At 44.1% G+C, this 128473-nt stretch overlaps 1 protein-coding gene across 1 annotated transcript; it reads right to left on the reverse strand.

Moving 5' to 3' along the window:
* Positions 1-21761: 21761 nt before the first annotated feature.
* Positions 21762-64232, reverse strand: PIGZ (phosphatidylinositol glycan anchor biosynthesis class Z). The gene is made up of 3 exons (XM_082252430.1): positions 63700-64232; positions 33326-33445; positions 21762-23378 (listed from the first exon to the last, which is right to left on the reverse strand). The coding sequence occupies exons 2-3, from the start codon at positions 33441-33443 to the stop codon at positions 21811-21813; spliced, it is 1686 nt and encodes a 561-aa protein (XP_082108556.1). The 5' UTR covers positions 33444-33445; positions 63700-64232; the 3' UTR covers positions 21762-21810.
* Between the last annotated feature and the right edge of the window lie 64241 nt (positions 64233-128473).

Consider the following 128473-nt stretch of genomic DNA (forward strand, 5'->3'; position numbering starts at 1 on the left):
GGGTGTTTCAGTTTCAGCTGCTTTGGTGTTAATGAAATTAACAGGTGCACTAGATGGGCAACAATGAAACGTCCGCCAAAACAAGGATGGTTTTACAGGTGAAGGCCACTGACATTTTTTTTCTCACTCATCTTTTCTGAAAGTTTTTCACTAGTTTTGCATTTGGCTAGGGTCAGTGTCACAATTGGTAGCATGAGACGATAACTGGACGCTATAGAGATTGCACAGGCAGTCCAACTCCTCCAGGATGGCACATCAATACGTGCCATTGCCAGAAGGTTTGCTGTGTCTCCCAGCACAGTCTCAAGAGCATGGAGGAGATTCCAGAAGACAGGCAGTTACTCTAGGAGAGCCAGACAGGGCCATAAAAGGTCCTAAACCCATCAGGTTGACCGGTATCTGCTCCTTTGTGCAAGGAGGAACAGGATGAGCAATGCCAGAACCCTACAAAATGACCTCCACCAAGCCACTGGTGTGAACATATATGGTATGTGCTACACAAGGTATTTAGTAATTAACTGGGTACCTTCATCCTAAAATTAGACACAATAAACTAGCGAACTGGGGGCACTGAGGACTCTCATGGTACTACAGCTGGTAAAGAACAAAATTAATAATAATAATTAAACATCCAGCCAATTGTGGCCAACTGATTGAGGTACACCACTCATATGGGTGGTGTACCTCAATCAGTTGGCGTCAATTGGCTTGATTTTTGATTATTATTATTATTTTGTTCTTTACCAGCTGTATTACATTCAAATCCAAGTTTATGTCCCACATTCGCCCTAGAGGCCTCCTCTGGCCCTGTCCGCCATTCCATCTGCGTCGCTGGTGAGTCCGGCACGCTGTTTCTTTGGGGATTTGGGGTATATTTTAGTTGATTAAAATCGGGGTTTATTTTGTTTGGGATTATTTTATTGATTGAATTTTTGAAAGGGTGTATTCACTTATATTTTTTTCAATTGACACCGGTACTTTGATATCATTTGTGGATTTATATTTCGTTACAGATTATACAACCCTCTCGAGTCAAATGCCTGAAGAAGTGGTATATCCATGAAACATGTAGAGTATGATTGGATTTTGTCTGGGAATTTTCCCCCCTCTTTAGGGAAACCACCACAGCTGACACCCTATCTATAAGAGGGGGGTTTGCATGTTATAATTTCCCAGTCTTGGATTCACCTCATAGTGGACCCTTTCTGGATATTTGTGATATAATTTTATAAAACAATTTCTTTTGTGTGTTGCCCCTTTAGGTGATGTCTGTTATCTATGTATACATAATAAACTTTTGTATTTTTATATCTTCTCATTGTTAGTTCATACGGTACCATGAAAGTCCTCAGTGCCCCCAGTTTGCTATTGTATTGAAGCCACTGGTGTGAATGTCTCTGACCAATCAATCAGAAACAGACTTCATGAGGGTGGTCTGAGGGACTGACCTCCTCTAGTGGGCCCTGTGCACACTGCCCGACACCATGGAGCTTGATTGGCATTTGCTATTGAATACCAGAATTGGCTTGGTCGCCACTGGCGCCCTGTGCTTTTCACGGATGAGAGTAGGTTCACCCTGAGCACATTTGACAAACGTCAATGGGTCTGGAGAAGTCATGGAGAACATTATGCTGTCTGTAACATCATTCAGCTTGATCGATTTGGTGGTGGGTCAGTGATGGTCTGGCGAGGCATATCCATGGAGGGACACACAGACCTCTACAGGCTAGACAACAGCACCTTGACTGCCATTAGGTACCAGGATGAAATTCTTGGACCCATTGTCAGACCCTATGCTAGCGTGATGGGTCCTTGGTTCCTCCTGGTGCACAATAATGCCTGGCCCCATGTGGTGAGATTATGCAGCCAGTTCCTGGAGGATGAAGGAATTGATACCATTGAATGGCCCCCACGCTCGCCTGACCTAAATCCAATAGAACACCTAAATCTAATAGAACGTCTGACATTAGGTTTCTTCGGTACATCCGACGCTGCCAGGTTGCACCTCAGTCTGTTCAGGAACTCAGTGATACCCTGGTCCAGATCTGGGAGGAAATACCCCAGGACACCATCCGTCGTCTCATTAGGAGCATGTCCTGACGTTGTCAGGAATGCATACAAGCACGTGGGAGCCATACAAACTACTTAGTACCATTTTGTATTGCTGCAATGAAATTTCAGCAAAAGGGAGTAGCCTGCTGCATCATTTTTTCACTTTAATTTTCTGGGTGTCTTTGAATTCAGTCCTCTGTAGCTTGATAATTTTCTTTTCCATCAAACTATGTGGCATCCTTTCCTTCCTAACACATTACCCAGTCCATATCAGTATAAATATCCAGAATGATATTTTTCCCCATTGAGATCTGATGTGTTTTCAAAGTGTTCCTTTCATTTATTTGAGCAGTGTATATATATATATATATATATATATATATATATATATATATATAGAGAGAGAGAGAGAGAGAGAGAGCATACCCCCTAAGCAGCCAGAAGTACAAAGGCATCCCCACCCTGCACAGCCAGCCACACCACATCTTCACAAGCACACTGCAGTCAAGAAACAGTACAGTGCTTTTGTTTTTTTTTTTTGTTTCATTAAGGGGAATAAACTTGGATGGGGATAGGGGTATTATGGGATGCCCACTTGACTTGCAAAACTTCTTCAGGGACACTCCACTATATACAGTTTCTGTATGCTCTCCTCTTCCACCAGCTGGAGCACTGTTTGGATGGGACCCAACAGGGCACTCTGTCAGTTCCAGCAATTGCCCATTACAGGCAGGGACCAAGGGCTCATTTTTGGTGTGTAGAAAAAGTCCCAGTGTCCAGCTATTCTGATCCCAGTACCACCTCTTCAGGCACTGCCAGTCCACCTGGCTGCAGCTGTCCCTTTCACTAGCCCTCCTGGCTAGTCTTCTTAAAGTCATCCCAGACTGTCACACTCACCAGCCATCTGCCTGTCTTCTCCCTGTAGATCTACCAGACTTGCTCACTGGCTCCTGCTGTCCTCACACATGCTCCCATGCATCTAGGAAGGATTCCTTTGTGTGTTGAAGAGGATCCCTCCAGCATCTGAGCCCCAGACCCCAGGGGGCTACCCTCAAGGGTCTCCGACAGCCTCCTTAGCACTTTATCTCCAGCTTCCACCCAAACTCTCCTGCCCCTAAGGGACTGACTCTGAGTATTTTAAGGGGTCCCTCCCCCTGCCAGTCCATTGGCTGGGGATTTGTTGGGCCCTCATCAATACTCCAGGCAGCTCCTTCTAACCTCCCGCCCATTCTTCTGGAAGTTTCTGTAAAGTTCCAGCAAGTGGGGAGAGGTATCAGAGATGCTCCCTGATGAGTCATTCCAGCCTCCCTGGATCACTCCCCTGACCCAGATTCAAAACACACAGGCATGGCTGCCTAGAAAACAGCCAGTCCCCATGGGAATAGGGCATCCCATAAAAATACAGTGAGAGGGGAAAAGGAAACAACTTTCATGGAGCTATGGTACAAATAAGTTAGAGATATCAAAAATAGACACATTCTCTTTCAACAATGTACTGTACAGCAGGGCTCCGAGCAAGTTTTTTTTTTTTTTAACCACACAGTGGGTTTTGAATCCCCATAGACCTGCATGCAAATGCAAAACCCACTTTAAACAAACAAGATTGTCAACACAGGCTCTTAGTCACGTTAACTACTTGACCTCCAGAAGCATTTTTTGCTATTCAGCACTGTACTACATTACCTAGCAATTGCGCGATCATGCAGAACTGTACGCAAATACAATTTGTAATTTTTTTTCACACAAATAGAGCGTTCTGCTCATACAGTTGCTTCCTCATGGACCACATATGGTAGTTAAGGACTGTTTCTACAGGCAATAATAGGAAGATCACTTGCCAAGCATGCCAGACACTCAAAATAACCCATGGTCCAGATATTGGGCAAACATCCAGTGGCTCAACATCCCCAACACAATCACGGTATCAAAGTGGCTCCTTGATGGGGGTAGGCCTATTGACGGGCCCAGGCTTGCTGTCCCATGGTAGCAGGTAGCAGGACATGTCCCTGCTACCATGGGATGGCAAGCTTGGGATCGTTCTCTTAGCCACTACATTTTACATTGGAGACAGACTCTCTACAAGAGTGAACATTTGCTCGGTCCCTACTCTTGCCATCACCCCTGCCCATCTGAGAGATACCAACGCGGTCTAGTGCCCGTCAATAGGCCTACCCCCATCGCGGAGCCACTTTGGTACCGTGATTGTGTGGGGGATGTTGAGCCACTGGATGTTTGCCTAATATCTGGACCATGGGTTGTTTGGGTTGTCTGGCATGCTTGGCGAGTGATCTTCCTATTATTGCCTGTAGAAACAGTCTTTAACTACCATATGTGGTCCCGGAGGAAGCAACTGTATGAGCAGAACGCTCTGCGAAATGCGTAGGATCTATCAGTACTGTATCTACATTGAATGTATCTTGGCAAATGAGCCCCAACTATGTGGTTGTACAACTATTTTCATATACATTATTTAAATATCAAAAAATAAAAACAGTAAAGATGTTATTTTAAACATTATGTGCTTCTCCAGTTTATGACAACCTTACAGCTCTAAAAGAGAGTGGGTCAACTTCCCCACCTGGAGTTGAGTTCCCTGCCACTCCAAGATTGTCTGGGTTCTTCTTTCCTGCACTGGACTGTACTGGAATGCAGTAAAACGCACTGGAATACATTAAAAATGCACCAGACCCCAGTACAGTGAAAAAAAAAAGCATCTGGAATGCAACTGAAAACGCACCAGAACACGCCAAAAATGCTTTAAAAACACGCATGCAAAAATGCCTCCAGGATGGATCTGGAGTGCATTTTTGTGGTGTGAACCAGCCCTAAAAATAAGTGCCTATACTGTGTAAAATTCAGTAACACACTATCTCTTCCTGCTCTGCACATGCTTAGTCGCCCTCCATTTTTAGGCACTTTGTAGTTTATAAAGGCTGATCTGCTGATCGCCTTAAAGCGGAATTAACCTCCCTATCCTTTACAGCCAAGGAAGCGGCTTCTTTTTGATCTGCAACTGCCATGGCACTGCCCATGTGATCAGTTATGACAGCAGCCATTTGATGGTTTGACAGTTTGGTTGAGGACACAAGCAAACGTGACAGTTACCAATCCCGGCATTCCAGGAATGTAACTGTTTTTTGAAACTGTTAAATCGCAGCCTCCAGCAATAAGAAACTCCAGCGATGCTGGAGGTGATTTACAGCACACACATTTTAGTAGCATAATTATTACTGTTTTATCAAGTTGTTATGGGTAAAGTTCCTCTTTAAGCATACCGTGCCCCAGACCACCTAGAAGAGGTGATCCCCATATGGATCATCTGTGGTCTGGTACAGTGTGCTTCAGTGTCTGATGTCTGAGTACAGAAGGGATCACTGTGGTCTGGTTGGCAGCAGAAGTGATGATGTAAGTGTGCCCAGGGCTACTTGGTTATAGCCCAGTGTGAGAGCAGACTAGTGAGGAGGGGGCAATCAAACTTGGGCATGGTTCAGGTCAATCGTGCCCAGTGTGAGTGCACTCTATTACTAGTTTTCTTTTCTCTTTAGGCAAAATAATAAGAATTAACATTCCTTGGTTGCCTTGGAAACACCTCCGAGTCCTTATGTGGCCCATAGAAGTTAACATATGGTCTCAAACATGGATAGAGTAGCTCAGTTGGCTCCGCTCATGTTCTGCCGTCTTGTGTGCTATGTGCTTCCAGCACTTTCCTTTCATACACTATTCCAAGTGCTGCTATTGTTGCTAGGTTACCAGCCCACTGCTACTACTGCTGTGGGTGCATCCAGAGTACATTTCCTGAAGCACCAGTATAACTACATTAATAAGGGAGGACAATGGAAATAAATATATACTGTGTGTGTGTGTGTGTATATATATATATATATATATATATATACACTATATTGTCAAAAGTATTGGGACACGTGCCTTTACACACACACATGAACTTTAATGGCATCCCAGTCTTAGTCCGTAGGGTTTAATATTGAGTTGGCCTTCCCTTTGCAGCTTTAACAGCTTCAACTCTTCTGGGAAGGCTGGCCACAAGATTTAGGAGTGTGTCTATGGGAAGTGCATTTGTGCGGTTGGTGATGTTGGACGAGAAGACCTGGCTCTAATTCAACACAAAGGTGTTCTTTCGGGTTGAGGTCAGGACTCTGTGCAGGCCAGGCAAGTTCCTCCACCCCAAACTCACTCATCCATGTCCTTATGGACCTTGCTTTGTGCACTGGTGCACAGTCATATTGGAACAGGAAGTGGCCAACCCCAAACTATTCCCACAAAGTTGGGAGCATGAAATTGTCCAAAATGTCTTGGTATGCTGACGTCTTAAGAATTCTCTTTACTGGAGCTAAGGGGCCAAGCCCAACCCCTGAAAAACAACCCCACACCATAATTCCCCTCCACCAAATGATTTGGACCAGTGCACAAAGCAAAGTCCATTAAGACATGGATGAGTGAGTTTAGAGTGGAGGAACTTGACTGGCGGGGGGGGGGGGGAATTGGGGGATGGGGAGCAAAGATTTTTTGCTGAAAGGGGGTTTTCAGATTAGTGCTTAGTGTTTTTGTAGGGGGATTTTTGCTGACACATGTTCATACTTCTTTTGGGGGGGGGCAAGATGACCTTGTCCCGGCCTTGCATGCATAATGGTGTGTACCTGCAGGTGTCTGCTTCTGATAAACATTTTCTTTACAGAACCTCCTTCATAGCCGCCAGATACTACCTTAATTGGCTATCTTCCAGCAATGTGAAGGTTACAGTAGCTGTCCAGCAAAAGTGCCATTTAGGGTGTTTAGATCAGCCTTTCCCAAACTTTTAATACACAGGAACCCTTGAAATAACTTTCTGGTCTCAGGGAACCCCTGCTAATAAATACTGTATCTTCAGCTCACTGTACAGTAATGGGCTGATCACTGGTGAGAGTGCTCCTTACATTTGACGTTAGGTGGAAGAATCCCCCTCTAAACCCTAGTACACACTATTCGATTTTTTTTTAGTTTACCCCGCGGGCAGTGTTGGGGTAGTTACTCAAAAAATGTAACTAGTTACTACTTACTAGTTACTTCTGTAAATTGTAACGAGATTACTTTACTAGATACTGCATTTGAAAAGTAACTCCACTACTTATTACTTTACTTTCCTCTTTCTTAAGTGACCGTGTAGAAGAAGATAAATGACACTCTTTCTGCATAGAGTTTATTGTATAAACACAGGCTTTGGGAAACATGAGAACAAAACCTGAAAAAACTGAATAAAACATAAAGTGCAACAAAAAGTCATAAATTTCATCCCTCTCTATTCTTCGAAATAACGATTGTATCGCACAGCTTTGGTAACGCAGGAAAGCGCGTTCCTATAGCCTAGTAAAGTAGTGTAGTTACCAACATTAGTATTGTAACTAGTTACGTTACTTCGTTACCAAAAAAAGTAATGTAGTTACTGTAATCCGTTACTTTGTAACTCGTTACCCCCAACACTGCCCGCGGGTACACATGGGACCAATATCAGACGGCATCCGTCGGTTCAATAGAAACCAGCCGCTGCCGCTCAATATTCAGTCCGTGTCTACGGCCCTTTACAGATCGATAAAAAGATCATTGGTGTCAGTGGAAACTTATCTGAGAGGCAGAAATCTCTCATTGCTCAAGGAACCCTAAACAACTTCTGGAGGAACCCTAGTTGAGAAAGACTAGTTTAGACAAATTATTTAACACTGACCTAGGGTTAGTTAACCACTTTACCACCGGAGGATTTTGCTGTCTTCCGTCCAGGCCACTTTTTGCGATTCGGCGCTGTGCGACTTTAACGGACAATTGCGTGGTCGTGCGACGCCGTACCCAAACGAAATTTACGTCCTTTTTTTCCCACAAACAGAGCTTTCTTTTGGTGGTATTTGATCACCTGTGCGATTTTTACTTTTTGCGCTATAAACAAAAAAAGAGCGTTTATTTTGAAAAAATAACAATATTTTTCACATTTTTTTATATGAAATTCCCCCCCAAAAAAATGTAAAAATCAATTTTTTTTTAAATTTTTGGCCAATTTGTTTTCTGCTACCTATGTTTAGTAAAAAAAAATCGCAATAAGCGTATTTTGATTGGTTTGCGCAAAAGTTATTGCGTTTACTAACTAAGGGAAAGATTTCTGTCATTTTTGGTGTTTTTTTTTTAACGCGTAATGGCGGTGATCTGCGATTTTTTTTGCGGGACTGCGACATTGCGGCGGACAGATCGGACCCTTGACTGACATTTTTGACACTTTTGGGGGTACCAGTGACATTTCTACAGTAATCAGTGCTATATATATGCACTGTTACTGTAAAAATGACACTGGCAGGGAAGGGGTTAATTTTATTGGAGAGGGAGGGGTTAATGTATGCCTGGTGCTTACTGACGTGTGGGGGGGGGAGGTGACTGTGTGACAGAAGGACAGATCGGATGTCCAGCTATGCTGAACACTCCGATCTGTCAGTCCCGGTCACTATGGAGATCCGCCCGCTGTGTTTACACACAGCGGGCGGATCTCCAGACTCGATCCCCGACGATCGGGGCAGAGCAGCGGCAATCGCCGCTGCTCCTCCCCTGGCCCGACTCCCGCTGTGAATGAACACAGCGGGAGCGAGCCTCCGGCGGCGCGCGAGTGCCGCCCACAAGGGGCGGAGTCCAGCAACATAGGTCTACGTCGCTGGACGGGATCGTGGCACTTTGCCGCAGTAGCCTCCATGTGAGCGGAGGTAAAGTGGTTAAACCTTTATCCCAAAAAGAAAACAAATGCTTCTGTAACTGCTTAAAACATTTTAGCTGGAGTTAGACTTTAATTTGTTAGTTACATATGTAAAGTCCATCTAAATTTACTAGTCCATCTAACACTACCCGCTTCAGGCACTGCTTCTAGCCAAGGGTGTTTCCGTATCTCCTCTACAGATAGAGGTGCCACTCTAATGCCTCATACACACCCAACGATTATAGATCGACCGATCGTCCGACTTTTGTCCAGAGTGGTGTTTTGTTGGTTAGAATGTGCCTAGACTGCACACGAATTTTCTCGGCCAACAAAAATCTACTTCAGAAGTGATGTCATGTGTTGGTTTACTTTCCGTGTGTTTTTTCTTCTCTGAGCATGCCCAGTCTTGCTCATCAGATTTTTGTCTGCCGAAATCTGTACTGACTGATGGAAAATCGGCTGTTGTGTTGACGGCCAACAAAAATTTTATAGCCCGCACACCAGATTTTTTTCGGCCAAAAATTGGAGTCGGTTGTCGAAAGCATCATACTAACAAGCCGAAAATCGGCCGATCGGACGTTGGCCGAAAATTCCCGGCCAATAATCGATGCGTGTGTACGAGGCATCAGAAAGGAAACGTATCACTGGCCAAATTACCTGTTGAAAATAAAGGAAAAAAAAAAACAGAAAGTTAATGTAGCCACATCTACAGACCGGTAAGCTACCATATATTATATTTTTTTGGGGTTTACATATGCTTTAAGGTATTTGATCAGCAAGACAACTAATGAATCAGAATTCTGGGTCAGCAATAGCAGTCTTCATACATCCACAGTGTAGGTTTTTTTTTTTTTTTTTTTTAAGGTAAAAGATAAAACAGACAGAACCTACTGGATAATGCAGATAACACATTTTATTTAAAAACATAGAATAAAATGCACTTACAAAGTGTAAAACGTGATCAGAGCATGTAACCAGACAAACAACTCTCATCTGAGAAAAGGACATGTGCACAGGCGCAAAGCTATTGCTGGCAGCAGGAGAAATAGGATGTACAGTAGATGTTACAAAGCTGTAAAGAGCATTGAACACATCAAGTATAGTCCCATAACTTGTCCAAAGATGAACTGCCAAATGGGGGGCCAAGCAGGCAGTCTGGAGAAGTGAAGTACCTCCTCTGACATGTTTCAGGGCCCTTTGCTTTCATCACAGTGAAGTCCAAGCAGCAGAGTGTAGTAAAGGTAAGTATGAACTCTTAGTGAAGGCTACTGTCACCTGAACTTATCATTTTTCTTAGTCCAGGCAAAGTCCAGGTTTTCATTAAAGTGGTTGTGAACTTCAGACATGAAATATGAACAAAGCATATCATTCTATAGTGTATACTTGTCTCAATACAGAGCTCGTAATTTCTGTCTGCTGCTTCCTTCCTCTGCTATCAGTATAAATCACTTCTGACAAGTTTTCCTAACACTAAGAGAAAAAAGGGGAGGGATCTCCAGCTGATTGACAGCCTCAGCTCTGTTTCTGTGTGCTGTGTGGAAGGGGGTGTGTTTCTTCCCTCCAATCAGCTTTCTGAATTCTCCTCACTGAGCTCTAAAAATGTGTAACTTAAGCTCTCCGCCCTCTTTTTTCTGAGCTGTCAGACAAACTTAATAAATTCAGCACATTTAACGGATGTAGAGAAGAGAAGACTTTAGATAGATAGGTAAAATATATGTAGGAGGATTTGTTTCATCTCTGTGTAACACCTGAGGATAGTTCCTTCACTGGGTATATGTAAGGGTTTACAAGCATTTTAACCACTTGCCGACCACCGCAAGTACATTTACTGCGGCAGTCTGGCACTCCTGGGCAAACTGACTTAGTACTACGTCGCTCGCCCAGGAGCCTGTAGGGGGCGAGCGCACGCCGCCAGAGGTGCACTCCCTGCCCCCGCTTGTTCCCTGACATCCCCGCGCTAGTGACCAGCGGCTCCGATGTCCGCCGGTCAGTCGTGATCTCCCGCTAGAGAGGGAGAAAGGCAGACGGCTGATGTAAACAAAGCCGCCTGTCATTCTCCCTGATGTAACTGCAGAGACTATGCGATCCTGCTATGTAGGATCGTATGTCTCTGTGGTTACATCACAAGCCACACCCCCCACAGTTAGAAACACGCCCCTAGGGATACATTTAACCCACTGATCACCAATAAAGTTAACCCCTTTCCTGCCAGTGTAATTTTTACAGTAACAGTGCATATTTATAGCACAGATTACTGTAGTAATGTCACTGGTACTCCCAAAAGTGTCAAAAATGTCAGTCAGGGGTCCGATCTGTCCGCCGTAATGTCGCAGTCCCGCAAAAAAAATCGCAGATCCCCGCCATTACTCGTTTAAAAAAATAAATAAAAATGACATAAATCTTTCCCGTAGTTATTAAACGCAATAACTTTTGCGCAAACCAATCAAAATACGCTTATTGCGATTTTTTTTACCCAAAATATGTAGCAGAAAACAAATTGGCCTAAAATGTTAAAAAATTTTGATTTTTACATTTTTTTGGGGGGGAATTTCATATAAAAAAATGTGAAAAATATTGTTATTTTTTCAAAATTTTCGTTTTTTTTGTTTATAGCGCAAAAAGTAAAAATCGCACAGGTGATCAAATACCACCAAAAGAAAGCTCTGTTTGTGGGAAATAAAGGACGTCAATTTCATTTGGGTACAGCGTCCGTTAAAGTCACGCAGTGCCGAATCGCAAAATAGGCTCTGGTCTTTGAGCAGCCAAATCCTCCGGGGCTTAAGTGGTTAAAGTGGTTGTAAAGGCTAAAGGTTTTTTACCTTAATGCATTCTCTGCATTAGGGTAAAACATTTTCAGATTCAGCTCCTGATTGGCCCCTATATATTTATAGCCAGACTTGTTGAGTAGGATGCAGAGAACTGTTTTTGGGGTGTGACATTAAGAGCTCTGCCTGTTTGTGGGCTGGGCAATTCTTAGTGAGTTTCTTACGAATGGACTGGACCAAGCTCTAACAAACAGACTAAGCAAACATAGTTCTGGAAGGGTCCTTGGTTAGTAGGCTGTTTGCTTGGTTGGAAGACTCTTGTCTGGAGCCCAGGCCTAGAGTGTTTGGCTCTCATGCAGTCTAGGTTTCTGGGAACGCAGTGGATTCTGAAACTGAAGCTAGTACACAAGGACACTCTTTAGCCTGCAGTGAACTATTTATGAAAAAAATGAGAATACAGTTTTTTTTTTTTAACCATACATAGTATCAGGGCTTTTTTTAGCAGGAAAATGCCAGTATGTGGTACTGGCAACTCCAGCAGGCACAGGTCCCAGCTGAGGAGGTGCTGCGCAACTCGGACAGTAGCAGTGTTTGACCCCAGTTAACCTGTGCCCCTTTCAGATCCCTGGTAAGCAGGTATTCAGCATGACAGATAGCTCAGCCAATCGCTGCTGTCACACATGTAAACAAAGACCCAAGACCCAGGAAGTGAGTAACGTAAAGCCTCTTACACACTGTTCGTTTTTTTTTGTCCATTCAACCTAAAAAAACACTGACAGTTAACGCTGTGAACCTACCACGACACTCCGGTCAGCACTGGGAGTGCTGATCGGGAGCCAGTCAGCAGACATTTTTCGGTCATGACCTTTCGACAGAAGTCGGCCGAATGGCTGCCTTCTTTTAGAACAGCGGTCATACACATGGGCCGAATGTCAGCCAGTTTCTAAGAAACTGTCCGATGCCGCCTGACATTCGGCCCATGTGTATTAGGCTTAAGACTGGTACACAATAATAGTTTTTTTTTTTCATTCAGCCTAGCGGGTTGAACCAAAAAAATACTGAAAGCTCCGTTCAGAGCCGCTGTACTAAGAATCCGACGTTAGTGCAGCAATCTCCCCCACTGAACTGTTGTGTTCTGACACCCCCGTTGGTCGGCTACTGGTTTTTCAGCATGCTCATCCAACTCAAGCCGGACAAATGGCCAGCTTCTGTCGGACCAGCTGACATACACATTATTGAACCGGCCGATGCCTCCCAACATTCAGCCCATGTGTACGGGGCATTAAATTGGTTGTAAAGGCTGAAGATGCATTGTAAGCATGAAGGTAAAAAAACCTTCAGTGTGCAGCTCCCCCCTCAGCCCCCCCAATACTTACCAAAGCCCAATTTCGATCTAGAAATGTGCACGAGACCCGAGGCTCTCCCGGCTCTCTACCATTTGATTAGCTGAGATGCAGCAGCCAGTTAGGTGGGAGCAGGGGGCAGGGCTGAGCCATGCTCTCTGTATCTTATGGACGCAGAGAGCTGGCTCAGGAGCGAGCACGCATGAGTGCCCCCACAGCAAGTGGCTTTTCTAAGTGGGCACTCGGCAAGGGGCAGGGGCCCAGAGTGCCAGCGGTGGGCTCGTGAAGAGGAGGATTTTTTTTTAAATAAAACATTTTCCTTTACAATCACTTTGAGTGTTTCTTTTCCCCCTGCTGCATGCTTATTTGTGACAGCAGTGATCAGCTGTCTATCACTGCAGGTCTGCATTGACAGGAGGTGGTAAACAACACTCCTCTTGTGGGGGACCAATGGGCTAAGCCAGGGATAGGCAAACTTAGAGAGATGGAGATCTACTTGAACAACACTGATGAAGTCAAAGATCACCGGGCACAGCGTCCTGTTGTTAAGGCCGGTTCACACCAGAACGTGGTGCCAGAAAGGCATGTTCCATGTGTGTTTTCTGCACCATGTTCACTACGTACTGCCTTAGTGATTTACTGCAGGTGATATTACATTGTTAACCCCAAAGGTTAATTGCAAATGCAGTGTGTTTGTGGAAACAGGATCGAATGATACTGCAGTATCATGCAGTTTGGCACAGTGCATGTTTGAAAGTAGTGCATGCAGAATTAAAAAAGATAGTAAGACCGACCTTTTTTTTTTCTTTATAAAATATTAAAAAAAAAAATAAAATAAGTATTACAAGAGAGTGCAGGGTTTAGAAGTGTGTTATGCATTGAATGCAGAGTTCACCAGTGCATTAGGCTCAGAATGCAGGGCCCAGGAGTGCATTCTGTTTAGAATGCAGGGTTAAGGAGTGCATTGCGCTCAGAATGCAGAGTTCAGGAGTGCGAAATGCTCAGAATACAGGGATCAAGAGTGCATTATGCTCAGAATGCAGGGTTAAGGAGTGCGTTACGCTCAGAATGCAGGGTTAAGGAGTGTGTTAAGCTCAGAATGCAGGGTTTGGGAGAGCGTTATGTTCAGAATGCAGGGTTTGGGAGTGAATTACGCTTAAAATTCGGGGTTAAAAAGTGCATTGTGGGGGCGTGGCCTGGGCAGCAATGGAGTAGGACACACATGCTCTGAGCTCCGCTCTCGGTTGATCCTGAATCTAACATCCTGCGTGCCCTAACCTCTTTAACTGCTACGGGACCCGTGTGGTACGTTACCCCAACTATCCCCGCCATGTAGCCCCCTCGGAAGGTTGCGTCTGCAGCTCCAGCGCTGGTTAAATTCAGGAGACAGGACCCAGGCCCGTCAGTGGAAGATGGCGCCTCTGCTCCTGCGACCACTGCTGCTGATGCAGCTAAGGTACTAGACGCGATCTCCATGTGCCAGGCCACATTAAATTCTAAGATTGAGGAGGTGAAAATTGATATCTCCCTGATCAGGCAAGACATGGCCAAGCTAAGGGATCGGGTAACTGACACTGAAACCAGAATTGGTCGGGCAGAGGATATTATCCATCCCCTCCAACACACTGCTGAGTCCCTGCAGAGGCAGCTGCAACAGCTTGCTCAAAAACAAGATGACCTGGAGAACAGGGCCCGCCGCTGTAACATCAGATTTGTTGGTCTCCCTGAGGGTGCTGAGGACCCGGATCCTGCCACTTTCCTGGAAAACCACGACATATGGTAGGGAGGCCTTCTCTTCCACTTTTGCATTTGAGAGAGCCCACCGCATGCCTGCATGCCACCCCCCTGAGGGAGCCCCAGCAAAGACCTCTATTGCAAAATTTTTGAATTACCGCAACCGTGACAAGGTTTTGCGTTCAATCCGGGATCTTGGTAACATTCCCTATCAAAATGTGCAGGTTATGACATTTCTTGGCTTTTTCATCGAGGTCCAAAAACAGTGCTCCCACTTCATGAAGGTTAAAAGGAGACTCCGGCTTCATAATTTAAAGTATGCCGTGTTATTTCCCCCTCGCCTGCGTGTGATCTGTGATGGCCGCACACAATTTTTTGAGGATCGCCTCAACATGGCTTGATCAGCAACATGCAGCTAGGAATAACCCTATGTGAACTTGTGCTACCAGCAGGTCGTGTAAGTAGAGCCCTCCTGCCTTGCCGGGGGACCCCCCCATTTTTCCTATGGTCATTTATGACTGCTTCTAACTGTTTATTGAAGTAGGGGCCCCCTGACACACTCTCTGTGTGCCTCTCTGGGGTGCTACATATACCGGTCCCCCTCGTTCAGTTTCCCTGGGCACCAAAATACTGTATTGAAAGTCTTTCTATGATGAGGACTTTTTCTTTTTTAGTTGTATATGCTTTACTTGACTATTTTTATCCTGATCTTCCACTATTCAAGCTTCAATAATTCAGAAAGCGAGCAATGGCGGTTACCCACCACGCTATGGGAAGTGGCGTAGCCGTGAACTGTCCACTTTTTTCTTTTTGACCGGCTTCCAATTTTCCAACCAGCGATAGTTCGTCCCCTGTGTTCACAGGACACGATGTAGAGATAGCTACTGTTTTTCTACTATGTGTTGCCTGGACCGCCTATTTGGTGCTGACTGGGCCTACTATCTCTGCAATGGTTTTGGGTGTCATGCTCCCGCTAAGTTTGGGTAGCAGAGAGGAGGGTGGGGGGGGGGGGTTATTGTTTAGTTCTTTATTGATGTTCAATGTATGTTTCACTGCTTTCTACACATGGTATATTTTCCTTGACAGCAATATTGATCGTTATCACCCTTTATTGTTCCTACACTGTGCCTTGAGCAGACCTACCGTGGGGGCTTACTATATGTCAATCCATACTGTCTATTTTAGCTCACTCCTGTGGGCGCCATAAAATTTCTCACGTGGAATGTTCGTGGGCTGAGAGATAAGGTAAAACACTCCGCCATCTTTAGCTGCCTCAAATCATACAGGGCGGACGTGGCGGTCCTGGTGGAAACCCATGCCACAGGTCAGGTCCAACTGGCACTATGGCTCCCTTGGGTTGGCTGGGTCTACCATGCCACTTACACTTCTCACTCCAGAGGAGTTTCTGTCTTGGTTGCCAAGACGGTTCAATTATCAATAGTTTCAGTACGCACTGACCCCCAAGGCAGGTTTGTTTTTCTACATGTACTTCTATATGCCAGGACATGTCTTATCCTGGCCTGCTATGTTCCCCCTCCCTACAGCTCCGAGGTGGTCAATGAGGGCGTTGCCTTCATGGCCCAACACCCTACTATGCTGGCTATTTGGCTGGGGGACTTTAATATGGTCTTGAACCCTTCCCTGGGCCGATCACATCAGCCCACACCTTCCACTCCACCTCCAGTTACCCGACTCCACCTTCTATTGAGAGACTTTGCACTAACGGACAATTGGCGCCACCTCCACCCTGACACCAAAACCTACTCCTGTTTCTCATCTACCCACTCATCATTGTCCTGTATAGATTTCATCATAGCCTTGGACCAATTACTCCCTACGCTGACCGACGCCGGTTTTTACCTTAAATCACTGTTGGATCATGCTCCCTGCTGGGCGTTTTTCAACATAGCCCCCCGAACTGTGCCCCGCCCATGGCGCCTGCACCCATTTTGGCTTCTTGCCCTGGCGGAACAAGAGGACCTACCCCGGGAGTGGCAATTCTTTTTCACTGCAAATAGGGACTCGCCCACTATTGCTAGTGTTTGGGAGACTTTCAAACTTTATGTACGCTCCACCCTGACTAGACGTATTAATCGGTTGAAGGCGTGGTCTTCAGCAAGCACTTACCCGGCTTGCGGCAATTACTGATTCCTGCACCCTAGAACTCACGCCTGCACACGTCTCTGCACTTAAGTCCCAGACCAGAATTGTTGACCAATTGTACTATGAGCAGGCCAAGCAAAAACTTTTCTTCTGCAAACAGCGAGTGTTTGAACAAGAGGAACGTGCGGGTAAGCTCTTAGCATATCTGGCTCATCAGGAGTTTAAACCACCAGTGGTGGTATCCTTGCTGGATGCCCGAGGTGTGGAGGTCACTGACCCCTCACTGGTTGCAGCGCAATTCCGCGCTTTTTTTTTTGAGGCGCTCTACACGTCACAGACAACTGCTCATGTGTCGTAGACCCAAGAATTCCTGCAACATACTGATTTTCCCAATTTATCTGACCCTCAAAGAGCTGAACTTGAGGCCCCGCTCTCTGCAGATGAAATTGCCAATGCTATTGCCTCCCTGGGTGGGTAAAACTGCTATATTTCCACCCGGTTGCTAGAGTGGCTGGTTGTCAGATCCTTTTTCATTAAGCCTTGGCACCCGACAGGGCTCTCTTTTATCTCCACTGTTATATGCCCTGGCTGTAGAAGGCCTAGCCATTACGCTTCGCGCACACTCCGGTGTGTGCGGCCTGCGTATGGGACCCCTTACTGAGACTGTGGGCCTGTACACGGATAATATGCTGCTGTACCTCGAGGACACCGACCCGTCACTGCACGCCGCCCTTCAGACTATTAACGACTTTGGGCAACACTCGGGCCTGCATATTAACTTGGTGAAATCGCAAATATTGCCATTAGACCCCTTCCCTCCCACGGATGCCTCGGCCCTGCTCCCATTATCTAGGGTTTCGCAGATACGATACCTGGGCATGCTAGTCACTAGGCTACCTGCAGATTATGTTTTAGATAACGTTGAACCCCTCCTCTCTATGCTTAAGCTGCGTGTTTAAACCTGGGCCAGGCCTCCCCTGGGAGTGACAGGTAGAGTAAATCTCATTAAGATGATCATTCTACCCAAACTCCTCTACGTATTCTGGCACTCCCCGACCATGATCCCCCTCAAAATATTTAAAGTTATAGCTAGTATCCTCAATTCCTTTGTATAGGGACGGAGGCGGCATAAACTTTCCTGACTTACACTTAAAAACCCGACTACAAGGGGGGGGGGGGGTCGTGGCTATGCCGGATTTTCATTCCTACTACTTGGCGTCCCAACTGTCCCATTTTCACCACTTCCATAACTCGGAGGCTGACCTCTGCCGACTGCCGCACCCTGTGTTGTGGATGACCTGATCGGCTTCTCATACCCCCTTGCAAGTAATACTTTGTGGACGCGGACTGACACCTCAGGTGACTACCCCTGACTCACCGGTTGCATTGCACAGATGTGTTTGGGAATTGACCCTTAAGAAATTGGAAATTACACATGTTTATGCATATACCCCCCTCTGGCACAACCCTCACCTTTGCGGAACTGTCCTTACTTCCGAATGCTGAGTTCTGGGTGGCTAGGGGTGTGCTATTCCTTAACCAGGTCCTTTATGGGACTGGAGTAAGGTCTTTTCAATCTCTGAAAGATAAATTTGGCTTGCCACCCTACATGTTATTCAGGTATTTTCAATTGCATCACACGCTCCAGACTCAGTTCCCGGTTCAGTTCCCAGCTATGTCCAAAATACCAGTCCTTGATATTGTTATGGGGACGACCCAATCAAACTGATATCTGCCTTTTATCTTGAGTTACGCTCCTAGGCTGTTGACAGAGTGGTTGAGGGGATGCAGGGCAAATGGGTCGGTGATGTTGCTCACCTTGACGAGACAGACTGGTACACAATCCTCGACAGACCCAAATTGTCCTCTCCCAAACTCTCAGATCATTTGACACAACTGTACATCCTACATAGGTCCTACCTAATCCCTCTTAGAATTTCCAAGTATCGGGTGGATATAGATTCAAACTGCCCCAGATGGACGTGTCCTGATAGTCAATCCTTCTGGCTACAAATAATCACATTTCTGCTCGACCATATGGGTTCTCCACTTCAACTGGACCCTAAGCCATGCCTCCTTGGTCTCTTCCCTGATGATAACATTGACAAATTTCTGTCCACATTTCTTCATGAAACGCTCTTTCATACCCGTAAGCTCATAGCAAAGCTATGGATGCATGCGCAGCCCCCTACCTTGCAGGCATGGCTGTCAGAAATCAACTCCACCCTCCCATATAAAAATATGATTTATCGTCATAGAGGTTGCCATGCCAAATATGACAGGGTCTGGGGAAGATGGCTGGAAAGCTCTCTCACATGTAGTAACTAGACTCTGAAGGGAACCCCACTAGTTCTTGGGCATTGCAGCTGATGGGTGATAAATGTACTCTCACATATGATGGCCCACGTGTGATCTTCTCTTGGATTTGAACTTTATTGCTCTTTTCCATGCTAATCTTGCTTGTTTGTATTATATCCTATGTGTGCTGGCTGTTTCAGTGTAGTTGCTACCATTTTCTTTCATGTCTTACCATGTACCATGTTCCAATCTGTTTTGAACTGTGTTATACCATGTTGTTATGTTTTTATCTCAATAAACTTTGTTTTGGAACAGAAAAGAAAGTGCATTGTGCTCAGAAAGCAGGGATCAGGAGCGCATTACGCTCAGAATGCAAGGTTAAGGAGTGCATTACACTCAGAAAGTAGGGTTAAGGAGTGCGTTTTGCTCAGAATGCAGAAATCAGGAGTGTGTTACACTCAAAATGCAGGAATCAGGAGTGCGTTAAGTTCAGAATGCAGGGTTCACCAGTGTGTTACACTCAAAATGCAGGAATCAGGAGTGCGTTACGTTCAGAATGCAGGGTTCACCAGTGCATTGCGCTCAGAATGCAGGGTTAAGGAGTGCGTTACTCTCAGAATGCAGGGTTAAGGAGTGCATTGTGCTCATTGTTCAGAGTTCAAGAGTGCAATATGCCCAGAATGCAGGGATCAGGAGTGCGCTATGCTCAGAATGCAGTGTTAAGGAGTTTGTTACGCTCAGTATGCAGTGTTAAGGAGTGCTTTAAGCTCAGAATGCAGGTTTCATGAGTGTGTTATGCTCAAAATGCAGGGTTAGGGAGTGCGGTATGCTCTGAATGCAGAGTTAAGGAGTGCGTTGAGCTAAGAATGCAGGGATCAGGAGTGCATAATGCTCAGAATGCAAGGATCAGGAGTGCATTAGGCTCAGAATGCAGGGTTATGGAGTTTGTTACACTCAGTATGCAGTGTTGACTGTTATAAGGTGAGCGCGGCTCATATCACACCGGTGGAGGGTTCCAATTGATTTCCATTTCCACATGCACTTCTCGGATCTCTTGGAATTTTGTGGACTTTAACACATTATTCATAATTGCGCTGCACTTTTATATTGTATGGATCAGGAGTGTGTTACACTCAAAATTCAGGGATCAGGAGTGAGTTATGCTCAGAATGCAGGGTTTAGTAGTGCGTTAGGCTCAGAATGCAGGGATCAGGAGTGCGTTGCACTCAGAATGCAGGGTTCAGGAGTATATTAGGCTAAGACTGAAGGGTTAAGGAGTGCGTTAGGATACTGCTATGGGGGTGGCCCTGCCCCCTTCACACACAGTATTGTCCCCTGACCCCCCCCCCTTTCCTCCATAACACCATACTGTATGCCGTGCTCTACATTCTCTGCTCCATTCCACCTCATTGCATATGCCATGTTGTACATTGCCTATTTCACTCTGTGTCACTCCATATGCCATGCTGTATATTCCCCATTCCACACTGCCTCATTCAATATGCCCAGGGCCGGGACAAGGGGTGGGCAGAAGGGTATGGCTTCCCTGGGTGCAGCGTGTATTGTAGGGATGGGGATGCCACAAGTTCCATTTACTATAAGGCTGACAGGAGTTGTGACAGCAGCATCACTACTTTTGTTAATCCCAGCACTGGAAGCAGCAAGGAGATAAGGAGAAAGCTGGAAGGAGGTGCGGGCTGTACTCTTTCTTCCCTTCCTCCTCATTATCTCACATAATGAAGGGGGGCTCAATTTGCCATTTTTGCCCTGGGCACTGGATGTTCTTGTCCTGCCACTGCATACGCCATGCTGTATATTCCCTATTCTCCACTGCCTCATTCCATATGCCAGGCTATGCATTCCCTATGTCACACTGCTTCATTCCCTATTCTGCACCATCTAATTCCATATGTCATGCTGTACATTCCCTATTCCACACCATCTCATTCAATATGTCGTGCTGTACGTTCCCTGGATGTACAACACCTCATTACATGTGCCATGTTGTATGGTGCCAATTTCACACCGCGTAACTCCATATGCCATGCTGTACGTTCCCGATCCCACACTGCCTCATTCCATTACCCATGCTCTCTTTTCCTGATTCCACACCACCTCATTCCATATGCCATGCTTTACATTCTCTTTTCCGCACCACATCATTCAAAATGCAAAGCTGTACATTCTCTATTCCACACCACCTCTTTCTCTATAACAGGCTGTATATGTTCCCTTTTTCACAGCACCTCATTCCATATGCCATGCTGTACATTTCCTTTTATGCACCGCCTCATTCTACATACCATTCTGTACGTTCCCCATTTTACACTGCCTCATTCTGTATTGTTTCTGCTGGGGGATTTATTGTTGCTGTTAGAATTGTATTATTGCTGCTAGGGTATTTATTATTGCTACTGAGGGATTTATTATTGCTGCTGGGGAAATTACTATTGCTGCTTGATGAATTAATATTGCTGCTGGGGGAGCTATTATTGCTGGGGGGTTTATTGTTGCTTCTCGGGGATTTATTGTTGCTGCAAGGGGAAATCATTGTTGCTATTGGGGAGAACTACTGTTGCTTCTGAGGGATTTATTCTTTATTGGGAGAAGGGGGTGGGGGGGTGCTGGAAGGTGGGTAGGGGAAAAGGGAAAGGGGCATGCTGGGATGTGGGTAGAAGCAGAGACAAGGAGCAAGTGCTGGGAGGCCAGTAAAGAGCGGGAACAAGGGTGACCCAGGGGTGAGGTACCTCCACCTATTCTCTGATGGGAAAAAAGCCCTGTATAGCATATATCACCTCTTCCCCCGCCTTGCTGTAGGTACCTCCAATTCAATGACATGTAGGGCTAGGTAACGCATAAAATTACCTTTAAGCAAGTGGGAGATTGTGGGAGGATCTTCCATAGATAAATGTGGTATAAACCAAGTGTCAGATTTATATACCAAGCCACAGCTATCTATCACTGAAATAATAGTACCAGGAAGCACAATTATAAAATCATGGCTGATTGCTCCTAGTAGTTGTGTATTTCTGTAAGTAAGATCTTCTTGGATGTCTTGTAGCTTTTGGCACAGTTGGTCTTCAACGAATCCGGCAAGATCAATAATGTCCACTGATGTCTGGCCCTTTCTTAAGTTTAACAAGTAATGGGGAGGCATGTATGTATGTGTGAATAGTATTGTATGGTGATGTGAGATGTTTCCAGAGCTGGATGGGGCCTGCAAAATATGCTGTATGTGGAGTAAACTGGGAATTAATCCAGCCTGATGAAGGCAGCCAAAGAACAGGGCTCCGAGGACATTAAACATGAAGATACATTTTATTTTTATAGCTCTGCTATAACTGGAAACTAATAAAACCAGGGGTAACACCAGGGGAACAAGAAAGCGAGGTTCTTGATGGTTAAATAATGACAGAGCTGTCAGTGGAACAAAATAAAATAACAATAACCTTGCTTCATGTGAAGACGGTACTTCACATTCAGTGTTATGAGGGTTATATTTGGGCCATATCTGTTTCCTTAATAAATTAAAACCAGAGAACAATGCAGATAAATGGAGGGGGCCAAAGAGCATGAGACTATTGACTGCCAAGTGAGTTATTGGAGGGTGAGTCCCATGCTGTGCAAGATTGTTTGGATTGAGATTGTAACAAAGAAAGTTAAAAGGAGTTAAAATAATATTCTGTTTCTGGTGAGAAGCATAATTTTCCTCATTGTTTATCGAAAAAGGGTATTGTCCAGTATAGTACATTGTGTCAGACACTATGAAAATGGCGGAGGTAACAACTGTGCTAGGTAATAGCTTGATTACATTTGTGACGGTTGTGTATGAGAATCGTGAAAGATCATTTTGAGAAGCCCAGTAAAGTACTGGCATAAAAGCAAAACTGAGAAACGTGGGTCTATTGAAAAATCCAGCTGCCAAGACCATACCGATTAGGTGATAAGCCTTGGATCCACTACATCTTGATGTGATGATACAGCTGGACGGTAATGTAAGGAGCAGTAATAGAGCAAATAAAATACCTTCTATAGCATTGCTGATTGTTCTTGTGTAGAAGACTAAAGTTACATAGGACACAGATAGGAGGAGCAATGCCTTCCATGGATTCGAAACACAGACTGGTGCTACCTGATAGATGGTGTAGTCCAGGAGAAAGGAAAGGACTGTTATGAATAGACGTGGAAGCACTAGAAGAAGGTAACTATAACTGAAGGCAGTGTGAATCCCCAACCGTTGTAGTATTCCAATAATCCAGAAGGCAGTGCCAGATGTTAGGAGAGGAATAAGCACTGTCCTGCAGGGAAAGGCAGGCAGAAATTCCCAAGGACGGTTGGTATCCAGATCCAAAATGTCACCTATTTAAAAAGAAAAAAGACATAATATAAATTATATGTATACATATATATGATAAAATATATTTAAAAAAAAAAAAGTTACTTTTACCATATACAAGATTCACTTGTCCAACTCCTAATGCCTATGGGCATCTTTCCTGTGTAGTTATCCATATCAATGCCACTAATGGTTGTCACTGTTAAAGTGTATGTAAACCCTAACAACACACTTCTTTCCAACACCGATTTTTTGGTCTGGTAAATATACTGTACTATTGAAAGTGTTTTGTTATATATGTTCATCAAGTGAAAAAATATACCCATTAACCATATGAAAAATTCTCCCCCTTCACCACTGTAGTTCAGTAAGGGCTGACATGAATCCTTTTCATTTTTAGTCCAGGAAAGCTACTGTGTTGTTAGCCCTAATACTAAGAGGAAATCATCAGAATCAATTCTTCCACGGTCAACAGTCTTTCTGATTTGCAGAGTCTATAAAAAGGACAAAACTTAGGGAAATGTACATACTGTACATTGCAGAGCCATAGTGCATTTGTATTTTTTTATCTAGCCTGACATACGCTTCAAAGACAAACGCAAGAACAGGAAGTGATGGCAAACATCTTCAACAGGGACACAGGCAAAAAAATAAAGCCACATTTTTTTTAAAATCAGAAACAAAGTTTATTGAAAGAAAAAATAGCTAACATTGTACAGTTTATACATTTCCCGAAGAGTTCCATCCCAATGCAACTACATGTCAGCATCACAATATACAGATGAACACTTGAAAGCAGGTAAAACACAATCTCTCTATTCCCATCCACCATCCCAGAAAGGTCTAAACAATAGTTCCATGAAAATTAATGTAATAATCTGTCCAGGACCAAATCAGAAGGGGCCAAACCCGGGGTCGCCAGCCACCCTCCCCAGATCCTATCATTTCTATGTGGGACTCCCCTATGCTGGTAAATCATATGTTCACATCTCAGAGTGGCTCCCATGTTATGTACCCACATCTCCAACGTTGGAGGGGACTAAGAAGTCCAGTGTTGTAAAATGAGTTTCCGAGCCTGGAACAATGTCCTAGACACTGCCACCCTAATATTAGCATCCTGAGTGTATTCTTCCACCATGCCTAGGAAACAGGGTTTCGGATCAATTGGTACCGATATTTGGTAAGCACTATTAACGGTCTGAACTACCGACGGCCAATACCTGTGGAGCTTTGGGCACCGCCACAGGAGATGGATAATATCACCATTATCCCTGCTGCACCTGGCGCACAGCGGGTCAGCTCTCAAGCATAAAGCCAAATTTTAACTAGAGCAAGGAAGGGTAAGAGCTTAAATAAAAACATTCTAATAATGTTTTCATTGTTGTTAGTACCCTATACCGGTGACCACGTCACCCCCCTTTTCTTGTACACAGGGATAGGAAGTGAAAATCTCCCCAATGGTGTCATAGATAGCAAAAAAACTTTACAGATAATTTTAAGTCTTGTCCACGCTATCCAAAATAAAATAAAATTGTCTGGAGTTGGACTTTAACTTAACATTAACATATGATCGCTTATAATATATGGCAACTGGCTGCACTAAAGGTACATTAGACATTAACCACTTCTGGACCGGAGGGTTTCCCCCCACTTAATGACCAGGCCATTTTTTGCGATACAACACTGCGTTACTTTTTTTTTTTTTAATTCAAAGTTTATTTAATTAATAACCAAAAAGACAAAGATAGGAACATACAGCAAGTAGTGCATGAATACGTTGTACAGTATCGGTAACCACACATTCAAACAAATAAGAGAAAAACATCAACAGATACACAGTACAATAAAACCCAATTAGCAAATCTCGATTTTCCGCATCAGCAAATATTGGCATAGAACATCAGGGTCAAAGGTCAAGACCACTAGTGGCCTACAACAGCTCGTGCAGTGAACTAGCCAACTGTATATATCCTGTGAGAAAGAATATAAGGTAGTGGAGTAGGAAGAGAGAAGTGGCGTAGAAAAACAAAAAAAAGAAAAGAATGAGAGGAGAAGGACGGAAAAAAAAAGGAGAGAAAGACAGGTGAGGTCCTCAAGAAGTGGGCCAATGACAGCTACCAAGGTTAAACTTGCATTATCCTGCTCATCACCAGTTGTGACGGGGCCAGTCCCGGGTGGTCAAGCCAATCCTGCCAGACCGTATAGAATTTTCAAGCAGCATTACGGTGGCGGTAGGCCAGTTGTTCTCTCAACAAAATAGAATTAACTTGAGTTATCCATTGTGCGACTGTAGGAACAGAGGAACTCATCCAAAATCTTGCAACCATTTAAGTACATTAGTCGCTGTACCATAGTGTAGATCCCTGTTTGCAATGGTTTAGGATCTAAGATACCCGATAGACACACTAGTGGGTCAACAATCAAAGGAACCTGAGAGACCTGTGATATGTATTGCATTACTTGTCCCCAATATCTCACTAATTTCAGACATCTCCATAGCATATGGATAAAGTCACCTCTATGTTGACTACATTTCGGGCAAAGGGGTGAGTCTCGTCTACCCCATTTAAACAAGTGTACCGGGGTACGATACGTCCTGTGAAGTATAAAAATTTGGGAAAGCTTGTGTGATGCAGACAGAGATATACTGGGAAGCACTTCCAGTGCCTGATCCCACTGTTCCCCTTCTATTGCAACAAAATCCTCCACCCACGCTGCTCTGCACTTCAGGGATGCTGGGTCCTGTATGCACGAGAAAAGCCATTGGTACATATGGGAGATCAGTCCCTTCCTCTCAGTGGCCCTAATTACTGTGTTAATTATTGTAGAATCTGCACTGTGGAGTGGGCCCATACGCTGTTGTGCCTGTGTTACATGTCGGAGCTGTAAATACTGGTAGAAATGTTTATGAGGGAGCTGAAATCCCGATTGCAGTTGCTCATAGGATTTAAATGTGCTGTCATTAAATAATTGGGCTATGTATTCCAGACCTTTACGTGTCCACCCCAGGGAGTCCTGCAATTTGGCCAACTCCGGGTACGCTGGATTGTTCCAAAGAGGGGTATAGTGAAGAAACCCTATCGTCTTTAAGAATTTCTTTAATTCTCGCCACACTTGCCGTAGTAGGAGAGCAGTGGGTGCCGCGTGTGGCAGCGCTGGAAGTTCCAGTTCAAGGTGGGAGGCTGCCGAGAACGTTGGGTCAGAGTAGGTCAACAATGTAGCCGACAGGTCCCGAGAATCAATGGATCCCCACCCCGCCATTTGCTGAATTTGAGCAGCAAGGAAATACATTTTGGGCTGTGGAACTGCCAGACCCCCTCTATCCTTAGGGAACTGAAGAGTTGTTAATTTGATTCTAGGCTGTTGCCTCTTCCAAATAAGGTCCCTAAACTGGGACTCCACACACCAAAACCAGCATTGTGGGATCCACATAGGTTAATTGTGGAATATGTACAGAAGTTGGTGTGCCAAAATAATTTTTATTAAATTCACCCAGCCCACGACAGACAGGGGAATCTTGCACCAGCTATGACATTTTGCATGCTGCTTATCTAGAGAAGGCACCAGGTTCAATTTCAGATATTGGGTGGGGTCTGGAGAGACCAACACCCCTAGATATCTAAAGGTATTATCTACATGGATTTGGTTCAAATCAGATGGAAGTGGGGAAACCATGGAGTCAAGTAGCACAAGAATAGACTTGTCCCATTTTATTGTGAATCCTGAGAGTGTCCCAAACTCCTATCGTCTGCATTAGGGTACACAGGGAACCAGCGGTGTCCCCCAGGAATAACAACGCATCATCAACGTATAGGGAGATCTTCTCCTCAAGCCCCCTCTACAAAATCCCACTATCCCTGGCATGCTTCTGATAAGGGCCACCAATGGTTTAATTGCTAGGGCAAATAGGAGGGGGGACAGAGGACATCCCTGCCTAGTCCTCCTGTGTAAGGAGAATGAGGGAGATAATTCCCCATTCACCCTAATACGTGCGCGCGGTGCTGAATAAAGAGCATGTACCCAACCAATAAAACTATCTCCTAGACCAAATCTCGACAACACCTCCCACAGGTAGGGCCACTCCACACTATCGAAGGCTTTGGCTGCATCTAGTGACAGAATGGCTCTATCCCCCGGATTGTCCACCGAGATCTGTAGATTAAGGAAAAGGCGCCTAGTGTTAAGAGCAGTAGATCTCCCCTGGATAAATCCCGATTGATCGGGGTGTATTCGTTTTGTTATGACCTTGGATAACCTATTAGCAAGTATGCGGGCTAGGAGTTTCACATCAGTCGTTAGCAAAGAGATAGGCCTATATGAGTCCGGTAAAAGTGTATCTTTCCCAGGTTTGGGCAACACTATAACTATCGCTTCTCGCATAGAGTCCGGTAGAACTCCTGTACGCATAATATCACGAATAGTGGCTAGGAGAGTAGGCATAAGAACCTTACTATATTTTTTACATATACCTTGACTGGGAGGCCATCTTCACCCGGTGCTTTACTTGTGTCAGAGCTTCCGTAAATTCCTCCATAGTGAGAGGGGCATTAAGGGTCGCCATTCCTGTTTGATCTAGCTATGGGAGAGGGCAATGGTCCAGCAGGGAAGATATATCAGATACCGCACTTCTAAATTTAGATTGATACAATTCAGCGTAGTATTGGTGAAAGGTCTCAACCACATCCTCAGTAGAGGTAACAGTCTCCCCTGAACTGGTCCTAATTGCAGCTATTGACCCCTGTTCTTGCTGTGCTCTTGCCACCATATGACCTGTATTTTCACCCTCCTCAAAATAGGTTTGCTGCAAGAAGTATCGCTTGTTTTCAGCTGCGGAGAGAACTACTGAGTTGTACAGTGCCTGGGCTTCCAACCAAGACTTATGTGTAGAGGAGTTGGGGTCGGCCACCATGGCCGCCTCCTTGCGCTGCATTTCCCCCCGTACAGTGTCTTCCCAGGTTCCAGATCTATGTTTAACCCCATTTTTTTCCCTAATAATAAGTCCCCTCAAAAAGGCCTTCAGGTTCTCCCATATAGTAAGTATCTGGGCCATGTCCCTGTTATATTGTAGGATATACGCGAGAGCCCATGAATGGGGTCCGGTTCAGGAAACAATGTTAGCGAAAATGGATTTACCCGCCACAAAGGGCGAGTGGCAGGCCCAGTTACAGACAAACTCACCCAGAAGGGGACGCGATCAGACACCAAACGGGTTCATATGCAGAATCCACAATATATGGTTGCATCGCCTCATTACCCAGGGACATGTCTATGCGGGACAAACCTCCATGAGTAGCCAAGTAGCAAGAATAGCATTTAAGTCCCCCGTGCCTATCCCTCCAAACATCTCTAAGGCCCAGCTCCAGTAATAGTTTCGCAAACGCAGTAGGGCATGAAGCAAGGGGAGGCCCTCTTTGTGTAGGACTAAATTAATCTAGAGCCTGGTCAAGGTAATTATTATAATCTCCCAAGGCCAATACTTGCGTGTTAGGGAAGGGAGCCATAAATTGCGCCCAACAGCCGCAGGACCTCATGGGAGAAGGGTGGAGAGATATACACCGACGCCAATATACATATAAAGCAATTGATTTTGCATAACAGGAACACATAGTGTCCATGTTCATCCAACTGCCGCTGTACACAGACAGATGTTATCTCCCTGGACACCAAAATACTCACCCCCCTAGATTAGGAGGAGAAAGTGGAGTGGTACTGCAGAGGATAAGCCATAGACCGCAGCCGTGTAATGGTAGATCTGGTCAGGTGAGTCTCTTGTATGCATGCTAAGGAAGGGCGTAGCTTCCAAAAGTGATTCAATATGGCTTTCCTCATGACCCCATCTCCTAATCCCCAGACATTCCATGTTAGTACTAGCAGTTTAGAGACCTGGGTCGTCATTCATGTATGCAATGTAAATATACCAGTATCTCCCCGGGAGGTGCCTCACAAGACCCCCCCGGGAGAAACAAATAACACAACATTACCCTCTGGTGCGGTGCACAAAGGTACTGCGATTGCCACCAATAACAAAACACTTCTGCCGTCAGCAGTACTGATGCAGATTCAGGCTGGGGAAGTCCATGTAGCTCAGGCAAGGTAGCAGTCAGCCAGTCATTAGGGTGTCTCACCTGTAGGAAAATAGAGAGAAAACCAAACAAAAAAAGTATAGTTAGGTGGACCAACAGGGCCCAAAATAGCAAGGTGTTCTGCAATGCAGAATAGTAGTGTCCACGCAGGACTGTAGGATAGGTAGATATTAAGTGCATCTTCTTCATCAGGAACATGATGAAAACAATCTCGCTCAACTGAGCGATGAAACGCGTGACCAATACCCTAGGGGGGTTTAACGCCAAACGCTAGGGTATTTCCGTGAAAGTACACAGGTTGTGCTCCACATATATACCTCACCGAGTGAAGGATCAGAGGCCCAGGCAATTAAGTTGGCGCATTACGTGCCAGGTAACGTTCCTCTCTGTCCAACCAGTGCATGGCCATGGATGGGTTGTCAAAGATCTGCGTGGAGCCATTTTCTATTATCTTCAGCTTAACAGGGTAAAGCATAAAATATTGAATATTCAGATTGCGCAATCTCTTCTTGATATCCAGAAATTTTGCACGGCGGCGTTGCACCTCTGCTGAGAAATCAGGATATAAGGAGACCCGAGCATTGCTGATTGAGAGATCCGCTGTTGTTCTAGCTTTACTCAGGATTGCATCCCTGTCCTTATAATTAAGGAGTTTAAATAGAAAAGGCCTGGGGGGGTGCTACAGACGGAGGCGGCCTTGCAGGGACACGGTGCGCTCGCTCAACCGCGAACATAGGGGAAAAGGCATCCCTACCAAACGTATCAATAACCAGGATTCAATAAAAGTCACCGGGTTCTTGTAACGCTCCTGCGTTTCATGTATGGTGTGGATTTTCAGCTGCAGAAATATTCCACTTCAGTAGTCATGTAAGAGAGATGCTGAGATACCATTCCCAACCTCAATGACTCATCATGTGTGGAAGGTCTTAATTCAGCTAGTAAATACACACACTCAACAAGCTGGTTCCTAGAGTGACTTTATGTATGTAGTAACACAGTGATGAAGATTTAAGAGACAGGTTGAGTGGAGGTGGTAGGTGACAGACACTTGAAGGTAAGACAGTAGCAGATGGATGCAGGTAGGTTTAGCAATCATGTATGGTAGCAGATGACAGAGTAGCAGGTGGACATACAAGAGTGATCAACCCAGTGCAGGAATAAGTAGCAGTAGTCTTAAGAGCTAGCAATCTAGATATGCAGATGTGATAAATAGTCTTTACTATGCAGAGCTAGATAGTGTAAGCTTAGTATAAGTTTATAGAGGGTTCCCCTGCGGGGTACTTAGCACTAATAGCAATACAGCCGAAGGTTGGTTCAGGAGGAGCGGATGATCCGGAAGCGGGATGCAGGGATCAGCGCAGCGAGGTTCCGTCAGCGAAGTATGCTTGCAAGCACGAAAGCTTCAAGCCAAGTTAGCATCCAGGTAAGGGTGTTTGAACGAACACATGTGAGTGAGAACTGGCGATTTAAATAGCCATCTAGTCCGGCGCTGAGTGATGACAGCTTCAGTCTTAAAGGTGTATGCGCACCTTTCCAAAAGAGAATGGTGGGGCGCATACACTTGTGAAAAGAGTAATTTAGGGTACCAAAGGTACCGGAACATTACAGTTCTTCTCCTCAGACTTCTCAGGGATTCCGACTGCCCGCACATTATTTCTGCGGAGTCGATTTTCCAGATCCTCCAATTTGGCTGCATTGGCAGATGACACAGTCTGAATATAGCGTACATCACGCTGTAAAGGTTGCCATTCATCCTCAATGGAGCTGACACGGCCTTCCAGGGCCGCAGTGCGGTCTCTAAGTTTTTGCATGTCCTGGCGGACCAGCGAAAGTTCTACCTTCATCCCCTTCACTTCCCCCACTAACTCTGCAATAGTGGCATTCCCCGTGGTTACAGCAGAGAGGATTTCCCGTAGGGTGGGTTCTGGGTCTAAGTCAGGAGGGTGGGATGCAGGCCGCATGGAGGCCATAAGCTGCATGGTGTTGCTGGCCAGGACCCCATCAGCATACTCAGGGGGGTTCCCTCTCCCTCCGCATCCCCCATAGGCAGCTCCATATCGCTGGCATCAGCAGGTGGAGATTGTAAGGGCTGTTCTTTACCTTGAGGTTTAGAGAATAGTCTCTGAGCTGCTTTCCTTTCACCGAGTGGGCCGCGGATCCACCATCTTGGATCCCTATATTTGGCACCAGGCGGGTGCTCGGCCCCTTCTGGACATCTCCTGGATCAGCAATACACACCTAAGATGTATGTTGGAGGTATGGAGGCTCTGCTCAGGCCGTTTCGGAGCTTTTGTGAGGAAGGATGGCGGTGATATTCAGGAGAATAAACAGAATACCGGCGGAGCTGCTGTGTAGCACGTCATATCACGCGCCGGCCACGCCCCCCCCCCCCCCACTGCGTTACTTTAACTGACAATTGCACAGTTGTACGATGCTGTACCCAAATGAAATTGATGTCCTTTTTTCCCACAAATAAAGCTTTCTTTTGCTGGTATTTGATCACCTGTGTGAGTGACAATTCTGGAAAAAAAAATAAAGTTTTTTACTTCCAGCTATATAACATTCCCAATAAAAAAAATTAAAAATCTAATTTTTTTTTATTATTTTAGGCTAATTTGTATTCTGCCACATATATTTGGTAAAAAAAAATCCCAATAAGTGTATATTGATTGGTTTGCTCAAAAATTATCGCGTCTACACACTAGGGGAAAGATTTATGTCATTTTTTTTTTTTTTTTTACTAGTAATGGCAGCGATCAGAGATTTTTGTCAGGATTGCGGTGGACAGATCGGACACCTAACTGACATTTTTGACACTTTTGGGGGGGACCAGTGACATTACTACAGTAATCAGTGCTAAAAATATGCACTGTTACTGTACTAATGACACTGGCAGGGAAGGGGTTAACACCAGGGGCAATCAAAGGGTTAACTGTGTCCCTAGGAGGTGCTTTCAAATTGTGTGGGGGATGGGCTTATGGAATGAACTAAATAGGAGAAACACAGAAGACCTGTGTTAATTGCTGACAGAACAGCGGTCTGCCGTGTTTACAATGGCAGACCGCTGTTCTTTCTCCATGGGAGCCCAGTGGCAATCGAAGCCGCCGGACCTGCAGATCAGCTTCTCCTGTGGCGAATAGGCAGGCATGGGCCCCCACCTGCGGTCCTCTAAAGCGACGTACAGATACGTCGTTTTGCTAGAACAAGCCGACTTGCCGCAGTATATGTGCGGCGGCTGGTCGACATGTGGTTAAATGACAAGTTCCTGATCATTTGCAGGCCAACTGTTTTTTGATTACGTGTGTTTAAAGCCAAAACCTCACTTTTTTTCTGGATATAGTAGGAAAGTATTGAAACTTCAGTCGGTTTCGTCCTCTCTGTTTGTCCCAATTACCATTGTCAGGGACGGAATGTTTTGGGAAAACTGAAATATTACAATTTTCACTACAAGAGGTATGGATGGAAATGTATCTAATGGGTACACCTGCCTAGGGGACAACTATTTAAGAGAGGATATAGACCACATAAAAACAACCAACAAAGGACTTACCTATTTCTTACACTTATCGAAAGGTAAAAATGTTTTGCTTTTAGATATACTGCCAACGTTTACTGTAAGTGGTAATCTATGACAACCTGTTTCCCAGAGACCACTCTCAGGATACATGGCAATCAGAGAGAGTCCAGTAAATCTTGCCTAATTGGTCCTGTTTTCTTCAAGATATGCAGGTGTTAGGGCCAACTTGTGTGTTTGTGATCCCTTTGTCTGCAGTCTCGGGCAGCTAGCTGCAACAGATTTGCTAAGACCTGTTACAGATTTAGCTGTTAGATGTAAATGAAAAAGATTTCCTGGAGATTGGCTTTGATAAAATGAACTGAAAACATACCTGCCATTACTTCAGGAGACTGAAAGAATTCATCAGGATGCAGGTATCCCCTTTGTGGAGCAAGGCACCATATCACCCGTAGAAGACATAGAACTCCCCACAGCATCCACTCTTCCATTTCTGCAGCCACATAAAATGAAGATATCGATAAATACATGACTCTACACATCTATTGTGCAATATAAGGGAAGGGTTTTGTACATAAACAGACATCTAATCAAAATCATAAAAAAGTAAACAGTTTGCTAAAGTAAGAGTTAAAAGTTAACTCTCTGCATTAATGGAAAGCAGTGAAGGAAATATATACACACACACACACACACTATATTACCAAAAGTATTGGGACGCCTGCCTTTACATGAAGATGAACTAATGGCATCCCAGTCTTAGTCCATAGGGTTCAATATTGAGTTGGCCCACCCTTTGCAGCTATAACAGCTTCAACTCTTCTGGGAAGGCTGTCCACAAGGTTTAGGAGTGTGTCTATGGGAATGATTGACCAGAAGCGCAGTTGTGAGGTCAGAGAGAGAAGGTCTGGCTCGCAGTCTCTGCTCCAATTCATTCCAAAGGTGGTCTATCAGGTTGAGGTCAGGATTCTGTGCAGGCCAGTCATGTTCCTCCACCCCAAACTCGCTCATCAATGTCTTTATGGACCTTGGTTTGTGTACTGGTGTGCAGTCATGTTAGAATAGGAAGGGCCAACCCCAAACTGTTCCTACAAAGTTGGTAGCATGAAATGGTCCAAAATGTCATGGTCTGCCGCCTTAAGAGTTCCCTTCACTGGAACCTAGGGGCCAAGCCCAAACCCTGAAAAACAACCCCACACCATAATCCCCCTGCCCTCCACCATATGAATATGGACCAGTGCACAAAGCAAGGTCCATAAAGACATGGGTAAGCCCTTCCTGTTCTAACATGACTGCACACTAGTACACAAAGCAAGTCCATTAAGACATTGATGAGCGAGTTTGGGATGGAGGAACTTGACTGGCCTGCACAGAGTCCTGACCTCAACCCCCGATAGAACACCTTTGGGATGAATTACAGTGCAGACTGTGAGCCAGGCCTTTTTGTCCAACATTAATGCCTGACCTCACAAATGCACTTCTGGAAGAATGGTCAAACATTCCCATAGACACACTCCTAAACCTTGTGGACAGCCTTCCCAGAAGAGTTGAAGCAGTTATAGCTGCAAAGCGGGGGCCAACTCAATATTGACCCCTACGGACTAAGACTGGGATGCCAGGCAGGTGTCCAAATACTTTTAGTAATATAGTGTGTGGATATATATATATATATATATATATATATATATATATATAAATATTTATATATGGTTAGTAAACCCCTAAATATCTAACTACATATCTACTAAGACCTATATGATAAGTGCCTATTTATTTTGCAAATTTTCCCTATTTTACAGAATGAAAATGAAGACATGCCTCTTCTATGTACTCTAAAATACTTTGACACATTGGATGGTTGCTTGGCTTTAAATCAAAATAAAATGCAAAACATTTGTGTATACATATATAAAAAAACATCATAATTACTTTTTTTTTTTTCTCTTTTATAGGTGATTACATAATCTCTGTTCTCAGCTGCATAAGGAGCTCATCGCAAGTCTGATCATTGAAGAAAAGCAGGCTGAGTTCCAAGCACAGACAGAAAACTGAGGAATACAAAATGTTGGGGTAACATATACTGTAACATTTATGCCATCACAATAATGCTTCCCTCTCCATATCTTCAGGGGATGAATGGTACAGCCAGAATATTGCAAGGAACATGTTTCTCTGTGTAATGACATTAATCACATTCTTATTATTAATATATTGCTTTATTGTAAAACCTTCCCCTGTAACCAAAGATGTTATACTTTTACTCTTAGCGTACACCTTGCAGTATCAACATGTGGCATAACCACATCAGTAAGACCCTGTAGTTGTTAACCGTTAGTTGCCTTGTCTGATCCAATATGTAGGGACTTGGACACAAGGTCGATCCTAGTGTAGGGGCTCTTCTGCTGGAAAAATGGCAGCCATTTTTCAGAATCTTATGTAACTGTTAATCAGCATTAAAAAAAAAAGAGCAAATGTTGTAACAAAGGTTACTTGACTCTGCATAGACTTGAATACCCTGCTCTTCCTATTTACATCATTATTCAACAAATCCTCTCTAGTTCTCCTTATAGCTATTTGTTTAGCTTGCTTAAAATGTTTACCCCATTCATGAAAGTTGAACAAAGCACATATATCAGTAGTGTTTACTTTTCTCTCTCCAAATCTCCAAGTGTCCTTTCTCTCTGGTGCTTTGTTCCTCTGTTATCAGCATGAGTACCTAATGACAAGTTCTCCGATAACAGTAGCTGAAAACTTGTGTCAGGGAGAGATTTTAGAGGGAGATTAGCAGAGAGCTTGTCTACTCTGAATACAGCTCTGCACTTCCTTCGTTCCTCTGCCTATGTGGAGGGGGGTGTGTCCCTTTCCTCCAATCAGCTCTCACACAGTGTAAATCCAGTCTCCCCACCCACCCTTATGTGCTGCTGAAAGAGGATGAAAGATTTGTAACACAATCTGCACTTTTCAAAGAGTGTAGAAAGTAAAACTCATGTAGGAGGATTAGTTTCATCTCTGGGTATCACCTGAGGCTTTTCACTTCACTGGGTATAGGGGAGGATTTACAACCACTTTAATCATCAACTCGGGATTTCCTCTTGCATTCAATCTCTTATACTACACTAGGCTTAATCTTAAGGTCCACATTGTTACAGATAGGATAGGATCAAACACATTTTACACTTGTGCGACTTAGGATCCGACTTGCGAGATCCAAATTCGCAGGACATGTGAAATGCCATGTACAGTGGGGAAAATAATTATTTGATCCCCTGCAGATTTAGTATGTTTGCCCACTTACAAAGGAATTTTGTAAGTTTTTTTTTTTTAAGTAAAATTGTTTCTCTGCTAAAGGTACAGACTGAATTGAGAGGCCTATGGATGGGGCCATGTATTGTAAAATCTTGGATGAGAACCTTCTTCCCTCAGCCATAACACCCAAGATTGGTTATGTGTGGGTCTATCAGAATGACAATGACCTAAAACATACTGCCAAGGCAACAAAGGAGTGGCACAAGAAGAAGCACATTAAGGTCATGTAGTGGCCTAGCCAGTCTGTGGACCTAATCCTATAGACATTTTATGGAGGGAGCTGAAACTTCAAGTTGCCAAGCGACAGCCAAGAAACCTTAAGGATTTAGAGAAGATCTGTAAAAAAAGAGTGGACCAAAATCCCTCATGAGATATGTGCAAACCTGGTCACCAACTACAAGAAACATTTTACTTCTGTGCTTGCCAACAAGAGTTTCTCCACCAAGTACTAGGTCATGTTCGCATGGGGATCAAGTACTTATTTTACTCACTGAACTGCAACTTAATTAATAGCATTTGTTTTATGTGTTTTTTTTTTCTGGATTTTTGGTTGATATGCTGTCTCTATAAGTTATAATACACCTATGATAACAGTTATAGACCCTTCATTTCCTTGTAAGTAAGCAAATTTACAAAATCTGCAGGGGATTAAAAACATTATTTTACCCACTGTATCTATGAGAGTTGTTCCAATTGACACTACTGAAGTCGCTGCAACTTCATAAATTATTTATGCACTAGTTTTAATCCTTCTTTGACACAACTTCAATTTTAGAGAATGTAAAAGTCACTTCAAAGTCGTATCAAAGCCAGGCTCCAAGATTTCACTAAAAATTGCACAACTTTGGAGCCAGCTAGTGTGAAAGGAGCCTTGGTCTCGAAAACTGTTTGTTTAATGTTTTTTTTTTTTTTTTCTGGAAACTGACTTTTATTGATTTTTACAAGAGGGCCATTACAATAGATAATTACAGGTGGGTAAGATAAGTTTTACAAGTTAAAGGGTAGAGAATTTAGCATTATCAGGTAGGACATAAATGTCAGACCAAGATAGAAGGCATTGGAAGACTGTAATTTAACACTTACATTTTTGAGTGCAAAGCGAGATGAGTAACAAAAGACCCTGTGAGACAAATTAACTCACAGCTACGGTACAACTTAGTGCCCATAGTACTCATCCCAACTACAGTCTGCATCATATGTTTGTTTCATTTTAATGATATTAATTAGATAGATACTAGGTGTTGTGATAGCGTTGTACCCTGTCACTGTAAAAGTGGGTGTAGAAAGGACATAGGGTTCGCACATTTGCAAAGTGTGGGACTCTGAAATATCAGTTTTGAGCAGAGTAAACTATTTTTACAGCTTTCCCTGGGTTTCGTAATTCCCGGATCGGGCTCCAGAGTTTGGAGATTTCAAAGTGCTTTGGGTGGTAAAAAATCTCCAACCCAGTGTTCAAGTGTAGTGCTACCCCTGTCGGAGCCACTGGAAATATGCCCGGGTTCTTTTTCCCAGTAATTGCCCTACAGCCAGGCAGGGATAGGGGCTGGTGTCCTGAAGTTCAATCTATCCAATTCTCTGTGAAGGGATTCTGCTCTAATTGCTCACAGAAGGAGGCTTGTGTGGCTTTAGCTATTACTACTTCAAAGTCCACAGTCTGCTTTTGCAAGGACTTTTGCTTAAGTTCTACAGAAAGAGGTTTACTGTCCTTAACTTGTACATACTTCTTTTTGGAGTATCCCACTCATCCCCATCCCTATCCTAATTAACTAATAAATCAAAACACCAAAGAACATCCCCTAGACTGCTTTTTGAGCCAAAGAGTCAGTACTCCCCAAATAATCACCGACTGTGGAAAATTTTGCATTTTTTTGGAAATCAAGGTCCCAGAGTCTGGAGGAAGAGTGGAGAGGCACAGAATCCAAGTTGCATAAGGTCCAGAGTGAAGTTTCCACAGTCAGTGATGATTTGAGGAGCCATGTCATCTGATGGTGTTGGTCCATTGTGTTTTATCAAGTCCACAGTCAGCGCATCCCTCTACCAGGAATATCCTGAGCACTTCGTGCTTCCCTCTGCTGACCAGCTTTATGGAGATGCTGGTTTCATTTTCCAGCAGGACTTGGCACCTGCCCAAACTGCCAAAAGTACCAATACCTGGTTTAAAAAATCACAGTATCACTGCGCTTGATTGGCCAGCAAACTCACCTGACCTAAACCCCATAGAGAATTTGTGGGGTATTGTTAAGAGGAAGATGAGAGACACCAGACCCAACAATGCAGATGAGATAAAAGAAGCTATCAAAGCAACCTGGGCTTCCATAACACCTCAGCAATGTCACAGGCCGATCACCTCCATGCTATGCACATTGATGCAGTAATTCATGCAAAAGGAGCCCTGACCAAGCATTGGGTGCATACTATACTGTACGTAGACATACTTTTCAGTAAGCCAACATTTCTGTATTAAAAATCCTTTTTTTTTAATTGGTCTTATGTAATATTCAAGTTTTGTGAGACACTGAATTTGGGGTTTTCACTAGCTGTAAGCCATATTTATCAACATTAAAAGAAAGAAATGCTTGAAATATATTACCCTGTGTGTAACGCATCAATAAAATATATGAGTTTCACTTTTTGAATTGAATTACTGAAATAAATTAACTTTTTGATGATATTCAAACTTTATGCGATGCACCTGTTTATACATGTAGCACCCTCCTTGGTAGTGGTATAATATAGTCTCCTGCTTAACAGGAAACTAAGATAAACTATAGTAGTTTTCCTGCCTAACAGGGAGACTGGATTGGTACAGCCAGGGAGCCCTATGTGTTTAACAAGTGTCAATGTATTAGCCTTGACTCACCTGTATCCAGGCAGTTTTGGAAATTGCTGAGTGGACAGGAGTGACTCATACAGATCAGTTGCATAAACATGGATGCCATCCCAGCCAATTGCAGGCATAGGGCCCTATGCATGCTGGTAAGGGGTATTTATATTTGGTGAGAAGACACAGGAAGTGGTCTTGGCATGGAGAGGAGAGTCTAGTTGAGGAGGAGGTGCTTAGCCCGCGTCAGCACCTGCTGCCATGTTGCCACAGACTGGAGGCCTAGAAGCTGGAGAGCTGACACATGTGTTCTGAAGAAGCTGACTGAGCGGAGCCATGCCTGAGAGGAACGGGATGCGACTCATGTGAATTTTGACCAAGGATCTAGGGGCTTGTTCTTGTGTAGGCTACCCCTCTGTGCTAGGAAAGTCAGCTATGGGTGCTGGCTAGTGTCCTAAAGAGCAATAGTCTATCCTTTCCATGGAGGACTTGCTCAAGAGTGCATGTTGCTTCAAGTAGGAATTCCACAGTCAAGTTGAAGAAGTTGTCCTCCCTGTAATTAGTTGAACTTGGAGTATCTCACTACATTGCCCTAACTATCCAAGTTCTCAAATAAAACATCAAAAACAACCCAAACCCCTAAACTGATTATTCAAGAAATGAGCTTAAGTGCATGACTGGCTGAAGAGTTAAAGCAAGGGAATGTTTAAGCGGCTCCTACAGGGGTAGCGCTACATACAGACTCCCAGCAGTCTTTAGGGCTACCCTCTCTGGTATTTACCAGTGCTGTTTAAATATGAATGTTTCTCATGTGACTTGCTCCACACCTATGTTATAGAGAGATCCATAGTTCTCCAGAATGCATAGGAAACAATAAAACTTGCAGCAGCTGAAAAACTAAACAGACCAGAATAATCAAGTCAGCCTCATTGATTACAGTGAGCAACACTATATGTGCCTAACAAGAAAACAGCAGCTCCACTGGATACAGTGAGCCAAAACTAAATTTACTTAATCCTAGCACCTGTCTAGGAACATGCTACACAAGTCTTGCTTAAAACCAGCAGGGTGTGTTTCCAGGTGCACACAGCCCTTATAATGAAGGACTAGGTGAGTCTGGGGGGCTGAGGGAATCTGGAAGTCTCAGAGAAGTGAGGGATGTCAGAACAACTCCTGATGAGAGGCCAGGGAGGGGGCCCATGCAGCAAAGGGGAAGTAACTACAGGCTGAGTGAGCCAGGAGAGCCCAGGGAACCAAAACAATCTGAGTGAGATGGTTTGAGAGATCAGTGAAAAGAGTAGCAGCGTTGCTGTAGAGAGAGCCCGATGGCTTGGCAATTTCCATTACCTGTTATGCTGGTTACATAGTTAGTTACATAGTTAGTTAGGTTGAAAAAAGACACAAGTCCATCTGGCTCAACCAATAAAAAAGAAAAAACAGTAAAGAAAACCCAACCATACAATCCCATATACACAAATACTATATCTGCAGTTGATCCAGAGGAAGGCAAAAAACCCCAGCAAAGCATGATCCAATTTGCTACAGAATGGGAAAACATTCCTTCCTGATCCCTCAGAGGCAATCAGATATTCCCTGGATCAACTTTACATATAAATATTAGTACCCATTTATATTAAGTATACCCAGGAAAGAATCCAGGCCTTTTTTAAAGCAACCTAGTGAGCTAGCCAGAACCACCTCTGGAGGGAGTCTTTTCTACATTTTCACAGCTCTTACAGTGAAGAAAACGTTCTGTATCTGGAGAATAAATCTGTTTTCCACTATACATAAAGAGTGCCCTTCTGTCCTCTGTGTTGACCTTAAAGTGAATAATTTAACACCAAGTTCACTATATGGACCCCTTATGTATTTATACATGTTGATCGTATCCCCCCTTAATCTCCTCTTCTCAAGAGAGAATAAATTCAGTTCCTCTAATCTTTTCTCATAGCTGAGCTCCTCCATGCCTCTTATCAGTTTGGTTGCCCTTCTCTGCACTTTCTCCAGTTCCCTGATATCCTTTTTAAGAACTGGTGCCCAAAACTGAACTGCATATTCCAGATGAGGTCTTACTAATGATCTGTACAGGGGAAAAATGATATCTCTCTCTCTGCAATCCATGCCTCTGTTAATACAAGAAAGGTCTTTGCTTGCTTTGGAAACTACAGCTTGGCATTGCATGCTTTTATTAAGGTTAGGATCTACCAAAACACCCAGATCCTTCTCTGCTATGGATTCCCCCAGTTTTACTCCCCCTAGTATGTATGATACATGCATACTCTTAGCCCTCAAGCGCATAACTTTACATTTATCAACGTTAAACCTCATTTGCCACATAGTTGCCCAATGAAACAGTGCATTGAGGTCAGCTTGTAAGTTCGAGACATCCTGTAAGGAAGTTATTCCACTGCAAAGCTTGGTGTCATCTGCAAAGACTGAAATTGTACTTTTAATCCCAGACCTTATATAATTTATAAAGATATTAAAAAGTAAGGGTCCCAACGCTGAAACTTGGGGTACACCACTGATAACCTTAGACCATTCAGAGCAAGAATAGTTAACAACTACTCTCTGAATTCTATCTTTTAGCCAATTTTCTATCCATTTACAAGCTGATCTTTCCAAGCCTGTAGACTTTACCTTACACATTAGCCATGTTTTTGGGAACTGTGTCAAACGCTTTTGCAAAATCCAAGTATACTACCTCCACAACCACCCCTCCAAGGTTTTACTTACCTCCTCATAAAAAGAAATCAGGTTTGTTTGACAACTTCTGTCTTTCATGAATCCATGCTGTCTGTTGCTTAAAATATTTTTTTTTGAGCAAGAACCCATCTATATGGTCTTTTATTAAACTCTCCAGTATCTTCCTGACTATAGAAGTTAAACTAACAGGTCTAAAGTTACTTGGCAAAGACTTTGATCCCTTTTGAAATATAGGCACCACATTGGCCCTACACCAATCCAGTGGTACTATTCCAGTCCTTAACGAGTTCCTAAAAATTAGAAACAAAGGCTTTGAAATTACAGCACTCAATTATTTTAGGATGCCTGGGTGGATGCCATCTGGTCCAAGCGCTTTATCCACCCTTATTCTGTCTAAATATTTCTGAACCATATCTCTTTTGAGCCATTGTGGATCATTTGGGGCTGTGTCAATACCATCCTCATTATGGTCATGAGCTCCCTGATGCTCCTTTGTATATACAGAGCTGAAGAAAGAATTCAATAAATTTGCCTTCTCTTTGTCTCCAGTGACCCACTCCAGATTATTTTTTAAAGGGCCTACATGGTCAGACCTAACCTTTTTACTATTAACCACTTTACCTCCGCCCACAGTAATATTACTGCGGCAGAGTGGCTCGTTATCGTCTGACGACGTAGTACTACGTCGTCAGACACTCCCCCTTCTGGGCGGCGCTTGCACGCCGCCGGAGGCTCGCTCCCGCTGTTTTCATTCACAGCAGGAGTCGGGCCAGGGGAGGAGCAGCGGCGATCGCCGCTGCTCTGCCCCGATCGCCGGGGATCTAGTGTGGAGATCCGCCCGCCTGTGTAAACACAAGCGGGCGGATCTCCATAGTGACAGGGAGTGACAGATCGGACTGTTCAGCATAGCTGGACATCCGATCTGTCCATGACTCACTCAGTCACCTCCCCCCCTACACGTCAGTAAGCACCAGGCATACATTAACCCCTCCCTCTCCAATAAAATTAACCCCTTCCCTGCCAGTGTCATTTTTACAGTAACAGTGCATATATATAGCACTGATTACTGTAGTAATGTTACTGGTACCCCCAAAAGTGTCAAAAATGTCAGTCAAGGGTCCGATCTGTCCGCCGCAATGTCGCAGTCCCGCAAAAAAAATCGCAGATCGCCACCATTACGCGTTAAAAAAAAAACCCACCAAAAATGACATAAATCTTTCCCTTAGTTAGTAAACGCAATAACTTTTGCGCAAACCAATCAAAATACACTTATTGCGATTTTTTTTACCAAACATAGGTAGCAGAAAACAAATTGGCCAAAAAATTGGTTTTTACAACTTTTTTGGGGGGAATTTCATATAAAAAAATGTTAAAAATATTGTTATTTTTTCAAAATAAACGCTCTTTTTTTTGTTTATAGCGCAAAAAGTAAAAATCGCACAGGTGATCAAGTACCACCAAAAGAAAGCTCTGTTTGTGGGGAAAAAAGGACGTAAATTTCGTTTGGGTACGGCGTCGCACGACCGCGCAATTGTCAGTTGAAGTCGCACAGCGCCGAATCGCAAAAAGTGGCCTGGACGGAAGACAGCAAAATCCTCCGGTGGTAAAGTGGTTAATATATTTGAAGAATTTTTGGGGGTTTGTCCTACTATCTTTTGCAATCTCTCGTTTATTTTGAATTTTTGTGTCCTTGATTTCCTTTTTACATATTCTGTTATATTCTTTATAACAATTAAACAATGATGGTGTTTCTTCATTTTTATATTTTTTAAAAGCTCTTTTCTTATTATTTATAGCTTTTTTAACTTTGGCCATGAGCCACGCAGGTTTTATTTGTAGCCTTTTAAACCTATTGCCCATTGGAATAGACTTTGCAGTGAGTTTGCATGTCTTTTTGAAAAATTCCAATTTCTGTTCGGTGCTCATCAATGCCAATATTCCCTCCCAGTCTAAATCCTGGAGAGCAGCCCTCGTCCTTGGAAAATTTGCTCTCTTAGAGTTAAGTGTTTTTATATTTCCTGTATGCGTTTTTTGCTTACAGCTAACATTAAATAAAATTATATTATGCTCACTGCTACCCAGATGTTCTTTTATGTGAACATTATTAATAAGCTCTGCATGGTTTGAGATTACCAGGTCCAACAGAGCATCATTTCTAGTTGGGGCCTCAATAAACTGTACCATAAAATTGTCTTGTAATAGGTTTATAAATTTTTGCCCTTTAACTGTTCCAGCAGTGCCATTACTCCAGTCAATGTCTGGGTAGTTAAAATCCCCCATTATTATCACTGTCCCAGCCCTTGCAGCCCTTTCAATCTGTGCCAGGAGTCACCACCTCCTGTGCCAGTCTATAACAAACTCCAATGATAATCTTTGTATTACGCACACCCATGTATATTTCCACCCATACTTCAGACTCATCACACTCTCCATCTGGTGAAAATCCGCTGCCTAGGCAACTTTTCTGTTCTGAACTTTCCTTTAAAGGGTTATTTCACTTTTACCAAAAAACTGCCTGTGCGGATAAGGGGCATCTGTCGATAAACACAAACTGTGCAGCTCTGACTAAAGTTGAATAATGCCCTTGCTATAGGTGTAGGCCATTTACATAGCTCATAAAGCCTGAAAGGTGAAATAACACTTTAAGTTTGATTAATAAAAATGGGCTGGCAAACCTTAAAGTGATGCTAAACACAGGCAGTTTAATATCAATTATCCTTTCTATTTACATATATGGATGATGTCACTATATTCATTAAAAAAGTACCTTTTCTCATAGCCAATATACAGCAGTTACATGACTTTCCCCAGCTCTTTCTGTTCTTTAGGGAAGCCTCAGTGGGAGGGGCTTCTATTGAGTTAGCAAAGGTGCACAAGGCTGTCATTTATGCCTTTGTATACACCCACATGTGTAACTCTATAGTCACATGGGCTGCTCAGGGAGGAAATGCACAGCATAGAAACACACACAAAACTGAGCATGTCCACTAACGACTGCTCTGCAAAAATCACCAGCTGCATTGGGGACACAGACAAGAGGGAGGGACAGGGAATGGCAGGATCAATCATTTTTTTTTTTTTTTACAGAATACTTAAGACAAATCCTATAGTGGCTTAGTGAATATGATCAGCATGCAATACATTATTTATTTATAGTTTTTACTGATGTGAGTTTAATGTCTCTTTAAAACCAATGTTCACACTGGCGTGGACTCACTACAAATGTTTCTACCACTGAGATAAATTCCTCAATATCACAGTGTGTATAGAACCCCACTCTTTTGTTTGGGATAAGGGGTATTTAAAGTCCTATGCTTTTCAGCCAAGGAAGCTGCCATCTTGGCCACTGTTTAATCTTCACCTGCCATGACCCTGCACATGTGATCAATTATTACACCAGCCTTTGGATGGTTTGATTGAGAGTACAACCAATGTGACAGTTAGCATTTCCGGCATGCCGGTAATGGAACTGTTTTTTTAAACTATTAAATTGATGGGTTTACTTACGCTTCAATGGTTTTTTGAGCAATAGATGGACAGCAATGAGTAAGGCCACATCGGCTGAAATGCATTAGCATCTCTGTCATACTTTGACTGTAAGCTGGGAATGACAAATATTTAATACGTAAGATTAGAGACTTAGCGAGTGCTGACTCTCTTTGTGCTTGGATGATTAGGAGGCTAACAGGAGCCTCAGTGACTACCAATATCCTCTGTTGATGATGTTAAATAATGGGTGTGGGAGGTAGCATGCTTCTTTGTGCAGAGTACCTAGTGTGCAGTACTTTCCAAGAACATTAATTTCAATTAGAGACCATGCAGCCTTGAGGACAACTTAGATGCCAGCATCTATAATGATTTTAATGACCACTATATATGTAGCACTGTCCCCCTAGGGCTTGCTGTGTGATGACTTCTTGGGCCTCCTCTGATTACCTGCAGTCACTTAGGGACAGTTCACTCATCCACCCTTTACTCCCAGTTGCTCGTTACTCAATAAACAGTCCAGGGGTTTTGGTTTTATATTTATTGTGGAATTTGGATGGCAGAAAGGAACAGTGGGATACTCCAACTTGAAATATTTACAGTTAATAAGGACAACTCTCACTTGGCCTCACCAGGTTACTTGTGGAAGTAGACACACTGCTTTAACCATACTGCCCCATGTATCGATTAATTAAGTCTTCTTGCTCTCTCTAGCAGCAGACTTGTTGCAACTACATTATCTTCAGAAAACTGTCTAGCATCCCCTTAAATGACACCGGTCCACTGACTCTTCCACAGAATGGGTGGCCCTCTCAGAACAAGCTCCACGACACAGATCTGTACTAACTGCAGGCAGAATCAGATCCTCTCCAGTGTCCTTCTTCCAGTCAGCTCTGCACAACACCTGGGTTCAGCTCCTCTTTGGCTCTCCGGCCCTCTGGTCGACCACCTGAGGCCGTATGGCAGCTTCTACAGAGAAGGGGCAGCCGCCCCCTTTCTCCAGGACCCTGCTGTCCAGCTGAAAGACTGCAAGCACATGTGCCCATGGCATTTATACAGTATCCAAGCACACACCGAGGCACTTTCCTCTGCCAATCACCAGGGCTGTACTAAATGCCTGTGCACTCATTTATCAGGTTTCCTCCCAATGTCCAACATGCCTCCCTGATGGACCAGTATGAAACATTTCAGACAAACTGAGCTGCACTTGAGCACCATGAGCAGACCTCACTAGCAGATCCTGCTCCTCTAGTAGGCAGAGAGCAATACAAATTTACCTTGGAATCTCTCTGGTAAGCAGAAAAGATCCAAAAACTATATTCTCTCTTCTAGCACCTACCTAGGAGGGTGCTACATATAAAACAAAACAATATTCTTAACTGTTTGTGGTTCATATAATTTAGTATATAAATGGAATATTCAGTCTGTCCTGAACTCCATACGAGAAGTAGGTTTAACAGAAAACACAAAGAAATGTACCATAGGTCTGAAAGAGACACTGTACCTTGGTTACACTTTTAGGCAGGGCCTGCTAAAACCCCTAATACACAAGGCAAAAGCAATTAGGGATTGACTTACTCCTGTTAATAAAAAAAGCTAGTTAGTTTCTTTCAGGGCTTTGCGGGCTACTATAGATGGGTTCTTTTGAAACTTTGCCACCTTTGAAGCACCTTAGATTGACTTATTTAAAGGGAAAAGTGATATGTTGAGGGTCCTGTTGCAAAAAAAGCCTTGCAGATGCTCCCAGTGTAGGTCTACGAGCTGTTTTGTCATAGGTGGAGAAGAGCATTCGGTGGTGTATTTGAATCGAAAGCTGATGTTAGTCAATATTAACAAAGAAAAAAGTTGGGACTTTAAATGAGGCTTCGCCTAAATAAGGCTGTGTGTCTCCATCCCTATTCATGAAAGAATTGGGGGGAGGGGAATATAGATACAACATAATGAGGCTATCGGCAAAGTTTGTAACATATAATAAAATAAATAATGTGTGAAAACTTCCACAACATCATAGTAATGCAGTACAAAGAGCCGATGCCACAGCTTCCCTAAACTGTAGGGGAAAAAGTAAAAAAGGGGGGGACAGTTGGGACTTTAAATGAAGTGCATACAGATGGTTGGGATATGTAACATGGGTAGAATGATTGTAAGAGTGGGTCCACAACATAGTAACAAAGGAACACAATTTAATGATACAGGTCATCAATAATACAGATATCCACATAGGGAATAGGTACATACATATGGAAATGGATAAATAATACAGTTAAAACATAAAATAGATACATATTACAAAGATAAGCTGGTATGGCATCTCCAAATTCATAATTCAGACAGACAGCAATGCTGATTCCAAAAAGTAGTATAGTATTGAATATGTTCACATCATAGAATGTTGAAATTCCAGGCGATTAGGCACCTGTGTATAGGGTAAACATCATAACCTCAACGTGTTTCGTGGACGCATATTGCCACTTCATCAGGAGTAGATGTTTATAAAATTCTAAAAAAGTATAAGTAGAGAAAAAAGGATCATGTTGGTGAATGTCAATTAGAACGAGGAGAAGGAGGAGGAAGAAACAGGGGGGAAAACAGAAACACACCCCCATTTCACCCCAACACTTACGTGATGGTACTGAATTGGTACTGAAAACTGTGTGGGCTTAGCATGTCCCCCATGGGAGCTGAGGGCGCACCAGCAGGCAGGCAAAAAGGACACATGTAGAGCATGGTGAAAACGTGCCAGGATATAAGATATGACTAGCCCAGAGTATATAAGCGTATACAATATCTGTAGAGGAAAAATATATTGTCTATACATATGGGTAAAATTATAAAAATAAATAAAGATAATTGTATACATTCTAGCCATGTTACATATCCCAACCATCTGTATGCACTTCATTTAAAGTCCCAACTGTCCCCCCCCTTTTTTACTTTTTCCCCTACAGTTTAGGGAAGCTGGGGCATCGGCTCTTTGTACTGCATTACTATGATGTTGTGGAAGTTTTCACACATTATTTATTTTATTATATGTTACAAACTTTGCCGATAGCCTCATTATGTTGTATCTATATTCCCCTCCCCCCAGTTAGTCAATATTACCTATAGCATTTTACAGAACGAGTGCCTGGCTATTAAATAGGCTCTGAAGGCATATCTGTCATGCTATGTCCTGGGATGTTGCTTTAGACTTACCACGGACCATGCTTCTCTACAATAGATGGTCTGGACCAAAAACAAAACCTGAAAGTCTCCCCAGTGGTTTTTGTTTCTCCAAGATTTCTCATTCAAGGTTGAAGGTTGAATGTCAGACGGGCTCTTGTGAAAAAGGCTGGGTCTGTGAGAAAACAGCTCTTTTGGGTTCAGGGCAGCCTAAGGAATGGGTCTACATGTCCCCTAGACTATGGTTTACTTGTCCCCTAGACTGTAACACTTTCAGAGACAAGTTGGTAGTGGTAGGTAGGGCTGCGTAGCACTACTCAGGGGATTAAGCACTGGCCACATCTTTTTCCCCATTGGGGGGGCATCATTTTGGTTTTCTGTGTTTAGTGTGTTTTAGACAAATAGGCTGCGTTCAGACTGTACTGGAAAAGCCTGCACATCCAAGCTGACCTTAATGTTTCATAATTGACCAGGAGGCTAAATATATTGCTGTATACTGGATTGTGCTATCACAGACCTCTGTGAGGAAACACTTATGCTTTGCATTTGATGCAGTGGTGATGAATAAACATGGGCAGGAAGCCCTAAAACACACTTTGGCGCCTGGACTGCGTCTCTATGAGCTTTATATTTGAAGCTGATCTCTACAGTAAACACAGATATACAGTATAGAAATAAATGCTCTGCATTACCAGCTAGATGCTTTTTAATATTTTCAGTAATATCTGATTCAGGCTCTCCAAAGGTCAGCTGTAAAAATACATTATCCTTTCAGACAGTACTGCAGGCTGCATTGATTTGCTACCACAATTATATTAGTCTCTCCATTTTCAATGAAAGATCTATTTTACCTTTCAACACATCTCAAAATCTCCTACTTGGGTTCATGGCGAGAACTGGTCTGTTGGGAACACAGTGTCACCATAAAAGAATGTTGGTAAAAACGTAATAGTACATTACTCTTTTATATCTGAATCCAATGATTGCCCAGCATTTGTTGAACAAACAATTACAATAAATAATCTTGGCAGACATGAAGCTCAAGCCTAAAACTCAATTTACTCAGTTCCTATTTTGAGACTTTACCCAACTGCAGAAATAAAACCTATGCATATTTTATTAAAAATGTATAGATATCTGTTTTGTGCAGTCTTGTAGCCAGTTCAGTAACATTATGACAGCTTCTCCTCCTTCTTCCAGCAGCAGTGGGGGGGACCAACATTTTTCCAGACTGAGAAGCGCTCATGTAATGATGTGTGAATGCCACTCAGTCCTGGGGTACTGTGGGCCTAACATGTGTAATGATGTGCCCCCCAGGAATGAACAGAATGACATCACTAACATTCTGCCCAAAGAGGACTGCTAATGGTGGACCGATGAGGAAGCCAGGGACAGTACTGGAGTGTGGAGAGGGTATGTAAACCCCAACAACTTTTATAGTTTACTCCCTTTTGGTATGTTAAATATAATGTACTATTGAAAGCATTTTGTAAAATCTATTTAATAAGTAGAAAAATACCTGTTGATCATGTCAGAAATGCAGAGCTGCCATATGCAAACTTCCTATATTATCCTAAAGGAGTCTAGTTAGCCCTCCTAGTTCTTATGGACTACAGAATAATTAGCTCCAAATGTTGTAGAGATGAGGGCAGTGGGGGAGATTTAGAGTTTAGCAAAAGACAACAGGGCAGGGCCAACATTTAATCCTTAAACATGCTGTGTGTTGCACCCCACAGCAAGAAATTAGGAGCTATGTATAAGGAAGAAAACAGGCAAATATGCATGGATTGCAGAGATATAAAGCATGTTTTTTTGCCTCAACATACCTTACCAAGTTCAAGTTTAGCAAAATATAAAAAAAAAAACAGTACCAGCGATGGTACTTACAATGAATGTGGCTTTCATGTTTGTTGAAATCTTTCAAACCCAAAAGGGGAGTTCCATTTGTTAGCCTCCCCCCTGCTCCTCTTTAACATTTGGCACTTTTTTTTGAGGGTGGAGCGGGTACCTGGTATAGCGCATCCCCGTAGGAGCTGCTGGTGAATAGGGATCCCCCACCCTGCACAGCCAGGGACACAAAATTTCCACAGACTCACTTGAGACAGGAAACAGTCCAGCAACTTTGTTTTGTATTTTATTTAGGGGTATTGAACTTGGATGGGGATAGGGGTATTATGGGATGCCCACTTGACAGGAATAAAGTCTCTTCAGGAACACTTTAATATATACACTTCCTATATACACTCCTCTTCCTCCAGCATATCACTTGCTTGCAGAACAACTCAGACCCAGCTGGAACACTGTTTCCGGGATCTGGAAAGGCACTCAAAAGCCCTTTATTCAGGGGCCGCAGGCCCCTTTGGTGCTTAGAAAAAGTCCAGTGTCCAGCTACATTACTGTGGCTACTGATGCCAGCACCACCATTTCAAGCAATGCCACCTCACCTTTCACTAGCCTTCCTGGCTACTTCCCACAGTTCTCCAAGACTGACTCTACAGTTATCCCAGACTGTACTCCTCAGTTCTCTCAGGCTGTCTCATTCACCAGCCACCTGGCTGTCTTCTCCCTGGAGATCTCCCGTGCCTCTGGACAATACTCCTCTGTGTGTCTTGAGAGGATCCCTCTAACACCCGAACCCCAGGCCCGAGGTCACCCCCTTCCCCCCAGACTAGGGGGCTACACTCGAGGGGCTCCCACAGCCTCCTCAGCACTCCACCTCCAGCTTGCACCTGAACTCCACACTGCCCCTTGCTGGCCTGACTCTGAGTATTTAAGAGGGGCCAGCCCATTTTGCTGGGGCCCTCCTCATTACTCCAGGCAGCTCCTCCTAACCTCCCTCCCAGTCTTCTGGAAACCTCTCCAAGGTTCCAGTAAATAGGGGGAAGTACCAGAGTTGCTGCCTGATGAGTCATCCAGCCTCCCTGAGCCACTCACCCTCACCCAGATAAACTCAGACTTGGCTGCCAGCCAAGCCTAACAATATACCTACTCTATCAAAAACCAATGTACAGTCTATTCTAGCACACTATAGGATGCTACACTGACTTTAAAAGGTACCTGCTCCCACTTCTACCTGAATCGCCGAGGCAATCTGAGTGGAAGGTTACCCCCTACGCCCACGGTCTCCTTGGACACATCACAGGTCAATTCACAAAGCAAAGCGTGGCTTGAGCATAAGCAGTAGGAAGCTGGATGTGAAGCCGCAAGGCTTCACAGCCGGTTTCCCTTAATTATGATGCGAGCACCTGGACCCCAAGCCCATTGAAGAATTGGCTTGGGTGAGGACAGCACTGGATCCCTGGAAAGGAAAGTGTCCTCATATTTAAAGTCAGCAGCTACAGTATTTTTAGCTGCTGACTTAAACATTTTTTAGGGGGAGACTGTAGCTCCTTTTTAATCCTCTGCCCCCCAGATACCCACGCAGCTATGCTTTTCTAGCTTTGTGGGGTTTAATACGAGCAACTGGACCGGTCGCAGGCACTTGTCAAAAGTGCCAACTATTTCCACCCTTTCCACCTAGGGTGACCACATTTCCTAACTGCCATTCAGGGACACTTACTTTCCCAAGTGCATTTCGTCAAACTTACACGTGAGACTGGCAAAAACAAGTCCAACTTTCTAAGTTTCTAAGCAATAAATATTTGCTGCCCTGAACACAAAGGAAAGAATAGGCAGACATCCATTAAAAAGTTAAACTTACATTTTGTCCTCTTAAATGCTGATAATAACGGCCGTTGGATTACAGACAGTCAGTTACAGCAGGCTGAGGCGCCGCACAGTAGAGATCCCGGCTCCGGCTGACGTCACCGTCGTCACGTGACTCGGCCGTGCACTGCGTGCAGCAAGGCAGGGGAGGAGCCACACACACTGGACAGTACTATGCAATGCCGATCTGATTCGGCGATCGCATAGTATAAGGAAGTGACTATCTCTCACAGCACAGCAGCGGTCGGCGGACGGCGGCTCACGGGCTCAGATCATTCCGGGACACTGCATTGTCCCGGAATGAGGGTGACCGGGACCCGGGACAGACTCTCCAAACGTGGGACTGTCTAGGGCGATCCGGGACACGTGGTCACCCTATTTCCACCCCCCCCCCCCTGCTCCAGTCATTGAAGGTGTATAATCACTTCCATAAAAAATGAAAAATAAATGAAAAGAGGAGACATTCATCCTCCTGTCCTCCATTTATAGAGCACTAGTCATGGAAAATATTTCACTAAACTTAGGCTTTAACGTGCTATTAATACTAAAGGGTTGTTACACACAATCTGACTTATTTACCACTTGACAGCCTTACGGCATTTAAATAAATATAACCTGTCAGGCTTGGCTAAGTGTTCATATTTCTATCTTTAAAGAGATCTCCGCTCCTGAGGACGTCACATTTTTATGACGAAACATGTTGGGCATTAACTTCCAGTGACATAAATCTATTTCCTGTTGTAAGCAACGGTGCCCATCTTGGAGGAGGCATGACATGTGTACAAGGCTATTGATACTGTTTATTGAGTAAGTGCAACTTTTAAAAGTGTTTATGGATTAATAAGTGGTACTTTCACTATATGGAGCCCTCTTTTCTTTCCTAATTCATCCCACTTGTTGACAATATGGTCAAATCATATACCAGCAGTGTGAAAGTTGTGGAAACTATTTAAAGAGGAGGAGAGCTGAAAAGAAGTATGAGTGGATGTATAAAGAGCTGTTGTTGACTAGCTTGGTAAAACAATGGGTTAAAAAGATCTAGTGAGTGAAGTGAGCTAATTCTATCTTTATGATTTTTCCTCTGCTTGGTGTGAGAGATCCTTGAGACTGTGTGTTACTGCCATCCCTCTTGTGCTAGAGTCAGTCTTGTCCAAACAGGACATTATATCTGGTGTCCTGAAAAGCTCAGTCCACTATTTGCTGCAAGGACTCTTGCTCCTGCTAAATATCTTGCAGTAGACTCAGTTTTACCTAAAGGGAATTCACAACTAATGTGTTCCTGAGAAGCTTGGTCCAACGTTTGCTGCAAGCAAGGACCCGTGCGCACCTTTCTTAGAGAAAGCTTAGTGCCCTCAAGTTTACTACTAAAAGTTACTAGAGTATCCCACAGTTACTCTGAACTTATCAGAGTTCAAGTTCTGCAATAAAGCATCAGAAAAGCCAAGACCAGGGTTTCTCAACTAGGGTTCCTTCAGAGGTTGCTAGGGGTTCCTTGAGCAATGAGCAATTTCTGCCTCTCAGAAGTTCACACTGACACTATTAATCCTTTTGGCTATCTGTAAGGGGTCAATTCTTCCCAATGACCGCAAGGGTAAGGAGCATTCTTCCCACTGACCTTCACACTATGTATCATGAGTTGCATATATAGTAATTTTTATCAGGCCTTCACAGAGACCAGAAAGTTATTTCAAGGGTTCCTCTTTGTTGAAAAGTTTTAGAAAGGCTGCCCTAGACTCTTCATTGAGCCAAAGGAGCGATAGTGTCTGTGTGATTGCAACTGGGAAAAGAACCCTGGGCATCTATTCAGCGGCCCCTGCAGGGGTGAGTGCTACATAAACAGAGTCACTATTTCAATATATAATGAAAGGAGGTATGACACCATCCACAATATATAGATTATTAGGAACCTGTAGGAGCCTTTACCTTAAAGAGGATAATGGTTTTAATGAGAGAGATAAGTGCATCAGTACTTTGACTGATGTGCATTTCTTTCTTGGAAGGCACCCATGATGTGTATTACTGGCAACGGTGTACATTAATAACTTTAGAGTTGAATATGTATTGTCAGTAAATGGGATGTAGAGGGAGTTTTGTTTTTTGTTTTATTTTAAGTATGCTAAGTGGTGTGCTTGACTGAATAATGGAAGATTAGATTTACAATGCATCAGAACCTTCTGACAGAATAGCACACTCAGATTTTCCTTCATTCTGTCCATTTGGAAAATAAGAAATATTTCAATTATAAATTGGGCTTGAAAAATAGGTATATTCTAAACCATAAGTCAAGTATTTACACTTTACTTTAGGCTTGGTTATACATATAGCTTTATGGGTGTTTGATTTAACCCTCCCTATTTAGTGCTTTAATAGATAACCCACTTGGACTTTTCTATTTGTGAGCCTGGAATTGAAATGGATTCACTTGAGATATACAGGTGTAAGATGATGATTATGGCTTACAGCTAGTGAAAACCCAAAATTCAGTATCTCAGAAAATTAAAATACTACATAAGACCAATAAAAAAAGGATTTTTAATACAGAAATGCTGGCTTACTGAAAATGATGTCCATGTACAGTATAGTATGCACTTAATACTTGGTTGTGGCTCCTTTTGCATAAAATATTGCATTATTGCGGCATGGCATTAACCGCTTGCCGACCGCTGCATGATTATTTACTGCAGCGGTCAGCCCCTCACAGGCAAAGCGAGGTAGGGCTACGTCGCTAGCCTGTGAGGCTCTAGGGAACGAGCGCGCGATCACAAACCCCCCGCGCCCGGCGGACCCGATGTCACCGGAAGAAAGGCAGGCGGCTAATGTAAAATAAAGCCGCCTGTCATTCTTCCCTGTGTAAGAATGGAGATCACACGGTTCTACTATGTAGGACCGTTGATCTCTGTTCTTACACTAGTAGCCACAGCCAATCACAGTTAGAAACACGCCCCTAGGGACACACTTAACCCCTCCCTCTCCAATAAAGTTAACTCCTTCACTGCCAGTGTCATTTTTACACTAACACTGCATGTGTATAGCACTGATTACTGTAGTAATGTCACTGGTAACCCCAAAAGTGTCAAAAATGTCAGTCAAGGGTCCGATCTGTCCGACGCAATGTCGCAGTCCCGCAAAAAAAATCGCAGATCGCCGCCATTACGCGTTAAAAAAAACAACAAAAATGACAAAAATCTTTCCCTTTGTTAGTAAATGCAATAACTTTTGCGCAAACCAATCAAAATACGCTTTTTGCGATTTTTTTTACCAAACATATGGTAAAAAAAAAAAAATTGGCCCAAAATGTTAAAAAATTTTGATTTTTACATTTTTTGGGGGAATTTCATATAAAAAATGTGAAAAATATTGTTATTTTTGCAAAATTTACGCTCTTTTTTTGTTTATAGCGCATGATCAAAAAATCGCACAGGTGATCAAATACCAGCAAAAGAAAGCTCTGTTTGTGGGAAAAAAAAGACGTCAAATTCGTTTAGGTACAGCATCGCATGACCGCGCAATTGTCCGTTAAAATCACGCAGTGCCAAATCGCAAAATAGGCCCTGGTCAGGAAGGGGGTAAAATCTTCCGGGGCTTAAGTGGTTAAGGCAAACTGTGGCACTGCGGAGGTGCTATGGAAGCCCAGATTTCCTTGATAGCGGCCTTCAGCTCATCTGCATTGTTTGGTGTGGTGTCTCTCATCTTCCTCTTGATAATACCCCACATATTCTCTATGGGGTTTAGGTCAGGCGAGTTTGCTGGCCATTTTAGCACAGTGATACCATTCATTTTAAACCAGGTATTGGTACTTTTGGCAGTGTGGGTAGGTGCCAAGTTCTACTGGTAAATGAAATGAGCATCACCAAAAAGCTGGTCAGCAGAGGGAAGCATGAAGTGCTCTAGAATTTCCTAGTGGAGGGCTGCACTGACTTTGAACTTAATAAAATACAGTGGGCCAACACTAGCAGATGGCATGGCTCTCCAAATCCTCACTGACTGTGTAAACTTCACACTGGACCTCATGTAAATGTAACTTGGATTCTGTGCCTCTTCACTCTTCCTCCAGACTCTGGGACCTTGATTTCCAAATGAAATGCAAAACTTTCCACAGTCCGTGATGATTTGGGGAGCCATGTCATCTGCTGGCGTTGGTCCACTGTGTTTTATTAAGTCCAAAGTCAGCGTAGCTCTCTACCAGGAAATTTTCATGCTTCCCTCTGCTGACCAGCTTTATAGAGATGCTGATTTCATTTTCCAGCAGGACTTGGCACCTGCCGACACTTCCAAAAGTACCAATACCTGGTTTAACAATCATGACATCACTGTGCTTCATTGATCACAAACTCGCCTGACCTAAAATGCATAGAGTATCTGTGGGGTATTGTCAAGTGGAAGATGAGAGACACCAGACCCAACAATGCAGATGAGCTGAAAGCCGCTATCAAAGCAATGCCACTCCTTTGTTCCCGCACTTTCTGTCCCACTACCCAGGGGCGCAAAAATCAATTGGCAGTGTTAGCAGTGATTTTTGCGCCCTCTGCTCAGCCTGCACTCCCGGCACCCCCAGGCAGCGTGCGGCTCCATCAAGGAACCGCACGCACAGAACACTGTCTTGTGTGTCGTGTGAGAGTGAGTGGAGCAGAGCTGTCAAATCGAAGCTCTGATGTCGGGGATGGGCAGGCTGATATGTGGAGCTCCTCCTTCCTTCCATCCACAGCCAGTCAGCAGGCAGTATACCACTCCACCCCACGCCGCTCTCCAGCCCGCCACATTTGACTGTGAGCAGGGCTGAATGGGGGCACCAGAAGGGAGATGCAAAAAGGTATGACTACAATTAGAACAAGCACTGTTACATGTAATGCTGGTCGACTGCAGTGTCTTCCAGATGTGTTCAGACAGCGTGCAGGTTACCGATCAGCCTCCTCTCCCTCTTGTCTCACTCCTTACTTTTTTTTTTTAATCTGCCTAACCTGACCAAGCTTCACAGACCCATTAACTATTTACTGTCTTCCACTAATCTTGAGCAGTTAACTATTTGTAAGACTGTTTTTATATTTTAAATTGGATGTGCTGCTGTTTTGTCACTTGGTTGTACTTTCAAAGGAGGATTACTGACTTGATCTTGCAGAGCTGGTTTAACCACTTCCCGTCCGCACTATAGCCTAAAGACGGCAACAGCACAGGCCTTAATTGCCGGGAGGGCATCCATGTATGTCCTCCTGTGCATGAGCTGCCTGCGTGCTCCCCGCTGATATCCGGCTGCTGTTTACATCATGTGATCAGCTGTCATTGGCTGACAGCTGATCACATGGTAAGGGGCTAGGATCGGCCCCTTACTCAAATCTGTGATCGCCGAGTCCATGAGACTCGGCTGATCACAGATCTGAATAAGGGGCCGATCCTGGCCCCTTACCATGTGATCAGCTGTCAGCCAATGACAGCTAATCACATGATATAAACAGCAGCCGGAGATCAGCTTTTTTTTTCTGCTCACACTGTCAGCGTGAGCAGAAAAAAAAGCAGACCGCCGCCTGCTGTCAGAGGGATATCGGCCCCGAAGAGGAGAGGATCATCTGTGCAACAGTGCTACCTACCAGTGCAGGTCAGTGCCACCTACCATTGCCCACCAGTGCCACCTATCGGTGCCCACCAGTGCCACCTGTCAATGCCAATCATCAGTGCTGCCTATCAATGTCACCTACCAGTGCCTATTATTGCCCATCAGTGCCACCTATCAGTGCCCATTTGTGCCACCTATTAGTGCCCATCAGTGCCACTACCAGTGCCCTCCATCGGTGCCACCCATCAGTCCCCATAAGTGCAGCCTATCAGTGCCTATCAGGGCCCATCAGTGATGCCTCATCAGTGCACATCTATGAAGTAGAAAAATTACCTGTTTGCAAAATGTTATAACAAACTATAAAAACAGTTTGTTTTTGTTTTTTCAAAATGTTCAGGTTTTTTTTGTTTGTTCAGCAAAAAATAAAAACCCCAGTAGTGATTAAATACCACCAAAAGAAAGCACTATTTGTTTGAAAAAAATGATAAAAATTTTCATTTGGGTACAGTGTTGCATGACCGCGCAATTTTCATTCAAAGTGCGACAGTGCTGAAAGCTGAGAATTGGCCTGGGCAGGAAGAGGGTTTAAGTGCCCAGTAGGCAAGTGGTTAAAAAGAGTGGAGTAGCCCTGCGATACTATACACTTTTACATTGGGTTCAGCCCATAAACTCAGTCCCTGGCCATCTCCTAAATCAATCATGTCTGCAATCTCTGACCATCTTCTGTATCATATCTACAGTCTCTGACCATCTCCTGTATCATATCTGAAATCTCTGACCATCTCCTGTATCGTGTCTGCAGTCTCTAACCATCTCCTGTATCCTATTTGCAGTCTCTGACCATCTCCTGTATCATATCTGCAGTCTCTGACAATCTGCTGTATCATATCTGCAATCTCTGACCATCTCCTGTATCAGATCTGCAGTCTCTGACCATCTCCTGTATCATATATGCAGTCTCTGACCATCTCCTGTATTGTGTCTGCAGTCTCTAACCATCTCCTGTATTATATCTGCAGTCTCTAACCATCTCCTGTATCATATCGGCAGTCTCTGACCATCTCCTATATGTGTCTGCAGTCTCTGATCATCTCCTGAATCATGTCTGCAGTCTCTGACCATCTCCTGTATCATGTCTTCAGTCTCTGACCATCTTCTGTATCATGTCTGCATCTCCTGATTCATGTCTGCAATCTCTAACCATCTCCTGTATCATATCTGCAGTCTCTAATCATCTCCTGTATCATATCTGCAGTCTCTGACCATCCCCTGTATCATATCTACAGTCTCTGACCATCTCCTGTAATGTGTCTGCAATCCCTGACCATCTCCTATAATGTGTCTGCAGTTTCTGACCATCTCCTGTATCGTGTCTGCAGTCTCTGGACATCTTCTGTATCATGTCTGCAATCTCTGACCATCTCCTTTATCATGTCTGTATCTCCTGCATCATGTCTACAATCTCTGACCATCTCCTGTACTATGTCTGCAGTTTCTGCCCATCTCCTGTATCATGTCTGCAGTCTTTGACCATCTCCTGTATCATGTCTGCAGTCTCTGACCATCTCCTGTAATAATGTGCCTGCAGTCTCTAACCATCTCCTGTAGTGTCTCTCTGGTGTGTGAGTGATGTGAGGTGTATATGTTTTATACAGGCTCCCTGTGAGTGACATTACACAGACACACCCACACACAGAAAAAAATATTCACACATATACTGACAAAACATACACACACAAAAAAAATTACATGTATACTGTGATTACATACAGAAGAAAAAAAAATAGGTAATAGCCCTGCCCTCTGTTTGTAGCATCCTCCTGAACCCTGCACCCTGCACACAGCATCCTCCCGAACCCTGCACCCTGCACACAGCATCCTCCTGAACCCTGCACATAGCATCCTCCTGAACCCTGCACGTAGCATCCTCCTGAACCCTGCACCTAGCCTCCTCCTGCACCCTGCACGTAGCACCAGCATACAGTAGGCACACTGACCACCAGCTTACAGGGGCACATTGGCCATCAATATGCAGGGCCATTGGTTACCAGTCCACAGAGGACATAACAAATCAAGTAAAACAACAACCATGCAACTAAAATAATCTCAAAAGAGAGAATCTTGATAGCTGGTTCCCTCATCTAACGCGGATCAATAAAAAGCAAAAAATGCAGCACTGCCCTACACTTCATCTATAAAATTGTACAAATGGACTTATAAGTGCAATGGTAAAACCTATAAATGAATATCCAGTGCAAATCAATCAATGTATTGCAAATAGTAGTGATGGTGTCACCCTCTCTGCAAAAATATTTTAAAAAAATTGCAGAGCTTCAATGTGCAAATAATGGTGAAACTCCCCCACATACAATAATAACAGAGATGCTAATCAACCAGTGTATTAGAACATTGTAGTGATGGTGTCACCCTCTCTAAAAAGGTAAGAAATATTGCAGAGCTGCAATGTGCAAATAGTGGTGAACTCCCCTCTATATAGAATCATAATAAAATGTACAACTGATGTGCATATTTTACATTTTACTATGATTATATATCTATATAGGGTGTTTCACCACTATTTGCACATTGCAGCTCTGCAGTATTTCTTACCTTTTGCAGAGAGGGTGACACCATCACCCCTGCCTGAATTGGATTTGAATTTTGCTGCCCCATCCCTTCCTCCAAGTTTTTCCTCCATCTTATCTTCTTAACATTTGGCAGTCATATCCCCAAAAATTCTAAAAAGTATCTTTTTTTTTTCTAAATCATGGACGAAATGTGAGAAATAAGGTATATACAGTGCATTGCGAAAGTATTCGCCCCCCTTGAACTTTTCGACCTTTTGCCACATTTCAGGCTTCAACATAAAGATATAAAACTGTAATTTTTTGTGAAGAATCAACAACAAGTGGGACACAATCATGAAGTGGACACTCATATAAGTCACAAGACTGCTATATACTGCTGATGAGAAAAGGTATTTAGCAGTTTATATTTAGTAAAATGATTGCATTTCCATGTTCTGTTTACTGTGAGAGCCCAGATATAGTGAATGCAGAGTCCTGGTTTAGTAACACTTTAAAGCTGAACTCCAATAAAATGAAAACTCTTCCCTTGGAGTGGGGCTGCACCCATACAGCAAGGATTAACTGTTTTATTTATGCCAAGGGGGTTCGGAAAAGCAGTTTTCTTACTTGATCCTCCACTCCTGCAGGCTCCTCCATGGAGCTAATCCGGTCCCTGCAGACTCTTCTCCCCTGCACTCCGGTGGTCTAGGGTTCTCTGACATAATCAAAACGGATGCAGAATCTATAGCCCTGCATCAGTTTTGCCAAGGCAAATGTGGGCTCATGGAGGAGCATCATCTGCCAGAAGAGCGGAGGATCAAGTACGTGAAGTGCTTTTACTATCCCCTAGGCATAAACAAGCAGGTAACCCTTTGTATAGTAGGCAGAGCTCTACTGCAAGGAAGGAGTTTTAGTGGCACTGGAATTGGCCTTTAACCACTTTAATACTGGGCACTTTCACCCCCTTCCCACCCAGGCCAATTTTCAGCTTTCAGCACTGTCGCACTTTGAATGACAATTGTGTGGTCATGCAACACTGTACCCATATGAAATTTTTCATATTTTTCCCCACAAATAATAAATACATCTTTTGGTGGTATTTGATCACCACTGGCTTGTTTATTTTTTTGCGCTACAAATAATAAAACATTTTTTTCTTTGTTTCTGTTATAAAATGTTGTAAATAAGTATGTTTTCTCCTTCACTGACAGGCACTGATGAGGCAGCACTGATGGGCACTGATAGGTGGCACTGATATGCAGCACTGATGGGCACTGATAGGCAGCTCTAATATGCAGCACTGATGGGTACTGATAGGCAGCACTAATATGCAGCACTGATGGGCACTGATAGGTGGCACTGATATGCAGCACTGATGGGCACTGATAGGCAGAACTAATATGCAGCACTAATGGGCACTGATAGGCGGCACTGATGGGCACTGAGACGGCACTGATGGGCCGCACTGATAGATAGCACTGGTAGGCAGCACAGATGAGGAGGCACTGACTTGCATTACTAATGGACACTGGTTGGCATTCTTTATGGGCACTGATTGGCATAAAATGTGGGTACAGCTGGACACTGATTGGCATCACATGTGAGTACAGGTGGGCATCACTGGTGGGGCACTGATGGGCATCACTAGCGGGCACTGATAATCAATGTCCTGTCAGGAGAGCCGCTGATCCTCTACCTGCACCTTGTCAGCGCAAATGGAGGAAAGCCGATAAACGGCACTTCCTGGTTACCATGTGATCAGCTGTGATTGGACACAGCGGATCACGTGGTAAAGAGCCTATGTCAAAGGCTCTTTACCTAGATCAGAGATGCGCACCACTGATCGCCTCACTGTGCCCCTCCCCAGGCATTTGATGCCCAGTCATGATAATAGAACCACCCTGCGGCTGTCATTCTGCATAGAGCAGGTGGGAAGTGGTTATATACACATTATTTCACGACATTTTGAAGGATTCCTGAGATGCAGGAGGCTATTTTTAGTGTAAGCATCCTTTCTTGGTCACTATCTTTCTTGTCCTCCAATAAAAGAAGACATAGGGGACATCATGTGATATGTTTCTGTATAAATATTCAGTTCACTCATATGGGGCTTGTACTATCTCTGGTATGTTCTTCCTAAATTTTTGATTCATTTTTTTTGGTTGTAAATATAATATTTATATTGTTTTCTGATACACACACACTAATATTGTGATAGAAAACATACTGGAAGAAATGAAGCAGAATAATAAAGTATATATATATATATATATTTACAATGAATGCATCCAGTTACACTAAATTTTAGAGAGGCAATTTGTAAAATATAAACATATAACAAGTAATTCTCGTTTGTCTGATTATTTGCATGGATCCATTCAGTTGGATCTGACTATATGATTTTCTATGGACCTGCTTTCTGGATGCCATGTCTGATGCACCAATTGAGACCTTTTTCTTCAATAGACTTTTCTTGGTGGATTTTTACAGGGTAGATCACAAGGCCTTTTCTCACCCACACCAACTATTTGAGATTGGAACAGCATGCAGAATGTGATAACACACAATTTGTATACACATACAAGGGCCAATTTAGACAGGAGACAATAAATCTACCAGCATGTCTTTGGAGTGTGGGAGGAAACCGGGAGTACCCAGAGGAATGCTACAAAACACAGAGAGGGGAATTTACCAAGACTGGAGTAGCTGTGCATGGCAACCAATCAGCTTTTCAAAGCATAACTGAACTGAACATGGTGAAGTTAGAAGCTGATTGGTTAATATGCATGTTAAGTTGCTCCAGATTCTGTCTGCTCCAGTTTCCGTAAATTCCCTCCCCCACCCCATGGAGAACATGCAAACTCTGTAAGCTGCTGTGCTACCCTAATCGAATTACACTAAATTATTACAGTATTTTCTCACTGGTTATTGTATTACCAAGCATCATTCTATATGGTTGTGCTTTCTACACAGATATGACACTAAAGATGTTCTATTTGTGTGTCTTATTTCCATCATAGTGATCCAAAAAAGAACTACAGCATTTCTTTTTTTTTTCATGATCAGCTGAAAATTTCCTGTTTTAGTAACAAAATGACTTCTCTTTCAGTGAACAATGAAAACACTCCATGTACTGTACAGAGCCAACACACAGGATGTCAGTAATCAATCCGATTATATCCTGGAGCCTGTGTACGTTCTTTTCAACCACTAGATGTCGCTGTTCAACCCATTCTCAATATGATGGCAGTTTTAACCTCATCTTTTCTGCAGGTTTGTTCAAACAATTGTATTTTCAATTATCAGTACTAAATGATCTACTACAAACACTCATTACTTGTCAGTAACCATAACATACAGTGTCTGTATACATATAATCAACAAACAGTGCATGATGATGATCAGCTTCTATTGCAAACACATTAAATGTGTAGGTTATTACCTACCTCTTGCAATATGTTAATACTCAGACTATGCTGGCACAGTATGCCAGCGGGTACTTCTGTCAAGTCGATGCCTTTTTCCATAGACAGGTTTTCAGTGTTGTGCTCATTGCAAATCACTGGTCCTTAGATTACTCCAGTATGTGAAAAAAAAAAAAAGCCAAGGTTGGGGGATGTCATACATATGCATGCAGAATATTTATGCTATGGAGAACATTTGTTTTGTGTGCCACTAAAGACCAACCAACCTAGATCCCCAGACAATCAGCTTCCACACAGGCTGAAATCTTCTTAACACCATCACTGTCTACATCAGCAGCAGAGACAATCCAACAAAGAGCTCAGCACACACATCGTCCATTAACCACTTCTGTACTGACACCTTGCCTGGACATTCCTGCACTGAGCCAGCCATGTATTGCTAGGAGTCATGCCATGCTGCCAGTCAGTCTCTGTAGTGGCCATTCTTTGTGAAGAGCATTGCTAGCGGTGACAGTGTCTTCTGAAATATGGAAGCAGTTAGCTGGAACAAAGAGAGAGAGGGGGAGAGAGAGATGCTACTCAGCTGCAGCATTCATAAAAAGCAAGATGAGCAATACTGAGAGTTTTTCTTTTCACCAATATTTTCTCAAAAATTTTCTTAGCAAAATGTAGATGTTTTTTTTTTTTCTGTGGCAAGATTTATTGGAGTCTATAGGGATTCGGTAATTAAGGATGCAATTAACTTTTTAATGTGAAAAAATGGTCTATTAAGCGCTAATACCAAAGTGAAAAAGCTGCCAGCACTAAATAACTGATAAACAAGTCATACAAATATAAAGGAAAAAATATGTTTATACACATTTCATTTTTATTAGCGCTGCACCTATTTTTTCCTTTAACTTTTTAATGGCTCCTGAGGGTTAGGACAGCTCTTTTTACCTATCATGAACTTCTTGTGCCAGGAAAGACCCCTTGTTATCTATAATGTTTACAATTTTTTTTTCACAGAAAAAAGGAAACATCTCAATTGAACGTAAACACGTAAAAATCATATATACAGAAAAAAAAGGGAGAAATAAAAAAAGTTGATTTTTTTTTTTTCATTTCAATAATTGCTATTGATTGAGTAAAAAATACAGAGGGAAACAAATATGTGTTATATAAATGTAACAAAATACACGTTTCCTCCCATGCAAATGTCAACTGAGCAGCTTCACCAAAATCTGTAATCAATCTGCTCATCACTAATACAGACTCACTAAGACACACTAGACTTACTGTTGGAGCTGTTACCCATGGCAATCAATCATGTTAAATCTTTCAAATAAGGGGGCACCCAGATACTGCCCCACCCATGTGACTGATATATTGGAGTCTATAGGGATTTGGTTTTTGGTGTTTTGTCTTTTTTTTTTTTCTTTTGTTTTGAAGGCTCAATTAACTTTTTAATGGCAAACAATTCTCCTGCGCTTGAGTGATGTATGATGGGGGAACAGAGGCTGTTTCAGGTGGACTTAAGTGGGTATGGCTTGTGGTCTTGCTGCCCCCTCAGGATCAAAGGGAATCCGAAACACACTGGAAGACAACAACAAAGAGAGGGGCGCACCGACCTAGTGCATTACCACTAAAAGCGTTTATTAAAATGATCAAAAGTATATATTATACTCACAAAACAAGTGTGGGTATCACACATATAAACATGATTCAACAAAAGATCTCCAAGGTAGCCAAAAGCCTCTGCGGTTCTGGAAGCACTTCTCGGCTCTGAGGAAGGGGGTTCACCCTCGAAACGCGTCAGCCTAGCCCTAGCAGACTCATGCGGTTCACTGCATGCTATCCAGCACCGCGGAGGCTTTTGGCTACCTTGGAGATCTTTTGTTGAATCATGTTGATATGTGTGATACCCACACTTGTTTTGTGAGTATAATATATACTTTTTATAATTTTAATAAACGCTTTTAGTGGTAATGCATTAGGTAGGTGCGCCCCTCTCTTTGTTGTTGTCTTCCAACTTTTTAATGGCTCCTGAGGGTTGCGACAGCTCTTTTCAGCTATCCTGAACTTATTCTTGTGCCAGGAAAGACCCCTTATTATCCATAATGTTTACATTTTTTTTTTTACAAAAAAAAAAAAAAAAGGAAAAATCCAAATTGACAGTACACACGTAACAATCAAATATACAGAAAAAAAGGGGAGAAATTAAAAAAGCAGATTGTTTTCCATTTCAAAAATCTTTATTCATTTCAAGTAAACAATAAAGAAGGAAACAAATATGTGTTAAATAAATGTAACTAAATACTTATTTCCTCCCAAGCAAATACCAATTAATGCAGTTTCACCAATGGAAAAATCTGTTATCAATCTGCTCATCACTAATACAGGCATACTAAAACATAACATGTTGCTACTGGAGCTGTTACCCATGGCAATCCATCATGTTAAATCTTTCAAACAACAAAGAGACACCCAGATACTGCCCCCACCCATGTGCATGAATAGGGGTTTATAGTATTCACAAAAAAAAGTAAAGATAAGAAAACCACAGTTTTTCACAAGTCCTTTCTTCATAAATTTTTGGCCAAAATGTATTCTGCTACATGTTTGATAAAAAAAAAATCCCAATAAGCGTATATTGATTGACTTGCATGAAAGTTATAGTGCTTACAAACTATGGTATAGATATTGGAATTTTTTGGGGAATTTATTTCAATCTGACACTAACTGACTCGGGGGAAGGGGACTGTCTAACTGCCACTGACATTACCAGTGACATTAATACAGTGATCAGTGCTAATAATATACACTGTCACTGTACTAATGACACTGGCTGGGAAGGGGTTAACATCTAGGGTGATCAAGGGGGCTCAAAGTGTGCCTAACAATGTGTAATGTATGTAAAGTGTGCTGCTTTTTACTAAAGCTCTCTCAGTTTCTCATCCCTACTTTGCATTTATTATTTTTCTGTACAGGAGCCCGCAAAACATTGATTGCGGGTGCAATGTCAGGCTCCTGCACACGCTCCCTCCAAGCTTTCACCTAGATAGATGGAGGAATGGATAATGAGTGTGCTAATTTGCGCGCTCATACAGTGCCTTAAAAAAGTATTTATGCCCCTTGAAATGTCTATATTTTGTCATGTTACAACCAAAAACGTAAATGTATTTTATTGGGATTTTATGTGATAAATCAACACAAAGTGGCACATAATTGTGAGATGGAAGGAAAATGATAAATTGTTTTCAAATTTTTTACAAATAAATATGTGAAAAGTGTGGTGTGCATTTGTATTCCTCCCCCTGAGTCAATACTTTGTAGAACCACCTTTCACTGCAAATACAGCTGCAAGTCTTTTTGGGGATGTCTCTACCAGCTTTGCCCATCTAGAGAGTGACATTTTTGCCCATTCTTCTTTACAAAATAGCTTAAGCTCTGTCAGATTGGATGTATAGTGTCTATGAACAGCAATTTTCAGGTCTTGCCACAGATTCTCAGTTGGATTTAGGTCTGGACTTTGACTTCTAACGGATGAATATGCTTTGATTTAAACTATTCCATTGTAGCTCTTACTGTATGTTTAGGGTCGTTGTCCTGCTGGAAGGTGAACCTCCACCCCAGTCTCAACTCAAGTCTTTTGCAGACTCTAACAGGTTTTCTTCTAAGATTGCACTATAGTGGGGGCTGGGGATGGAAGCTGACATTGTGAGGTTTTTTTAGCTGAATGCAAAGAATGTATTAGGGTAAAAAAATCTTTTACCTGTCCAAACACTTTAAAGCGGAGTTCCACCCTGGGAAAGCTTTTTTTAATAAAAATACCCCCGGGACAGTCAGGGCTAGTACATTCCACAATGGCTAGCCTCTGATCTGTCCTGGGTTGCACTTACCTTTTAGAAGAAATACTTACCTTGAAAAAGTATTGTCCAGCGCTGCCATCTCAGGTGTGGGCAGCTTGAAGCCAGCGCGATCCTCTTCTGTGTCCTCTTCCGTCTTCTTCGGTCCCACGATGCACTGCTCCGGCCCCGCCGTCACGTCTGGTGCTGCAGCGTCATCCCTGCACAGCTTCTGGGCATGCCCAGAAGCTGTTTAGCAAGGTATGATGGCGCCTGCACCGGAACTGACGTCGACGTCGGGGCCGGTGCAGGCGCATTGATTCCTGGGAGCGATGACGTTCAGCTCCCAGGAATCATTGCAAGCCAGGAAGTGACGAATCGCCATGGCCGCCGAGGGGAGGAAGAGGAAGTAAGGTAAGTATATTTTCTTCTAAACCAGGTAAAAAAAATTGCGATTATCCATTTGTTTTTCAGGTGACCCTGGGCATGAAGATGGAGGTAAGTTTAATTTTAGGGTGGAACTCCGCTTTAAGCTTTACCATTTTATTGAAATGGCCTAAAGTTAATATGGAGCATTTGTGTGTCTAATTTGTAATGTTGCTCCTGTTGGACTGTAGGGCATTCACTCAATCAATGCTTTTTTTACTATAAAGATACTATTTCAGGGTTAAATAATTAGATATCTGGCCCCAAATATAGGTAACTCTGCATAGGACGAAGTAAAATTTGGATAACTGCAGTGAAAAAGATGTTCTTGGCCCTGAAAAAGTTGCTTCTAGCATACAGTGCCTTGAAAAAGTGTTTATATCCCTTGAAATTTTCCACATTTTGTCATGTTACAACCAAAAAATGTAAATGTATTTATGGGATTTGAAGTAATAGATCAACACAAAGTGGCACATAATTGTGAAGTAAGAGGAAAATGATAAATGGTTTTCAAAATTTGTTACAAATAAATATGTGAAAAGTGTGGCATACATTTGTATTCAGCCCCCTGATTCAATACTTTGTAGAACCACCTTTTGCTGCAATTAAAGCTGCAAGTCTTTTTGGGTATGTCTCTACCAGCTTTTCACATCTAGAGAGTGAATTTTTGCTTGTTGTCCTGCTGTTAGGTAAACCTCTGTCCCAGTCTCAAGTCTTTTGTAGACTCTAACTAGTTTTCTTCTAAGATTGCCCTGCATTTGGTTCCATCCATCTTCCCATCAATTCCATTGTAGCTCTGGCTTTATGTTTAGGGTTGTTGTCCTGTTGGAAGGTGAACCTCCACCCCGGTCTCAAGATTGCTCTGTATTTGGCTCCATCCATCTTCCCATCAACTCTGGCCAGCTTACCTGTCCTTGCTGAAGAAAAGCATGCCCACAACATGATGCTGCCACCACCATGTTTCACAGAGGGGATGGTGTGCTCAGGGTGATGTGCAGTGTTCGTTTTCTGCCACACATAGCATTTTGCTTTTAGACCAAAAAGTTCAATTTTGGTCTCATCTGACCAGAGCACATGTTTGCTGTGACCCCCACATGGCTTCTCTGAAACTGCAAAGGGGACATCTTATTGCTTTCTTTCAACAAAGGCTTTCTTCTTGCCACTCTTCCATAAAGGCCAGATTTGTGGAGTGCATGACTAATAGTTTTGCTGTGGACAGATTTTCCTACCTGAGCTGTGGATCTCTGCAGCTCCTCCAGAGTCACCATGGGCCTCTTGGCTGCTTCTCCGATTAATGCTCTCCTTGCCCGGCCTGTCAGTTTAGGTGGATGCCCATGTCTTGGTAGGTTTGCAGTTGTGCCATACTCTTTCCATTTTCATATGATCGATTGAACAGTGCTCCGTGAGATGTTCAAAGCTTGGGATATTTTTTTATAACCTAAGCCCACTTTAAACTTCTCCACAACTTTATCCCTGGCCTGTCTGGTGTGTTTCTTGGTCTTCATGATGCTGTTTGTTCACTAAGGTTCTCTAACAAACCTCTGAGGGCTTTGCAGAACAGCTGTATTTATACTGAGAAAAAAATTACACACAGGTGGACTCTATTTATTAATTAGGTGACTTCTGGAGGCAATTGGTTCCACTATACTTTAGTTAGGGGTATCAGAGTAAAGGGGGCTGAATACAAATGCACACCACACGTTTTAAATATTTAGTTGTAAACAATTTGGAAAACCATTTATCACTTTCTTTCCACCTCACAATTATGTGCCACTTTTTGTTGGTCTATCACATAAAATCCCAATAAAATACATTTACGCTTTTGGTTGTAACATGACAAAATGTGGAAAATTTCAAGGGGTATAAATACTTTTTCAAGGCACTGTAGTCCTTTGAGAGCCACAAGCCATTTACTGTAGTGGCAGACAGGACTTGTAGTTTATTCATTCATATATTGGGGATAGAGGAACCCCAGCTCACTGTCACAGTGATTGCGGGGGGGGGGGGGGATAGGGTGAGGGAGAATGTGCTGGAACATGTTACGCCCTAAATTAGGGTATATTAGGCTTTTTCTCTCAGGTGTAGGAACTCATCTTCCCCAGCCAAGTCCCTGCCTGCAACCCCGTTGCTGTTGGGGGAGAGAGGCAAAGCATCGCCAAATAATGTGTGTGGTCAAGGTTCAGAACAGTATATTACACAAGATGCAAGCTTTACAAATGTGTAACACACAGAGTACAGGACTCAGGAGTGCATAGCAAACAGAGCAAAGGGCTCAGGATTGCACACTGTGCAGTGCTGAGGTGTGTGTATCAGAGGGTGCAGAACAAAATCCACAATACATTTAATGCAAAGCGTCCTTTGTGCTTTTGGTGGTGTTTTTAGTTGAAATCTGAAGTCCTCTGCCCCCTGTGATATGTTCCCTGTCTGTGAAAGGTCTTGCGGCACTATTAACCCTCTCAGAATTGGAAGATGAAAGCTGCAAGGAGGTTTGCATTGTGGGTAGCTGGCAAATGACTTAGAATTTTAATTAAAACAGAAGCACACTTTACAGTGAATGTAAGCATTGTGTGTTCCACAAATGAGAGTCCCACAGACACATATAAACCTCAGCACAATAATTTCTAAAGAAAAATAAACTCTTCCATTACACATACTGTAATTTCTGCACACAGAATAAAGACAGAGACTGAACACTATGGAGTTTATTTACTAAAGCTGGAGAGGGCAAATTCAGGCTCAAGTCTCCATAGACACCAATCAGCTTCTAATCTCAGCTTGTTCAATTAAGCTTTGGCAATAGAACCTGGAAGCTGATTGGTTTCTATGCAGAAGTGAGCCTGATACACACTCTCCGGCTTTAGTAAATAAATCCTTTTATCTAAACCTACCTTAAAGAAGAACTTCATTAAATAGTCAGACTACTTACAAACTGGAAACTAGTGAGACAATAAACAGTTTGGTGAGCAGTGTGTAATTACAATATAACATTTACAGTGCAGGGACCGCAGCGGCCATAAACATGTAGGATACAACAGTAAAGGGTATGTGCCACACAGCACAGAGTATGGGCAGTATGTAATGTACAATGTACAGTGGGTATGGAAAGTATTCAGACCCCCTTAAATTTTTCACTCTTTGTTATATTGCAGCCATTTGCTAAAATCATTTAAGTTCATTCTTCTTCCTAATGAATGTACACATAGCTCCCCATATTGACGGAAAAACACAGAATTGTTGACATTGTTGCAGATTTATTAAAAAAGAAAAACTGAAATATCACATGGTCCTAAGTATTCAGACCCTTTGCTGTGACACTCCTATATTTAACTCAGGTGCTTTCCATTTCTTCTGATCATCCTTGAGATGGTTCTACACCTTCATTTGAGTCCAGCTATGTTTGATTATACTGATTGGACTTAATTAGGAAAGCCACACACCTGTCTATATAAGACCTTCCAGATCACAATGCATGTCAGAGCAAATGAGAATCATGAGGTCAAAGGAACTGCCTGAAGAGCTCAGAGACAGAATTGTGGCAAGGCACAGATCTGGCCAAGGTTACAAAAAGATTTCTGCTGCACTTAAGGTTCCTAAGAGCACAGTGGCCTCCATAATCCTCAAATGGAAGACGTTTGGGACGACCAGAACCCTTCCTAGAGCTGGCCGTCCGGCCAAACTGAGCTATCGGGGGAGAAGAGCCTGGGTGAGAGAGGTAAAGAAGAACCCAAAGATCACTGTGGCTGAGCTCCAGAGATGCAGTCAGGAGATGGGAGAAAGTTGTAGAAAGTCAACCATCACTGCAGCCCTCCACCAGTCGGGGCTTTATGGCAGAGTGGCCCGACGGAAGCCTCTCCTCAGTGTAAGACACATGAAAGCCCGCATGGAGTTTGCTAAAAAACACCTGAAGGACTCCAAGATGGTGAGAAATAAGATTCTCTGGTCTGATGAGACCAAAAATAGAACTTTTTGGCCTTAATTCTAAGCGGTATGTGTGGATAAAACCAGGCACTGCTCATCACCTGTCCAATACAGTCCCAACAGTGAAGCATGGTGGGGGCAGCATCATGCTGTGGGGGTGTTTTTCAGCTGCAGGGACAGGACGACTGGTTGCAATCGAGGGAAAGATGAATGCGGCCAAGTACAGGGATATCCTGGACAAAAACCTTCTCCAGAGTGCTCTGGACCTCAGACTGGGCCGAAGGTTTACCTTCCAACAAGACAATGACCCTAAGCACACAGCTAAAATAACGAAGGAGTGGCTTCACAACAACTCCGTGACTGTTCTTGAATGGCCCAGCCAGAGCCCTGACCTAAACCCAATTGAGCATCTCTGGAGAGACCTAAAAATGGCTGTCCACCAACATTTACCATCCAACCTGACAGAACTGGAGAGGATCTGCAAGGAGGAATGGCAGAGGATCCCCAAATCCAGGTGTGAAAGACTTGTTGCATCTTTCCCAAAAAGACTCCTGGCTGTATTAGATCAAAAGGGGGCTTCTACTAAATACTGAGCAAAGGGTCTGAATACTTAGGACCATGTGATATTTCAGTTTTTCTTTTTTAATAAATCTGCAACAATGTCAACAATTCTGTGTTTTTCTGTCAGTATGGGGTGCTATGTGTGCATTAATGAGGAAGAAGAATGAACCTAAATGATTTTAGCAAATGGCTGCAATATAACAAAGAGTGAAAAATGTAAGGGGGTCTGAATACTTTCCGTACCCACTGTATGTACATAATCCTGACTACCACAATCATGTATGTTGTGGCATATGATGCACACTCCTGATTACGAACCCTGTATACTGTGCTATACATTATATAATCATAACTCCTGCTCCATTTATACTGGGCTGTATATTACATACTCATGACCACTTTAGTGCCAGTTGTGCTGAACATGCTGTGATGTGCATAGCATGCTCCTGACTGCTGCACTCCCAGAATACAGAGTGGTCAGGATTATGCAAAATGTAACCCTGTCTACAAAGTGCAAGAATATGTAAAGGTGGCCATAGGTGACACTTTTTTTTTTATTTTGATCAGCCAGCGAGCTGATTAAATAATAAAAAAAAAACAAATGGATTCCTCCATCCACACAAGCGAGTTGCATGGGCCAATCCTCTCCATTGTATTCTGACAACGGGACTCCTCTGCTGTTGGAATACACTGATCAGTCTGAAAACAGGCAATTGGTTGCAGCCACTGATTGAGAAAAGTTTTCCAACATTCCCATTCAACAGAGGTTGTTCTAAAGTTTCTCATCTATTGAACAAGGACGAGCACATATGGATTGAAGTTTAGCCAGTCCCTGTTGAACTTTGATCTATCTGTAGCCAGTTTTACATAGAGCCCATCATATTATAAAATCCTGACCATTGCACCATGCATGCAATGCCATACATGACATACTCACTACATGGTCACTGAACTCTGTATGCTTTACTGTCCCGCAGCAAATTTCCCTTGTTCTCTCCAAGCAAAAATCCCCTATCAAGTAACCCTCCTCCCAAAGAAGCCATCAATTGCTCACCAATGCACACATCTTTGCTTACCTCTACATCTCTTCATTTACAGCTCAACTCTGTACCCCCCATCCACAGCCCAGCACCCCACCTATAGCTGTCATCTCTGAAAACCCCACATCTTTCACCTCTGTACCCCAAGCTCTCTCACCTATGCAAAACCTATGCCCAAGCCCCCCCCCCCACACACACAGCTTTCACTTTGCACAACCTGCCAACCCCACAGCTTTCACCTCAGCACAACCCCCCTCCCCCATTCCAGCTCCCACAACTACACAAATCCTCCATCACCCCCTTTCCAACGCTTACATCAGCACAACACCCTAACCTTCCCACAGCTGTCTCTCTACACAACTGTCCCCACACTCCTCTTTCCATTTACAGTTCTCCCCTCTTCATAAATGCAATACAGAGGTGCAGCCAGCCCTGCTCTATTGGGTGGATGTGGGTATTTCCTATGAAACACAGTGCATGCTGCTTTGCTTGGGCAGCTCCCTGCCTACCACATATCAGACTCATGTAACACAGACCCCAGGAGTAGTTTCAGAGCACTTCACTCGGCTCTGTGTTACATTGGTCTGATAGGAGGCAGGCGGGGATAGTGGCATGGAGATGCTGATGCACCATACAAATGCAAATGCAAAAAATGCAGTGGCTGCGGCGTTAGGAGACAGCCAAAGATTGCTATGATTAAGCCCCAAAAAGGGCAAAACGTATCTAAAGAGTTCTCTACAGGTGGAGAACAGGAGCTGAAGCCATCTTTTACCCATCCCATTCACATTTATGCCACAGGGAGTCTGCCTGTGTGCAGAACCACAATTTTGTTGAAGGAACTGAGTTCTGCCATATTCTGACTGAAAAAAAGCCATGCAGGTGTAACATTTTCGAAAGGTGAACATAGCTTTTAAATACATATCAGACATAAAGAGTCTGATTTAAATAGTTATTTCATGTAAGGATATTTAAACATATTCACAATATTCTAAGCCAGGGTATGAACTATTTTTAATGTAAATGAGGGACGCTGCCCTTGGGTGCCAAAATTGTGTGCCTGTAGTCTTTAGTGATAAAAAGCCATCCTTGTCTCTACGTGTTGAAAAAAAACAGCAAGTTTTGTGAATACAATGAGGTCTGAGGACCTCCAAACTGGAGAGTGAAGTCAGTTTGCAACCCTCATTTCTGCAATAAATCTTTTGTATTTAACACTGTGCCCCAGGCCAGGACAACAGTTTTTTTAAAAGTCATTCTTTCTCTATAGGGCCGTACACACTTGACGAAAATCGGACAAAATATCCTCCGATTTTTCTCTGTCTTCTCAGCGTTCATTGCCGTTTTTAGACGACAGTACATAAATGTTCACGAAATTTCTCGTCCGATTTTTCTTTTTTTTGGCACATTTGTTCCTAGACTTCCGGGTTGTCAGCAACTTCAGATCATGCGCGGTCTTTCGTATCCAATTTTTCACGGACGTACTGCCTACACATTAAACAAAAATTGGTAGTCTGGGGACGGACGATAAAAATTTTGGTGTTTGTCCCTCCGTTTTTTTTTTTTCGTTGAAAATGTCAGCATCAGCTGCTGAAAGTTGTCTACACACTAGGCGAAAATCGGACGATTTCACATCGGGCGGGAATTTTCGGCAGATTTTCTACTAGTGTGTACCCCACTTAACCCTCCACCACAGCCCTAAGCTCAAACTAGATTAATGTAATCTCTTTTTACAGTTATAATAAACGCAATTAAAGTAAACAGACAAGCCTTTCAGCAGAATCCATATATCTTGCTTAGCCAGAATCCATAGAATTGTCAATGAAGGTTGTAGATAGTTAACTGGATGTTATTTCATCCATTAGTAGGACATTAAGCAGGCAAGAGCACAGGTAAGCAGAGACTTTATTAGGCTGGTCATTAAGGTTATTGGCCATCATACTAACACTTAGTGGAAACTCAGAATCCAGACTTTTAAAGATCACTGTCATAAAGACATTTGAGATCAAAGCACATTTTATGCATGACACTAACTAACCTGGAGATGCCTTCTCATACTCCCAGTTCTCAAAATCCACACATACAGTGCATCTGGAAAGTATTCACAGCGCTTAACTTTTTCCATATTTTGTTATGTTACACCCTTATTTCAAAATTAATTAAATTCATAATTTTCTTCAAAATTCTACACCCATTTTTTGCCAGTTTCTCCCATTCTTCTTTGCAGGACCTCTCAGCTCCATCAGGTTGGATAGGGGTGCGTCGGTGCACAGCCATTTTCAGATCTCTCCAGAGATGTTCAATCAGGCTCAAATCTGGGGCTCTGGCTGGGCTACTCAAGAACATTCACAGAGTTGTCCTGTAGCCACTCTTGTTATCTTGGCTGTTTGCTTAGGGTCGTTGTCCTGTTGAAAGATTAACCTTCACCCCCATCTGAGGTCCATGGCGCTCTGGAGTAGGTTTTCATCAAGGATGTCTCTGTACATTGCTGCATTCATCATTCCCTCAATCCTGACTAGCCTCCCTGTTCCTGCCACTGAAATCATCCCCACAGAATGATGCTGCCACCACCATGCTTCTCTGTAGGGATGGTATTGGCCAGGTGATAAGCGGTGCCTGGCTTCCTCCAGACATGATGCTTGCCATTCAGGCCAAAGAGTTCAATCTTTGTTTTATCAGACCAGATAATTTTGTTTCTCATGGTCAGAGTCCTTCAGGTGCCTTTTGGCAAACTCCAGGTGGGCTGTCATGTGCCTTTTACTGAGGAGTGGCTTCCATCTGGCCACTCTACCATACAGGCCTGATTGGTGGAGTGCTGCAGAGATGGTTGTTCTTCTGAAAGGTTTGGTTGGCCTGGGTGGCCCGCTCTAGGAAGAGTCCTATTGGTTCCAAACTTTTTCCATTTACGAATGATGGAGACCTCTGTGGTCAGTGGGACCTTCAATGCTGCAGAAAATTTTCTGTACCCTTCCCCAGATTTGTGGCTCGATACAATCCTGTCTCGGAGGTGTACAGACAATTCCTTAGACTTCATGGCTTGGTTTGTACTCTGACATGCACTGTTAACTGTGGGACCTTTCCAAATCATGTCCAATAAACTGAATTAACCACAGGTGGACTCCAATCAAGTTGTAGAAACATCTCAAAGATGATCAGTGGAAACAGGATGCACCTGAGCTCAATTTTGAGTGTCATAGGAAAGGCTGTGAATACTTATGTACTTGTATGTGTTTTTTTTTTCATTTTTTATTTTTGTTGATTTAATCTGAGTTTATTATTATTAATATTTCAAAACAATTATTACACATTCAAACTGACAATGCATTGTAATTGCTGATTTAATCTGAGCTTATTATTATTTAAATTTCAAAACAATTATTACACATTCAAACTGACAATGCATTGTAATACACATCCCTAGAAAACCTATTACTACACATGGCATAAAACAGAATTAACCAAACAAGATTTTGCAATCATAGTCTGGCCTATATAATCCTACTGCAATCCATGAGAATCAACACCACAATACATTGTCACATTATTAAAAACATATAATGGCAAGCACTGAATGTAGAATGGTAACATATCAGGACATCAAGGGTTAGTAAACTCTAATTTATAAAGGAAAATATTAAGAAGCAAAATGAAGGCCTTAAAAAAATCCCAGTTAAGTTATAATAATACATTCTTCCATTTATATCACTTTAACAATTACATAGAGATGAATAAAAAGGAAAGAAAACATAAAAAAAAGGCAAAGAAAAGTTTATACACTAAAGATAGAGTGTGCTGGTCTTTCAGATTGGGGAAGGACGGAAGAGGGCATCACATGGTTTTAAAGTTCGAAAATAGTGACTAAGCTGCAGGTATTCAAGCCATGCATATGAAGAGTTATGGCAATATGGCAGAAGGCTAGAGAGTGAGGGTAATGAACCCTGAATTAAAATATCATATAGGAACACTCTAGATTTCTTAGTCCAAGATAGAAAATGAGATGTATATAGAGTTGGCGGAAATGCAAGATCACCAAACAGTGGGACTAGGTCTAGTAGACAAAATGTCCCTTATGTAAATAGCAGTCCCAGATTTGGAGTGTATATGCAGCCAAGATTGGCAAAGAATCAATGGACGGTTTTTCTGTGTTGGTAAAATCCATGGTAAAGAAGTAAGGTCCGGAGCCACAAGATCATTTTCTAGTAAGACCCATAATTGAGTTGATTTGCTATGAAACCAGTGCAAAATACAATTTAAGGATGATGCATGGAGATATAATAGCATGTTGGGAAATGCTACACTTCCCCTACAATTTGGGTAGCGATAAAGTGGTTGATTTAATCAGTGTTGTTTATAGCATATAAAGTAACATATAAAGTAACGGATGATGGTATTTATGCTATGGAGAAATCCAGGTCGAGGAGATACAGGGCATGTTTGAAATACATATAAAAGTTTGGGTAATATATCCATTTTAGTAATATTTATGCATCCAAACCAGGAAAAACGTGAGTGATTATAAAATTGCAGACAATTACAGATTGTATGAAGAAGAAGGAATTACTTTTAAAAAGTTTGCAAAGATTTCAAACAATCTTCTTTCACATTGGCATTATGAGGTATTGTTTGTAGAATTTTGGGGAATATAATGAATTTTTTTCCATTTTGGAATAAGGCTGTAACATAACAAAACTTGGAAACAGTGAAGCGCAGGATGCCTTGTCGCTGGCCTTGCAGCTTCCGCATGCATTTGCAAATATGTGTTAACTAAACTCCTGCTTTTAACTTATTTGTTAGACAGGTTTATTTTGGTTTGTTAGCAGACTGGTGGGTAAGTATTTCAAACTAGGGATTGGCTGTTTTTCACACACCCTCATTTATCCCATCTTGCTTTTCAATTGATAGGGATGGAGACACTGTGCAGTGCTCGCCAGTTCTCATATAAAGTCCCAAATTGCCCATTTCTTGTATCTTACTAGGGATGGAGACGCTTGCTTTACAGGCGGGTGTCTCACTCAAAGTCCCCATTTGCCTATGGCATCTTTACTAAAGGGATGGGGGTGTGTGTCTCCCAGCTGATCACATTTAGTTTGCACCCCATGGCTTTTTTGTGCAGCCATGCGTTTTTCCTTGCCAGTCGTGGATTGGAGCAGGTGGGGGAGGATTGGGCGGTCTCCAATCCCATCTGTTTCCAATCCACCTATTAGCAAGCATGTACTTCCCTTTGTGAAGACACTTATACACTCAGGTTGAGCAGTGTTATTTAGTGTTAGGTTCTGCAAGAACGCAGGATGCCTTGTCGCTGGCCTTGCAGCTTCCGCATGCATTTGCAAATATGTGTTAACTAAACTCCTGCTTTTAACTTATTTGTTACAGGTTTATTTTGGTTTGTTAGCAGACTGGTGGGTAAGTATTTCAAACTAGGGATCGGCTGTTTTTCACACACCCTCATTTATCCCATCTTGCTTTTCAATTGACAGGGATGGAGACACTGTGCAGTGCTCGCCAGTTCTCATATAAAGTCCCAAATTGCCCATTTCTTGTAGTGCTATGAATACTTTCTGGATGCACTGTAATTCTTAAATCCTGACATGGCAGCACTGTATTATTAACACAAGTATACAGGGCCATCTTACCGATTGGGCACACTGGGCAGTTGCCGGGGGCCCCATCTGCCAAGCGACCCAGCCAATTATTAGTCCCAATTCCTGTGTGCGTCCCGCTGCCGAACTTAGCAGGTGGTAAGCGCCTGTGGGCCCTGCGCTGCTGTCAGGCCACTTGAGCCGTGGAGGGGGAGCCCACAACTGCAGGAATGCCTGTCCACCTCCATGGAAACAGGCACACAAAGGACAGTCGAGTCTGACTCCCGTCCATGTGTGTGTGTTCAAAGGACCCAGCTGCCAAACTTGGAAGCTGTCATTAGCCTGGCACTGCTGTACCAATAAATATAGCCTTATCGATAATTTGCATTTTTATTCTCGTGGGTGATTGTGTAGGCAGGGCCTCAGGGCACTGCATTGCCTGGGGCCATTTAATGCTCTTAAGATGGCACTGCAAATGTATCCAACTGCATAGGAAAATACTGAACAATCCAAGGTCAAACATGATTAGGATATTCTTAAGTCTAATTGGTCACATTCAATTTCCTAAGTGTTCCATAGATCCTGATGTACAGTGGATATAGAAAATAATCACCCCTTCAATATAATCACATTTTGTTGCTTTGTAGCCTAAAATGAAGACAGACACATTTTTTTGTTTTATCCAGCTGTATTTACTCCGGCAACTTAGAACATCCAAGTTGGAAAAAGGATTCCCCCCCCCCTCCCCCATGTCAGTATTTTGTTGGACCACATTTTGCTTTAATTACAGCCTTTAGTCTGTTGGGATATCTAAGAAAACTGAAATGATTCCATGCAGTGGCTGTTTTGGATTTTGAGAGAGCTGCTGTCTCCACTAGGACAACTACCAGTGTAGAGTCTTAAGCCGGGCACACACGGGCCGAATATCGGGAGACAACAACCTGTTAAAAAAAAAAACGTGTGACATTCGGCCCATGTGTTTGTCGGTCTGTCTGACAGAAGCCGGCCTTTAGACTTGCGTGCTGGAAAACCAGCATCCAACCGACTCCTGATCAGCGCTCTCAGCCAATGGCAGAGAGCCAAAATTCTAGAAAAGTATTTAGTGCTCTGTAGTTAATGAAAAAAAAAATGCAAAATACATAACAACTGCACATTAATGTACCAATAAATACATGAGCGGAAAAGTGCTTATTTGGTGTGGTATGTAACCAATTCACAATTAGTTGATTTGTAATTTTAAAGTGACTGGTGCTCTTTAAACCACAGAAAATATAACCAGTTTAACATTATATAATCAGTCCATGTATGGTTAAAAATAAAGTGACAGGTACTCTTTAAAATGACCGTGCATATCACAAATTCATGCTTGCGCTGATGCTTCAGTTTATGCTCCCCTTTTGCTACTACACTCACCAGAGAGCTATCCCCTGAAGAGGGTAACTTGCATTCACAGCATATAGCGCTGTATAACAGGACCCAGATCCATGTTTTTATATACTTTTTTCCCCTTCCCCCTTTAAATTGTCAGTCCCTTTGGCTCATCCACATGTAGAGGAAAAGTCAATCCCATAGCACAATAGTTTTTACTATTTATTTTCCATTTAAACAGTCTGAAAAGCATTGGAATCAGGAAGCCTGGGACACAATGCACTACACAGACAGGGAGTGACGCAATGACGCTGTTGGGATAGGTCTCTATTAACTTTGCACATCTAGACTTTACAATATTTGCCCAGTCTTCTTTGCAGAAGTGCTCAAGTTCAGATACATTTGATGGTGACCATTTGTGGACTGCAGTCTTCAAGTCATTCCACAGATTTTCAGTGTGGTTTAAATATGGGATCTGACTAGGGCATGCAAGGACATTATAATCAAAAAAGGGTACAGCGTTAATATGTGCCAAGCGTATTAGCGCTGTACCCTTTTTTTATTATGATTTTTTGACTTTGCAGTGGTAAGCTTGGTTGGTATAGCAGCTGTTTATATATATTTTAATTTAATAGTTTGCGCTGATCTATTGATATCGATTTATGATCATCTATCGATGATCTATCTATTTTACACACATGCAAGGACATTCACCTTTTTCTTATTCAAACACTGCGTGGTAATTTTTGCAGTATGCTTTGGGTCATTGTCATGTTGGAAGGTAAACCTTCTTCCCATTGACAACTTTCTGACAGAAGGCAGCAGATTTTCCTCAAGAATTTAATGATATTTTGCCCCATCCATTTTCCCTTCTATCCTGACAAGTGCTCCAGTCCCTGTTGCAGAGAAACGCCACCATAACAGGATATTACCACCTCCATGCTTTACTGAAGAAATGGTGTTATTTGGATGGTGAGCTAAATTGGATTTCCGCCAGACATATAGTTTGGTGCTGAGCAGAGGCGGGGTGTGGGGGGGGCGGACCGCACCAGGGTGTCCACCGGAGGGAGGGTGACACCGCTCTGCAGGGGGGCCCGCCGCCGCCGTGAGATAGTGCACTGGTCATTTTGGTGCATGGCTGCACGCTCACAGGCACACAGTTCCCGCCCCACCCATCCTCTCCGCCCGCACTCATAGGCAGTGGCACACGGGCTCCGCCCATTCTTTCTGCAGGAAGATGTCAGGACTCGGGAGTAGAGTGAAAGGGGAGGAGCTCTCCATCCACCGCGCAAGGAGCCTCGGAGGGAGGGGGAATCGAGTGATCTGCATTCTGCAAGTGAGTGACTCTGATCCCATCCCTCTATCACCACTGCCACTGATCCCCCCCCACACCACTCCACTGCTGCCCCTGATCCCCCCCACTGCTGCCACTGACCCCCACACCATCCACACTGCTGCCACTGATCCCCCCCCACACCACCCCCACTGCTGCCACTGACCCCCCCCCCCTACTACTGCCACTGATCCTCCCCCCACACCAACCCAACTGCTGCCACTGACCCCCCCCACTGCTGCCACTGATCCCCCCACACCACCCCCACTGCTGCCACTGATCCCCCCCCCACACACCACCCACACTGCTGCCACTGATCCCCTCCCACACCACCCCCACTGCTGCCACTGACCCCCCGACCCCCACTGCTGCCACTGATCCCCCCACCACCCCCACTGCTGCCACTGATCCCCCCACACCACCCCCACTGCTGCCACTGACCCCCCACTGCTGCCCCTGATCCCCCCCACACCACCCCCACTGCTGGTGGCACACTGGTCTCTCTGCATTGAAATGGGGGCACGCTGGTCATTCTGCAGTGAAAGGGGGTATGCTGGTCATTCTGCATTGAATGGGGGTACGCTGGTCACTCTGCATTGAAAGGGGGTACACTGGTCATTCTGCATTGAAGGGGACACACTATACCTTGATTACTGAAGGCCCCTTTCACACTTTTGTGACCTCAAAGTCACGCAATTTTTTACAGCGTTTTTTGCCACAAAGTACTGCCTATTACATTTTTCTGTTTGCGCCCCCCCAAAATTTTAGAGCACCAGCCACCATTGTGTATACTGTCTGCTGCCTGGACTTCTCTCACTTGCTCCTCCTCCCGGGCCACCCTGAGCCTCCCCTGCCTGCCCTTTGCGCTCCCTCACGTTCACGCTGCCGGGCGGAGCCAGTCACGGTGACGGCAACGCTAGGGTGAGGTGAGTAGTGAGGTGCGGGTGATGAATATATTGTAATTAAACATGCAGACAGATATGTGCTTCATAGGCGGTCAGTATGTTTTATTTAGCAGATGCATCATGCAGCAGTGCTTGTCTCACTCTCAGCAATCAGTTTATTCACCCTTAGTGTCGGTGGGAATTTGCTATTCCTCCTCCTCTGTGTGCAAGTGCCACTCCCCAGACAGATTCGGGCCTGCAAGGACCCCCTGCGTTTTGAGTACAGTACAGATGTCCTTCTAGTGGGTCTCCCCTGTTTCATCTTTCATGCACTGGGGAGAGAAATATAAAAAATCGCATCCAGACCGTCTCTCTGCGTTATTCCCAGCTCCTCTTTTGGGTATGTTTCTTTATGTCTGGATGCGATTTTTTATATTTCTCTCCCCAGTTCATGAAAGATGAAACAGGGGAGACCCACTAGAAGGACATCTGTACTCAAAACACAGGGGGTCCTTGCAGGCCCGAATCTGTCTGGGGAGGGACCCTTGCATACAGAGGAGGAATAGCAAATTCACACTGACACTAAGGCCCCTTTCACACAATCCGTCCATCGGACGGACTCCGTTTATCTCAGCGGGGGATCGATCCGCTGATCCCCTGCTGAGCAGGAGAATGACAGCTGTTCTCCGCACTGTGTGCGGAGACCCAGCTGTCAGATCCCCATGCATCTCTATGGGGGAAATCGGATGGGAACGGACCGTCAGTCCCTTCTCATCCGATCCGATCCGCTGGATGGATGGAAAATAGGGTTTCCATCCGTCCAGATTTGACGCATCGGATCGGATCGGGTGTCAGAGGACATGTCTCCGCTGACATCCGATCCCCCATAGGAATGCATGGGGGGACCGTTCAGATCCGCAAATAAAACGGACAGGCGGATCTGAACGGTCCGCCTGTGTGAAAGGTGCCTAAGGGTGAATAAACTGATTGCTGAGAGGGATACAAGCACTGCATCTGATAAATAAAACATACTGAAGTTACGGACTATTTAACAGCACAAATCAAAAAGAAGAACCTTATATCTGTCTGGGCACCTTAAGTTTAATTGCACTATTTTCCACATTGACACTTTTTTATGAGTAAATGTAATTGCACTTTTTTGAATAATACAAATATTATGTATGAATATTGCATATATGTTTTGAATAGAGTACTGTATATGAATTTGCACTAAGGAAATGCACTTTGGTCTTTATATGTAAGGACCCTTTCACACAGATGGTACGTTCAGATCCGCCTGTCAGTTTTTTTGGGCGGATCTGAACGGTCACCCCATGCATCTCTATGTCCGCTGACATCCAATCCGATCCATTAAATCTGGACGGATGGAAACCCTATTTTCCATCCGTCCAGGGGATCGGATTGGATGGGATCAGATGAGAACAGACAGACGGTCCGTTCCCATCCATTTCCCCCATAGAGATGCATGGGGACCTGACAGCTGTGTTATATTATTTTCATATGATATTGTAATTTAAAGGTCTTTTTAATTCTCCTAGTTATTAATGTCGCTATTGTCATTACATATAGTATTATATGGGAGCTATGATTTACAAGTTACATTGGTAAAAAAAAACAAAACCATTATTGAAAGGGGTTGGGGTGACACCGTGAGTTACCGCACCGGGTGACACCAACCCTAGTGACGCCACTGGTGCTGAGGCCAAATAATTTAATTTTAGTCTCATCTAAAATGCACCTTGAAGATTCTAAAGGCCACATAGAAAAAGGTGTTATGGTCAGATGAGACTAAAATAGAATTTTCCCAAAAGGTCTTTTAGGACAGCACCTGAGAGATCTTGGCCTCTCACCAGGCAACAGGAAACACGTCACCACCAAATTCTTTAAATGGAGGCCTCTTTCTACTCCATCTCAGTTTCTGTGTTTCCTCTGGCCTGGCAGAAACACCCATGGGAGAGCTGGGATCTCTCAGGGCTGTCCTGGAAGACATAAGTTCCCCTGCTTTTATTTACCTTTTCTTTTTTTCTCTTTGAGTCTCTTATTCTCCCAGACTTGTGGTTGATAATGGGCTCCTTCTCCCTCTTCTGTGTTTGAGGGAGCCTGTACTGGCAGGGAGTTGCTGCTCCAGATTTTGGTTTCAGAAGCTGGCAGTTCCACTCTGTGTGTGGTGCCATCCATGCTAGGTTCCCTTTCTCGTGGTGGGTGTGGGCTACCAGTGCATTCTCCTTGTCTGCTGCAGGCACTATGTTTCTGGTGGCTGAGAAGAGTCCTCAACCACATGTGGATAAAGGATCATTTCTGGAAGGTGCAGCACATCTGGGTCAGGCACATGAAGTCATTTCTATCTGCAAACACCAGGGGGAGAAGGTAGGATCGGACTGGTGTCTATTTCTTGGCACTAGCGTGATCTGGTGTCTATCCAGCAACACTTTCTGCAGCAGACCCCTCAATAGAGGCGGGAGAACCAGCAGCAGCGGGGGTAGGTTTAGACATCAGCAAGGCCCAGGTAATTCGCTGGGGAAGCTGTTCTTACACTGTATCTGTCTCTAAAGCTTTACCACACCCTTCCCCCTGGTGGCTGGGTACTTTCTGGGCACAGGGATGTTGATATTCTTTCTTGATGCACCTGGTGTTTATTTTTTTTAAGTAGCTATTGTTTGCAGCTGTACCCTCCCCTCCCCTTTTTCTTCTGTTTGGTTGCAGGCTAAAAGCTCTGTCTAACTGGTTGGGAGATATGTCCTGCTTGCAAGGCCAAGACGGGGGAGTCATGGTCTAAACCAGTGATGGCGAACCTTGGCACCCCAGATGTTTAGGAACTACATTTCCCATGATGCTTATACATTTTGCAGTGTAGTTGAGCATCATGGGAAGTGTAGTTCCAAAACATCTGGGGTGCCAAGGTTTGCCATCACTGGTCTAAACCTTTCTATGGTCCTTGTATCTCAGAATTGGTTAAAAAGGAGTATTTGACTGTTTGCAGCGATCTCATTACCTCTATTAAGTATGAGCTTTGCTCTATCTTGCAGTTTTTCCGTTCTAGCCTTGCGGGAAAATCAGGTCCCTGTGGGGCTTCCACTCCAGTCCCTAATGCTCCCTCATTGGCTGAAGCTGAGACTGCAGGGCCCTCCACACAGGAATCTAGATCCCCCTCTCACTGAGTGGTGGAATCTCAGAAGGGTGAGGAAGAGGATGGTCCCGACCTGCCTTCTAAAAAAGAATTGTCAAAGATGTGGCGGATGTAGAGCCGATCGGGTGCTTGCTTGGAGAGCTCCCAGGATCCTGCATCACCCTCACTGCTAATCCTACCTGTTGATTTCATATTTGGCGGACAGTGTCAGTGCAACCCCTGGCTCACTCCGGTATGGCTTCTAAGGTAAAACTACAGCTATGCCGGCCAGGAAGAAATCACCTGCTCAGCCAGCCTCGTGTTTCGGCGCCATTTGGAAAAGCTGCAGGCTCGGCTGGCGGAGACAGAGATAATGGCAGACCCTGCTGCACCTCAGCCTCCTCAGACACCAACACAGGCAAGTGACACAGCGATTATCCTAACAGCTATAGAACAAAGAAAAACCTTGTTACTGATCTGCATTGACCATTTAGCTGAGGAGTGCAATCTACGTAATTCGGGCTGACCTAGATAAGAACAGGGACCGGCTTAGAGAGACAAAGGCCAGTATTTTAACCATGGAGGACCTCACTGCCAAGCACTTGGATACCCTAACCACACTCCAGCGCACCATCCAGGCGCTAGTAGCCAAGTCAGATGCTGGAGAAAATCAGCTTAGAAGAAACAACGTTAGGGTTGTTAGGGTACAGGGCCTATCGGAAGGGGTGGAAGGGGACCATCCTGCTTAATATGCGGAGGCATTTTGCAAGAATGTGATGGAACGGGTCCATAGGGTCCAAACAGCCCGGAGAACAGCAGGGACCCCGCCAAGACTATTCCTGGTGAGATTTCTAAACTATAGAGACAGGGATAAAATTCTCAGTGAAGCCTCCAAGCACTCTACCCTCCTGTGTGTACTGTACATACAGTAGTACACCTCTACCCGGATTTCTCTGTTGAATTGCAGAAAAAACGCATGACCTTTAAGAATATCTGATGGAGGCTCCGGGAGAGAGATATCCATTTATTCCATGTGTTCCATGTTAAATCCGAGTCATTTTCAGGTTCGGAAAATTTTTTTAATCCCCTGGAGAAGCTGATACCTGGCTACATACTCTGCGGTGATCTGGATATTTATCTTCAGGGTTGCGAGCAAGAGGGAATCGTTATTTACCTTCACTCCTCTTATTTTATTTTGTTCAAGATATAAATCCATGTTTTAGCATGGTTCCAGCTCTTGTTCTGCCATGCTTTGTGAGGAATACAGAAGCAGTGGTCTTCAACCCCATGTCCGTTATACTTTTCTTGATCCGTGGAGCCAAAATGTGTTTGCTTTTGGATATTCCCTACAAGTGACTCCAAAACACGAGGTTTGGTCCCCCCAGGCTTTGGGTAGGGGTTAGAATATTCATCCTTTTACTAGCAAGTTTTGCTGACAACTGGGATGACTCTCCGCTCTCATAGGCATACAATGGTAACTTTCTATTGGTTTCCCCAACTGACTTTGGAATCATCCAGTTTGCCCATGGCGTTATGAGGCTCATGCTCCCCTAATTTCACCTATTGTCCCAGCTCAGACTCAAACTTAGTCCTTGGTCCCAGTGCTTCAGTAGACGACTTGGTTACAAGTTTAGGAATTGACACTGCTCTGGCTAGTTTGTTGGGGTAATGCTAGGCAGTAGGGAGTTTTCTGAACTGTTAACGTTAGTTACAAAATTGCTCAGGAACTGCATCTTATCTCCTTTGGTCAAGGTACTTCTTCAGTGGCACCTCCACAGGACATGTCGGATGAACTCTTTCTGTAGGCTGTTACATGCCAACACTTTACTGGGTTTTGTTCTGGGTGGCTCCCTCTGGAGCCTAAAGCCTAGTACACACGCAAAGAATTTCCGCCGACCGGTCGTCCGTCTTTTGTCCAGAGTTGTGTTTTGTGTGTTGGAATGTGCCTAGACTGCACACGAATTTTCCCGCACGACAAAATTCTACTTCAGAAGTGATGTCATGTGTTGGTTTGCTTTCTTTGCGTTCTTTCTTCTCTGAGCATGCCCAGTCTTGCTCATAAGATTTTTCCCTGTCGAAATCTGTACTGACTGCACGAAAATCGGACATGTTTTGACGGAGGACAAAAATTTTATAGCCTGCACACCAGAATTTTTTCGGCCGAAAAAATTCATTTTTGTAAATATTTTATGATATCTTTTCATGTGACAACACCGAACAAATGACACTTTGCTACAATGTAAAGTAGTGAGTGTACAGCTTGTATAACCATGTACATTTGCTGTCCCCTCAAAAGAGCTCAGAACACAGCCATTAATGTCTAAACTGCTGGCAACAAAAGTGAGCCCCCCCCCCCTCCCCTAAGTGGAAATGTCCAAATTGGGCCAAAAGTGTCAATATTTTGTGTGGCCACCATTATTTTCCAACACTGCCTTAACCCTCTTGGGCATTGAGTTCACCAGAGCTTCACAGGTTGCCACTGGAGTCCTCTTCCACTCCTCCATGATGACATCACAGAGCTGGTGGAGGTTAGAGACCTTGCCCTCCTCCACCTTCTATTTGAGGATGCCCCACAGATGCTCAATAGGGTTTAGGTCTGGAGATATGATTGGCCAGTCCATCACCTTTACCCCCAGCTTCTTTAGCAAGGCAGTGGTCGTCTTGGAGGTGTGTTTGGGGTCGTTATGTTGGAATACTGCCCTGTGGCAAAGTCTCGGGGAGGGGATCATGCTCTGCTTTAGTATGTCACAGTACATGTTGGCATTCATGTTCCCTCAATGAACTGTAACTCCCCAGTGCCAGCAGCACTAATGCAGTCCCAGACCATGACACTCCCACCACCATGCTTGACACGTTTGTCTTTGTACTCCTCACCTGGTTCCCGCCCAACACGCTTGACACCATCTGAACCAAATAAGTTTACCTTGGTCTCATCAGACCACAGGACATGGTTCCAGTAATCCATGTCCTTATTCTGCCTGTCTTCAGCAAACTGTTTGCAGGCTTTCTTGTGCATCATCTTTAGAAGAGGCTTCCTTCTAGGACAACAGCCATGCAGACCAATTTGATGCAGTGTGCGGCGTATGGTCTGAGCCCTGACAGGCTGACCCCCACCCCTTCAACTTCTGCAGCAATGCTGGCAGCACTCATACATCTATTTCCCAACAACAACCTCTGAATATGACGCTGAGCACGTGCACTCAGTTTAGGCTAGATCTTGTTTGTCACAGCTGATACTTTTCAGGTAATCAGCTCAGGGTAAGAAACAGTGTAACAATAAGCTTTACACAGACTTTAAACATACTTTGCATAAACCTGCTTCAATGTAATTACAAGCAGAAATACACTTGTCATAAGTCTCTGTAATCTTATTAAAGGGAACAGTGCAAAAATTATTTACAATTTTGCAATTTTTAACCTTTTAGGGTTTTTTGTTGCTGTGTAAATATTTTAAATGGACTCCCCAGTCCTACCACAGAAAACTGCTATAAGCAAGAATCCAATCTTCACTCTTCACAGTGAGCATGGTCTTAGAGGCTTTCAAGGACTGGGCCCCCTATATAAGAGGCGCCACGGCCTTGAACCTGTAGAGCACCCTGCACGGAGCGCCTTTTGGGTTTGGTATTCCAAGGGTCCGAATCCCAGGGTCCAGCGCCTAAAAAGGACAGTGTTACAGACAAAACCTCATATCTGCTTCCCGAGGCTCGGGTACCATCTGTTTAGTCCATCATCGGTTTTAGATAGATCGGATAGCTATCCCCTTAGATCCAGTGATCTTTGTTTGGGGTATGATAGCATAATCTTCTTTCTTCTTCTTTGAAACATAAAAAACATGTCGAGCACCTCTCCCCAGCGACCTTCAACTTTTAAACACTGGTAAAAAAAAACGGAAGTACTTCCTGTGTGGGAGGGGTTATATAGGGGGTCATCAATTCTGATTGGTTGCCAGTGTCCTTCATCTATAGGTGGCTATATAACCCATATGTTATGATTTAGGGCTCTGTGTCCCGTGATGTATGAAAAGAAACATGGATTTACTCCTCATAGGATCCTGGTAGTCTATTATAGTTACGTAGTAGTGGAGGTTGAATAAAGACAATCGTTTATCCAGTTCAACCTGTGTAGGCGCACGTGGCCGTAATCCTCTCTCATAACCCTGAATGTTCTGATCCTTGAGATGTACGTCCAAGAGTCTTTTTTTTTTTGGGTACAGCGATGCGGCAGGCAGCATGATTGACGATGGATCTTCATCGGGAAACATTGTTTTTTGGTTTTTTTTAAAACTCTTGTTGCGTGTTTATTCACTTTTTATGCTTTTTTTTGGTGAATGGGTAGGGGTATGTACCCCATACTCATTCACATAGGGGGAGCCAGGATCTGGGGGCCCCCTTATTAAAGGGGGCTTCCAGATTAAGATCAGCGCCATGCCTGCAAACCCCCACAAGCACAGCCCAGGGTTGTGGGGAAGAGGCCCTTGTCTCCATCAACATGGGGACACGGGGGTCTGGGGTGGGGGGGCAGAGCTCCCTCATGTTGAGGGCATGTGGCCTGATATGGTTCAGGAGGGAGGGAGTGCTCAGTTGCTCCTCCCCCTTTCCTGGTCTGCTGGGCTGCATGCTCACATGTGGGTCTGGTATCGATTATGGGGGAGATCAGATACTTTTTAAAAACAATTTGGCCAGGGGTTCCACTTAAAATCCATGCCAGACCTGAAGGGCCTGATATGTTTTTTCAGTAAATTTTTCATTGCCAGCATTCTTTGTTTTACATTCAGTTGTCAGTGGGGAATCCCGCTTACAGCTGATGACTCATCGGTTGGTAAAGACGTAGCATCCGGCTTCCAAGCCTGCTGTTTAACCTCCAGCTATTCTTCACACTGAATTCGAATAGATTGATCATTTTTCGACCGATTCAAATTCCAATTGTTCTGAAAATTTGGAATTTGTAAGCAAATTAAGAAACTAAACAAAATTTAATGAAATGAAGAGAAACACATTTTTCCATTCTGAACATGTCTAGTTAGGGGTGGAGAGCTGCTGCTTGAACAGAAAACGAGCAACAAAGCGCTTGTAAAAAGTTCAAGTCACATTTTTTTCAGGCATGTCTGTCGAAGCCTATTGGGCAAAAAATGCTTGTAATCTGCCAAAAAGAAGCTCATGTACTTTTTTGAGCCACAGGTGTTTTGCGTCAGGTGACAGAGCGCTCATATGTGATCAGGGGCCATTAAAATGAATGGGATTTGGCTTGTTGGGCATTTTTGAGCTTCACAGCTGAGCAATTTTTAAGCTGAATGTTCAAAGCTGAAGTGTGAATGGGGCCTAAAAGATAGAGTGAAGTGAGGTAGAAAGTGATAGGAAGGAATGGGCAGACCATCTCTTCAGTGAGAATCCTGGTAAAAATGAATGCTGTCAGCTGAAGATCTTCCTGCACCCTGCTGAACCACTCTTAGGAGCTCTGAAGTGAGTATTAGGCCAGTTGCGCACAGATGTAAAAATATACTAATGTGTACACTCAGGATCTTGCTGACAAAAATATGTGGAGTCAGGGTCGCATTAATAACATCAGGGGCCTGGTGCTGAGGATTTCGGAGGGCCTTTTTATGGAAATAAATAAAATTAAACGCTGACAATTTTTTGTTAAAACAAAATAAATATTTTAATTACTATTAAAGTGCTATAACATAAACATAGCCGCATTCACCTATTTATAAGATATCATTTCTATGTGGGGACACATGTATGATGTGAGCAGCTACTTCAGCCTTTTTCAACCAGTGTGCATGCTTCCCTCTGCTGACCAGCTTTATGGAGATGCTGATTTTCCAGCAGGACTTGGCACCTGCCCACACTGCCAAAAGTACCAATACCTGGTTTAATTAATATGATATCACTGTGCTTGGCACCTGCCCACACTGCCAAAAGTACCAATACATGGTTTAATTAATATGATATCACTGTGCTTGATTGGCCAGCAAACTCACCTGACCCATAACATCTCAGCAGTGCCATGCGGTATTGATGCCATAATTCATGCAGAAGGAGCCCTGACCAAGTATTGAGTGCATACTATACTGTACATGGACATACTTTTCAGTAAACCAACATTTCTGTATTAAAAATCCTTTTTTATTGGTCTTCTGTAATATTGTAATTTTCTGAGATAATGAATTTTGGGTTTTCACTAGCTGTAAGCTATAATCATCAAAATGAAAAGAAAGAAATGCATGCAATATTTTACTCTGTGTGTAACGCATTTATATAAAATACAGTAAATCCTTGGATTGAGAGTAACTTGGTTTGAGAGCGTTTTGAAAGACAAGCAACATTTTTTTTTTTTATAAATTTTGACTTGATAAACGAACGATGTCTTGATACACAAGTAGGGTAATGTCACAACTGAGTATAGAAGAGAAGAGAGGCACCTCTAAGTATAGCAACATGATTACATTTAATGAAGGTACAGCATTTAGCAACTCACATCATGGTTGATGATTAAAACAGGCACATCTAAGTATGCAAGCATCCGGGGTAAAGATGTCCACATAGACCATCTTCCACAACGCCATCAACGGCATCCCTTCAACACTGCAGACCATGAGTGCCTCAATTCTTGCTTTCAGATCTCTCTACTGCAGGGTAGTCTTCTCGGACACGACTGCAAACTGACAGCAGTGAGAGCCGGCGGTGAGGAGGATGGTCTATGTGGACAGCTTTACCCCGGATGCCTGCATTCTTAGATGTGCCTCTTTCAATCATCAGCCATATGAATTGCTAAATGCTGAACCTTAATAAATGTAACCATGTTGCTACACTTAGAGGCGCCTCTCTACTCTTTTATACTCTGTAGCAATTGCTATATTTAGCTTCTAATCACCTTGTGGAGGCTGCCAATTGTGGGTGGACATTTTATGGTTACACAACCTCAGGGACCTCAGATACCTGCCTTTGTTGTGGAACAGCTGTTGGCCCTTTTTCTCTGGCTCTGCCCGGCTATACAACGCTATTGGAGTGGTGTGGTGGATACTGTTAATGCGGTGGGCCACCTCTCTCTTCCACCAGATGCCGTCATTTGGTTACTGGGTCTTGTAAAAATATAGTGCCTACAAAACATGAAAAAACATGAAAACTTTTTGTGTTTTATTCTGCCTTATATGCATGTAGAGAAATCCTTTTGCATGGGAAGTCTTCTACCACCCCCACTGTGAGTGGATAGAAAACAGCTATTAATAGCAACCTTCCCTTGTATAAATTGACCTATGCTAGTAGGAATTGCCCACACAAGTTTGATAAGATCTGAAGTTGCTGAGTTGATGCACAGGGTGATACTGTTTTATCCTTCGTTTGCTGTTCCCTTCAGTTCTGTATTTTTTTTTTTTTTAGACAGATTATACCAATTGCCTTGCCCCCCCCCCCCCCCCAACTCCTTGCTGCTGACCAAATGTTTCTTTTACACCCTGTTGGGCATGTCTTACTGCTCTACGTTAGTACTATACTCTGTTATATTGAGTGCTGAAATTCAGATCCTTTTTTTTTGTGTACTTGTTGCTGTGTTATTTTAAATCTCTGCATGTATTATATGTATTTTTGTACTTTTATACCTGATTGTATACCTTGCAGACTTTAATAAAAACAAGCCACCTGGTATGCACTGAATACAGGTTATGACTGCTAGGAGGTTGGGATAGACTGTCTCCTATTATTTATGATGACAGACTGTTCTCCTCCTTCCTGTCGTCCAATACTTGTAGTACATTTGACCTTACTGGTGTAATCTCTTCTGTATCCATATCTCATAGGTCATTTCATTGTACTGCTGGCTGCTTAGGCTTTAGTCGCTTCCTATAGATGGTATGACATATTAAATACGGTCTTATTTTCTATTTATTTTCTATGTTAGCACCTATACTGCCTGTTGCATCAGATGCATTTGTTCCTGATCATGGAGTAATGTCATGCGAATATGTTTTGTTGCATACCAAATAAATAATTTAAAAAAAATTGTGAGTTGGACTTCTGCTAGTATATAAAACACTCCCCCCTCTCCCTCCCTCCAGGTTAACAGTGCAGAAGATGAAATATAATACATTTTTGGTTTGGGATTTCATACTGCTTAAAGTTCATGAGAAACTGTCATCTATCAAGTCTTCATTTGCCAACTTCATATTTGTTCAATGTGGGCCTGAAAGTTCAATCTGTGTCTCAAAATCTTTCTGGTTTGAGCCCTATGATTCATCAACACATACTGTACCTTAAATGCTTGTGATCCTTTATGAAGGGTTGCTTATTGGGGAATAGATGTTTTGGCCACTAGATGTCTCCAGATCGCCAGAGAGCTCATCCAGCCTACCTAATGGGATTCCTGTGCTCTTTGTCTTTCTGTGCTTTCAATCGGCTTTTAATTTACAGAGAATCTATTGACTAATGCAATACAGAACATGTTCAGCTTTTCAATTACTAATAGCATAATGTAGCATCACTGGTATAAGCAGCATCCTATTTGCATATCAAATTAGGACTCTAGGGATTGCACTGGATTGAAACTTTTGGGCACCCCCCCCCCCCCCTCAATGCACAAGGGGAGCAGGACAGTATATGCATGTGTGGCATCCTCCTAGACAGGTGCTAGGTAAAAGCATCTATTTGCTCCTGCTGCTTATCAGGGGATATTGATCTGTTAGTTTTGCCTGTTACATGTTCCCAGTGTGATTTACTGGGACTAAGGGAGTGTCCCCACTGGTATCCAATGAGGGAGCTTGTTGGACAGAGGAAAACCTAGCCAGTAGCACACCAGGGTTTATGGCTGTCTCAGTGGGTGGGCATTGCTGCAATGCATCCTGGGATAGGCAATAAATCCGGAGGGAGCATGTGCCAGGGCATCTTTTGGTGGGAGCAAAGTCCCAGGAGGAGGTGGACGGCTGTCTTTCCTCCTGTAGGTGTGAGGAAGGTGGTTCTGGTGGTCGGCCTAGTGAACCAAGTGTGTGGAGCTGAGCTGCAGAGGATCCAGAGCGCTGACAAGTAGAGCTGCTGGCAGAGACTGTTGGGAAAAACAGTATTGTGAGTACCAGGAGTTCTGCCTGAGAGAGGGGACCACTCCAGAGAAGTCAGGGGATCAAGGAGCTAGCTCACACGGGAAGTTTATTAGTAAAGGGGGTGCCGTGTAGTTGACCCTGAAGAATAGGAACAAAGGGGGTGCCAGGAAGGGCCCTGAAGTTGTTCAGCAATACAGTACAGATTACCTCAGAAGGCTTATTCATTTATACTTCACAGCTAAGGGCAAATTGAAGCAGCAGCCTAGCCGTGACTAGCGTTACTCAGCGTTAATCAGCATTTTCAAGTTGTCCTAGCAAATTGTGCATAGTTGTATAAAGTTGGAGTATCCCACCCATTCCCTTCTATCTAAGTTCCAAATAAAAACACAAAAACCAAAGCTACTGGACTGTTTCCTGACTGAGCTAAAACACTTGGGAAAAATGTCAAACTGCCATGTTGTTGTTAATGGTAACCCAGGGGAACCCGTAATCAGCACCTCCCAAGGGAGTAGCGCTACACATATTTTTATTCTCCATCATGCATTTAAAAGCAGCCTGATGGTGGTCATTTGTGGCCTGAGTTTTGCAGGAGGCGCCACTAATTTCTACATTCCATGCAATAGCCTGGTGGGGATAAGACTACGTAGGGTTCTTTTGATGCTTCTAGGAACTGGAAATACATATCACCCCAGCGTTAATTTTGACATCAAATTTCGATTTAGTTTTAGTCATAGTCTTTTGACTAAAACGTAATTTTAGTTTTGGTCGCATTTTAGTCATCTGAACTTTTTTCGTTTTAAATGTATTTTAGTCAACTAAAATCTCCAGTACATTTTAGTCAACTGAAATTGAATGTTAAACTTGAATGCATTATGTAAGCATTTCTCTAGAATTGCCCAACTCATTATATACTCCTGGAGTAAAAATCTAATAACATGTTATTATTTATGTTATTAAGGCTTGAACATGCACTGCAGACACAGATTCAACCATCGTGACATACAATGGGTATAGAAAAGAATTACCCCCTTTAAAATAATCACATTTTGTTGCTTTGCCGCCTGAAGACAGCCACAGTGTTTGTTTTATCCAGCTGTTTTTACTCAGTGCAACTTATAACATCCAAGTGAAAGATACATAACACCAACAAGTCAGAAAAAAATAAAAAAACAGAAATCACCAAATTGGAAAAAGGATCAAACCCCTTTTGCTTTAATTACAGTCTTTAGTCTGTTGAGATACAGTATGTTCCTACTAACTTTGCATATCTAGACTTTGCAATATTTGCCCACTCTTCTTTGTAGAACTGCTTAAGTTCAGTTAAATTTGATGGTGACCGTTTGTGGACTGCAGTCTTCAAGTCATTCCACAGATTTTCAATGGGGTTTAAGTCTCCGCTCTGACTAGGCCACGCAAGGACATTCACCCTTTTCTCCTTCAATCACGGTGTGGTCATTTTTGCTGTGTGCTTTGGCTCATTGTCATGTTGGAATGTAAACCTTCTTCCCATAGACCATGGCAGCAGATTTTCCTTTAGGAATTTGATGGTATTTTGCCCCATTCATTTTTCCTTCTATCCTGGCAAGTGCTCAAGTCCCTGCTGCAGAGAAACACCCCCATAACAGGATATTACCACCTCCATGCTTTACTGTAGGAATGGTGTTATTTGAATGGTGAGCTGTGTTGGATTTCTGCCAGACATATTCAATTTTAGTCTCATCTCACCATAACACTTTTTTTCCTGTGCCCTCAGAATCTTCTAGGTGCCTTTTGGCAAAGCTCAGTCATGACTACATGTGGCCCTTCTTGAGTGTTTTTTTCCTTGCAACCCTCCCATACAAGCCACATTTGTGGAGAATTTATGATATTGTTGTCACATGCACACAATGACCACTCTGTCATAAGTTCCTGCAACTGCTTCATAGTTGCTGTAAGCCTCTTGGTAGCCTCTCTGCCCAGTTTCCTCCTGGCTTTTTCCAGTTTGGAGCGATGTCCTGATTCAGGGAGGGTCTGCATTGTACCAAATACCTTCCACTTATCAATAGACTTCACTGTGCTTCTAGGCATTGATAAAGCCTTTGAAATGTTTTCCATCCATCTCCTGACTTTTGTCTGTCCACAACTTTATCCCAGATATCTTTTGACAGTGCCTTGCCACCTATGGTTGATGGTTTGCTTCAGTTGCACTACTAGGGACTGAAATGCTCCAGGAAAGCTCTTTTCATGCTGAGCTAATCAAAATAACCACAGCTGATCACAGTTGAAAATTCAAATGGCTTTGTGTGCCATTAAGAAGGTGAATAGCTACACCTGATTGAGTTTACAAGTAATTTGTAGGAGGGGTGATCCTTTTTTAAACTCAGTGATTGTTTGTGAATTGTATTTTTTCTGAGTTTTCTGAGTAAATACAGATGGATAAAACAAAAACTAGATCTGCCTTCATTTCAGGCTGCAAAGCAACACAATGTGATGATTATTGTTAAGGGGGTGATTCTTTTCTATAAACCACTGTACAGTATAATGTCCTTATAAATAAATCCACGTTTCATAAACAAACAAAAAAATGGATTTTTGTAAAATCTTACCGTAAAATCCTTTTCTCTTAGCTCATCGACAGACGTAGTCCTCGGTGATACACCACCTTCGGGTTATGTTACCTCCGCAGGAGCAGGACTAGACAGGAAATTAAAAAGCTCTGGCCACACCCTAGGGGCAGTCCCAGAGGGTATATCCTCTCTCTCTCTGCCTCAGCAAATCAGTTATGTGAAAAAGCAGTGCTTAGAGAATTTAACCCAACCCAACTCCAAAACAGAGGGGCGGGGACTACGTCTGTCGATGAGCTAAGAGAAAAGGATTTTACGGTAAGATTTTACAAAAATCCATTTTTCTCTAGCGCTCATCGACAGACGTAGTCCTCGGTGATACACCACCTTCGGGACGTCCCAGAGCAGTATCACAACTGAGGGGTGGGAAAATGGAAATCAAATCCCAATCTAGAAGGCCCAACCGGTGCCAACTAGAAGTTTACAATGCTCATCCTTAATGATGAGACTCAACAAAAAAAATTTTCAAACAGAAAAAAACCCTCGAGGTAGACCACCGGTCTCCTCAAATTGCGGCCTGCAAAACCTTGCGGCCAAATGAGGCATCCGCCGATGCCGTCACATCAATTTTATAGAATTTTGTAAAGGTATGTACCGACGACCAGATGGCCGCCTTACATACCTGGACCACTGACGCCTGATGGCGAAAGGCCCAGGAAGTACTGAGCGCTCGAGTGGAGTGCGCCCTAACAGGGAACGGAGGACTCTGACCCTTAATAGAATAAGCCTGTACCACCGTTTGTCTAATCCATTTGGCAATGGTTGCGGCAGATGCAGGCAAACCCTTTCTGGGGCCATCCGTGATCACAAAAAGTGAATCCGTCTTACGGAATGATTCCGTAGCTTTCAGGTATACCCTGATTGCCCGAACCACATCTAAGGAATGCAACGCATGTTCCCGATGATGCTTGGGCTGAGGACACAAGGAAGGTAGTACAATATCTTCATTCAGATGAAAATCTGAAACCACCTTAGGAAGAAAAGATGGCTTAGGATGAAGTACTACCTTATCCCTATGAATCACTAGGTATGGGGACTGGCATGATAATGCAGCCAGTTCTGACACCCTGCGAGCAGAAGTAATAGCCACCAAGAAGGCCACCTTCTGGGATAAAGTAAGCAAGGGAATCTCCCTGATGTTTTCAAAAGGAGGTTTCTGTAGAACCGACAAAACCAAATTAAGATCCCAGGGCGGTAAGGGCGCGCGGACTGGAGGAGCCAGGTGCCGCACCCCCTGGATGAAATTCCGCACCAAGGATTTGGTAGCTAACGGCTTCTGAAAGAAGATTGCTAATGCTGAAACTTGACCCTTGATGGTGCTCAAGGCTAGCTTCTGCTCAACCCCTTGTTGCAAAAAGGCCAATATTCGAGACACCGAATAGGTACGTGGAGGAAATCCTAAAGATTCGCACCACGCAATATAAGTCTTCCATGTGTGATAATAGACTTTGCTGGAAGTCGCTTTCCTTGCTTTAATAAGGGTAGAAATGACTGAAGTAGACAAACCTCTGTCCTTCAGTACTTGGGTCTCAATGGCCAGGCCATTAAAACCAGCGACTGTAAAGCACGAAGGTAACTTGGTCCTTGAGACCACAGACACTCCCTGAGACGAAGTTCCCACGGAACGTCTGCGACTAGCATGTCCAAGTCGGCCAGGCCGGCTTGGGGAGGCCAGCCTAGAATTTCTAGGACCACTGGCGCTGATTGGATCTGAACCAGGCGTCCCTAGAGCTATCTGGCCCCGACCATCCGAGGAAGTCTGGTCGTTTTCTGTTTCCACACATTTATCAGATACCTGATAGTTATCAGGAAGGGTGATCTTTTCTGGTTGAACCTCAGGGACCGAAGTCACCCGACTAGAGGCTACTTGGCCTATCTGGTCAACCAGATCCGATTCCTGTGTGGTATCGGGACTAATCTTAGGAAAGGGTAAAGGAAAAGATCTATTCAGGGAACGGTAACTACCGCTTCCTGTGGTACTTAAATGTTGGAAGGGAAGAATCGCACCGGTAGTAGTGGTTGATGCTCGATCTGATGTCCTGAATACCGGTGAAAACGTCCCCCCACCCTGAAACCGGGTGGGGGCGCACCTTCAGGCTGTGTACTCCTTAGCTTCGGGTTTGGCTGGGTTGGTCCTCTGCTTGTCCGACCAGCCCTTCTTGAATCCTCCTGGAGGAGTCTTGCCTTTCCCGCTAGTACCAGCCGAGCGCCCTTTATGGGCGGTAAAGAAAGGTCCTCGCTTGTTGCGAGGTCCCTTAGCTTTTGCAGCCTGTGCAAGAAAGTGCTCTTGCCCCCAGTGGCATCCTTAATGATTTCATCTAGGTTGGCCCCAAATAGACGATTCCCCTGAAAAGGGAGATTGGTCAAGGTCTTTTTGGAACCTAGGTCAGCTGACCAGCATTTTAACCACAGCACACGTCTGAGGATCACTGCTAACTTAGATGCATGCCCTAATAAGGGAGTTGTGTCCAAGGCTGCGTCACAGATAAACCGTAGCCCTTGTATGATCTGTTCCATCAAATCAGATGTCTCCTGGGGAATATCTTTTCCCCTAAGATCTTGGCGTACCATTTTCGCCCATTCTGTAAGTGTCTGGGAAACTAGACCAATAACAATTACTGGTCTAAATGCTGACCCTATCAGAGAAAAGATAGTGCGGGACTCTGCTTCTATCTTTCGATCCACCGGATCCTTAAAGGACGAAGTGTCCTCCACTGGAATAACCGTGGCTTTATTCAGCCTGGAAATAGGCGGATCCACGACTGGTGGTACCGTCCATTTCTTAATGATGGATTCCTCAAACGGATAGCGTCTAGCAATACGCTTGGAAATAGTAAAGGTACGTTTAGAATGCTCCCATTCTCCTTTAATCTGATTACCAAAACATTTAGGTACCGGAAAAGCCTTCGCCATCTTGATGGGCTTATTAGTAACGAAAGGCCTCTCTGTTTCAGTTGCCTCTGCCGGTAAAGCCTCAAGTTTTAAGGTTTCTTGCACTGCCACAACTAGTGCGTCCACCAATGCTTCTTCCTGAATTATAGCAGGAGAAGAAGCGTCCTCCTCACTGTCTGAGGGGGCTTTACCTGGGATAACAGCCCTTGCAGAGAAACCTGCAACTGCCGTGACCATCTCTGAATCTGAGTCAGAGGTGTCAGATGGTATAGGGGTAGGCGGGGGTCGCTTCCTTGACCCCCGTCCCTGACAGGCCGCCTCCACCCGAGCCACCATAGACTCCAAAATTGCTGTAAATGACTCTATACTCTGTGCACCGGCGGGTCCCGAGGCCCCCTCGAGGGAAACAGGTGGGGGAATATGTGTGGCAGGGTCCATGATAACTCCAGTTACTTCCTGGATAATATAATTCAAAAAGAAAAAAACTTTTTTTTTTTTTTTTCTGACCCCCAGCGCCACAAAAAGCCCCTTAGTGTTACCTGCTAGGGATCCCTATCGATCGAGAGAGAGAGAGATAGACCCCCAGGCTCACCACTTGATGCTCAGAGTTAAACTGCAACAGCTTACAGCGCTGTCTTGACAAACAGGAAGTCTTTTGGCTGGCTGCCCAGGAAGAAGGGAGGCGGCTCCGCCCCTCTGCACGCCTTCCGGCGCCTCCCCCAAGCTCCACGAGGTGTAGGATCACCTCAAACATGGCCGCCCCCATGCTGGAGACACGAGGCTACGCCAAAATGGCGGCTCGTGCGATCCAGCAAAAAAAATGGCGGCGGCCTGTGCTGACTAGCGGTGTGCTGCAGGCACACAACACTCTCTCTGCATGGGGATATGGCATGGTTGGCGGTACCGGCCCTGGCGGACCGCATGGCCGTTCGGGAGGCCTGCTAATAGCTGGAGATCTGATTTGGAATGCAGTCTACATGTCCGTGGCTTCTGACTGGTAGGTAGCTTATACTTAACCCATAAGATTCCCAGAATGCCACAGATTACATCTTTAAAACATGTATACAATAGATTGTTAGCTCCCAAACCAAGCCTCCTGGCTTTTTGCACACATAAAATCACACTCAAAGTAGGAGGATTTGTGACATGTTATAGGATAGAAAGAACTCTTTCTTACCATACAGAGAGGGGCCCGCGTTCACCACAAAACCCGTCAGGGAAAAAGGGGGAACATACTACTCACCATACCGGAACCAGGCGGGCACCAACTCCTGACAGTACCCCTCTCCACCGGGGCGGGAGGGCTGTCGACCGATACGGACGCCGTGACTCATGGTCTTTGGCGTTTCAGCGAGACGTTTAACTCGCGAGTTCAGTCCTTTTAATGGGACTTTGTCGCGGCCGACCCAGCGCGGAGCTATGGCCTGCACGCGCTCGTAGGCTGAACTGGGGTGACCACCGGATCTCAACATCCAGCCCGTCGCCCAGTTCAGCTTTCTTGCTTGAAGATCTCACAGGAACACTGGAGAAAAAAAGCTGTCTAAAAATCCTTTTAGAAAAAAATTCTTGCCAGGACCTAAGATCCCAGCAAGGTATCTAGGTCCTTACTCCTAACTAGACAGAAAATAACTGATTTGCTGAGGCAGAGAGAGAGAGAGGATATACCCTCTGGGACTGCCCCTAGGGTGTGGCCAGAGCTTTTTAATTTCCTGTCTAGTCCTGCTCCTGCGGAGGTAACATAACCCGAAGGTGGTGTATCACCGAGGACTACGTCTGTCGATGAGCGCTAGAGAAATATTGTTTTTTTACAAACAGAAGTGTAACTTTAAAGTATAAAACAAGAAAAAAAAAACTGTAAACTCTTTTGGCTGTAATGCCATTGCACATATTACCTGAATATTACCAACAATAAATATTAAAAAAAAAAAAGGAAAAGCCTTTTTCCTAATTTTTTTCTTTCAGCAGCTTAGTAGATGCCCCCTACTTTTTCTTATGTGGTAGTAGTGCAATACATGTTTAACCACTTTAGCCCCAGAGGACTTTCCTGCTCAAAGACCAGGGCCTATTTTGCGATTCGGCACTGCGTGACTTTAACGGACAATTGTGCGGTTGTGCGACGCTGTACCCAAATCAAATTGACGTCCTTTTTTCCCACAAACAGAGCTTTCTTTTGGTGGTATTTGATCACCTGTGCGATTTTTACTTTTTGCGCTATAAACAAAAAAAGAGCGACAATTTTGAAAAAATAACAATATTTTTCACATTTTTTTATATGAAATTCCCCAAAAAAATTGTAAAAATCAAAATTTTTTAACATTTTAGGCCAATTTGTTTTCTGCTTCATATGTTTGGTAAAAAAAAAAAATCGCAATTAGCGTATTTTGATTGGTTTGCGCAAAAGTTATTGCGTCTACTAACTACGGGAAAGATTTATGTCATTTTTATTGTTTTTTTTTTTTTTACTAGTATTGGCGGCGATCTGCGATTTTTTTTGACACTTTTGTGGGTACCAGTGACATTACTACAGTAATCAGTGCTATAAATATGCACTGTTACTGTAAAAAGGACACTGGCAGGGAAGGGGTTAACTTTATTGGTGATCAGTGGGTTAAATGTATCCCTAGGGGCGTGATTCTGTGGGGAGGCGTGGCTTGTGATGTAACCACAGAGACATACGATCCTACATAGCAGGATCGTATGATCTCTGCAGTTACATCAGGGAGAATGACAGGCGGCTTTGTTTACATCAGCCGCCTGGCTTTCTCCCTCTCCAGCGGGAGATCGCGAGTGACCGGCGGACATCGGAGCCACCGGTCACTCGCACGGTGATGGCAGTGAACGAGCGGGGGGCGGGAGTTCGCCCCCTAGAGGCTCGTAGGCGAGCGACGTAGCCCTACATCGGTTTGTCTGTACGGGGCTGACTGCCACAGTAAATAGTCGTGCGGCAGTCGGCAAGCAGTTAAACTTAACCACTTTAAGACCGCTCACTGTGCTGCTACTGCGGCACTTCTATGTCCAGCGATGTAGACTTACGTCGCTTGATTCCTGTCTGTCTCGGTGGCGCTCGCGCGCCACCGGAGGCTCGCTCCCGCTGTTTTTAGACATAGCGGGAGTCGGGCCGGAGGAGGAGAGGCAGCGATTGCCGCCTCTCTTCCCCGATTGTCGTGGAAAGTGTGAGAAGATCCGCCCGCTTGTGTAAAAGCAGGCGGATCTTCTCTGTGACAGACAGGGAGAGATCACAGGATTCAGCATAGCTGAACCTGCGATCTCTGTCTGTGTCACAGAACCCCCCTCCACAGAACCCCCCTTACTGACACACGTCAGTAAGCATGAGGCACACATTTAACCCCTTGATCACCAACAGTGTTAACCCCTTCCCTGCCAGTGTCATTGTTATAGTAACAGTGCATATTTATAGCACTGATTACTGTAGTAATGTCACTGGTCCCCCCAAAAGTGTCAAAAATGTCAGTTAGGGGTCCGATCTGTCCGCCGCAATGTCACAGTCCCGCAAAAAATCGCAGATCACCGTCATTACTAGTAAAAAAAAAAAAAATAAAATAAAATGACATAAATATCTTTCCCATAGTTAGTAAACGCGATAACTTTTGCGCAAACCAATCAAAATACGCTTATTGTGATTTTTTTTACCAAAAATATGTTGCAGAAAACAAATTGACCTAAAATGTTAAAAAAAGTTTGATTTTTACACTTTTTTTGGGGAATGTTATATATCAGAATGTAAAAAATATTGTTTTTTTATTCAAAATTGTCGTTTTTTTTTTTAAAAATTAAAAATCGCACAGGTGATCAAATACCACCAAAAAAAAGCTCTATTTGTGGGGAAAAGAAGGACATAAATTTTGTTTGGGTTCAAGGGACGCACGACCTCGCAATTGTCCGTTAAAAAAACGCAGTGCTGAATCGCAAAATATGGCCTGGTCAGGAAGGGGGTAAAATCTTCTGGTCTTAAAGTGGATAAATATACGCTCATTGAAACATTTTTTTGTCAAAGACATGTAGCTAAAAACATTTTGGCCTAAATATATGACAAAATGTAATATATTGGATTTTTTTTAACAGTCAAAGTAGAAAATGTAAATTTTTCACAAAATTTTCGCTCTTTTTTTTAATAATATTGCAAAAAATAAAAAGCGCAGAGGTGATCAAATGCCACCAAAGAAAGCTCTGTTTGTGGAAAAAAAAGGACCTAAATTTTGTTTGGGTACAGCATTGCATGACCGCGCAATTGTCAGTTAAAGTCACCCAGTGCCAAGTTGAAAAAAGTGGCCTGGTCATTGAGCAGCAAAATCTTCCTGGGCTAAAGTGGTTAATGTGATATGATTATAGGCTGGGGATGAAATTGTGTTGTCGGTTTAGAAATGGCGAGTGTAGGGCGCAAAAAAAGATAGTGTGAATGAGTGTAATGTGTGGAAATGCATAGGAAAGGATTGATGGGAGCCTGTGCCTCTCAGCCAATACAGCTTGCCGATAGATTCAGGGGGCTGGGGATTTACCTGACAGGCGGAGCTCAGAGGAAAGTGGAAGTTCATGTAGACAAACTTCCCTCCCTCACATTTTCATTCTGTTTTTGTTCGATGATTAAAATTGTAATCAATTTTCACCATCGTTTTTAACAATTGACCTAATTCAAATTTTATTTTCCTTTAGTTTTTGTCACTGTAAACATGCAGCTGACGAAAACTGTGAGGAAACTATTTTCATTGATGAAATTAAAGTGGTAGTAGTAATAAACTCTTCTATAATACTTTTCTACATTCAAAGCATTTTGAAATAAATATCTGTTTTGTATTCCCCAAAGCTGGGCCGTTTGTGAGAAATCAATCACTGTCCCCTGCAGTGACGTCATTTGTGAATACACCTTTCTGCCTCGATTCATGGCACGCTTAGTGTGCCGACGTCATTGGCACTCGGGCCGCATCCATCCAAATCACGCGAGAGCTCCCGAACGCACAGGCAGGGTAAACATTGGGTCTTGTCAGCAAGATAAGAAGAACTGCACATGCACGAGATTACGGCAGGAGGGGAGAAAATATATTCTGCTCTGGAACAGGATAGCAGGAGTGGACATGACAAAGGCTGCTGACAGGAGACGGACAGAGAAAGTAAGAACAGTTTATAAATACCTGACATGAATAGGAGAAATGGCAGTGTACTACAGTGGATAAAAAAAGTCTACACACCCCTGTTAAATGTCAGGTTTCTTTGATGCAAAAAAAAAAAAAAAAAATAGACAAAGATAAATATTTTCAGAACTTTTTCCACCAGTAAAATCAACCTATAAACAGTACAACTCAATTAAAAAAAAAAAGAAATCTTTTAGGGGGGGTTAACATAAAAAAACTAAAATAGTGTGGTTGCAGAAGTGTGCACACCCTCTTATAACTGGGAATGTAGTTGTGTTTAAAATTAAGCAATCACATTCGAACTCATGTTAAATAAGAGTCAGTACACACCTGCCACATACTTGCCAACTGTCCCTTTTTTCCTGGGACAGTCCCTGCAAATAGGAGCCTGTCCCAGGTAATTTATATTGTCCCTGGAAGCACCTGTTAATCGGGCTGCCCATAAATGTTACCCAGAAGTAGTGCAGCTGAATGGGAGACTTAATCCAACTCTGCTACTGTGGCCTTAACCACTTTACAACCGGAGGATTTTGCTGTCTTCCGTTCAGACCACTTTTTGTGCTTCGGCACTGTGCGAATTTAACTGACAATTGTGCGGTCATGCAATGTGGTACCCAAACAAAATTTACGTCCTTTTTTTCCCACAAACAGAGCTTTCTTTTGGTGGTATTTGATCACCTCTGCGCTTTTTATTTTTTGCGATATTAATAAAAAAAGAGCGAAAATTTTGCAAAAAAATGACATTTTCAACTTTGTCTTTTAAAAAATATCCAATATACTCAATTTATGTCATTTTTTTTGGCCAAAATATATTTAGCTACATGTCTTTGACAAAAAAAAATTCAATGAGCGTATTTTTATTGGTTTGTGCAAAAGTTATAGCGTCTACAAACTATGGTGTAAATACTGAAATTTTACGCAGCTTTAATTTCTGACTGCCTATCTCAATTCATGAAGTGCTAAAATGGCAGGGCAGTACAAGACCCCCCCCAAATTACCACTTTTTGGAAAGTAGACATCCTAAGAAATGTTCTGAGAGGCATGTTGAGCTCATTGAATATTTAATTTTTTTGTCACAGGTGTTTGAAAAATGAATAAAAAAAAAAAAAAATTTTTTTTTTAACACAAAGTTGTCACTAAAAGATAAATTTCTCACACATGCCATGGGTATATGTGTAATTACACCCCAAAAAATATTCTGCTGCTTCTCCTGAGTACAGGGATACCACATATGTGAGACTTTTTGGGAGCCTAGCTGTGTACGGGACCCCGAAAATCAATCTCCATCTTTAGGTTTTCTAATGGCGTAAATTGCTGATTTTACTCCTCACTACCCATCACAGTTTCGGAGGCCCTGAAATTTCAAGATAGCACAAAACCCCCCAAATGACCCCATTTTGCAAAGTAGACACCCCAAGCTATTTGCTGAGAGGCATGGTGAGTCCATGGAATATTTTATATTTTGCCACAAGTTTTGGGAAAATTACAATTTATTTATTTATTTTTTTTAACACAAAGTTGTCACTAAAAGATAAATTTCTCACACATGACATGGGTATATGTGGAATGACACCCCAAAATACATTCTGCCGCTTCTCCTCAGTATGGGGATACCCCATGTGTGAGACTTTTTGGGAGCCTAGCTGTGTACGGGACCCCGAAAATGAATCTCCATCTTTAGGTTTTCTAATGGCGTAAATTGTTGATTTCACTCCTGACTACCCATCACAGTTTCGGAGGCCCTGAAATTTCAACATAGCACAAAACCCCCCCAAATGACCCCATTTTGCAAAGTAGACACCCCAAGCTATTTGCTGAGAGGCATGGTGAGTCCATGGAATATTTTATATTTTGCCACAAGTTCCGGGAAATATATTATTATTATTTTTTTTTTTGTTTTTTTACACAAAGTTGTCACTAAATGATATATTGCTCACACATGCCATGGGTATATGTGAAATGACACCCCAAAATACATTCTGCTGCTTCTCCTGAGTACAGGGATACCACATGTGTGAGACTTTTTTGCAGTCTAGCCGAGTACAGGTCCTCGAAAGCCAACCCCCACTTTCAGGCTTTCCAAGGGCGTAAATTGTTGATTTCACTCCTGACTACCTATCACAGTTTCGGAGGCCATGAAATGCCAAGACAGCACAACCCCCCCCCCCCCAAATGACCCCTTTTCGGAAAGTAGACACCCTAAGCTATTTGCAGAGAGGCATGTTGGGTGTTTTGCAGATCTCACTTTTTGTCACAAAGTTTTGGAAATTGAAAAAAGAGGAAAAAAATGCATTTTCCTGTTTTTTCTTCATTTTCCAAAAAAAATGAGAGATGCAAAATACTCACCATGCCTCTCAGCAAATAGATTGGAGTGTCTACTTTGCAAAATTGGGTCATTTTGGGGGGTTTTGAGCCATCTTGGCGTTTCATGGCCTTCAAAAGTGTGATAGGTAGTAAGGAGTGAGATCAACAATTTACGCCCTTAGAAAGCCTGAAGGTGGGGAGTGGTTTTCCGGGTCCTGTACGCGGCTAGACTGCAAAAAAGTCTCACACATGGGGTATCCTTGTACTCAGGAGAAGCAGCAGAATGTATTTTGGGGTGTCATTTCACATATACCCATGGCATGTGTGAGCATTATATCATTTACTGACAACTTTGTGTAAAAAAAAAAAAAATAAAAAAAAATAATAATTTTCCTGAAACTTGTGGCAAAATATAAAATATTCCATGGACTCATCATGCCTCTCATCTAATAGCTTGGAGTGTCTACTTTGCAAAATGGGGTCATTTGGGGGGGTTTTGTGCCATTTTGGCATTTCATGGCCTTCAAAAGTGTGATAGGTAGTAAGGAGTGAGATCAACAATTTACGCCCTTAGAAAGCCAGAAGGTGCGGATTGGTTTTCCGGGTCCTGTATGCGGCTAGACTGACAAAAAGTCTCACACATGGGGTATCCCTGTACTCCGGAGAAGCAGCAGAATGTATTTTGGGGTGTCATTTCACATATACCCATGGCATGCGTGAGCAATATATTATTTAGTGACAACTTTGTGTAAAAAAAAAAAAAAAAACAAATTGTCATTTTCCTGAAACTTAGGGCAAAATATAAAATACTCCATGGACTCAATATGCCTCTACTTTCCAAAAAGGGGTAATTTGGGGGGTGTTTGAACAGTCCTGGCATTTTATGCTCAATTTTAGCAACACATCACCCACTCTTCTAACCACTTGAAAACCAAGCCTTTTCTGTGAGTTTTTGTTTACATGAAAAAATATTTTTTTTTCACAAGAAAATTACTTTGAACCCCCAAACATTATATATTTTTTTAAAGCAGAGGCCCTACAGAACAAAATGGTGGATGTTGCAATTTTTTTTGTTACACGGTATTTGGGCACACATTTTCCAAACGCAATTTTTGCGTAAAAAAAACACTTTTTTTATTTTTAATGCAAAATACACTATATAATTCCAAATTGTTTGGTAAAATTTAAAAGATGATCTTATGCCGAGTTCATAGACACCTAACATGACATGCTTTAAAAATTGCGCACGCCCGTGCCGCGGCAACAAACTACGTACGGTTTTAAAAGCCTTTAAAAGTCTTTACAGGTTACCACTTTGGACTTACAGAGGAGGTCTACCACAACAATTACTGCCCTCGACCTGGCGTTCACGGCGATACCTCACATGCATGCTGAAATTGCGGTTTACATATGACACTAGACCAACGCTTGTGCGCGCAAGCACGGGGGGACAGGGGGGCTTGATTTTTTTTTTTTTTAATTTGCTTTCTTATGTTATTTTGACACCTTTTCTTTCATTTTTTTTTTTTTCTTTAATCATTTTTATTGTTATCACGGTGAATTTAAATTTCCTCTATGATAGCAATCTGTAGTGACAGGTACTCTTTTTAAAAAAAATTGGGGTCTTTTATACTCTAGATCTTTCCTCTGACCTTAACGCATCTGACCATACCAAAATTGGTGTGATAAAATACTTTCCCAATTTCCCAATGGCGCTGTTTATTTCTGGCGAAACAGAAGTCATGAAATGCTCGTAGCCTCCGGCATCTTAGGCCATAGAGATGATTGGAGCCATTCTCATCTCCAATCAGCTCTATGGTTAGATAATTGAACCACCGGCTGCACTCTCGGGTTAACCGGTGGGACAGGAGAGCCTGAGAAAAACCGTGGAAGGCAGCGGAAGGCGGCAGGAGGGGGGGGGGGGGGAGTCCCCTCCCACTGCATGTAAAAGCAGTCTAGCGGCCAATTATCCACTAGGATTGCTTTTACATGTAAGCCGACCGCTTGCTGTAAAAAACGATACCAAGATGATGCCTAAATCTGCAGGCATCATCCTGGTATAACCACTCAAAGTCCAGCAACGTACCAGTACATTGCTGGTCTTTGTTTGGCATATAGGTTTTTTTTTTTTCATGCAGCCTGTGGGCTGAACGAAAAAAAAGAGAACCTATCAGAAATCAGCACAGGAATAATGCGTAGTATTGCTCATCATTAACCGCCCAAACAACCACCTACTGAATTTAATGATGGGTATACACGACACTATCCACGTATACCAAAATAGGATTTTAACTGCAGTGCTGAAATCAGAAAATCACCACAGCTGCTATCAGCAAAGGTATCCATGTATGCTGAGCGCAAACACTGTTTGTGTCAGAATATATGAAATCAATGCGTGGTAGCCGACGAGTACCTGCAAGAGAAACAGGTCACAAAAGAATGAAAAACAAACAAAGTACATTAAAAGTACATAGGAAGTGTAGAAGAACATAAAAAATGACTGAGACGACAACTATTTTTGGCTTTTATGTATTTTTTTTTTTTTTCTTCAAACGTCGAGTTCCAGGTTCCAGGTTCGGGTCTCTCAAAATGACGATAGCCATCGAACATCTTTTGAGACCCTGTGTAAATGTGCCCTAAACTGTGCCGTGCTGTACCCTATGCTAATAATCCACTAGTGTGTGGTAGCGACGGAAACAGTCACCGTGGCAAAGACCAGGTCGGTCAGGACAGTCGGGACAATAATTCCGGGTGTCACGCCTAAATCCGCGCTTGCTGCAGACACGGCATCTTTTTTGGGGGTATCGTTTGGTAGGGGTACTCGGGAGGTATTGCGGAAAATGCCTCTCATGCAGCCAGCTCACTGCATCTGGTTGGGGAAGTTGGGCAGGAGCACCAGCTGAATACAGAAGGGCTCTGATTATCTCTTCTTGGAATTGAAAGAAGGATAATGTTCCAGCAGACGCTTTGTATAAGACAAAAGCGTTGTAAACAGCCAATTGAAATAGGTATACAGACACTTTTTTGTACCAGCGTCTGGCCTTACGGGCAATTAAGTACGGTCCCATCATCTGGTCGTTGAAGTCCACCCCTCCCATTTTACGGTTATAGTCGTGGACACAGAGGGGTTTCTCAACAACAACACCGGTGACCGTAGTAATTTGGACTGCCGTGTCTGGGTGAATGGAGGACAGCACGTAAACGTTTCGTTTGTCCCTCCACTTCACTGCAAGCAATTCCTCGCACCTCAAGCAGGCTCTCTCCCCCGAGCTCAGTGGGGCATTCACTAGCCGTTGGGGGAAGCCCCGGCGATTAGATCGCACGGTGCCACAAGCGCCAATTTGCAATTGATAGAGGTGTCTAAAAAGTGGCACGCTTGAATAGAAATTGTCCACGTACAAGTGGTACCCCTTTCCGAATAAGGGTGACACCAAGTCCCAAACTATCTTGCCGCTGCTCCCTATGTACCCTGGGCAGTCGGGGGGCTCCACAGTGCTATCTTTTCCCTCATAGACACGGAAATTAACTGTATAGCCTGTGGCCCTGTCACAAAGCTTATACAACTTGACCCCGTATCTGGCACGCTTGCTGGGGAGGTACTGTTTGATAGCAAGGCGACCAGTAAACTTAATCAGGGACTCGTCAACGCAGACATCTTGTTGGGGGGTAAACAAGGCTGCGAACCGCTGATTGAAGTGGTCTATGAGGGGCCGAATTTTGTGGAGCCGATCATATTCAGGGTCTCCCCGAGGACGACAGAGTTCATTGTCGTTGAAATGCATGAACCGAAATATTTGTTGGTATCGAGCCCTGGACATAACAGCAGAGAACACGTACATTTGATGAATTGGGTCAGTGGACCAATATAACCGCAATTCATTCTTTCTTGTAATGCCCGTGTTGAAGGAAAGGCCCAGATAGGTTTTAAACTCCTGAATCGTAATAGGATTCCAGGCGAATGGTCTGGCAAGGGGTGAATTTGGGTTGGCGGCGATGAATTGTTGAGCGTACAAATTTGATTGGTCCACAATAGATCTGAAAAGATCTTCAGTGAAAAACAGCTCAAAAAAGTTTATGGGATTAAAACCAGCTGTTTCCACTTGGATTCCGGGTTGGGCGGTGAATGGGGGAAGTACTGGCGCTGTGGAATCTGTGGGCTGCCAATTAGGATATGCCAGCGCTTCAGGGAGGACACTATGGGCTCTACGGGCCTGTCTTCGGATACGCGGTGGCTGCGGGCCACTACTCGTGCTAGCCACCGCACCAGCTTCAACTGCACTCAGGTGACTCGCCACGTCACCAGGTGATACTGCAGTGCTGGTTGAAGGTCCAGGGTGTACTAGGCCGCTCGTGCTTGCCAGTTCACGAGAAGTGTGAGCGGCACTAGTACTGGCACTCTGCTGCATACCAGAAACCTCCAGTTCTTGCAAGTCAACAACTCCAGAATGGGGTCGGGTACGCCTGACCCTAGCAGGGACCCCTCTGTCGGAGCTATCTGTCAGGGAGCCGCTGCTGTCATCTGGTTCGTATACTGACCCTGATTCTGACAGTGAGGCTTCCCCATCGCTCTCACGTGCCGCGGTCAGCATTTCGTAGACCTCTTCACCCCTGTACCAACGTTTTGTCATTTTAGTAACTAAATTTACCGGTACAGTAGTGCGACTACTAGGTAATAAAAGCACCTGGTTGTCGAGGACTATTTGGTCGCTACAAAGAAAAACTGCTAGTGCTAACAGAGATCAGGCCTGACTCTGCTAACGCAGCGGTTTTGTGTGATGTGTTTTTTGGAAGTGTCAGTAATCTATTGATTACTACACTTGCCTGGGTAAGGTGGGCTGGGCAGGGGGGCTAAACGCAGGTGCTAGCAGGAATCAGTGCTGATTGTGCAAACACTGCGTTTGGGGAACACTAAATTATGAGGACGCTAGTATAGTTCTGATCAGATCAGATATTGATCTGTTCAAACACTATACTAGTAACGGTGGTGTGTGTGTGTGTTAGTGTACTTGACTCTAACTGACGCTAACGGTGGTGTAGTGGGACCCTGACGCTAACTAGCTAGCCTAAGTTGTGTCACCCGTGACGCTAATACAGTGATCGGTAATCACTGTATATAGTGAACACTGTGACAGGGAAGTGAAGGGGTTAAACTGGGGGAGATCAAGGGGTTAAACCTTTATAGAGGATAGATGGCGGGTGGCCTAAACCTATTCGGGCCTAGCGCAAGCGCAAATTAGGGTCACCAGTGACACTAAATACAGTGATCAGTAGTTATCTGATATACTGTATATATTAGTGCACTGTTTTATATGGAGTGAAGGGGTTAACTGGGGAAGATCAAGCGGTTAAAAGTTTATTAGGGAATAGGTGGCGGGTGCCCTAACCCTATATGGGCTTAGCGCAAGCGCAAATTAGGGTCACTAGTGACACTAAATACAGTGATCAGTATTTACCTATATACTGTATTTAGTGCACAGAGTAATAGGTAGTGAAGGGGTTAACTGGGGCTGATCAAGGGGTAAAAACTTTATTAGGGGATAGGTGGCGGGTACCCTAACCCTATTTGGGCCTAACGCAGGCGCAAACTACGCTCACAAGTGACACTTATACAGTGATCAGAAAAATATCTGTATACCACTGTATATAGTGTTCACTGTGAGGGGTTTGGGGGTGATCAGGGGGTGATCAGAGGTGATGAAGGGGTTAAATGTGCCTATGTGAGGTGTGTCAGTGTAGTGTTGGTGGAAACTCACGTTTTTGGTGTGTCTCTGTCTCTCTCCTGGAACCGAAAGGACTTCAGGAGGGACAGTGACATCACTTCCCCTGTCTGTGTTTACATTACACAGACAGGGGACAGATTGCCATTGGTGGGGACCAATCTACAGACACTGACCAAAAATCATTGGTCAGTATCTGGTGATTGATCGGTTCCCTACCGAATGCCATCGGGATCGGGACCCGCGGCGCGCGGGAGCGCGCTCTGGAGCCGTGATCGCGCATCACGTTAATACTACGTGGCTGAGCGGTATCGTGCCGCTCTGCCGCAGTAGTATTACCGCGCGCGGTCCTAAAGTGGTTAAATTTGAAATTCCCTTTTTAATTTCCTGTAATTCTCTCTATATTGGAGTAGACTCTATAATCTGATAAGTAGGCAAGATTAATTATGCAGAGTGGGCAGAGCTTCATGGAAGTGGGTGTGGTAATTGATAGCTGTGCTGCAAAGTGTCCCTGGAATTTTTTTTTAAAATGTTGGCAACTATGCTGCCATCATTTAAAGTGCCTCTGATTAACCCCAAATAAAGTTTAGCTGTTCTAGTAGGTCTTTCCTGACATTTTGTTAGTCATATCCTTCAGTAAAAGCCATGGTCCGCAGAGAGCTTCCAAAGCATCAGAGGGATCTCATTGTTAAAAGGTATCAGTCAGGAGAAGGGTACAAAAGAATTTCCAAAGCATTAGATCTACCATAAAACACAGTGAAGACAGTAATCATCAAGTGGAGAAAATATGGCACAACAGTGACATTACCAAGAACTGAACGTCCTGCCAAAATTGATGAAAAGACGAGAAGAAAACTAGTCAGGGAGGTTGCCAAGAGGCCTACAGCAACATTAAAGGAGCTTCAGGAATATCTGGCAAGTACTGGCTGTGTGGTACTTGTGACAACAATCTCCTGTATTCTTCATATGTTTTAATGGGTGAATTAAGTATTTGATCCCCTATCAAATCAGCAAGATTTCTGGCTCCCAGGCAGGGCCGGTGCAAGGATTTTTGACACCCTAGGCGAAACCTCATTTTGCCTCCCCATTGGCGCCGCCCCTTGGCTCCGCCCCTGACTCCACCTCCTTTGCCCTGCCCAACATGCTACGTTTATTTTAAATATTTAAATTGCAAAAATACATGCCATAATATGCCAAAGAGACCCGACCAATCCAGCAAAGAAACATCCAAAACCAGCAGTGTGACAGGTGGTGGGGGCCAGTGTGATAGGTGGGGGCCAGTGTGACAGGTGGTGGGGGACCAGTGTGATAGGTAGGGGAGCAGTTTGACAGGTAGGGGGGCCAGTGTGACAGGTGGTGGGGGGCCAGTGTGATAGGTGGGAAGCAGTGTGACAGGTGGTGGGGGGGCCAGTGTGACAGGTGGTTGGGACCAGTGTGACAGGTGGTGGGGGGCCAGTGTGATGGGGGGAGCAGTGTGACAGGTGGTGGGGACCAGTGTGATAGGTGGGGGCCAGTGTGACAGGTGGTGGGGGGCCAGTGTGATAGGTTGGGAGCAGTGTGACAGGTGGTGGGGGCCAGTGTGATAGGGGGAGCAGTGTGACAGGTAGGGGGCCAGTGTGATAGGTGGTGGAGGGGCCAGTGTGATGGGTAGGGGAGCAGTGTGACAGGTAGGGGGGCCAGTGTGAAAGGTGGTGGGGGCCAGTGTGATAGATGGGAAGTAGTGTGACAGGTGGTGGGGAGCAGTGTGACAAGTAGGGGAGCAGTGTGACAGGTGGTGGGGAGCAGTGTGACAGGTGGTGGGGGGCAGTGTGATAGGTAGGGGAGCAGTGTGACAGGTGGTGGGGGCCAGTGTGACAGGTGGTGGGGGCCAGTGTGACAGATGGTGGGGACCAGTGTGACAGGTGGTGGGGACCAGTGTGATAGGTGGGGCCAGTGTGACAGGTGGTGGGGGCCAGTGTGATAGGGGGGAGCAGTGTGACAAGTAGGGGGGGCAGTGTGATAGGTGGTGGAGGGGCCAGTGTGATAGGTAGGGGAGCAGTGTGACAGATAGTGTGACAGGTAGGGGGGCCAGTGTGAAAGGTGGTGGGGGCCAGTGTGATGGGTGGGGGAGCAGCGTGACAGGTAGGGGGACAGCGTGACATCTAGTGCGGGGGGGGCAGTGTGACATCTAGTGCGGGGGGGGCAGTGTGACATCTAGTGCGGGGGGGGCAGTGTGACATTTAGTGCGGGGGGGCAGTGTGACATCTAGTGCGGGGGGGCAGTGTGACATCTAGTGCGGGGGGGCAGTGTGACATCTAGTACGGGGGGGCAGTGTGACATCTAGTGCGGGGGGGGCAGTGTGACATCTAGTGCGGGGGGGCAGTGTGACATCTAGTGCGGGGGGGCAGTGTGACATCTAGTGCGGGGGGGCAGTGTGACATCTAGTGCGGGGGGGCAGTGTGACATCTAGTGCGGGGGGGGCAGTGTGACATCTAGTGCGGGGGGGGCAGTGTGACATTTAGTGCGGGGGGGCAGTGTGACATCTAGTGCGGGGGGGGCAGTGTGACATCTAGTGCGGGGGGGGCAGTGTGACATCTAGTGCGGGGGGGGGCAGTGTGACATCTAGCGCGGGGGGGGCAGTGTGACATCTAGCGCGGGGGGGGCAGTGTGACATCTAGTGCGGGGGGGGGCAGTGTGACATCTAGTGCGGGGGGGGGGCAGTGTGACATCTAGTGCGGGGGGGGCAGTGTGACATGTGGTGGTGCGGGGGGCAGGCGGCAGTGTGACATCTGGTGGAGGGGCAGCGTGACAGGTGCCAGAACTTCACTCACTTTTTGTGCCAGCTAGGGAGGAGAGAGGTGAGGCAGGCATGTTCAAATCCTATGTCAGCCAGAGCAGCTAATCACGGAGTCTTGCATTTGCTGTCCGGCGGCCAATCAATAGCGAGGTGGGCGTCCTGTGTGGTGGCGGGCGGGGCCAGTGGTTGCATGTGTGTTGTCCCTGGGCTCAATGACTGCTGATTTAAGGCAAGAGGCGTACATCTGTCAAGTGTTCCCCGCCAATCGTTTCTTGCTTTCTCCTCGGTTCAGTCGCTGGCTCGCTGCACTGACGCCTCCCTGTTCCCTTCACAGCATTGATAGACTCCACACTCCACAGCACAGCACAGGAGAAGAGGACGGACTTACGGGAGCCGAGGCTGACCGAGCAATGACAGGAGGGGGGTCTTAAGTAACAGTCTGACAGACATCAGACTGAAGTAAAAAAAAAGTCCCGACTGCTCACACGGACACTTGCCGAGTTGCCGATCATTGTCAGTGATAAATAGTACACAGAGCCCAGAGCGGCTGGCTGCTGCACAGCACAGGGGAGAGGGAGGGAGAGACTGAGAAGGGGAAACTAACGGCGGGGCGCCCTAGGCGGCAGTGCGCTCTAGGCGACTGCCTAACTTGCCTAGTGGTAGCGCCGGCCCTGCTCCCAGGTGTCTTCTAAACAGGTAACGCGCTGAGAATAGGAGCATTCTCCTAAAGGGAGTGCTCCAAATCTCAGGTTATTACCTATAAAAAAGACACCTGTCCACAGAAGCAATCAATCATTTATATTCAAATCTCTCCACCATGGCCAAGACCAAAGAGCTGTACAAGGATGTCATGGACAATATTGTAGACCTACACATGGCTGGAATGGGCTACAAGACCATCGCCAAGCAGCTTGGTGAGAGAGTGACAACAGTTGGTGCAATTTTTCGCAAACGGAAGAAACACAAATGAACTGTTAATCTCCCTTGGTTTGGGGCTCCATGCAAGATCTCAACTCGTGGAATTTCAATGATCATGAGAACGGTGAGGAATCAGCCAAGAACTACATGGAAGAATCTTGTCAATGATCTCAAGGCAGCTGGGACCATAGTCACCAAGAAAACAATTGGTAACACACTACGCTGTGAAGGATTGTAATCCTGCAGTGCCCGCAAGGTCCCCCTTCTAAAGAAAGCACATGTTCTGAAGTTTGCTAATGAACATCTGATTGATTCAGAGGAGAACTGGGTGAAAGTGTTGTGGTCAGATAAGACCAAAATCCAGCTCTTTGTCATCAACTCAACTCGCCGTGTTAGGAGGAGGAGGAGGAATGCTGCCTATTACCACAAGAACACCATCCCCACAGTCAAACATGGAGGTGGAAACATTATGCTTTGGGGATGTTTTTCTGCTAAGGAGACAGGACAATTTCCCTGCTTCAGAGGGACGATTAACGGGGCCGTGTATGGTCAAATCTTGGGTGAAAACCTCCATTCCTCAGCCAGGGCATTGAAAATGGGTCATGGATGGATATTCCAGCAGGACAATGACGCAAAACACATGGCTTAAGCAACAAAGGAGTGTCTCAAGAAGAAGCACTCCAGACCTTAATCCAGACCTTGAAAACCCTAATGATTTAGTGTCAGGGAAGAACTTGATAAAGAATGGCAAAGATGGCAATTTCCAAAAAGGCCGCGCCGGACTGTCAGGGAATGGCAGATATGCCAATTTCCAAAATGGCCACGCAGGACTGTCAGGAAATGACATATTTGCTAATTTCCAAAATGGCCACGTGGGACGTCCTAATTATTGCCAATCATCAACACCCACTTCCTATATAAACTCAGCACTGGCTGCCATTCATTGCTGGATTATCTCCAGCTAGTACCTGATTTCCTTGTGCCTTGAAACTCCTGCTTGATTGATTACCCGTTACCGACCCGGCTATCCTTGACCTGCTCTGGCTTTCTCCTGCTCTGAACCCGGCTTGCCTTACTGACTTCTCCCTGCCTGCTCCTGATTGACTACCTGTGTTTGACCCTCGGCCTGGCTTCTGACCTTGATTTGCACTAACCTGACTGCACTTCCAGTGATCCAAGTGACCGTCTTTCCTACTGCGGATCCGATTCCTGACACAGCTACACCTGCAGGCAACTCATGCACCTTTGGGTACAGCACCCTCTGTCACCATCTCCAGGTGCTCTGCACTCAGCCGCAAGGGGAGCCCTCTCGTCACCTCAGCCTCCAACCAGGTTCGTGACAGCATAATCCAGCCATGTGTCTGAGGCTGAAAGAGCTGCTTCCCCGCTAGAGGCTCTGTGCCAGCAGGTTGCCGGCCTTACCCAAGCAGTGAAGAATCTGCAAGATGGATACTTTCAATTAGAGGGTCGCCTACAGAACCTTGCAGTATCTGCTGCACCTTCTGCTTCAGCCCAAGAACACCCCGTATTGGCCTCCTCAGTGGTCATGCCAGTTCCAGAACCCAGAGTTCCAGTCCCCGAGCGCTTCTCGGGGGACCGACGGAAGTTTAGGGCATTCCAGAATGCCTGCCAGTTATATTTTGCCCTCCAGCCCAGGACTTTCTCCCTGGAGTCTGTGAAGATGGGGTTTATCATATCTCTACTCTCAGAAGACCCCCAGTCTTGGGATCACCATTTATTAGAGCAGAAAAGCCCTGTGCTTAATTCAGTCTCCACGTTCCTGGATGCCATGGCACAATTATATGACGACCCTCAACGTGTGACGACTGCAGAAACTGCCCTTCATAACCTCCTACAGGGGTGACGCCCAGTGGAGGACTATATTGTGGACTTCCGTAAGTGGTCAGCAGATAAGGGCTGGAATGAGGCAGCCCTCAAATACCAGTACCGGCTTGGTCTATCTGAAGTCCTTAAGGACGAGTTAGCCAGAGTTGATGCCCCGGCCACCCTGGAGGATCTTATTAAGCTGGCCATTCAGCTTGATCGCCGCCTGAGGGAGCGAAGGTCTGAAAAGACTGGTACGTACCGGCCTTCCTGGATGCTCCCCAGGGTTCCACCCTCACCTGCACCTGTGCTTAAATCTCCGCCTGCTCCTGCTGCTGAAGGAGAACCAATGCAGATTGGACTAGTACGGAGTACCCTATCCCCTGCTAAGAAATTACGGCGATGACAGGCCAATCTTTGCCTGTACTGCGGAGGTTCTGGACATTTCCTAAGCAACTGTCCCGTGAGACCTAGTTAGTGCCTTTCTCCATGTCCTGTCTACTTCCAGGTCTCTGGATCCCCTCCTGCTATATTTCGTTGCAGGTGGCGGAAGGGGAGATCCCGCTCCAGGCAATCCTGGACTCCGGAGCATGCAGCTGCTTCATGGACATCACCTTGGCAAAGAGATTACAAATACTGCTTAATAATAAGAAGCAGAGACTTGAAGTCCATCTAGCTGATGGGACTATTCCCAGATCCGGACCCGTGACACAGAAGACTATCCCCATCCTAACCCGGACGAACTCTGGTCATCAGGAATTTCTCTGCTTTGACATTTTGTGTTCCCCTATGTTCCCTATTATTCTCGGAATTCCTTGGCCCTGGGCGCACAATCCTCAAATTGATTGGCCATCGGGGAGAATCTCCTTCAACTCCGAATACTGCCAGCAGCACTATTTTGTCCCCGAAATCAGCAAGCCTCCCATTTGTCTGTCTGTTCAACCCATCACCAGTATTGGCCAAGTAGTACCGCCAGCCTATCATTCCTACCTGGATGTTTTTGACAAGAAAAAGGCTGATGCCCTACCACCTCATCGGCCTTATGATTGCCCTATTGAGCTAATTCCAGGTGCGGAGATTCCTTTTGGGCGAATTTTCCCTCTCTCCGAAGTTGAATTGGAGGCTCTACGTCTTTATATCAATGAAAATCTCGAGAAAGGATTCATTCGCCCCTCCTCCTCTCTGGCTGGTGCCAGCATCTTCTTCGTCCAGAAAAAAGACCACTCACTGAGACATTGTGTGGATTATCGGGAACTTAATAAAATTACAATTAAAAATCGTTACCCACTCCCTCTTGTCCCTGAACTCTTCCAAAGATTCCGTTCTGCCCGAATCTTTACCAAGCTAGATTTACGCGGTGCCTACAACTTGGCCGCATTCGCGAGGGAGATGAGTGGAAGACAGCCTTCAGGACCCGCTTCGGACACTTTGAATATCTAGTCATGCCCTTTGGACTATGTAATGCTCCAGCCACCTTCCAACATTTAGTAAATGACATTTTTCGAGAGTTCCTAGATCACTTTGTAATAGTGTATCTAGATGATATTCTCATCTTCTCTGCCTCCCTGGATCTTCATCAGGTGCATGTAAAAAAGGTCTTGGCCACATTAAGACTACATGGGCTGTATGCAAAGGCAGAGAAGTGCGAGTTTGAAAAACTGTCCATTCAGTTTCTGGGACTGATCATCTCCACAGAAGGGATCTCAATGGACCCACAGAAGGTGGCTGCTATTATCAATTGGCCAGCTCCCACTGACAAGAAAGGCATCCAGAGGTTTGTCGGGTTTGCTAACTTTTACAGACGCTTTATCAAGGACTTTTCTAAAATCATTTCTCCCATTACCCAGTTAACCCGCCAGCAGGTCTGGTTCCAATGGTCTCAGGAAGCCCAGTTAGCCTTTGATCAGCTTAAGATCCTTTTTACATCCGCTCCAGTACTGCAACACCCAGATCCAGCTTTGCCCTTTGTTCATGAGGTAGATGCCTCTGAAGTTGCCACAGGAGCCATTCTGTCTCAACGCCAGGGGCCCAAGGCCCTGCTTCACCCTGTCGCTTTCTTCTCCAGGAAGATGACTCCACCAGAGAAGAATTATGATGTGGGTGACCGGGAGCTACTAGCCATCAAGTCGGCACTGGAGGAATGGCGATACCTACTGGAAGGCGCTAGACACCCCATTATGATCTTTACAGATCACAAGAACCTAGAGTACCTCAGGACCGCCAAGTGACTCAGACAACGGCAAGCCCGATGGGCCTTATTCTTCTCCAGGTTCAACGTCCACCTTAAATATCGTCCAGGATCCAAAAATGGGAAAGCTCTTTCCCGCATGTTCCCAGAGACCCCGGAAACACCTACTCCCAGCACGATCCTGTCACCACACAATTTTTTGCTGCTTCAAACCGATCTAAGCACAATTATCAAGCAAGCCTCTGCTCGGTACCCAGAAGCCGAAACCTTGGCATTACAAAGAGACTGAAATCTCTTAATGCATGATAACAAAATTTTTATCCCTCCTGAAGTAAGACCCCAAGTCTTGAAGGCTTGTCATGATCACCTCCTTACCGGCCACTTTGGCATCAGAAAAACGTGTGATCTTGTTCAAAGATCCTTCTGGTGGCCCAATCTCAGACAGGATTGTAAAGATTATGTGGACTCCTGCGTAACTTGTCTCCGCAGTAAAGGGCACAATACCAAGACTTGGGGCTTGCTGAGACCTCTCCCTGTTCCAGAACAGCCATGGAGGATGAAATCAATGGACTTTATTGTCGACTTACCCCCTTCAGACGGATTCACCACCATCTTGGTAGTAGTCAACAGACTGTCCAAGATGGCTCACTTCCTGCCTATGATAGGCACCCCCTCAGCTATGGATACAACACATATATTCATTAAAGAAATTGTCCGACTACATGGACTACCAAGTAGTATTGTGTCCGACAGAGGGGTGCAGTTCACTTCCAGATTCTGGAAATCATTGTGCAGGACTCTACAAATCCAAGTCTGTTTGTCGTCTGCATACCATCCAGAAAGTAACGGACAAACAGAAAGGACCAAACATTGGAGCAATACCTGAGATGTTTCTCTACTTTTACCCAGGACAACTGGGCATCTCTTCTTCCATGTGCCGAATTTGCATATAATAATTTGGTTCACGCCTCCACGAATCAATCCCCATTTTGGGCAAATTATGGGCTCCATCCCTCCTTGTCATCCCGGAGGCTTCAGTACCGTCAGTCCAGGATAGGGTGGCCTCTATACAGTCCAACTACCAGACCCTTAAAGAAGCAATACTGAAGGCTCAAGAGGATTATAAGAGGCACTTTGACAAAAAGAAGAAGGGAAATCCTATGTTTAAGGTTGGACACAAAGTTTGGCTTTCCACAGCAAACATCAAACTCACTTGTCCCTCGCGGAAATTGGGTCCTAAGTTTATTGGACCTTTTGAAATCAAAAGGGAAGTTAACCCCGTGGCATTCCCAACCTTCCCAACTCCTATAAGATACACCCAGTCTTCCACGTCTCTTTACTTAAATCAGCAGTGACTAGTTCATTTCCTAACAGGGAGGAGCCACCTCCACCTCCGGTTATGGTAGGGGAGGACACAGAATTTGAAGTGGAGGCCATTATAGATGGTCGAAGAAGAGGAAGACAAATGCAGTATCTCATTAAGGGAACCAGCAAGTAATGTACATGCCCCTAAACTCCTTCAGGAGTTCTTTAACAGATTTCCGGAGAAACAGGCACGTTTGGGCAACCGGAGGCTGCCCCTGGGAGGGGGGGGGGGGGCACTGTCAGGGAAGAACTTGAAAAAGAATGGCAAAGATGCCAATTTCCAAAATGGCCACGCGGGACTGTCAGGGAATGGCAGATATGCCAATCTCCAAAATGGCCACGCAGGACTGTCAGGAAATGACATATATGCTAATTTCCAAAATGGCCATGTGGGACGTCTTAATTAGTGCCAATTATCAACACCCACTTCCTATATAAACTCAGCACTGGCTGCCATTCATTGCTGGATTATCTTCAGCTAGTACCTGATTTCCTTGTGCCTTGAAACTCCTGCTTGATTGATTACCCGTTACCGACCCGGCTATCCTTGACCTGCTCTGGCTTTCTCCTGCTCTGAACCCGGCTTGCCTTACGGACTTCTCCCTGCCTGCTCCTGATTGACTACCTGTGTTTGACCCTCGGCCTGGCTTCTGACCTTGATTTGCACTAACCTGACTGCACTTCCAGTGATCCAAGTGACTGTCTTTCCTACTGCGGATCCAATTCCTGACACAGCTACACCTGCAGGAAACCCGTGCACCTTTGGGCACAGCACCCTCTGTCACCATCTCCAGGGGTGCTCTGCACTCAGCCGCAAGGGGAGCCCTCGCGTCACCTCAGTCTCCAACCAGGTTTGTGACACTTGGATAGGATCTGCAAAGAGGAGTGGGACAAAATCCCTCCCGAGATGAGTGAAAACCTGGTGGTCAACTACAAAAAACGTCTGACCTCTGTGAGTGCCAAAAAGAGTTTTGCCCCTGAGTACTAAGTCATGTTTTGCGCCGATGTCTCTACCTCATTACATAGGGCCCTACAATTATTTAATATCTTTGGTCGCTTCTCTGGTATACGGATCAATTGGTCTAAGTCTGTCCTTTTTCCATTACATCCACTGGTCCCTTTAATTGATACCCAGACACCATTGAAATGGGTACAGGATATGGTGTATTTGGGTATCAAAGTGGGTCCAACGCTAGATGCTTATCAGCAGGATAATTTTGAACCCCTGTTCCTACAGTTAATTAAGAGGTGTGCGTCGTGGCGTATGCTTCCTTTATCCCCGGTAGGTAGAATTAACTTATTGAAAAGGAGTTACCTTCCAAAGTTTTTGTATTTTTTTTCGTAATTCCCCTAATGATATTTCAAAAACTTTCTTTTCCAGATTAGACAGTATGGTAACAACGTTTGTGTGGGCTGGGCGCACTCCGCGTGTTGCAAGGCGTACGCTGTACCTCCCACTTTCAAGAGGGGGTTTAGCGTTCCCTAACTTTAAACTTTACTTCTGGGCGGCTGTATTGGTGACGGTCCGGTGGTGGTTCTCCCAGCCCAAGTTTAATTCCGCAGTGACACTAGAAGCAGCCCTATTGGGATCCTACGCGGCCCTGAGTAATCTTGTTTTTCGGGGTGAACGGGCGCATCCCCAGACCACCAGTCTGATGAAGACGGTGCTACTGATATGGACTCGGGCACGGGCGGTATACAAGAAACCTCTATATATATCCCCCCACACTCCGTTGTGGGGTAACCCTAATCTACCACACCTGCAACAACTTCCAGATCCCCATGTATGGGCCGCTAAAGGGATTGTGACCATGAAAAATGTTATTAAAGTTGGAAGACTCCCAGGGTTTGAGGTCTTCCAACTCATACATTTACTGCCTAGTACTATGGAATTTCGTTATTGGCAGCTTAGCCATGCTATGCGGGCTCAGTTCCAGGGCCTGGTTGTCCTGGAATCAGACCCCTTGGAGAAAATGTTAACTTTTAAGGTTATAGGTAAAACTCTCTCTGCTATATATCTCCTGCTTTCAACGGACTATAGTCAGTCTCTTGAGAAAATTTATAATAAATGGAAGGGGGATATTCCAGACTTGACTGTTGAGGACTGGGAGGACTCGGTTAATAGTTACATTCCCCCAATGATAGCGGCCAGGGATAGATTTACACAACTTAAATTCTTACATAGAGCATATTATATGCCTCAACCCCTTGCTAGGATATACCCTCTGAATGATCCTTCTTGTACCAGATGTGGGCGTGATATTGGCACCTTTTTCCACGTTGTTTGGTCGTGTCCTGAGCTTGCATCCTTCTGGAAAGCGGTGACGGACACTATAGGGAAATGTTTGATACTACAATCCCACTGGACCCAAAGGTAACTCTACTGAGCAATCTTACAGAAGTGGTTAGGGATAAATATGCTAAAATGTGCATCACCTATGCCCTGTTTTATGCTAGGAGAGAAATTCTTCTGCGGTGGAAGCTACCTGAGCCTCCCACCCGGACAACCTGGATAGCCGCCGTTACTAAGACACTTCCATTCTATCGTTTTACCTACGGTAGTAGGAACTGCCCTAAGAAATTCAATAAAGTTTGGTCAGCCTGGATTGATGCTGTAGGAGTGCCAATGTCACCTGCTTTATGATGATAGAAGCAGGATATGATTTAAATCCTCTTCTCCCCTTTTTTTTTTTTCTTCTTCTTCCCTCCTTTTTTTAATATATATATATATATATATATATATATATATACATTCCTGTTTTGTTGTTATCCCCTTCCCCTCTTCCCCCAATTTTTTTTTTTTTGTTTGTATGTACTGATAACTTCTGTGCAGAGTAATGTACCTCAGTTGTAACGGTTTGTCTTGTTTATATGTTTAATAAAAGAAAAATGTATTTGTAAGTCATGTTTTGCGAAGGGGTCAATACTTATTTCATTCATTAAAATGCAAACAATCTATAACTTTTTTGAAATGCATTTTTCTGGTCTTTTTTGTTATTATTCTGTCTCTCAATGTTAAAATAAACCAACCAATAAAATTATAGACTGATCATTTCTTTTCAGTGGGCAAACATACAAAATTAGCAGGGGATCAAATACCTTTTTCCCTCACTGTAAATGTATCTGCTCTTTAGCATAATAAAATATTTGCCTCTGAATTTGATTACTACTAGCGGCAGAGACAAACCTCTCCACGGCTGCACAGAGAAGCGCAGGATCTGGCAGAGGAGTTTTGTCCTCTGACTCTTTCAGAACAACTGCAAAACTGCAGTTCCTGTGGAATGTTCCCAGTCTGCAGTGGTAAGGACCTACCAAAGGTGGTCCAAGAATGGAAAACCAGTAAACCGGCAACAGGCTCATGGGCAGCCAAAGCACATGGGGAGCAAAGGTTGGCCTGTGTAGTCCAACCCTATAGAAGAGCTACTGTAGCTCAGATTCCTGACAATGGTAATGCTGGTTCAGATACGTGTCAGAACACACAGTGCACCTCAGTTTGTTGCTCATGGGGCTGCATAGCTGCAGACTGGTATGGGTACCCTGATCAGTCTGCATACTGACCTGTGTCTAGAGCCAAAAGCGCCTACAATGGACATGTGAACACCAGAGCGGGACCACAGAGATATGGTGGCCTGTTCTGATAAACTCAGGAGTGGTTTGACGAAGACAGCAAGTTTTAGGTGTTGACTTGGCCTCCAAATTCTCTAGATCTCAATCAATCAAGGCACTGTGGAATGTGTTGGAAAAACAAAATGGATGGAAATTTGGCCGCAGTTCCTCAGAGACCCTCTTCATGCTGCACTGCCATATATTTTCCAGCTACTGCAGAGCTCACAGTCCAGCAGCAGTCTGATCCCCACAGCTTGATTCCTAGCACCACATGGCCCTCTAAATGCAGTGGTCGGACAACTAAGCTCCATGCACACAGCACAAAACAGCAGCTCTCAAGCCCCTGGTCCTCTGAACTCCCAGTTGTAGACCCATGACTGCAACCTTGTATGTCCCTCGCCTTGTCCCTGCAGTCATTTTTCCTCCCATTCCATCGGTGGATGGGGGCTGTGGCATTCATTTAGAATCCTCCCTGCCCTGTTGCTAAGGGCAGCCACAGTTCTTTTTCTTCTCTCTTCCTGCACTGTCCTTAACTGGCATGGAGGGAGCAACAATCTTCCTCTGGGAGATTATGCACTTCCAGCAAGGTCTTTAGAATTTCTTCTCTTCTTTGGGCATTGTACCTTGAAGTACCTAGTCTCTTCATAATTGTAACATCCTTATATATATATTAAATTGCCTGATGCCATTCAATCAACCTTTTTCAGGTGCTTCTCTTTCCAAGGCCAGGGTAAGCACAGCCTTCTGAATTTTGGCGAGAGACAGTTGCATTTCAACCTGGGCCTGCTGCATTCCCGCCTGGGTCTCTACCACTTGAACCGTCACGGTCTTTTGCATCTCTGACCCTGCAGTACCTGTGTTAGTGAACTGTGTGTCTCAGATTTAATTGCCCCTGATACTTGATCTCTCCCAAAAGGTTCAGAGTCTGATTCTAAATAAAGTGGTTGTCATCCTCCTCAGAAAAAATCTCTCCCGTCTAAAAATCTCTCCTGAGCATACAAGGGATGAAAACATCACACTATATGCACCTATGGGCAAGTCCTGGAGCCCTGGACTTTGTAGGATTGGAATAAAAGGAATGAAAGAGGCCTGCACCTACTGCCGAACAAGGTAGGTAAAGAGGGAATCCGCTACAGTGTCAGTGAAGTACCGATTGTGCTTCTGTGGATACATTTCTAGTGGTGTCAGTAGTATGGTACTTACTCTATCTCAGTTGACGTTTTTTTGGTTTTAGTATGGTACTGAATGTGACTCCCATGGTGTCTGCACAATTCTCTTTCTGTCTCTATTGATATCATATTTTTGTTTGTGTCCTTATTTTGTCTCTGCTGACACGTTTTTTTATAGCAGTGTTCATGACCGCCTGCAATTCACCCCCTTAGTGCCGGTTCACAATACCGTGGCACGACTTCGGGGGCGACCTGTGAAGTCGCGTGCACCGCGACTTCGGCACGACTTGCACGGACTTCATAAAATGAATGTCAATGCAAGTCGCTCCGATGTCACCCCGAAGTAGTACAGGAACTATTTTTTAAGTTGGAGCGACTTGAGTCACTCCTATTAGAACGGTTCCCGTAGCACTGCATGGACCGTGACTTGTCAGGCTGACCAGTCGCCTGACAAGTCGCGTTAGTGTGAATGGGCACTTACAGCTGCAGTCTTAGGCTAAGTTCGGATTGTTTTTCAGACAGGCGGTGAGGAAGTGATGCCTACTCACTGCCTGTTTTTTTTTTTTTTTTTCTAGCTCAGCATTTTATTGTTTTCAAATACATTACATACTTATCTACAATATATCGATAACATTTACATCGCCACTTCACCCAGCCTCCCCCCATCCCGACAAGAAATAATCAAAACACACGATAAAACACACAAACAAAAAAAAAAAAAAAAAAACCCCCTTCCTTGGAGGATACACACCATGTGATTCCCTTATGCCTTCTGCACAACAAACAAAAAAAAAAAAAAACACTTCTTTATACCTTTATACCTTCTTTAATATCCATTAGTGCACTTTGACCTTCGACCCGACAGGGAGAAGGAAGTTTGTACTCTCCCACCCGTGGATAGGAACATAATATAACACACAAACATAAACAACAAAAACATAAAAGGAGGGGAGGTGGAACCCTTCCCTACTCCCCCCCATGTCGTATACCGTGAGCATTTCACTCAATTCGTGAGACCACACACCAAAACACGTTAATTAACCCCCCATTTCGCCAGCCCACACAAGTCCAAACTCATCCGTGAGAAAATAAAAAAAGAAAAAAAAAAAAAAAAAAAAAAAAAAAAGAAAAAAACCCCCACAAACGCCGACACAGAAATCATTTCTCTTCGGCATAAGGAAGAAAGTCCTCCCCTTTCCTC

The sequence above is a fragment of the Pelophylax lessonae genome (assembly GCF_965119305.1).
Source record: "Pelophylax lessonae genome assembly, chromosome: 3".
Lineage (NCBI taxonomy): Eukaryota > Metazoa > Chordata > Amphibia > Anura > Ranidae > Pelophylax > Pelophylax lessonae.

Coding starts and splice junctions, on each gene's coding strand:
- PIGZ (XM_082252430.1), bottom strand. CDS start 33,443: ATGGAAGAGTGGATGCTGTGGGGAGTTCTATGTCTTCTACGGGTGATA. Junction 23,379..33,325: donor GTCTCCTGAAGTAATGGCAG/GTATGTTTTCAG, acceptor CTTTTTAAATAG/GTGACATTTTGGATCTGGAT.